This window comes from Pezoporus flaviventris, unplaced genomic scaffold (assembly GCF_033815535.1).
Source record: "Pezoporus flaviventris isolate CSIRO_AGI_PZ_B2104156 unplaced genomic scaffold, CSIRO_AGI_Pfla_v1 ptg000077l, whole genome shotgun sequence".
Taxonomy (NCBI): Eukaryota; Metazoa; Chordata; class Aves; order Psittaciformes; family Psittacidae; genus Pezoporus; species Pezoporus flaviventris.
Window position 1 is genome coordinate 544,864 of NW_026892625.1, and position 139,750 is coordinate 684,613.

Genomic DNA, 139,750 nt, shown 5'->3' on the forward strand with positions numbered 1-139,750 from the left:
CATCTAACTAGCTGCTTTGCCGTTATGGGAGTGCCTCAGCAAATAAAAACGGACAATGGGCCTGCCTATGTAGGTGAGAGAATGCGCCAATTTTGTCAACAATGGGGAGTCAAACATGTGACTGGCATTCCCTATTCACCAACGGGACAGGCCATAGTTGAGCGGGCGCAACAGACCCTGAAACGGTACCTTGAAAAGTTCAGTGACATTCACGACGTGCAAGAAAGACTGTCTAAGGCATTGTTTGTTCTGAACTACTTGTGCATTTTTGCATATCAGGACTCTCTCCCTGCTCAAGTGCACAGGCGAGCCGCGGCGTCCGAATCTAAGGCACCCATGATGGTCATGTACCGTGATCCCAGCACGGGCCTATGGCAGGGCCCGGCAGAAGTGAAGTACATGGGGCGATGTTATATGTGTGTGCTTACATCCACAGGTACACAATGGGTCCCTGCGAAGTGGACCAAAACAGTGTCCTTATCTTCCCCTGCTCTTCCTGACAGTAACGAAGACTCCGGAAACAGCCAGCCGTCTGCCTCCGCAGCCCGGGAACAACGGGTGGGCGATGATGGTTAAGCTTGCGGGGCAGAACGCCATTTGCCTCACCTTACCTTCCCCTGGTAACCCATTTCCAATATGTTTGGTTGGTACTCCTATAGGCAACTGGCCCTTGCCCGTCCACCATGTCATATGTAGCACTGCCAACCTCAACAGCACAACAGACAATTGGGATGCTTGGGTACCATATTCGCCTATTGCCCCAAATGGACCTCGGGAGTAGAATTATAAGGGGCCGTGCGAATGGGTACCTGCGTAATATTTAGTTGAACAAGCGCCTAAGCCAAGGTGAATGGTACTGTGACAAATGTAAATTCTAGTCCTTTAGATTACAGGAACGCCAGCGTGTGGTTCAGGTATGCTTCCCACAACACTTCCTGCTCTACCGATCATCCCCTGAAGTTGCTCAGTGGAATGTTCCGATCTGCGGCGATCCAGCCTGGCCTGGCATTCCCTCAAAAATAAAAAAGGGGACCTTGTTACTGGAAGACTGACCCTGTTGACCCCTAACACTTCAGTGACAGCACCGTTTAAGGTGCTTAAAACACTTTGTACTTAGTCTTACTGCTAACTGTAGATCTGATGTAAGTTTTGGTCACCTGACACTATTGTAACAGTTTCTTTCCTCGTGCCAGGTACGGCATCGGACGGGGCCTTGGTGCAGCTAAACAGACTGGGTTGCTGAGTTGCTAAGCAGACAAATCCTGCATCGAAGGCAATCTCTGATTTGTTGTTTAATGTTGACTATGTAAGACATGCAACACTGCAGAACCTTTGTTGTTGGAACAGGGACATGGATGTGAAGAGTTTGATGGAATGTGTTGTATGAATCTCTCTGATCATTCTAATTCGATGCACGCACAGCTGAGAACCCTGGCTCAGCTTACCCAGCAATCGTAAGTGAGCAATAACCTAGGGATAACTAGATGGTTGTCCTCATGGGGCATTACAGGTTGACTTAAACACTGCTGTTTGAAGTACTGAGCTTATGTATCATTGTTAGGTTAATCATTGTAGCTATTAGACTTGCTTATAGTTGTGTGATAAAACAGGTGAACAGAATAACCCACAATGTCTTGCTCACACAAAGAAAAAGGGGGGAATTGTTGCAGAATGGCTCTAAGAGCAAGGCCATGGAGCCTTAGAGGCCTTGTGTGAGCAAGGCAAGGGGTAGGCCTCACAGGTAACTGGAAACCGGACGTGGGAGGAGAATGTGGAGGAAGCTGTGTGGATCTAATCAATACTGTTGTGCCTAGGAGGCGTGGCTAAATACCACGCCTATATAAGTGAACTGCGCCACAAATAAAGTAGAAGTTTGTTTATCACCCATATTGGGTTGGCGTGTCTTGCTTCTCCTCGCCGCTTACAAATCATAGCCAACTTCCTTGCTCAGACTGAGGCCTTGATGAAAGGAAAAACTGCTGATGAAGCTTTTAAGGAACTTCAAGCAGCAGGACTGAGTGGAGATGTTCTGGAGAAACTCCTTCCCCATAAGGTAACCAGGCTTTGGCACTTGACAGCTTTCCTCTGACTAGATAACATGGTGGTCTGTTGCTAGCTGGAGTTTGCTAATGGAGCAGTACCCTCTGATGGCTGTCAAGTGCTACTGTCTTGACAGCTGTGAAGTTTGTTACAGGTTCTACCTTGTCAGGTCTTGCAGAGCAGTCTGTGAAAAGTATTCATGCTGAAGTGTGATTATCTGGAAGCCTTTTGAGACACTTTAGAAAAGATGAGGTATCTTAACACTGGCCCTAGGATATTAACTTGTATTTTACTTCCTGTAGACTGTAGTAGTAATAGTACTTGGAGGTAACATTTTGGCATTGTGCTTGTAATAAAACATGAAAATTATACCATTTTATGGTTGAAGCTGTTAGCCTTTAAAGTGTTCAGGATTTAGTTTTGCTGCTAATACAGCTAGTACCATGTGGGCTGTAAGGAAAATACAAATTTTTTAATCTAAGTTTTAGAACATACTAGATGAAAATGTAACTCTTGCTTTGAAAGGTCTTTGAGGGGAATCGACCAACCAACTCCATCATATTTACTAAACTCAACCCATTCACTCTGGGAGCCGTCATTGGTGAGTAAATAGATCTCTCATCTGTGAATGCTTATTGAGACTTTATCATAAAGTTAATTGATAAATCTTTCTGCTTATAGCCATGTATGAGCACAAGATATTTGTTCAAGGAATTGTCTGGGATGTTAACAGTTATGATCAGTGGGGGTAAGTATCCTTGATAAGTTTCTTGTATACTTAGACTGTGGTATTCCTTAATCTGTCATGACTTGGAGAAAAGACAATTATAAGTGTTAGAGCAAAGGCTTAAGAGTTTTAAATAGATTTGCAGTCACCATGTATCCTTGTTCAGCCATGCATAATCACTTTGTAGATATGACTTTAGCTAAGGACCTTTGCATTTATAGTATTTTTAATCAAATGAAGAGACAGTAATGAGTAAAATAGCAGGTGCAACACATTCTCAGAGTTAGGGAAAATAATTTCTTTTATAGAATGGGGAAAATTACTTCTAGAAACACTTAGTAGGCAGTTTGAATGGCATCTGTTAAGCAAAAGGCTGACTGCCTCTTAATTTTCCTATACTGGAGATACAAGACTGTTCTTGGCAGATATCTTCATGTACAGGAGCCCTAGGTCTAATGCAGACTGCACCAAGGCTCATGGTAGAGTTCCATGCAGAGAGCAGCAGCTTTATGAGGAGTTTGTCAGTCTTAAAATTAGAAGACTAATCAGGAACTAATCGAGTTAAGACCAATCTGTAGCAATATTAACTGTACAACATACTGCATAAAGACTTATGCAGGAGAAAGAGGGATTGGGAAATGAGTAAGATTTTTTTCAGGTGGAACCTGCTTTTATGTTGTAAGGGGTTATTTTGAAGAGCAAGTTTGCTCTACAGGCCTAGCATAGCAGTTTAAGCTGCCTTAAAGGCTGAAGGATTGCTGTCAGTATGTTTCTAGAGCTATACTCCACAGCAAATTCTTTAAAACATTGCAGTAGAAACTGTAAATAATGTCTAATAAAAGATGTCTATAGACAGCTATAGCTGATGCTGATCAGGAGTGGGATAGGACTAAGTACAGTTTTTACTGTAACACATGAAAGTCTAGAATGGCATCCAAAACTATGGAATGTGGGGATGCTGTAAAACCAGCTTAGTTTCTTGTGTCTGTTGGAATATTCTAGGTCCTTAGCCTGTGTGGCTGTAACTGTTGGACAGCATGCTGTAGTGTTGGGGAAGGCTTCCAGGCCTGCAACTTAGCTGTTGTTTATTGTCCTGGTGTTGCAAATCAGTGTTCTGAGTGATGACAGGTTCAACAGTGAATAATAGGAAGCTGAATGCATTCTGCATTGGGGCAGGCTGCATAACAAATACCGAAGGGGAAAAGATTGCTTAATTCTTGCAACAAAACATTATCTTCCGGCATCCTGTAATTTGAAAGCTGTCTGTTCAGCTAAGCAGCTGTGAGAACTCCACTTCATGAATAGCGCACAGTTAAATAATAACTTTGTCAATGTTGTGGTTTAAGCCCAGCTGGTGACTCGGAACCATACAGCTGCTTTCTTGCTTCCCCCTTTTCTTCCCACCTGCTCCAGGTAGGATAGAGGGGAGAATTGAAAGAACGTAAATCCCACAGGTTAAGAAAAGTCCAATAACTAAAGTATAATACAAAACTACTACTTAATAATAAGGGAAATAAGGGGAGAGAACATAAAACTAAAAATGGAAGGGGGGGGAGTGGGGGGGGTGGAAACCAACAATAAACAAGTGATGCACAATGCTCACCACCTGCTGACCAATGCCCAGCCTGACCCGAACAGCAAACTGGGCCTTCCGGGAAACTCCCCCTAATTTATATACTGGGCATGACATGCTGTGGTATGGAATACTACCTCTTTGGCTAGTTTGTGTCAGGTGTCCTGTCTCTGCTTCCTCCTGGCTTCCTGTGCCTCTCCTCACTGGCAGAGCATGAGACTGAGAAAGTCCTTGATTGGGGTGTTACTTAACACACCAATGTTTTAGTTGTCGCTATCAGCATTGTTCTCAGAGTGAAACTGAAACACAGCCCTGTGCCAGCTACTAGGAAGGGGAAAAACAACTTGCAGCTGAACCTAGGACAGTCAGTTATTTGGGGGGGGGGATATGACATAGCATCAGTGTTCACTGTAAAGTTACTTTGTACTGGCACCTATTTTTATTGTCAATGGCTTACAGTAATTACTGTAGGCTATTTCATTAATGTTGTTCTTCTGCTTTTATAAATGCAGAGTTGAGCTTGGAAAAGAGGGGCCTGGAGCAGGCTGCCAGGTAGGTGTTTTCCTTCCCTAGTACAGTACAGCAGCAAATAAAAACATGCATGTCTACTTCCAGAGTCTAATTTTGAGTGCTTGCAGAGGGCATGTAAGGAATGGTGATAGGGCAGTCAGCCTACAGATATATCATGAATTCCATTTTTTTCTATTTAGCTTAATTCTGTCCTTGTATCCTTAGGACTATAGCAGTCATAGCTTTTTGATATGTGAGCAATCATAGGCCTTGTAAATGCTGTAAGTAAAATAAGGTAAATTCTTTCGTAGCAAGTAGAAAAACAAATGAAAATCCTTTTCTGGAGTTGTGGCAGAAAGCAATAGGGAGCTGGAGGCAATGGGATGAGCTGAAGACAAGCTGGGGGGGGGTCTGGAGAATTTCTTTGGGAGTGGTAGAAAGTGTATTGTGATCAGGGAGTGCTGAGCTGCAGCTTGTGGGGGTGTGCACAGCAGGGGAAGAGGAGTCAGGAGGTAAGGGAAGAGGTTCTGGGCAGAGAGACAGGATTTCCTGGGACCTAGACCTGAATAAAAAGGTGTGCTTGGAATTTGTAAGGTGTCTGTTTGTTGTTATTAGTACCAGGTATTTATATCAGAGGAGCAGGGTCTGGGTATGCTCTCTTTAAATAAGGAGAGCTGCACCAAAGAAATACCCGATTTCCATTTTCAACTTTTTACTCTGGAGTGGTGCAGCCTGGTGCTGAGTGCTTAAAGATAAACTAAAACAGATATAAGCAAAATTAACTTTTTTAGACTGAAGTTTCTTCAGGCAATACAGACATTTTAGAAAGTAAGCAGTTAAGCAATTGACTGGTTTGGTTGTTGTTTTCTGTTGGGTGGGTTTGTGTTTTTTATTTTATTTTTGTTTTGGGATTTTGGGGGGGGGTTGGGTAGTTTTTTGGTGGTGTTGGGGGGGTTCTTTTTTTTTTTTGTTTGTTTTTTGGCAGGGGGTTTTAGAGAAAGAAATCCTGTAGAACTGGCAATTAATTTGATTTTCTATTCTTTCAGATAAGCGTGGTTGGTCCTTCTTCTCTCTATGCTACCTAAACACACCTTATGCACACAAATATGTAACCTGGCTTAGCCTTCATTCATTCAAAAGTGGGAGAAGTTCCCGAAGTCCATTAGCTTTAACATAGGAAATACGTAAGCCTTTCTAATACTCCTGTTCGTTAATTTATAAAAAAAACATTCTAATAATGCTGTCTGAAAAAGTAAAAAAGTATTTATGATCTCTGGTTTGGCTTCACTTGAGTATTCATTTTTTTAGATCAATTCCCCTAAGGCAAACAGTAGCTTGTCATGCCCAGTATATAAACTGGGGGGGCGATAACCAGAAGGCCCGATTGCTGCTCAGGTCAGGCTGGGTATTGGTCAGCTTGTGGTGAGCAATTGTAATGTGCACCACTTCTCTCATATTCTTATATTCATATTCTCTCCCCTTGTTATTCCACTTATCATTATTGTTATTGGTGGTGGTCATAATACTGGTTTTGTATTATACCTTATTTACTGGTCTGTTCTTATCTCAGCCCATGGGATTTTCATTGTTTCGATTCTCCTCCCCATCCCTTTGGGAGCAGGAGGGTGGGGGCGTGCATAGAAGTGGGGGAGTGAGCGAGTGGCTGCATGGTTCCGAGTTACTGGCTGGACTTAAACCACAACATGGGCTTTTTTGGATTTTTTTCAGCCACGAGACAAACCTTTATGAATTTGTTGTTAAAAATCTTTTTGGATAGATACTTATTGTTTCTTGAAAAGCAGCTCTCCATGTGGTTTCTTTCTTTTTGTACAGTTTTCAGTTCATACTTCTCCTTTGCTGGTTATGTGAGCACAGTGATTTATGTTATCTAATGCAGTGTATTTTCTTCCAATGAGACACAGACTGGCAGCACAGGGAAAATGCAGGCACGTGTTAGTTATTATGTGCTCTTAAACAATACGGCAACTTATTTTTGTTGTCCTAGTGTTAAATGAATAGATGTCAAGATACTATCCTAGCGCTCAAAGCAGTTCTCGAGTTTTGAAGAGTAAGAAAATATTTTGGGTCTTCTGGAGTTTTACCAAAAATTGTAGTTATCTCCATAGCTTTTAAAAATACATAATTCATCTGATGATAAGCCCAGTAGTGCTGACTGAGGAATGACCTGCAATTTATTTCAGAAACAAATGCCCTCTGCTTAATGTGTGTCACTTTCATGTCCAGCTTAGGCATCCAGAGAAGACTGTGTCCTACTCAACATCCAAGTTGTGCAGACATCTGGTAAGGTGAAGTGCAGGGCTAGCAAAAAGCACTCCTGAATAATCTGCATGCCAGATTTAGCATTCATCATGCAACAGCTTCCAGTTACACACTTCCCTGTGGCTCAGATACCATGGCAGGGAGTACTGCAACATTCTATTGACTACATTTGTGTCACCCATGTGATGAGGCACTGTGAAAATGCTTTCACAGAATCAGACAATAGTTAGGGTTGGAAAGGACCTTAAGATCATCTAGTTCCAACCCCCCTGCTATGGGCAGGGACACCTCACATTAAACCATACCACCCAAGGCTTCGTCCAACCTGGCCTTGAACACTGCCAGGGATGGAACATTCACAACCTCCCTGGGCAACCAATTCCAGTGCCTCACCACCCTAACAGTAAATGATTTCTTCCTTGTATCCAATCTAAACTTCCCCTGTTTAAGTTTTAACCCATTACCCCTTGTCCTGTCGCTACAGTCCCTAATGAAGAGTCCCTCCCCAGCATCCCTATAGGCCCCTTTCAGATATTGGAAGGCTGCTATGAGGTCTCCACACAGCCTTCTCTTCTCCAGGCTGAACAGCCCCAACTTTCTCAGCCTGTCCTCATACAGGAGGTGCTGCAGACCCTTTATCTTCCTTCTGGCCCTCCTCCAGACTTACTCCAACAGTTCCATGTCTTTCTTATGTTGAGGACACCAGAACTGCATGCAGTATTGCAAGTGGGGTCTCACGAGAGCAGAGTAGAGGGGCAGGATCACCTCCTTTGACCTGCTGGTCACGCTCCCTTTGATGCAGCCCAGGATATGGTTGGCTTTCTGGGCTGTGAGTGCACACTGCCAGCTCACGTTCATTTTCTCATCAGCTAACACCCCCAAGTCCTACTCCGCAGGGCTGCTCTGAATCTCTTCTTTGCACAACTTGTAGCTGTGCCTGGGATTGCTCCAACCCAGGTGTAGAACCTTGCACTTTGCATGGTTAAACTTCATAAGGTTGGCGTCAACCTACCTCACAAGTGTGTCAAGGTCCCTCTGGATGGCATTCCTTCCCTCCAGCATATCAACTGAGCCACTCAGCTTGGTGTCATTGGCAAACTTGCTGAGGGCACAGTCAATCCCACTGTCCATGTCACCGACAAAGATGTTGAACAAGACCAGTCCCAACACCGATCTCTGAGGGACACCACTCGTTACTGGTCTCCAGCTGGACATTGAGCCATTGACCCCAACTCTTTGTGTGCAGCCATCCAGCCAGCTCTTTATCCACCGAGTGGTCCACCTAAGAAATTGATGTCTCTCCAGTTTAGAGACAAGGATGTCATGTGGGACAGTGTCGAATGCTTTGCACAAGTCCAGGTAGATGACATCAACTGCTCTACCCCTGTCCATCAGTTCTGTAGCCCCATCATAGAAGGCCACCAAATTGGTCAGGCAGGATTTCCCCTTAGTGAAGCCATGCTGGCTGTCACCAAGCACCTTGTAGTTTTTCATGTGCCTTAGCATGCCTTCCAGGAGAATCTGCTCCAGGATTTTGCCAGGCACAGAGGTGAGACTGACTGGTCTGTAATTCCCCGGGTCATCCATTTTCCTCTTCTTGAAAATGGGGGTTATATTTCCCTTTTTCCAGTCATCGGGAACTTCACCTGACTGCCATGATTTTTTTAATATAATGGCCAGTGGCTTAGTATCTTCATTTGCCAGCTCCTTCAGGACCCTCAGATGGATTTCATCAGGTCCCATGGACTTCTGTACATTCAGGTTTTTAAGATGGTCTCAAACCAGATCCTCTCCTACAGTGGGCCTAGGATCTTCATTCTCACAGTCCCTGGTGTGGTGTGGTCAGAGCCTTTGCCAGTGAAGACCAAGGCGAAGAAGTCATCAAGAACCTCAGCCTTCTCCAAACCCAGGGTAGCCAGTTCTCCCGATAGCTTTCGGAGGTGGCCTACGTTGTCCCTAGTCTGTTTTTTATTCGCTATGTACCTATAGGATCCCTTCCTGTTATCCTTAACATCTGGCCAGCCTTAGTGCCTTTTTGTTTTTTTTTTAAATTCAAGGGCATGAATTGCTCATTTTGAATGAATTTTTAAAAAATTAGGAGAGTGAGAAAATAGCATGTATGTGAAGGCCCTACAGAAATGTAGTACATCTGTTTCAAAGCACAGAAGTTCAGACTAAGTCCCTAAAACAATTGTGCTTGTAAATTCTGATTGTGCAAAAGAAAAAATTGTCAAAATAGCCACTGTGTGAAAAACACCAGAAAATTTCATTTCCAAATGTTGTCAGTTGTATTTTGCAAAGCCAGGATGACAGAGCTGTAGAGCAGGCCTCTTTGAAGAGGATATCATGACACTAAAGTAGAGGCTTGTGAATATTGTGATTTTTCTGAGTCACTGGGGGAATGAGCATCCCTAAAGGTGGCAGACTGACCAGCTTGATGGAAAGGAAACCCACTGAACGTGAGGAAACCAGGAAGAAACTGGTTTTTGTACTCTTTCCCCAGGCATTCGCTTATGGCTGTGGAGACAAGATACCAGTGCCAATGAACCTTTTGCTTGATAGATAAGAACTTCTCTTGCAGGACCACCTGTGTGCAGAATACAAATGTAACCAAGCTCTCATCTGTGCCATGAAGCTGAAGACAACAAAGTGGCAAAGAGCTTCATAAAGGTAAGATATATAAAAAAGCATCTCTGATCCTATGAGAGCTCTGACTGTGGTTTCTGAATTACTGTGACTTAGCAAGAATATCTAGAAAATCCCATCCCACCCCCCATGTCTGAGTGCTTTAACATTTTGCAAGTTCATAGCCCAGGCAGTACTCCTCTTCTGGAACATTCTAAAAAATGATGTGAGCCTTGAGAAGGAAGTGTTCCTCAGTACTGACTGTCCTACATGTGAACTAGCCAGACTGGTTAAAGCTTAATTAAAAATTGCCAGAGAGGCTAAATTCTTTTCTAAGTGCAGCTGCAAAACCTTAGCTGTGGGCATATTTTAGACCTTAATTAGTAACACTTGTACTGGAGGACCAGAATATTTCATGAATGCAGCTGTGATCAATTAATATCAGTTAGGCATTTCTGTAGGCAATACAGGGGTCTCCTGAAACTTGTTTTAGTGCCCATCTACATTTAAAAAAAAACCCAAACCAATTTATATGCATCAAACTACAAAAATCAAAGATCATTAAAAAGTGTCTTTATTGAAAAAAAGCAGATTATAGCGTCTAAGGTTAAATGAAACTTCTGACTTTAATATTAAATAACTTAAAATGACAGCAAGTAGCTGCTTCTTTAGATAAATAAATCTACATTTCCCAATTTTTTTCTTCAACAATCAAGGGAATTAAACACTGAAACAGAAAACCACAATTAATTCTAAAGACTAAGACAGAAGCATATTGAAAGGTTTTATGAAGATACATATATATACACAAAAGTAGTTAAACTAATGTATATTTTCAGTATGTAATCTATTTACATGATATACAAACTGGGAATTTATATACTTCCTACAAAACAAAAATCAACACTGGTCTGAGTTCTTGGAAGAAAACATAAATATTTCTCAAATGAAAACTTAATTTAAGTCAAATTATATACTGTAGTTACGGCATTAGTTATAAGATGAATCACAAACTTAAACTTTTCTTGAAGCACCAGAAAGCAGCTTTTGTCTCCTTTAGAACTTTGGTTTACTTTGCTACTCTGGAATTTCTGGTCTTAAAGAGCTCCTCTTAACATGTTTTTTCCTTTTGAAGCTCCACCTTACTAAATATATACACACACATGCACACAAGTGAAAGGAAAAGGAAAGAAACCCAAACAAACCCTCTTTGAAAGCTCAATTATATGAGTACATTCTTGGTATTTTTTTACATTATTATTTTGGTCCTTTCTTTGGAATGTGTACTCCAGTGTATGAGGGACTCTGAATTGCCTACAACAGCTTTGTGCTGTAGGGACTTTATAACATTCCTTACCAAAATGGAAAGGTGTAGTCCTGATGCAAATGAGAACAAGTTGTTATTGTTTTAACTTTATGGAAATAGTGTGAAAGTACAGTAAAGGCCTCTAAAGAACAATCGCATCATAAAATGAACTCTAGAAAATTTACCTCTGTGTTGAACTGATTTAACATAAAAAATACTCCTTAAGAAAATCATTAAGAGAAGCTTTCGCTTCACAAAGCTGAAAAGATAATACAAAACCCACTGTCCCCTCTTTTTTTAATAATATATCAGCATACAGCCATAAAGTTGGTAACAAATGAAGTCTTGTATAAAACAAGTAGTATAAAGACAAGTGTACCTTTGCATAGAAAGGGGCAGCTAACCCTGTTAAACAAAAAACAGCTTCGAAAGATGAATTCTTTAGTAAGTGCCAAATCATCAAGTTGATATGAATGTATTTTGAAACCATGGCTACAGTTGTACATTGCAAGCAATTACAGAGGTCTGTAATTTCTTCAACTGCTATGACCCTGCATGTGCCAACTTTTCTGATATAATCCTCTGTAACATAGTTTTTATAAGAGATGCTTGCCATATTTCTTCAACAAGTTAAGTAGTCTTTGGATGACTGTGGAACATTGTAGGACGGAAAGCTGGACTGATGCTTCTTCAGAGAATGCTATTATTTAACCCATGCAGATAATGTCCTTACTAAAACCACTTGTTTGCTTCCTAAGTTTTAAAAAATGTGAGCCTGTATTCTCTAAGACCAGAATTCAATAAAACTAGCTAAAATGTTAGCATTTATCTTATCGTGCTTGCTGCAATATGATAAGGTGCTAACTTTTGGAAAGTAATTCTACGCTTACTTGGGTGAAATCTCCACTGGAGGAATGTGAGTAGGGATTGCAGAACAGCCCTTTATACCACTGCTTTAGAAATGCTGCCATTTACAGTTACAGTTTAGTGGTAATGCAGAAAAGGAACCCTCACCTCTGATTTTAAAAATAAATAGCTGGTTTAGATGATTATTACTGGAATCTCATCTTTAAAGGAACAGGAAAGTAATTTTTAGATTTGTCTTCTCTTTCAAATGGCTTACTGGTAATGGAAATGTCTTTCAGAGTTCTGTGATATGCATCGGATAGCTTGGAGGTGGATGTGATGGCAGTTCAATATTAAGGCGCCTGATATGACAGCCATGGCAGAGCAAGTGGCCCTCTAATGGATAACAACGATGGCCTTCCTCATCATTGAGCTGCAAGCCACAATCCTAGAAGAAACATATACATCCCAGGTAGGTCATCTCACAATGTTGACCTACCCAGCATAAGCCTGAGAGCTCCCTCCCATGCCTCTGAAGCCAACAACCTCAAGAGTTTTTGGCAGGTGGACCATGACTATCTCATATTAAGCAAAATGATATTGCTGAAATCAAACAGGACCCAGCTTTTTTTTTTTTTTCCCTGTTGTTTTCCATTCTGGTCTTTTATTTTTCTAATAAATGTTGATGCAAATCAAACAAAAAAAAAACCAAAACAGGCCAAGGACTGACCCTGACGCATACAACCAGGAAGAGATTAGGACAGAGAAGGAGCTAATTTTGCAACAAGGCAGCAGGCAAGAAATGGAGTAGCATAAGTAGAGAATGAGAGTGAATGGGGAAGAGGGGGAGATGAGACATGTTTTACATCTGAAGCAGGGCTACACTTTCTGTAATTTGGAATTTAAAAAGTTTAACTTCAAGGCCAGTGGTCCATCTTTACCCCTGGAACCAGAACAGGGACAAAATGGATGAACTGTAGTGGAGGAACAGAGATAAAAAGAACAACGATCCTGCCTGCTATTATGTATGCTGCAATAGAGACAATCCTGGTTTTCAGCTGTCATCATTATAATTTGGGTGTATAGGTCACTTCAGTATTGAAAACTGATGCCAAGTTTTTAATTGGACAAAATGTATGATTTTTTTTAGATTTCATAGCTCAAGTTAAAATCCTTAAAGTTTACAATGCTGAAATAAGAATGAAAAATGGGTTTTAAAGTAAGCTTTAAAACTGGAGTGTTAGTTTAGGGAGGCTTTAATCACAGTTTCTGCCAAGGTAGTTTTGTAATCCTTTATGTGATATTTAAAATTCAATTCCTCATTAGAATTCACCAATTTTAGATACTCTACAGATGCACCAAGTGTTCATACCTTTTTTCCCCTCTCCAGAACTGGATTCCTTTTCTGCAGTAAGAAAGCATGCCTTCTCAGTGGATTTCAGTTTTAGAATGGGGGCATATTGATCTATAAACCTGCTTAAAGTTCTCAGCAGAAAAGTGGTTGTACAAGAAAGAGATGATGTAGAAAAGCAGCAAAGTTTCAACACTGCCCACTGACCTTTGCATGGCCACGAGGTTATGATGACTTTAACAGCATTTCAGAAGTGGCTGGCAAGTTGTCAGAGCCTTTTCAGAAGTCTCCATGTGAATACCTCAAAATACTGGCACTGACTTTTCTAGCATGATTCTGGGACAGCAGTGACCCAGCATGTACAACTTGAGAACCTGATTTGAGACCATTAGGCAGTAATTGACCCCTGTTAACACATGGCTAACCTCTGATTTCTGTACATAAATGCGCTCTGCCATTCTGGGCAGATGTGGAAGCAGCTTGATTTGCCTCAAACTGGAAGGAGAATGGGGAAATGAATAATGAAACAGAACTGAAAATAACCCCCCATTAGGACATTCTAACATGAAGTCAGTAGCCTGAGAGAGGAGGGAGCTGTCATCTTAGGTGAAGCCTGCACAAAGCAATAGATGGGGAAAGGAGGAGGAGGGAAGTACAGCTCTCCAAAATAGTGTGATTTCCTGTGCCAATTTCTCGTTAAAATTTAATAGAGAAGGATGGAGTATCGGGTATCTCTGTTGGAAGGAGACAGCTGAGTGGATGGGGTCTTCCTTACATTTAGATTCATATACATTTCAAGATGCTCTGAATTTTGTTTTTTTCTCCCTCAATTGGAAGTCTCTTTGTAAAACCTTTTTTGCAAATGTGCATGGAAGATAGCATTGCTGCATTTCTGCCTCTGCTGCTAAGACAGGTAGCACAGTTAGTATCAGTGTGGATATTTGCTTGTTATATCAGAGTGCCAAGCCTACTGCAAAAGGGGAGTTTTGGGTTGATCCCAAATTAAAGTTTGTTCCCCTCCTCATGCCTCTGGATGCAGAGCTAGAACTGAACTCAGCTCTCCTCTCCAAAGCAAGAGCATTAATCCCACAACTTGATCTGCTCCAATAAAAGTTTAATTTTTCTGCACAAAAAGGAACTACTCCCCAAAAAGTAATATAGTGGTATCCCTATCTCTTTTCTACTAAACCAAAACCCAAACTGATTTGGTACTGGGGATGGCAGCACCACTTGCAGACCAGCTAGCACTCATCACTCCCTCTGCCTCCCTCCAGGAGCTGTGGGGCAGAGCCCTACCTGCCCAGGTGTGCAACACCCAGCAAGTGCACCTTGAGGTGCGAGTCAGGCACCTACCAAGAGGCTGCTAGGTATTAGCAAAGCCTTGCCATGAGGCAGGCTGGAGCTTACCTCGCAGTGATAACACTCCACATGGTAGTCCTTGTCCATTGACACCACGCGAATGGTCTCCTCGGAGCCCTGTTGGGGAAGCAGAGAGAAGGTAAGAGTGGGCTTTTAAGTGGTGTTTTCTCAATCTTCTTTCAGTGCCCAGCCTATTGCTTTGCAGAGCTGTTTCCCCGAGGGATCCCCTCCCTCCTCCACAGAGAAGGGCTCTGTGACCACTGCGGGGGTCTTGTCCCTGGTGCACAGCCCTGCACCACTGGTTTTGCTGTTTAGGAGCAGCATGGGTGTCTGATATATCTAAGCTGTAGAGGTAATCTGGGAAGTGTAGCCAATACTTTATCCTCAAGGGAGAAACTTGTCTTGAGATCAAATAATTTTCCAAGGGCACCCAGGTTCTGAATGAATTACCAGCCAAAAACTATGATCTGCTGATTGGATAATTTTTCCTTATAGACATCCTGGCCTGAGTTTTCCAGGACTTGTATTCCCCTCAAACCATCTGCTGCACAGCTATTTTGCTAATGCACATGTATGTGCTCCATAGGGAGTTACATACCAGTCCATCAGGTAATTATGTGCACAGGCCAAAACCTCAGCATGAGGGTGGGTGCAGTGAAGTTGTATAATTACTGGCTGAGCCCCAGGCCCTGCAGAGCAGCCTATATCCTTCTTGTAACCTCACAGACTCCCTGATCCACTCTGAAGCCTCTGAAGTCAGAGCTCATTAAATCTCTTGATCTCTTGTCTTGCACTTTTTCCAGTTCCAGGTGTCATTTAGAGCATCAGATATAATGTAAACTATGTCTGAGAGAAGCTATGGGCAAGTTAGTACCTGCACTGCTAGACCTGAACTAACCTAAGAAACCTCCATGGGAACATGGAGTCTATCCTGCTAGACATCAGATGAGTCAGCAGTAAGACTGCTTTTTCTTTCCCACCTGTTGTTTTTCTTTGTAAGTAAGTTTGTAAGACACAAATCCAGTGAAATTTACATAGGGGTTTTCTCCTCATATCCCATCACCAGAAAAAAGTTCTGGCTCAACTTTTATGAGGTTTTGAATTATGTGAGACCTGGCCATGTAACAGAAATAATAATGACAAATGAGAGTAACATGCAGAGTGATGGAGGTAGGCATGCTGAGAAGCTCTAGCCCCAGGCACAGCAGCTTATAGGATGTAAGCTCTATAAACTTGACAAGAGGAAAAGGAGGGAGGTGCTGAGGCCTCTGCTTACAAATGATCTAGTCAGTGAGCTCAGCAATGGGAATTCAGAGAGTCCTTCACCCTGAGTGTCTGAGGGAGCACCACTGCGGGCAGGCAGAAAAAGGATGTCTTAATGCAGAAGTCTTATCGTGCTAACTGTACTGTCAGGATAAGCTGAGGTTGCAAGTATATCTTCACCTGGCTTCCCTCTTAGCCAACTTTTCTGCTGCCTTCTCCACCCTTGTAAGCACTTTTATTACATTGCCACCCCAGGACAAGAGACTATGTGGCCTTCTCACAGGATCAGAGTAAACCTCAGCTGTCTTTTCAAATTTGAGCATCTTGACAGATACACATCAGAAATGCAGATGTAGCAGACAAGGAAAATTTCTACTTGAGCTAATAGGAGATTTTTAAAATAAACAGGGCTTCTTAGGTTGCTCTTGGAGCCCCAGTCAGAGCTTTCAATTAAATGACATTTATAACAGCATAATTAAGAGCTGAAAAGCACCCTAAAGATACAAAGTACTAAGCTGCATAAGTAGTATGACTATTACAACCACTGGAAATGTTTGGGAGTGACATTACTCTGAACTGTATTTAATTTAGTGTCTGACATAGTATAGATTCTGGAAGAGGGAGGAAAAGCATCAAATGTGGTTTTAGAAAGTGTTCATATGCCAACAGCTGATTTCTCTAAAGAGTCAATGCATGTTAACATGTACCTGTGCTGGTAGGATCGGCTGGTTACAGGAAGCGCATTTTGGTGCAAAAACCCTAGGGTGCAAGAAGAAATGTTCAAATCACATTTAAAGCTTCTTCAGAAAGTACAACCAAAAGACCTATTCTAATCATGCCTTGTTTTTAGCAAAATGTAGATGCACAGGATTTGAAACTCCTCTAAATGTTTGATGATATTCAGGGAAAAAGGAGATTTGGAGGAGACCGATCTAATCCAGCTTTATTGCTTAGCTCTTCCTGACAACTAGGCATAGTGAACCCATCCCTCTTCCCACATATGCCATTTCTCTTACCTTCCTTTACTCATAAAGCCATTAAAATTCTTCCAGAGGTTCACTGCTTTGACTGCAAAGCAGCTCCTGATTTGGGGACTGTCACTGACATCAGGAAGACATAACTATGCTAAATAGGAGAGGGGCTGATCACGGCTAGGATCTACATAAACCAAATACATCAACCGGTCTTATTATCTACAGCTGCATTTTATGATAGTCACTGGGCCAACACTCTGTCCTTGTAACACAGCCACCTTGATACCAATAGGGATGAGTACTCTTGCAGCATAAGCCGAGTTACTGGTTGAATGGAGCTAAGAGCATATTGCCTTTGAGTGAAAACAGAAAGGAGTCCAAATGCAATTACTTAAACCATAAAACTTTTTTGTCAGGTGAGGCTATAATCATTCTAACACTAGCTGTGAATTACATGTCTACTGTCTAGTCTAGGTTAACCTAATTTACACTCACCAGTGTCATGCACTACCAGAATGTCAATTCTTAGAAACAGCCAGCAGAAACCTACCATCACTTGCAGAATTAGCCTGATCTAATTAGTATTAAAAGTCCTGAAAGAAGTAGAGAAACAGCCACCAGAAAAGTACATCCTCTGACATAACTTTATTTTCAACCTCACTTGGTCACTGTATGCTGCACTGGGCCCATGAAGTGACGTTTAATATAACCTTAAAATACTTTACAAATGCCAACATGTGAGAGCAGCACTTGAGGGATGTCTGAGCAAACAGGAATGACCCTTTTTATGTACAACTTGCATAGGCTTATAATTATAAGGCTTATAAATACACCAATAATTTAACTACTATAATTTTTCTAAGCATCGATGGATTTGCATACTTACGTATGGTAGTCTTTGACACAGTAAATATTGTTCTCCGCATCTACAGTGAAAGGGACTCCATCCAAACACTCGTTACACACCACACAGCGGAAGCAGCCAGGATGGTATGATTTTCCAAGGGTCTGCAAGATCTTAAGAGGAGGCAAACAGCAAAACAAGCAGATGCATGGTTACATGAGATCCAACCCCCATACACTGCCGTGTCTGATTCCTAATAATGATGGTGAGAAAAGCTCTTCAAGATGAAATTACTACTCTGCAGATCTGTCAGCAAGAGGCCTTTTAAAACAATCAACTTGCTTATTTCACTGGGTTTCAGTTGGCTCCCAATATAGAAAGCAAACTGAAAATCAGTCCAACACCCATCAGTTGTAGCTCTGCAGGGCCAGTACTGCCAACAGAAATTAAAAACAGCTTCAGCAACCATTTATTGGAAAATATGTTGCAGACAAACACAAGCTACTGGGATACAGAGTTAATTCACAAAACTTAACAGGTTGTGACAGACAGAATCCAAACCAGTCATTACGCAAACTTGAAAAGTAAATACCAGTCATCTAAATAAATAGGTGTCCCTTCATTATTTATGGATCCTAATCCACCACAGTTACTGACTGGTTATCACTCAGTCATAGGGGCCCATCAGTTTCTGTTAAAATTCCATATGTATCCACGTGTTTGGATACAGAGCCATCCATCTGCCCAGGCTTTTCCCATGCTGACCTTCTCTATTGCATTTTAAAGGTTTCAAGGAAGGGCCTGATGCAGTCAGTCTCAGCTATACCACTACAGAACAAATCCCCACCCTCCTGGCATCCTTGTCTATAACCCTCACTGTGGCACTGGGACATCAAGGAGGATGCACCAAGCCCATGAACAAGCCTCTGGGAAGAGTGAGACATGGTATCATCTTCAGGCAGCACCAACTGCATACATTTTAGGTATAAGAAATACCTTTGAAAGGTAATTTAAAAAAAGTATCTGCTAGCAGCAGCGCTCAGCTTGGAGCTGCTAATAAGCTGGAGATGAAAAATCTCCACAGGCCAATCTCCATGGCCCTGTAGATGATTCTATAAATAAAGATCAAATCAACAGGAAATAAGAAGTGCCACTCAGAAAAATGCACAAAGTTAATTGAATTTAACCTTTTTCCTCCCTCTATTGAAGCCCTATAGTTTAGTTTTGGTTTGGAAGCCTAGCCAGAAACAACTTGCCTGTGACACAACAACTTGCAGCTATGCGACACACACTGTTAACCTGGCATGGTTGTGCAGCTACCCCTTTGCACAGAACAGCTCCTAATTCGACTGTACTTTCAGCCTTGAACAGCTTCTGGGGTGCTCAGGGCTGTGGGGCTGCAGCTCCCTGCTCCTTAAATGCACATGGGCACCACTGCTGTGCAGGCATGTTTATTGTATGTGTGCTCCCAGGGAGGAACATGAAGGAATTAACCAACCAAGACTGCTTAATTCCTGGAGCTCCCAGAGCTGTTTCCTTTTGTGAGAGCACACTTCCTGATGGGAGAAGGGCAGACAAGCACCTGCCAAGCTTCCAGCTACAGAGCTCCACCAATGAGATATTATGGACTCTAGTCTGGGATTCTGCCATTAAGGGCCAGTGCAAAGCATGCAAGTCAGGATACCCCTCCTAGCATGACAGAAATCTAGAAATTTGCTCTTGGGCTAAAACAAACAATATCCTTGTCCAACCACTGGTGCCAGGATATGAGCCAGAATCCTTGATAGCGAAGTCTCTGTTCCAGCTCGTACCGAACCTCTGTGTTTGCATCACAATAGCTACTTCCATTAAGCATACTGAGGTTCACATACCTTTTAAAGAAAGAGGAAAATAGATATACTACATGATCTGCACTACTTCAGTGTGCAAGCCACTTCATTTTGTTTGGGAATTTCTGATTAAGATGAACAGACTAAATTCTTCATACTTTTACCCACCAAAATAAATGATGCCAGAAGTATTTGGCCCAACCCACAGGTCTTTGATTCTCACTGCTATCTCCCTACAAATCCCAGTGCCAAAATGCATTTTAACTGACATGGAGCAAGTGGCAGAAGGTAATGTAAGTCACATAGCAGGCAACAAACCTCAGGACTATTGCTACTGTCCCTCTCCTCTCTAGCCCAGATTCCATTCATTTGACAGAGCTCTTGCTATTCTACCATCTCACAGAGCACACCCTATTTTCCTTTACTATGTTCTCATACAAAGCTATGCTGTATTTTTCCCCCTTAGTATTAAAATTCTTTTCATCTTTCTGTTTTTAAATTGGCATGTGGCAGAACAAACAGCCTCCCATGATCTCAGGTAGAAAAGAAGCCCAACTTACTGTACTTTAAAAGTAATAGAGCATGAAGGTGTTTTTATTTACTGCCTCAGTTTCAAACGTTAGATTGAAAGCGGTGAGGACACAATGATAGTCTGACTAGGGAAAAGCACAATGTCTCACAGTGCTGTGCCCAAAGTACGTGAACAGCAAGCTGCCCACAGTTAGGGATTTAGGTCTCTTACCATTTCCATTATGAGGTGTCCACAAACAAAGCACTTGTCTGCTGTTTGCTGAAAACCTGAATACTATTAAAATGACAGAAAAAGAGAGGATTATTAGTAACTACTCCTTTTAAGTGAATGCTGTGCTATTTTCCAGCCTCTGCTATATATATATGATAACAAACTATGCAATAGGTTTGGGAAATAGAAGCCTTTGCTCTTGCAGCATGCTCAGATACCAGCTTGGCCTTCTGATCCAGTGCAAAGTTTCCATTCAGATGATTTTTATTTCTGAAGCCTATTTGACAAGTTTGCATTTGGTGTGTTAGAAGTAGCTTGAATTAACTCTTTTGGTTGATGATGTTGTGTAAGTAAATAACATAGGACTTACCTCCCAACTCCTATTCAAATTAGTGACCAGATGCTTACTGACCTCAGATTTTGACCTACATTTCACTCTACATGCAGGCTAGAAAAATGAAGACAGGCCCAAGGAGGATTTAGCTGCCTCATGGATATGAAGCATTTTATCCAGGGAAGAAACTAAAAGTCTAGTCATAGGAGCTTGGGCTTCCTGCAAAATGTGGACAACAGTAAGGTACGTCAGAAAGATGATACAAACCCCAACAAGCCTATGCTCCAGCCTGCAGTGGGAAATGGGAAGGCTGGTCAGGCCTGGCAGCAGAGCCCTCTCCGGTTCAAATGCCAGGGGCATGGCAGCAGGGAGGCACTTTGCCCACTTGGGACCAAAGCTTTGTGTTCCCTGCCTGAGTTGTTTTGACCTTAACTTTGTACTTGCGTCCCCAAAGCAGATCCTGTTTGAGTTGCCAAAGTCTGTCTTTAGCCCTGTGTTTAGAAGTATATAAAAAATACTAAGTTATCAGGCCAGAAAACTGACGTACCAAACAACTGCCCTACAGGCAAGAGGCATTTGCCTGAGGAACTCCAGCCATGTAATTCTGAAACTGGTATTTGCAGTGGCTGAACTTTACCCTCACCTGCTGCAGTCCCATATAAGCAAAGTGCTGCACATGCACTCTTTCCTGTCAGAGGGAAGGGGTGCCCAGTTATTTGTATGGTATCACAGAGTAATGCTTATTTCAGCAATTAAGGTTGTAGCAAAGCTCACCTGAAACATACTTCAGTTGCACAAGATAAAAGAGAGAGAATGGGGAGGAGGAGTGTAAACTAGACTCTTCTCCAGAGCACAGGTTAATTGGTTCAGGTATCTAATGTATCCTCAGAGCCTCAGCCCAAGACAGTTTACAGCTTGCTCCATTCCCCCCTTGATTTAGTGAGGATTAACTATCCTTTTACTTCACAAGCCAGTGTTTCCCAGCCTAGAGCTGCCATGTTTTCCTTTTTATTGGTGTGAAAGGATTACGTATTATTTCCCATCAATACATTGGAGACAAAATTATCGTTGCTATGCAACAGAGTGATTATGAAGGAATAGGTCTTGCAGACTCTGACGGGCCCAGAAAGTCAGTAAGTGACAGTATGGCAGCTGTCACAGCTCCAGATTTACTACACACTGAGGAACTCATTGCTCATGCAATCCTAAGAAACTTAAACTTCATCAAAGGAGACCAGGGTGCTGAGGAACAAATACAGAGTCCAATAGTCCTAGCTGGCTATTTCTACAAGATACCAGTTTTTGCCTTTTTTCTTTTTCTTATAGATGCAGAACAGAAGGCCTCACTGCTTGGGGATGCTTCTTGGCTGCACTGTATCTGAGTAGCCATCTGACTAGACTATTTCCTAAGGTTGCAAACTTGAGGGTTACTGGAAACAGATGGGTAGGTCCAAGTGGCACAGACAGCAAAGGATTAACAATAGTACAAACCCAGCTAATTCTAAAATCCTGCTGGAATGAATTTACCAGCACCATCTGGCTGTCACTTGATAAGGAATGCAAAGGAGAATTTACCCAGCTATTAAGAGGGAACATTACTCCCCAAGAACAGAATGGGTCATTTATTGCTAACTAGATTGTCATAAATTACAGTTTGTCAGAAAGAAAGGTTTTTTGGACACAAAATCACTCTTTATATGACTAACCCTATTAAACTAAAACCATGATTTTTTTTTTAATGAGAGAATTGTCATTTGTTAAACACATCCAGAACTGGATTACCCAATTATGACTTTGAAAAATTGCAGTTAGTTTAATTAGCAGTGATAACGTATTTCATGGGTTCGGGGAGCTGTCCTTTACCACTACACTCTCTTCTGATCACAGTCTCGATCCCAGATAAACAGTGAGATCAGGGGTTTGGATTAATCTCTGCTTGTGTTTTAAATCTACTTGGACTGGAACAGAATAACAGCCTCAGATCCCAGCAGCAGTTTTCTACATGATGGTAGTACTGTGAACACTAGTGTTTAAAAGTTAACAATAAATTATTTTCTCTACATTTTTGTAGCTCACTTGTCAACTTCTGCTTTGTAGTGTTTGTTCTTAACTTGGAGACTTCAAACAGGGCTCTTGTGCTAAGTTTTCAATTTTAGAAGCAGAGCTTACAAAGTCTTAAAATACTAATTAAAATTGGCAACCTCTGTCTTTGAAGCATTTTTTTATTATTAACCTTCACAAAACTTGTGTGTGCAATGAGAGAGAACTTGTGACTTGCTCCAGACTGCAGACAAGGCAGAATGGCCTCTTTATTATCTCTCAGCACATCCAAGAGTCTCCCCAATGGTGGGTGCCCAGTGTGGCTGGGTGGAAGAAGCACTGGTCCCCCAGAGCTTGTGAACTAGATAACTGCAAGAGAAGAGGAAGTTATGTTCTACAAACTTGTAGCCTCTTTTATTACTGACATAGTTGGAGGGGGAAAATGAGCTTTTGCACACGCCAGCCTCCCTCACAACCTGGAGACATGAAAAAAATTTGAGGTGAAACAGTGAAATAATGCAGGCTGATAGGTAAGAGCCTCGTGGAGAAGACAACTCACAGCTATGCTTCCTGTGCACAGGGTACTTTATACATGCAGTTTCATTCAGGACATAAACAGTCCCGGGCTCAGTTCTAGGCTTACTCTAAGGTTTTGTATGTGCCAGGTTTTGTTTGGGTGGTTTTGGATTTTTTTTTATTATTTTGTTGGCAGACCAGTAAGATTATGTAAATACAGACCAGTCTCAAACTAGACAGAAATGTTCAGAAATCTACAGACAGTCAATACCCAGGACAAATAAGAAGCAGAATTTTCAACTTTCCCAAATATTCATTATAGATACCCATTAAGCATATATAAAAACATTAAAAGAAGTTGTTTTAAAAAGAACATCTCTGAGATTCAAAGCTGAACATGAACTATTACCCTTTACTCTCATTTCTGTGACTTAGAAATAAGATACTAGTTACCAGAATGCAAAGAAAACAAGTGCATGTTGAAAAGCTGGCATAGTATTTTTCCTGATTTCTTAGTTTGGTCCCAACTATTTCCTCCTATATTTACCTTGTCCTTGACTTCTCTCCCAGGATAACAAAATCTCACTTTATGTGCATGAATCAAGAATTTGTAATCAAGTTCCCCAATGATACTTCTATAAAATAAGACTCTGGGAAACTAAATAAACCTTGAGAAATATGTTAATTATGTTAGAAGAGTAAAAATAAAGTATAAGACTTGGCTGACTGATCTGTTCTTTTGTTTGCTGTCAAATATACTTGGATTGTCAAACAGGCAAAAAAACTCTCTAATGATTCTGTCAAAAAGTCTTTGTTTCAATGCAAGAGGAAAACAAGTCCCCTTCTGTCCTGAATATTTAGGCCTCTTACTGTCCTCCCGTGATAATCCTGGGGTTTATAATTCTTCTGTCTAATGTGCAATATATCCAAAAGAAATTAGCAATGACTTTTGAGCATATAATGAACAACTATGCATGGAGGATAATCCCACCAAGTACTATGAGAAACAATTTCTCCTGTCTACCCTCAGTCCTGTAACCAAGCCTGGTTGTCTACCCAGGGCCTTTTAAAGTTTGATCTTCTCATCATGATTTTCTAAAGCAAAAACATTCAGAAAATAGCATGCCTGAAAAAGGCTACAGGACCCCAAATTTCTACCTTAGGCAACATCAGATCTCTGAAAAGACATGTCGCTGCTTCTCCTTCGCATGCCTGTGCCCAAGGAGAGACTGATGCACTTCCCTGCTGTTATGCACTCAACAAAACAAAACCTTCCTCCTGAAAACAGACCCTGGAATCTCATTCAGGCCCATTTTCTTCTTTAATGAGGATGTTCAAAACCTGCTAAATGTCTGTGCAAGCAGATAGAGAGGGTTACATTTCAGTAGGTGTGGTAGTTGCTGTCCCAGTAATGGTACAAAGCTGTAAAAACTACAATTCACTGTTACAGCACTGCAAACTCACCCAATGTGATTGTTCAGCCTAGACTTGAGATTCCTATACTTTTATGCTTTAAGGGCTTCTGAAAGGGATGATCAGGAGTTTTTTGCCAAAACACCTCAGGCATTTAATTCTGAAAACTAATTTCTGAATAATGTATTCCAACCCCAGGCTGCTTGTAATCCCTCACAGACTTTTCTCCTTGGCTTCCCATTAGCGGAGCATGTGTCTTCTCGCTGCTTTACTGTTTGCTTTCTGCATGGGACCCTTAGTACATGGGACACAACAGTACAAGAAATTAATGAGATCATGTTAAGAGAGGGAGAAAATATCAAATTTGCTTTCATGCAGATTGGGTTTTGCTGGCTTTTTTACACACATATTTAAATGCAGCAATTAAACTGAACTGAACAAAAAGGGGTCTTCTCAGGCTAAAAGATATGGGAGCCTCATGTCAGATGGCAGAGATTAAAGGAAAATAGTCCAGAATTTACTCTTCATCTCACTGAAACCCTCCCTTTCATATACCCTATAGCTTAATCCTGCCTTGCTGCCAGTGAGAAAACACTACCAACAGTTTATCTTCTTGCTTCTGTGTTTCCACTTTATTATGTCTGAAGGACAGGGGTAGAACAAGGAGGGACTTCATGTTCTGCACAGAGGTAACAATTGGTCCGGCTATGCACAAAACTCTGCCAAAAATTAAGAATTCAGCTGGCAGCTAACCTTGCCTTAGCAGTCAGGCATTTCATAGCCTCTGAGAAGGGAATAGCCATTTAATTCCTAGAGAGCCTACAGAGAATCATGTGTACACTCACCAAGGCTATTTTCTGTCCAATTAAGAGACAATAATGATTTTCTTACCTAGAACTTCCTTAAACTCCTGCAGAAGCTTTGCAGTAACAATGATCAAGTAAAAAGCTTGAAGCAACAACTTTAAATTTTCCTCATGTCATACAGCCCAAAATCTATTAACTCAATTCACATCATATGTTTATACTCTTGCTGGGGGTTATTTATTGTCACTGCTACCATCTATAATGTTAGCATGGTTTAAGCCTGTCAGGGTCCGCTTGGAGAAAACCCCAGTGTCAGACCCTGTTTCATTCATAATCCCAGGAGTGAAATTAAGAGGCAAATGAGTTCAAGTACCGTAATCGATTCGTTGGTTTATTATGAAAAGACAATTATTATAAAAAAAAGGAAATTATTGTAATAGTGATAGAACAGATTGGAAAAAGGATGGAAATGAAGCAAGGATTTGGGTTGCAGAGAGAGAGTCACCACTGTGGATCCAGCGGTGTCCCAGGGATCTGTTGTCATTGGAGGAGGTGGGAGTCCTTCAGGGTCCAGTCAGTATCAGAGCAGTGTCTCCCAAGAGTCCATAGTAGTCGCCGGAGGCGAGTGTCCTTGTGGAGGTGTCCTTCTGGAGTTGTCCCCTTGAAGGTGTCCTGATGGAGTTGCCCTCATGGCGATGTCCCTCAGGGGTTCATAGTAGTCATTGGTGGAGAGTGCCCTCACATAGGTGTCCTCCTGGAGTCATCCTCATAGCAATGGCTCCGTTTTGTGATTACATTTTCCCCCCTTTATAATGAGTTAGGGGGAGTACCTCTGTTCCTCATGTCACGTATTACAGGTTCCTGGTGGACCAGTTTCCTTGGTCTTGGCAGCCAGCTCTTCAACTGCACATCTGTCTGCAGCAATTCCTGGGATAATGGCCAGCAATTCTTCACACCAATCCTTGGGATAATGGACAGAAGAGTCTTATCTCTTTCCCACTCATAATGGACAGTGGAGTCCCATTTAAGCTCCTCATGCCCTTCTCCCAGGCAATGAACATTGGAGTCTTATCTCAACTCCTCCCACCCATCTCTGAGACAATGGATTGGTGGAATTCCATCTCAGCTTCTCATACAAGCAGCCCCAACCACTTGCTCACTTCTCCCCTTCTGTCTGTCCTGTACACACACACACACACACACACCCCAAAATGAAAAGATCCCAGGAGTTGAGATAAGAACAGTTCAGTAAATAAGGTATAACACAAAGCAACTACCACTAATAATGATAAGGGAAATAAGGGAAGAGAGAATATAAAACTAAAAAGGGAAGGGAGAAAACACTAAACACAAGTGATGCACAATACAATTGCTCACCACCTGCCAAGATACCCAGCCCTACCTGAGCAGCAATCTGGGCCTTCTGGGTAACTCTCCCCAGTTTATACACGGGGTGTGATGGTGCTGTGGTATGGAATACCCCTTGGGCTAGTTTGGGCCAGATGTCCTGTCTCTGCTTCCTCCTGGCTTCTTGTGCCCATCCTCCCTGGCACAGCATGGCTACACAGGATTGATTTGGAGAAGGATGAGGTTCTGAATGACTTCTTTGCCTTGGTCTTCACTGGCAAAGGCTCTGACTGCACCACTCAAGTCTTGGAAGGCAGATGCAGGGACTGTGAGAATGAAGACCTTGCACCCACTGTAGGAGAGGAACTGGTTCGAGACCATCTTAAAAACCTGAACATGCACAAGTCCATGGGTCCTGATGAAATCCATCTGAGGGTCCCGAAAGAGCTGGCGAATGAAGTTGCAAAGCTGCTGGTCATCATATTAGAGAAATCATGGCAGTCAGGTGAAATTCCTGATGACTGGAAAAAGGGAAATATAACCCTCATTTTCAGGAAGGGGAAAATGGATGACTCGGGGAATTACAGACCAGTCAGTCTCACCTCCATGCCTGGCAAAATCCTGGAGCAGATTCTCCTGGAAGGCATGCTAAGGCACATGAAAATCAACAAGGTGCTTGGTGACAGCCAGCATGGCTTCACTAAGGGGAAATCCTGCCTGACCAATTTGGTGGCCTTCTATGATGGGGCTACAGAACTGATGGACAGGGGTAGAGCAGTTGATGTCATCTACCTGGACTTGTGCAAAGCATTCGACACTGTCCCACATGACATCCTTGTCTCTAAACTGGAGAGACATCAATCTGATGGATGGACCACTCGGTGGATAAAGAACTGGCTGGATGGCCGCACACAAAGAGTTGCGGTCAATGGCTCAATGTCCAGCTGGAGGGCCCACGTTATCCCTAGTCTGTCTTCTGTTTGCAAAATACCTATAGAAGCCCTTACTGCTGTGTATTTGACATCCCTGGCCAGACTCAGTTCTAACTGGGCCTTAGCTTTCCTGACCTGGTCCCTAGTTTCCCAGACAATATCCCCATATTCTTCCCAGGCTGCCCGACCTTACTTCCACCTTTTATAAGTCTCTTTTTTCCTTGTAGTGTGAGGTGTCCCTGCCCATGGCAGGGGGCTTGGAACTAGGTGATCTTAAGGCCCTTTCCAACACTAACTATTCTATGATTCTAAGTTTTCTCAGCAGTTCTTTATCCATCCATGGAGGCCTCCTGCCCTTCTTACCCCATTTCCTTTTTGACAGGACACAATGCTCCTGAGCCTGGAGCAAGTGATCCTTAAATATCAACCAGTATTCCTGCCCTCCCCCCCCCCCCCCCGCCCTCTAGGGCTTTATCACATGGAACCTTCCTAAGCAGGTTCCTGAAGAAGCCAAAGTCTGCTCTCTTGAAGTCCAGGGCAGTGAGCTTGCTGCATGCTCTTCTCACTCTCCTGAGGAACTTGACCTCGACCATCTCATGATCACTACAGCCAAGGCTGCCTTGGAGCATCACATTCCCCACCAGCCCCTCCATGTTGGTGAGCACAAGGTCAAGCATGGCACCTTTCCTTGTCAGCTCCTCTATTACTTGCAGAAGGAAGTTGTCTTTCACACAATCGAGGAACCTCCTGGATTGCTTGTGCCAAGCCATACCGTCCCTCCAACAGATACTGTTGTGGTTGAAGTCCCCCCCCATGAGGACAAGGGCCTGCAAGTCTGAAGTAGCTCTGCATTGCTCCAACCATTCATTACAGGTGCTGGCATCTGACTGGGAGCGTTGGGATGGATTGATGCCCCCCTCCACCGATACATCTAGTATAAAGCTGCCTTGACCAGCCTGGCAAGTCTCCTACGGAAGCAGCTCTTCCCCTTTTTTCAGACCAGCCCCACCAGTCTCCAGTAGACCTGGCCTCCCAAATAAGAGTCCCATGTTCTAAATAACCAAACCCCTGACTATGGCACCATCATTCTAACCATTTATTAACCTGCCAAATCTGCCTGGCCTTTTCAAGGTTCTCCCCTTTGACCTGGAGGATCAATGAAAAAACTGAGCCCCTAACCACCTTTCCCAGGGCTCTGAAGTCCTTCTTAATGCTTTCCAGGCTACTGCTGTCAATATCACTAGCACCCACATGGACCACTAGAAGTAGGCAATAGTCAGTAGGACTTACCAGACCAGGCAGCCTCTCAGCAATATCCCTGATCAGGACCCCCAGTAGGCAATACACCTCCCTTGAAATTGGGTTAGATCAACAGATGGGTACCTCTGTACCTTTCAAGGCGGAGTCACCTACTACTATGACCCACCACTTTTTTCCAGATGCACTAGTAATAATCCTCTTTACTGGTGTGGCAGCTGATTGTTCATTTGTTGTGGTGGGTGTTGCCTCATTAGCCCCTTGCAGAGCTGTTATGTGGTTCTGGGTGGGGATGTCAGGTTTTGGAGGAAGCCCCTTGCTTTTGATTGTCTTCTTCCTCTCTCTATTTTTTTGTTTTGTTTTGTTTACAAGCTCCCAACCTCCTGGATTAATGCCCTCCTTTTCTTTATGTGCTATGGTGGATGCTTGTGGCCCCTGCACAGTTTGGGCCTGAAGCAAGCAGTCCAGCTCCCTCTCAGCTTCCCTGCTATCTTAGTCTATTGACAGTCTCCTGCAGCTCAGCCACCTGGTACAGGAGGTCCTCTATCGGGGTACACCAAGTGCAGCCCTGTCTGTTATTCACTCTTGCCTCAAGAGACAAGTTGAGGCACTTTCTACACTGAGGTCTGCACTGCAGCCAGGGTAGCCAGTGCAGAGCTCCCAGACTGAGACTGGGCCCTGGCCCTAAGGCAAGTTCTCACCATCTTGCTCACCTGCCTGCCCACCCTGCCACGCCACAGCCTGTTTACTCGCTCTGTTCATTATGCTCCCCAGCCGGTGTTTTATCCGCTCAGGGCTGTGCCTCCCGGCACCGCCCCCTCTGATTCAGCTGCTTGCATCAGCAGAACTGCTGGCTCCTGGGCAAGTCCTATAGAGGACTTGAGGCTCTCTTAGTGGCTCTTGCTGTTCAGGATTGAGACTCCTGGATGCTGAGTTTTCCCCACGCTTCAGTGCTGAAGTCATCCTCTCTGGAGCTACTCACCTCGGAGAATAACAAATGAAAAATCGACTCCTCACAACTGTTCTTGGCAATCCATGGAAAGATCATCCTGCTGTTGCAAGCCTAAGCTAACACAGGCCCCTCCAATTCAGTTGTTACTACATGGATTTCACTACTGACCCCAGCCTGACAGCACAGTACCTCCTGCCCAATTTTCTTAAGCTGCTCTGCTTTCTAATTCCTGTTATCTTTGTGTCATACTTGACATAACCAGGTCACAAGCTGCAGGGTCACAATTCTAAAGAGCTGTGACCTGGCTCCCATACCTATAGGAGCATCTAATTCTCCTGATCTGCTCCCAGGCAAACAAAAGCTAAGGAAGAACAAGGACACCACCTGGAGACAGTATTTTCTTAGCTGGAATGCAATTATAACATAGGTAGACTACCTCTGTTACCTCCCCAAATTAAAATAATCTTTTTCATATGCTCTTACTTAAGAATGACATCCCTGACATCACACTACCATACTGTCAGTAGGGAATCCATGTATAAAGCTGCACTAAGATTTGGAGTTACAATAGAGACTGAATTTCTGTTATACAGAAAAAGCATTTGGCTATCTGTTTTGGACTGAAAACACCCCTTTAGAAAGGACTGAGGTTTCAAAATGGTTAAGAGCAAGACCTGGGAATATGAAGGAGTTAATTAATTTCCTTTTTAATTGCTACTTTGCAGCCTTTTCCTCCAACTTTGAGAAAAGCTTTGAGCTTTTGGTCCACAGAACTCATAAAATAAACCAACTTTGCTTATTTTATAGGGAAACAAGACAATTCCTAGTATTCTTGCTATAACATTTGCTCAGGGGGAAGCTGAGAGGAGATGAAATCGCTTTCTGAGAAGCAGCTGGCTTAACATATTGTCGTGGTTTAAACCCTAGCCAGACAGCTTGTTCACTCACTCCCAGTGAGTGGTGCTGGGCTGAGAGCAATCGAGGCTCCCCCCCCCCGGGGCTCTCCCCTTCCCTGCTCCCAGAGGAACGGGGAGAAGGATCAAAAGAGTGCAACTCCCACGGGTTGAGACAAGCACAGTCCAGCAACCAATGTACAACACAAGTCACCACTGCTACTACCAACTACAACAATGATAAGAGAAAATAACAAGGGAAGAGAATACAATACCACCCGCCAACAAATGAGTCCGACCCAGAAGCCCGTGTCCTTCCGGGTAACTCCCAGTTACCTCCCTCCCCCCGGGCATGACGTGCTGTGGTATGGAATACCTCTTTGGCTAACCTGGGTCAGGCATCCTGTCTCTGCTTCCTCCTTGCTTCCCCTCCTCCCTGGTAGAGCATGAGCCTCACAAAGTCCTTGGTCAGGGTAAACATCACTTAGCAACAACCGAAAACATCAGTATCGCCAGCACTGTTCCCAGGCTGGAAGTCAAAACACAGCGCTGAACCAGCTACCAAGGAGAAAAATTGACTACTACTGCTAAACCCAGTACACATGTGCAGGGAAAATGTCAGAATTTGATTTCTTTTGCTGACTTACACAGCCATGAGTCCCTTGGTCTGCTTCTCTCCCATCCCTCTGTGCTACTGGGAATCTGCCAAGACACACCTGTGGGAGGTTTGGGCTTTTAAATATGTGCCTTAAATGTCCCAACAGTTCCCTAATGTGTAGAGTTTATTCCTATCAGACCCTTAACCTCAGTTTTCTTAGGAAAAATCACTGCAGGTATCTCCCTTCAGAAGCTGATTATAGAACATGCCTAAGAACTAAAGAGGTTTCCTCACCCCTTGAAAACAGAATGTTCTCCAAAAGATTGAGATTTTTAGATTTGAAATTCTCATTTTTAAGCTGGAATTACAAGCTAATAACAACAGTCATGTCATTAAGTTTGGATGAAAGCTTTTGACCACGGGGAAAGCACATTCCAACACAGTTCAAAATAAAAATCTCAAAGGTCTGAGCCATCAAATCAGGAACACATTTAAATTATAACAAGAAACTTATTTTCTGCACAAAATACAATTTGCTCTTTTCAACAGGCTCCAAGCTGAGAGTAAAGGTGTAACACATGAAGGTAAATATAGCTTATATTTAGGGAATTTCTATGATTTTTATGGATTGCATTGATGAGAAATGCATTTGTACACTCTAAACTGCCAGTAACATTTTTGTTGTGGGACATATTTTGAATAATTCCTTTGCAAAAAGCACAGCCATATTTTTATTAGAAATCGAAAGTCATTCTGGAAGACCCAAGCTAGTATTTTAATAAATAAATTTTAATAAATAAAAGTTCAACATACCAATTCTCCAATTCATCATCCTCCAAGCTAAAATATATCATTCCTCTCTCATTTCAATTGTTAACCATGCTGTCCTCTTAATTATAAACGGTCTGCCACTTATCAAATTATTCTCTGTGTCCTGCACAATCCTCACCCTTAATTGCACAAATTTTTTTTTTCTGGAACAACACAGATCAGCAACAAGTTTTAATTTTTCCTTTCATGACTTAGTCCCTATTACAGTAAAGCATTTGTGAAAGCCCTGTGTGCATTGAGAAAAAATTAGTTGCTCCTCTGTGGCTAAGAGTTTTTAGCTAATCACAATGCATCTCCACATCACTCCAAGCAGGACAGCGATTAAAACTGTCCCTGCAACAAAGCAACACTGTACATGGTGAAGATGTGCTCCGGTCAAAAGTGTCTCCCCTCTTGTTATGACTGGTATTGCCCAGGTGTTTGACTTTGAGCTCTAGCTTGGCAGGCAAGCTTTCATGGCTGCAATTCAAGTCCCAGGCTTGAGCAGCTCCAGTGTTTATTTTCATAATTTACACTTTGTGATGGCTTATGGACAGTTATGTACTTGGTTTCATAGCCACCACTTTAAACCAAGGGCCTGATCCTGCCATTATTGAGTTAGTGGTAAATGCTTCCCAATTCTAGCACTGGAAGGAGGCCTCAAATGAGTAAACTGTGTTTCAAAGCAAACAAATTGATATAAAAGAAGAATTTGGTTTAAAAACAAAAGAGAGAAAAAAAAAGCGCCTGAATCTTACTTACTAGGAAGTCTTCTTCACAGTACACCTTACCATTGACACTGTAGAATGCTTTTCCTCGTAGTCTTCTCCCTGTTAAAATACAGTATTGTCAGGACTTTGTGCTCCATGCCCAAACCCAGTCATTACTCAGAATGCAAAGTAGAAAGCATGCCCTGCTGTGCCTGTCTGCCTAGCCTGACCCCTTTCCTCCCACAGGGTCCATCCAGAGACATGGGTGATCATTTGACTCTTAGTTCCATCCTGCCTTAACAAATTCCTTATCAACTAAATGTTGCTTCTAAGTGGAGGTCACAAAACCCAGCTGATAGCAGTTCGTGGAAAAATTGAAATCTAAACCCAAAAATGACTACTGGGGGGGGGGGGGTAGGGGGTAAGAGGAAAGAGGAAGCTAATTTGTAAATTGAGACCATTTCCTTAGCAGGTGAAATCACAACAGGCATACATCCACTGCAATCAGCATCAGCAAGGGACACTGCAAACAGATCTTCCTGTCCCCTTTACAAATATCAATACATTCAGCAATGCCACAGCAGCTATACCCACAGCTGCCTATATTACTAAAGCAGTACAAGGCACACATGGAGGGAAGGGCAGGAAAATCACACTGAAAACAAGAGATTTCATTTTCAAGCTTAAACATTTGCCATTTCATTAGCACTTTTGGAACTCTATTGACAAAGCCTGTGATCATCATTAACTGATGGCTCTCTTTACAGCTAAGAATGCACAACAGACTCCGGAGAGTCACAACAAAAACGATTAAAACCAGGAATTCAAAAACCACTGAGCCTAAACAGTTCTCCGACAGAATATATCAGATCTGTCTTACACCAGAGCTGCTCCACTGAAAGCATCACCATTTTGTCAGTGAAAACCAGTGAGGGAGAAGGAAAACCACACTCATCCTGACTCACCTTATTTCCACTCTGTGACAGAGTCCCACTGGCCAAAGCTCCCAAACGTTTGGGTGCTCTCACAAGCCATTTGTTTGCAGCCTTGGCAAACAGGGCACAGTGCCTACCATGGGCTGTGTACCTGCTGCTGTTAGCGGTGACACAGAGCAAGGAAGAGGGCAAGAGGCTTTTTATTTACAGGTCAACAAATGAGCCCCCTAGTCACTGCTGAAGCTTTTACTCCACAGAGTAAGCCTGGATGTCTCCTACTGAGGCAGAGTGAGTAGATCCACCATAAACCCTGCTGGTCTTTGCAGAGGGTTTGACTCCAAGGGCCATCGAGCTGAGCCAGCTGGCCGAGCAAAGGACAGGAGTGCTCTCCAGGGTTTCCATAAGCAATGTTGAGGAAAATAAGATTAATTTTCAGTGCTTGAAAGTGCCTTTTACATGTTGACACTGTGATCTGATCCTGGGAAACACTGTGTGGCACAAAAAAGTTGGGATCTGGGTTGATGCTGATGCAGAGTTGACCAATGTACAGGGGTGTTGTACAAGGGTGTTGTACAGGGGGGTTGTACAAGGGGGTTAGAGGAATTTGCTTGCTTAAACAAAAGTATTGTCTGTTGTAAATGCCTAATAAGCAGAACAAAGGCACCTGGTCCTATTGATAAGGAAAAGCAGACACTTGGTCCTATTGATAAGCAGCTATTGATAAGGAAAAGCAGAGGCCTGAATCTACTGATAAGGGGGAAAAGCAGATGGTTTATGGCTGGGATACCGACCAAACCCTAACGCCATATGTGAAGACTAAAAGGTGAAAAGTGCAAGAAGAGGAAGACTCATTTACTTCATCTTGAAGACCCCTACCCACAGGAGGAAGAGTCATTTACTTCATCTTGTAGACCCTTGCCCATGACCAGAGGGGGCACTGAGCAGGTGCAGAGGACCTTCTGGCTCATTATAATATGAAGCAAGGATAGGACATGAATATGTATAGGCGTGTTGTGCAACCTTATGAATATATATAACTTTAGAGAATAAATGTAGAGGGAAACAACACTGAGGCATGCATGACTTTGAGGAATTATCCCCATGCGTCTCAGCGCTGAATGAAAAGCATACCTACTTTACAACTTTAATGAGTTGTGGAGTCAATCCACGCATAAATGCTTTTGGTAAAACACATGCTGCATGTGATTGTCTGGCAGGTTTCCTGTCATGGCCAAGATAAATGCTTCTTTTGTGTGCATATTCTTGGGGTGTTGATCGCACAGGCTGCTGTCTCCATGCTTCTGGTAGGTGGAGTCAGCTTCTTTCTAGCTGCATGGTAGACCTGGTGGGGATCAGGAGCCTGGTGGGATGGGCAATACACTGAGACTGTCCTATCTCTCTTAGGTCAAACTGGTCCATCCTACATGACACACAAACAAGGCATGGGGCTGGGACAGGAATTAGTTGGTCACAGGGCCTCTCTCAACTGATGCAGGAGCAATCACCTCTGGATCTTCCTCCCTGCTTATCCAAGCTGTTATAAACCTCTCCAGTAAAAGGTAAAGGAAAGGTAAACGGAAGGGAATGAAGAAAACGAAAGAGGCCAGAATGGCTTTTTAAAGTTGGCTCTGACCCAGAATTTACACAGCTTGTCTTTAAATGATGGAAGTCAAGTGGCTGCACCCAGAACAGGGACTTGCCTTGGACTGATGCAGCACTTACCCCTTGCTCACACACACCACTAGTGCAGAGCCAGGGCTTTTGCTTCAGGTGGAGAAGCGCTGGCCATCACCCTCACCACACAGCATTATGGTTGGAAGCAGTAGAGATAATTAGGGACAAATCCTGAACTCCGTTGCTGGAGGGATCTCTGCAGGAAAGGAACACCCTAATTCGGGGAGGTGTCAGCATCTCTCAAGGCACTGCAGAAGGTTCATGAAGACCTATACATCCCACTTTGTATGTGCAGAACCTGGCAGTGAAAGGTTGATAGAAATGACCAAATTCTGCTCTTGTTGTTTCCATAGCACAGCATCACTGGCAGAAACCCATGGGGTCAGAGCTTTCTTGGACTGGGAAGGAGTGGGAAGCCTCCAACCCAAAGCAAACAAGGCAAAAGAGATATTTTGGACTGGCTCTCAAAGGCACTTATGTTATCAGATGCATTTGGCAGCTAAGGGCCCTGTGACACAAAGCAAGCTCACCTCACTGCAAACCTCCTCCTCAACCAGTGCATAATTTGTGAGCCTTGCTCTGTTGTGGCTTAAACAAGGCGATAACTCAGAACCACACAGCCACTCCCTCATTCCCTCCCTCTCACATGGGTTGAGATAAGAACAGTCCAGTAACTAAGGTATAATGCAAAACTACTACTACCACCACCAATAATAATAATGATAAGGGAAATAACAAGGGGAGAGAATAGCTGTGGTATGGAATAACCCTTTGGCTACTTTGGGTCAGGTGTCCTGTGGTTCTGAGTTACTGGCTGGGCTTAAATCATGACAGCCTGCTTCCTCTTGGCTTCCCATGCCCCTCCTCACTGGCAGAGCATGAGACTGAAAAGTCCTTGATCGGAGTAAACATTACTTAGCAACAACTAAAAACATCAGTGTGTTATCAGCATTGTTCTCAGGCTAAAGTTGAACACAGCACTGCACCAGCTACTAAGAAGGAGAAAAATGACTGCTACAGCTGAACCCAGGACATGCTCACACCCTGCTCTGCCAAACACAGACTGCTGCCCTCCCTGCCATACATCTGCTGTGGTAAAACACCTCTGTCTCACACAGCAGTACTCACAGAGCTTCACCTTTCAACACAGGAAAAAGACCTTCCCCATTTTATAGCCACCCATTAGGAACAGACTTGCCTAAACTCATAAAACTGGCAAGCAGTGTGCTCACATGATAATTACTACTATTAACAATAATTAATAAGATTGACAGGAATTTTACTTTAGAAGGATTTAATTCAGGGACCTTACAATATCTCATAAACAAGAAACAAGCAAGTTTTCACACAAATAACTGCAGCTGCACTATACTGGCTTCTACATACTGCATTCTAGAAATAAAGGCAAAAATATACATTCCACTTGCCCTCCAGAAGAGTGTGCTAAATGACATCACTGAACACGGTCAAACACCAAACTCTGCAAGTGCCCAGGCATCATGTGAATACTGAAATCAAGAGGGTAGTGTTGGCAGTTACAGCCAGGGAGATACAAAGCATTGGTATCTCCCAGCCCCAGGGCAGCCCTGCAGCTGGGTGGATGCAACACCTCAACATTAGGGTACCTGCCCCGAGCTCAATGTACTAGATAAGGCAGTTTCACCTCCCAATTCATACCATAGAATAATAGAATGGTTTGGGTTGGAAGGGACCTTAAAGCTCATCTAGTTCCAACCCCCTGCCATGGGCAGGGACACCTTCCACTAGACCAGGTGGCTCCAAACTCCATCCAACCTGGCCTTGAACACTGCCAGGGATGGGGCAGCCACAGCTTCTCTGGGCAACCTGTGCCAGTGCCTCACCACTCTCACAGGGAAGAACTTCTGTTTAATATCTAATCTAAATCTTCCCTCTGTCAGTTTAAAACTATTCCCCCCTTGTCCTGTACATGCCCTTGTAAAAAGTACCTCTGCAGATTTCTTGTTGGCCCCTTTAGTATTGGATGACTGTTATAAGGTCTCCCTGGAGCCTTCTCTTCTCCAGGCTGAACAAGCCCAGCTCTCTCAGACTGTTTTCATAGCAGAGGCGCTCCAGCCCTTGGAGCATCTTCATGGCCCACCTGGAGCAACTCAGGGGCCTGCACAACACCAGCCTCTTCCCTGTAGCCATACCATATTATTCTCAATCGGGCAGATTACAAAATAAAAACCCCTAATGCTGCTTTAGCCAGCTGAGTCAAGCACCTGGCCAGCTAGACAAGTAATACCATTCTGCCCACTGGTCCACAGAACCTGCTGCCTGGCCTTCCTTTGAACGGTTGAGTGTTAGCCAAGCCTGGGTTACTATTTGCTTTTGTAATACTGAAACAAAAAAGTCAATAATTTCTGACAAAACTTGATGCAACTCACCGATAGCTCATTATAATAATAATGAGCAGTTACAACGAATAGTCTAGCACAGAGTCCCAACAAGTATGAGGTTTCACACACACACACTGTACTTCTCCCGCTGGATACTAGCCTTGGCATGTCCACCCTGTCAGACCAGTTTCCAACAGCAGCAAGAGGCTCCATTTCACACCGACCAGGGAGCAGAAGGTCGACTGGGAATGCACATGGGACCACGGACAGGGGCACAACTGTCCAGCCTGCAGGCATGTAACATCAGCTTTGATAGGGAAGCCCCTTTTCCCCCCCAAGTGCTCTTTAGCTTTGTGACAACAAATGCTTGCCACAAGCAACTTTTCCTAATGCCTTTGAGGGGTTGTGAGCACTAGGATAAGGGGGTTTCACCATCTCAGGTGGGAGGCAGAGACCTTGCAAATGCTCCAGCAGAGTGCAAATATTCCTGTAGATAATCTAGTGGATAATAAAATGCAAGCTGGAAATTACTCTGTCCCAAGGAATGGTCACAACTGGCATTTGCAACCAACACACTATTGTCCAAGAGAATGCAAGCTTTTGAGCTTTAAAAAAATATATAAAATCAGAATCAGTTCTAGATTTTTAATATAAATTTTCACATTTAACCAGTTTATGAGTCTCTGGTATTTAAACATGTCTAGCAATTACTTCCTGTGCAATTTTATCTCTTATGTGTTGCAAACTTGAAGGAACAGGAGAGCTGCTGCTTTAGCAAAGGACTCAAAGATTCAGCTTGCAAAAGGAAAAATGACACACAGCTGACACAGGCTGTCCACAACTATTCTCTCCAGTCTCTACAGCACTTTGCTGTGCTTTGCTGGGTGGTGAAAACACACCAGCCAAGCAGCCAAGATGGGGTAAAACTTTCCAATGCTGTTTCAAAAGCTGCTCCAGGCCCTCATGGAACAAAATGTGAATCAAACTCGGTTTTACAGCCTTGAGGTGTCCGAAACAGCACTGAAATGTCCTGCCCTCTCCCCAAAAAGCATCTCCAAAGCCTTCCCTGCAGCTGCTGGCAGCAGGACATTTCCTTATAGGGAGGTAATTTTATCAAGTCACAGACTTCAGTGGTAGATATCCATTCTCACATGGGATGATGCAACCCCGTGTCTGGGGCTAACACCTTCCTTGCCTTTGTAAGATGAGATAGCAATGCCTCACTGTCACAGCATGGTGGAGAAGGACTCTTCATTAGGGACTGTAGTGATAGGACAAGGGGTAACAGGTCCAAACTTAAATAGGGGAAGTTTAGGTTAGATATAAGGAAGAAGCTCTTTGCTGTGAGGGTGGTGAGGCACTGGAATAGGCTGCCCAAGGAAGTTGTGAATGCTCCATCCCTGGCAGTGTTCAAGGCCAGGTTGGATGGAGTCATGGGTGACATGGTTCAGTGTGTAGTGCCCCTGCCCATGGCAGAGAGGTTGGAACTAAGGTCCTTTCCAACCTTAACCATTCTATGATTCTGTCATTCTTCTTCCTGAAACTGTTAGAAATGTTTAATATTCTACAGGTGTCGGTATTTTAACTGTAAGGGTGGGGAGGCACTGGTACAGGTTGCCCAAGGAAGTGGCAGAAGCCACTTTTCATAAACTCGAGCCATTTAAAATCTGAAACACTGAAAATGGCTACTGGGGATTCTTTTCAAAGCAATCTGGCACACAATTTTTCTCCTGTTTCTGGATCCAATCCTGCATTCCTTTCACGCTCAGACTCCCATTGACTTTAAGGAACGCAGGACTGGATCCTAAATGTGAGCAATAACTTTACTTTTTAGTATGAGCATGACTTAGCACTTAAACGCGACTACTCGCATACTTAATGCATATGTATTAGTTAATGATGTAATCTATATTGAATATGTATTAGTTGCGAAATTCTTAGTGTGTAAATTTGGAACGTGATGTGACGAGGTTGGAATCAGATTTGGGTGTATACCCCTGATTCCCGGCACCTTAATAAAGCACCTCATATAACCATCCCGGTGGTTATGTGTATATCTCCATGCTAACATTTTGGCGACCCAGGTGGGACCTTGCGGGCACTGCTGAGGCGGATCGTGTCTTGATCCTGCTCCAGCCGGCACCGAGAGCTTCTTGGGGAGCCATCAACCACGACTGACCTCCGCTGCTCATGACGGACTTCTGACACGGTAAGAAGGTGCTTTTCTAATTTGGTTACAGTACTGATCCTTGATAACGTATGGTGTACCGACTTCTGATAAAGCCTGCCTGTTAGACATGGCGAAAGCTGCATTCGCTTTGGCGAAGTTTGGTCTGGTAAAGCCTGCCTGTTAGACGCGGCAAAAGCTGCGCTTGGTTGGGCAATGAGCTCCCGGAGTAAGCCTAGGTGCCTTCCGTTAGACAGTGAAAAAAGTCCTGCAGGTTTGGCAAAAATTTGGTTTGGTATTGGTTTTACGCTGCAGGAACAGCGTAGGTAAAAGTGCTGTAATATAAGCAGTGTAAAGGAGATTGTCCTTTAGGAATTTTTGTATTTACAAAATGCTGTCTATTCCGAAATCATTCCCTTTAGGCTGCCTTTTAAGCCATTGGAAAGAGGGGGGATTTGGGCAAAGCATGCGGAAAAATAAGCTGGTTGATTATTGTAATGTTTGGTGGACACAATATGAATTGGAAGATCAAGAAAAATGGCCTGAGAATGGAACTTTACAATACAACACTATATTGTAATTAATGTTGTTTTGCAAAAGGGAAGGAAAATGGGATGAAGTACCATATGTGGACCTCTTCTTTACTTTAAGAAATAATGAAGAGTGGCAGATATCTTGTGGACTTATGGTTGTTAAAACAAGTGCAAATGAACAATGTAAGGGGTGTGTTGCTGGGAAAAGGTGTATTGGATGTCTCGCCTTAGAAAATAGTTTGCAGCATCAAAAGGGATGATGAAAATCTTGATTTAGCAACGGCTCTATCAGCCCCGCCGGTAACAAGTGGAGAAAGGGGGGAGGATGACAGTGATAGTGAAAGTGAGAGTGATTATGAATGTAAGGAGGGCCGGAAGGCAGATCTCCCTGTTACCCCAGTCTCGCACCGAACTCGCCGGAGGGGAGGACGGGAAGGAAAGATACAGGTTCAGGCACCCAACACAATGCTTGCATCTTTAAGATAGGGAGTAGGAACGGAAGGACCGATATACGTTAAAGTACCCTTTTCCCCGGGGGATTTGGTTATCTGGAAGCAGTCGTCAGGGACATATAGAGAAAACCCTGATAAAGTAGCTTGAGTAATGAAAATGATTATGAAAACCCAGAATCCAGACTGGGATGATACCCAAGTACTTTTAGATACTCTTATGGATTCAACAGAGAAGGAAATGGTATTGCGAACTGCTAGGGAAAAGTTTCGGAAGGATATCAGAAAGGGGCTGGTCATGGGAAATGTGGATCAGAACCTTCCGATGGAAGATCCAATGTGGGATTATAACTCACCAGGGGGAATGAGGAATTTACGAAGGTACCAAGACTGGGTAATTGTTGGGGTACGGAATGCTATGCCCAAAACAATAAATTGGTCAAAATTATATAACGTTAGGCAGGAAAAGACGGAATCACCATCTACCTTTTTAGAAAGGCTTAAAGAGACTGCAAAGAAGTATACGGATTTGGATGTAGAAACTGAACAGGCTAGAGCTCAATTGGCTTTAATTTTCTTAGGACAGTCCCAAGATGATATTAGGAAAAAGCTGCAGAAGCTGGAGGGAGCAGACCTGCAAAATTTGGAAAGATTGTTAGAGGTGGCTTGGAAAGTGTATAATAATCAGGAAAAAGAGAGCTCTCGGAGACAGCAACAAAATTTACTGGCAGTGATACAGGGACGAGAACAAAGTCTCTCTAATCCTAGAGGAAGGGGCAGGGGAAGAGGATTTTATAATCCTAGGACCAGAATGAATGCAGAAAGGTTAGGATATAATCAATGTGCAAATTGCAAACAAGAGGGACATTGGAAAAATGAATGTCCATTAAGGGGAGGACAATTTATGTCCCCCATGAATCCTTTTGCAGGATCGGAGGTAGCTAAGGTGATGGTATCGGGAGAGTATGATAATCAAAGCTGACTAGGTGGGGTGGGAAATGAGGAGCCCCTTGTAAAAATTCAATTGGGAAATAAAGAAGTAAAGTTTCTAATAGATACAGGGGCCACCTATTCAGTTTTAAATGACTTACATGGAAGATTAGGAAAGAAGACAACGACAGTTGTAGGAGCCACGGGGAAGGAAGAAGTACGGCCATTCTTGCATCCCCTAGACTTGCGATTCAGAGGAAAGGAATTAACACACGAATTTTTATATGTGCCTGAATGCCCTATTTCCCTTTTGGGATGGGACTTATTAGCTAAATTAGATGCAACAATCATTTTTGAAAATGGTGAATTAATAATTCAAATTCCCGAATCAAAAGCAGGACAAATTTTGGTTCTTAAAGACAAACCTATTGCTCGAATCCCAGAAGAGGTGGAACAGGCTGTAATACCAATAGCTTGGGAAACAGAGATTCCAGGGAAATCAAAAACGGCTCAATCGGTGATGGTGGAACTTAAAGATGGAGCTAGACCAGTAAGAATTAAATAATACCCATTGAAACTAGAAGCGAGGTATGGAATCATAATACAATACATCGATATCTCCAGTAAAGAAACCAAATGGTGAGTATAGACTAGTACAAGATCTGAGGGCTATAAATGAAATAACAAAAAATATCCATCTGGTGGTAGAAAATCCTTATACATTGTTAACATCTGTGAAGGAAAAATATAAGTGGTTTACGGTAATTGATCTAAAAGATGCCTTCTTCTTCATTCCCCTTGACAAAAGTAGTAGGAAACTGTTTGCGTTTGAATGGGAAAACCCACGGAATGGACAAAAGACACAACTGACATGGACCAGACTTCCACAAGGATTTAAAAATAGTCCGACTCTTTTTGGGAATCAGTTGGCCAAAGAACTGGAGATATGGACCACTCAAGGAAAAATACAGGTACCAAGGTCACAATATCTCTTATTGCAATATGTAGATGACATTTTTATCGCAACAGAACAAGAATCATTATGTATAACAGTGACTATTGAAATCCTGAACCAGCTAGGCCTGAACGGTTATAAGGTCTCAAAAGAGAAGGCCCAAATTGCATGCACAACTGTGTTGTACTTGGGATGTGAAATTTCGCAAGGACAGCGAAAACTGGGAATAAACCGCATAGAGGCAATCTGTGCCATTCTAGAACCATGGAATCTACACGAGTTGAGAACATTTTTGGGCATGGCAGGGTGGTGCAGACTGTGGATAATGGACTATGGACTCATTGCTAAACCCCTGTATGAAGCCCAGAAAGCACCTGCTTTTGTTTGGAATAAACCACAGAAAGAGGCCTTTAAGAAATTGAAGGAGGCATTAATGAAATCTCTGGCATTGGGACTCCCGGACTTGAGAAAGGACTTTCAGTTATTTGTCCATGAAAGACAGAGATTAGCACTGGGAGCATTAACCCAGAAACTGGGAAGCTGGAAGAGACCAGTGGGATACTTTTCAAAACAACTAGACCCGGTAAGTGCGGGATGGCCCTCATGTTTAAGAGCAGTAGCAGCAACTGTCGTTCTAATACAGGAGGCCAGAAAACTGACTTTGGGAAAACACATTGAAGTGTTTGTGCCACACATGGTAACAACCATCTTAGAACAAAAAGGGGGGTATTGGTTATCGCCTAGCAGAATGATGAAATATCAAGCAATATTAACAGAACAAGATGATGTGAGTTTGAAAACCACTAACTTGTTGAATCCAGCAGCTTTTCTAGGAACTGATCTAGAAGAAGGAACCCTTGAACATAACTGTATAGAGGTTATTGAACATACATATGCAATCAGGACAGACTTGAAAGATGTACCTCTTGAGCAACCAGACTGGGAACTTTTCACAGATGGAAGCAGTTTTGTGGAGAACAGGACACGGTATGCAGGATACGCCGTAACAACGCAACAGGAGGTAATTGAAGCAAAAGCATTGCCTCCTGGAGCATCAGCTCAACGGGCGAAGCTGATAGCTCTCACAAGAGCATTAGAACTGAGTGATGACAAAAGGGTAAATGTATGGACTGATTCAAAATATGCATTTGGTGTGATACATATACATGGAGCATTATGGAAGGAACGGGGACTGTTGTCTTCACAGGGAACTAATATAAAATATCAGAAAGAGATTTTGGAATTAATAATCGCAGTGCAAAAACCTAAACAGGTGGCTGTTATGCATTGCAAAGCACACCAAGGAGGAATTTCAAAGATATCTGAAGGAAATACATTGGCAGATTGAACAGCCCGATAAATAGCCCGGAAGGTATGGAATATGATGGCCTTGATACCTCTTAAGGTAAGCCCACTCCATACATATCTTTCAGAAAACCCAAAATACTCAAAAGAAAATGAAAAGTTGGCAGGACTTTTAAAGGCTCAAAAGAATTCTGAAGGGTGGTATACGACAACAACTGGACAAGTAATAGTACCCCCAGCAATAATGCGAAAAATTCTGCAAACTGAACATCAGAAATGCCATTGGGGTGCAGAAGCATTGGTAACTTATTTAAGATGAGGAATAATTTCCACACAGATGTTAACTATGGCAAAATCAGTAGGATCAAAATGTGAAATTTGTTTGAAAAATAACCCAGTGGTAAAAAGACAAGTGGAAATGGGAAGGATCAGGATAGGGGCAGAACCAGGAGATTATTGGCAGGTTGACTTTGTGGAATTACCAAAGGTACAAGGGTACAGATATTTGTTGGTAGGGGTTGACACCTTTTCTGGATGGCCAGAAGCCCTTCCCTGTCGCACCAATAAGGCAAAGGAGACAGTAAAATGGTTACTCAAAGAAATTGTTCCATGGTTTGGAGTTCCTTTAGGAATATCATCAGACAGAGGTCCACACTTTGTTGCAACAATAGTACAGGAAGTAAGTAAATTGTTGGGAATATCATGGAATTTACATACCCCTTGAAGACCCCAGTCTAGTGGGCAAGTAGAAAGGATGAACCAAACGATAAAAAGACAGATTAGTAAAATATGTCAGGAGGCCAAAATAAGATGGCCACAAGCACTACCTATCGGGAAACAGAAACTTAGAATAAAGGATGAAAATACTTGCTGAGATGAAGTATTTTCAAAGGGGGGAAATGTTAGTAATGGGTAAAATTATATGTCAAATAATCATATGAAATAAAGGAGATAATTATATTCGAAAAATCTGTTAATCAGTGGAAGGGGTTTTATATATTAGAAAAGTTAAGAACTAGTTGAAATTTTGCTATTGTGAATCATAGTTACTCTATAACTAAACATTACAATGGTAGCCACAGTAATAAAACTAACATGGCCATATACGGAAAAGGGTATATGAAGTAGATTTAGGAGAGTATTATGAAACTCTACCGAAGCAGAACTCACGAAAGTACCAGGAGTAGTCAAGTGAAAATAAGAGAATGCTGGCATCCACACAATGGTTGGGACATGTCCAAGGAACAGAAAGGAGAATAGGACAAGCTGAGGAAGACTTCTTACTTCATCTGAGAAAGACTCCTTACTTCATCAGGACGACCACCAGAGGGGGGCTGCGCAAGCGCAGAAGAGGCTGATGTCGTAATAGACTGATGTGGCAATCCTTGATGCATATGTATTAGTTAATGATGTAATCTATATTGAATATGTATTAGTTGTGAAATTCTTAGTGTATAAATTGTGAACGCGATGTGATGAGGTTGGAATCAGATTTGGGTGTATACCCCTGATTCCCGGCGCCTTAATAAAGCACCTCATATAACCATCCCGGTGGTTATGTGTATATCTCCAGGCTAACATAGCACCTCATGGTTACAATCTATTGAGAAAGGCACACTTTAAAAACCATGTGGGCTCATCCACCAGGCCAGAATGCCAGTAAAGATCTTCCATTATTTCAGGAAAATGCTTGGTGTGTGAACTACACACACACACTCTCACCCATTTTCCTGGTTTCAAGCTGCAGGCACAAATTAGCTTGAGATGCATCAAAATATTCTGAGAACTGGCATGATAGCTCATAAAGAAACCATGTGATGCAGAGAGTTGACCAATGTACAGGGGGGTTGTACAAGGGGGTTAGAGGAATTTGCTTGCTTAAACAAAAGTACTGTCTGTTGTAAATGCCTGCTAAGCAGAACAAAGGCACCTGGTCCTATTGATAAGGAAAAGCAGACACTTGGTCCTATTGATAAGCAGCTATTGATAAGGAAATGCAGGCACTTGATCCTATTGATAAGCAGCTATTGATAAGGAAAAGCAGAGGCCTGAATCTACTGATAAGGGGGAGAAGCAGATGGTTTATGGCTGGGATACCGACCAAACCCTAAAGCCATATGTGAAGACTGAAAGGTGAAAAGTGCAAGAAGAGGAAGACTCATTTACTTCATCTTGAAGACCCCTACCCACAGGAGGAAGACTCATTTACTTCATCTTGAGACCCCTGCCCATGACCAGAGGGGGCACTGCGCAGGCGCAGAGGACCTTCTGGCTCATTATAATACGAAGTGGGGATAGGACATGAATATGTATAGGCGTATTGTGCAACCTTATGAATATATATAACTTTAGAGAATAAATGTACAGGGAAACAACACTGAGGTACGCATGACTTTGAGGAATTATCCCCGTGCGTCTCAGCGCTGAATAAAAAGCATACCTACTTTACAACTTTAACGAGTTGTGGAGTCAATCAGCGCATCAATTTGGCGAGCCAGGCAAGAGGTCTCTGTTCGGCTGCAGGATCAGCTGAGGGGCGGACATCCTAGGCGCCCCAGGCCGCTTGCCTGGAGGAGCTCCGCTCCTCGTCCGCTCACTGCGAGGACAGACAACAACCTGTGCCGGCTGCGGAGAAACGGTATGCTTGAAACTTAGGGGGCCTGTAAGGCGTACGCATGGTCCGGGGATGCTGGTAAGGCGTGCAGAGACGTCTGGCGCACAACGTAGTTCCCCTTGGCAGATAGGGCTTGCAAGCAGGGGACTCGCCGACCGGTAGAGCGGCCACTAGCGATCCTGAGGGTGGATCGGGTGAGTTCGGGTTTTCGCTGCATCCCAAGTTTTGGGAGCCAGGAAGGATCTGCTAATGACCGTAGTGGAAGCAGATGAACGGGTAGGCGAACCCACCAGGTCTCCGCTGCATCTCAAACTCTGGGAACCAGGACAGACCTGCTACCATAAGAAGCAGAAGGGTAAGGCGGAACCACAGTGTGAGTGTGTGGGATCCCATGTGTGTTTGTGTTTCTGTGTGACTGAGACGTAGCACAGCTACGAAGCGAGTGTGGAGTCCTGATCCGCGGTTCCGTGTTCTCCGCGAGGAGAGCGGCCGGAGACGGACTAAGCGTCTTTGTTTTGTGTTGTGCCTAAGTGCTTTGTGTGTGTGTATGTCTGTCGTTAGTGTTAAAGATTAGCGTTTAAGCGGTGGGGGAGGAGTAGACAAAAGTAAACTGTGGCTAATGGGGGTTTAAGAAGAGTTCCCTCTCTGCGCCCCAGTGGCTGTATAAGAAAAGTATAACCTCTAATATCTGTAGTCCTATTCTTGAGATCTGGACTTTACACTCGGTACCAGAGGCTTGTAGCCTCACATATGGGTGCATATTAACTTCTGAACAGTGGAACCTGCCGTGGAAACTAGTGTAAATTTTGCTGGAACCGAAACTATGATCTAACAACAGGGGAACTGATCTGCAGAACCCAGAGATATTATTTTACTGAACCCCTGAGAATATCATAAAACTTGTGTGTAGGTGCTCTCATTTTTAAGTGCATTTGCAGAGCACTAGGAAAGAGAAGCTATAGATTTGTAAAAGATTGTTTGAAATGGGAGCCGGTCGAAATAAGGGAATTCTGAAGAAAAGCCCATTGGGTTACATTTTGGCACATTGGAAAGAACTGGGAGGGTCTTCTGGGGGTTCGGTAAACAAGAAAACGTTGATATAATATTGTAAAATTCTCCATTCCTGTAATTTTGCATGATGTACACCCCTGTTATTTTTAACTTGTAAAATTTGATAGGAAACTTCTCTGGATAAAACTGAGTACTTGATGCATACGTATGGAATATCAGGTCTTGTGTGCAGGTATATAATTTTATGAAGACTGTGATGTTCCTATCTGTAAAAATATTGTGAGTGTAAAAAGCTTACTTTTGAAAAATTCATTGCCAATCTTGTGATTGTTTATGAAATTGGGAAAGTATTAATTGGGATTTTGGTGTGAAGTTTCTGAAGTTGAGTACCAGAGGACAAGTATTAGCCCCCTATTTATTATATGCTTATCCGTAAAAAACCCGTAAGACATTCAGGAATGATATGGAAAGAGAACAGTGTGTCAATGAAATAACTCTTTCCCATGGTCATCATCTATATGTGTTTGATTTGCCTTTCCAGACTTGGATTGCTCTGGAGACTGCTAAGCATTTTTCCAATTTGATATGGAATTTTCCCTGACTTGGATTCCTCCTTCTGTCTGTCGTGTGTTAGGGTTTGATAGCAGTTCTTTAAGGATGTTTGATGCCTAAGGCAGAGGATCCTCTATGGCAGTGTGTACATGTATAATTTATTTATTTTAAATTTATCTCATGTCTCAAGCTGGGCATGGGGAGGCTTAGTCTGGTTATTAGGAAAAATTTCTTCACCAAAAGGTGATCAAGCATTAGAACAGGTGGCCCAGGGAAGTGGTGGAATATGTGTCCCTGGAAGCGTTCAAAAAAAAACTTTGAGATGAGGCCTTTAATGACATGGCTTAGTGGTGGTTTTGGCAGTCCTGGGGTAATGGTTGGACTTAATGATCTCAAAGGTCTTTTCCAACCCGGTTAATTCTACAATTCTGTGATCAGGAGAAATGGCCTAAAAATGGAACTTTGAATTATAATACATTGCTGTATTAATGTTGGTTAAGGGAATTCTGAAGAAAAGCCCATTGGGTTACATTTTGACACATTGGAAAGAACTGGGAGGGTCTTCTGGGGGTTCGGTAAACAAGAAAACGTTGATAAAATATTGTAACCAATGTCTGTTTTTAGTTAGACTGTTGCCAACTTAAAAGTTAAAATTCTCCACTCCTGTAATTTTGCATGTACACCCCTGTTATTTTTAACTTGTAAAATTTGATAGGAAACTTCTCTGGATAAAACTGAGTACTTGATGCATACCTATGGAATATCAGGTCTTGTGTGCAGGTATATAATTTTATGAAGACTGTGATGTTCCTATCTGTAAAAATGTTGTGAGTGTAAAAAGCTTACTTTTGAAAAATTAATTGCCAATCTTGTGATTGTTTATGAGATTGGGAAAGTATTAATTGGGATTTTGGTGTGAAGTTTCTGAAGTTGATTACCAGAGGACAGGTATTAGCCCCCTATTTATTATATCCCTAAAAAACCCATAAGACATTCAGGAATGATATGGAAAGAGAACAGTGTGTCAATGAAATGACTCTTTCCCATGGTCATCATCTATATGTGTTTGATTTGCCTTTCCAGACTTGGATTGTTCTGGAGACTGCTAAGCATTATTCCAATTTGATATGGAATTTTCCCTGACTTGAATTCCTCCTTCTGTCTGTCATGTGTTAGGGTTTGATAGCAGTTCTTTAAGGATGTTTGATGCCTAAGGCAGAGGATCCTTTATGGCAGTGTGTACATGTATAATTTATTTATTTTAAATTTGTCAGACCAGAAAATGGGGCTACAGCTCCCATTGTCTGGTAACTCTTAGTGAATTTAATTATATAAAGCAATGAAAATGGTTGAATTGTAGGAGAGATATTAAAAAAAAAACAACCAAAAAAAAAACCCAAACAAAACTACCACATTTTAATCTCATAATGACATGTCTCCAGCTGGGCATGGGGAGGCTTAGTCTGGGTATTAGGAAAAATTTCTTCACCAAAAGGTGATCAAGCATTGGAACAGGTGGCCCAGGGAAGTGGTGGAATATGTGTCCCTGGAAGCGTTCAAAAAAAAACTTTGAGATGAGGCCTTTAATGGCATGGCTTAGTGGTGGTTTTGGCAGTAATGGGGTAATGGTTGGACTTGATCTTAAAGGTCCTTTCCAACCTGGTTAATTCTACAATTCTGTGATCAGGAGAAATGGCCTAAAAATGGAACTTTGAATTATAATACATTGTTACAATTAATGTTGATTTTGAGGTGGCCAGGAAAATGGGATGAAGTACTATATACAGATAGGTTTTTCACTTTAAAAAAACACCCGGAGTGGCAGACAGAATGTGAAATTAATATAGCTCTGCCAGATCCCTAATTTTGGCTTTGAAAAAGGACAGAGAAAACCAGAAAGCTAAGCAGGAGAGATGTTGTTCAGCCTGTGATATTGGAAAAATTATATATCACAGTTACCTCTGAGAGGAGCATCCTCTATATCTGTCCTATCAGATATTGATAAGGAGGAGGAGATTCTGTCACTGGCAGCAAGCAACACATTCACATTAACCCAGAAGTGCTGTTGCAGAGGCAGACATCTGTAACCCCTGCAGAGCAGGGTGAGCAGCTGTGAGAAGAAAAAAAAAAAGGGAAAACTGGGAAAGGAGGGGAGGTCGAGCAGCTCCTGTGTTTGAGCACGGGATGGGTGCTGGGGCAGGCAAACAAGTGGGAACAGACATGTTGATAGACGGGACTGAGGGGTTGTTGAATGTTTTGAAAATGGTGAAGGAGGAATGTCGGACAAAGGTGGGGGAAGTGGGTTCTTCTCCTATGGGACCGGATCGGTGTGTGTGTGCTGTGGAGAGTTTTGGACGTTGGAAGTGAGACTGCCACTGCCCTGGGGGGAGAGTGCCATGGAGTGACTCCGGTGGCTGAATTGTAACCAGACTGACAAGGGACCTGGGGAATCTGCCCTAGTAGATCCACTGGTTAAATTAAAACTAGAGACCAGAGGAAATAGAGAGGAATTTTAGTGGATACAGGAGCAATTTATTCGGCGTTAATTCAGAGGGAAAAGAATTTGTTACAGATGGGGGAGCTCCTGGCCACCAAGGAAAAGAAAAACAAAACAAACAAACAAAAAAAAAGGCAAAAAGAAGCACAAATTGAAAAACAAATAAGAATGCATAAAATTTTTATGCATACTAAATTCTTGGAAATCCTTATTAGGACAAGAAGCAACATTTATAGAAGGCAAAATGGAATTAAAGAGTTAAAAATCAATTAACTGCAGTTTTGAGTTTATCTTTAATTCAACAGAAAAAGCGAACAGGAGGACCTCACTGAAATAGAAGAAATCCAGGTATATCTGGGAGTATGGACATCTGAAGTTCCAGGTAAAGCGAAAAATGCTTTACCTGTTAAAGTAGAAATAAAAAGGGTGGCCTGCCCAATTAGAATAAAACAATAGCCCCTAAAATTGCAGGAAAGGGAATTAAAAAAAAAATCATTAATAAATTTTAAAATATAAATTCTTAATTGAATGTGAATTGGAATATAATACTCCTATCTTGCCAGTAAAGAAAAGTTGCAGATTGGTTCAAGATCTCAGGAATCAACAAATTTGTAGAGGATATTCAGTAATAGCTAATCCATATTGACTAAATCGAATCAAAAATGATTTGCCGTCTTCGATTTAAAGGACTCTTTCTTTTGCTTACCATTGGCCAAAGAAAACCAGAATTTATTTGCTTTTGAATGGGAACATACTGACACAGTAAGGAAAACCCAATTAACTTGGACAGTATTACCTAAAGGGTTTAAAACAGTCCAACAATTTTTGGAAACCAGTTAGCACGGGAATTAGAGTCATGGAAACCACCCACTCAGACAGGGACTCTGTTACAATATGTGGATGACTTATTAATTGCTACTGAAACAAAGGAAGAATGTATCCAGTGGACGGTGGGATTATTGAATTTTCTGGGACTGAATGGTTATTGGGTAACCAGACAAAAGGCCCAACTAATCCAAACCCGAGTTTCCTGCCTAGGATAACAGAGAAAACTTGGAACTGCTAGAAAAGAAGCCATTTGTCAAGATCCACGACTGTCAACCATCAAGGAGCTCCAGACATTCCTGGGAATGACTGGATGATGCAGACTTTGGATGCATGATGATGGTGTTCTGGTAAGACCCCTATATGAACTGTTAAAAGAAACCCCTCTCTCTTTGGAATGGACTGATTCAGCAGAGGAGGGCTTTAGAAATTTAAAAGCAGAGCTAATGAGAGCTGCAGCTCTGACTTCTGGATGTGACTAAATCCTTTTGGCTATATTCCTATGAAGAACAGGGAATAGCTTTGGTGGTCCTTACTCAGAAACTAGGACCCTGTAAGAGAACAGTGGTGTATTTTTCAAAACAGCTGAATGAAGCAAGCAAAGGATGGCCCGGATGCCTAAGAGCTGTGGCAGCAGTTATCATGAATGTTGAAGAGGCCCGCATATTTACCTTGGGACAAAAATTACTGTACTAGTGTCCTGTGTTGTATCAGCATTCCTGGAACAGAAAGAAGCCCACTAGTTGTTTTTTTTCAATCCAGCAACTATTAGACTGATTCTAAATATGCATTTGGTGTGGTCCATGCACATGGTGCCATCTGGAAAGAACGAGGACCTTTGAACACACAGGAGAAACGACTACTGAAAGCTGTTCAGCTACCTGAGGAAGTAGCTATTATGTATTGTCAAGGATATCAAGAAGGTGAAATTTGGCTGATTTTAACAATCTAAACTCATTCCCTTAATCCCTGACGGCAAACTAACAATTGAGAAATCTAAACCTAGAAAATCAAAGGAGGATAGAAAATGTATTGAAGATCTCAGAGGAGGAGAGGAAAACAAAGAAGATTGGGTTCAGATACCTGATGGGCGAATTATAATCCCCTATAACCAACTCTGGACGTTAGTTCAGGAGGAACATAATAAAACTCATCGAGATAGCAAGTCTTTGTATAAATACTTAGATGAACAAATTGAAGGAAGGAATCTATATATCATAGTTCAGTTAGACAAATAAATTTTTACCAATATTTGGTGTTAACGAAATACTTTTTTAGGGTGGCCAGAAGCATTCCCTTGTAGGTTTTGGAGTACCAGAGGCACTTTCTTCCGACCAAGGCTCGCCCTTTAGTGCAAAATAGTTACAAGGGCAACTACTAAACCTCGGTCGAAAGAAGAGGCTATCCTATGTAAAAATTTTATATGGAAGACCATATCAGTCCCAGTTTAAAGGAGAAAGTCTTCTGGAAGTGGGAGAAGGTTATCTCCTAAAATTTCTGGTCAATCTGGGAAAACAATTAGAAGAAATAAGAGAATACTAAGGACAAGAGTGAGAGGCATGGATTACCCGACTCACCCTTTTAGATCCAGAGACTGGGTTTATGTTAAGAATTTTTCAGGAGATCCTCTACAGGAGAAGTGGAGTGGACTGTTATCAGACAATATTGGCCACCTTTACAGCAGTGAAGATGAAGGAACAACCTGCTTGCAAGAATAAAGAAAGCACCAGAACCAGAGAAGACATGGCGGATTGAACCTTCAGGACCCTCGCATATGAAATTATATCAGTCATAATTTGGATTTATGTGATAACTGACATACCATCTTGGGTCTAATACTTATACCTGAAATTAATGCAGAATGTTACTAAAGTTGTTAATTGTAGTGACTGTTGGGTGTGTGCACAGTTGCCTGAATCAGAAGATCAGGGCCTTCCTGAAACAGATAAATATGTATTACACCAGGAACCAGAATAGGAGACTATGTTTATTTAAATACCACAGGTGTAAGTCACTATTCAAATTGTATAGATGGTATCGTGGTTCAGTGATAGCTTGATTTCTGAAGGGAAAGGATGGTATTGGTCAAGCGAGGGTTTAACCCTATTGCTGAACAGAATACTGCATTTTGTGAGATGTTTTGTGAGGCAATCAGAAATATCTCAGCAACCATAGAGGAAATATGGAAAAAGTTAACTTCATAGTTACCGGATCTCTCCTGGTTAAGGCAACTGGTTGCAGGAATATTACTATTAATTGTTTTAATATTAATTACTTGTGGTATAAGAAAATTTTCTGGAATTGTAAACGGAAAATATGTTGCAAAAAGAATTTGCAAAACGATAGAAAAAGGGGTATAGACATTTGTTAATACTAACAGACACCTTTTCAGGTTGACCAGAAGCCTTTCCAACTTGAAGCACATAAGCCCGGGAGGTAACAAAGATTGTTATAGGATGGTTGTGGGGATTTCAAAAGTATGTGCTGCATGAACTTATCTGACCATTCTGAATCAATTCATGCTAAACTGCGAAAATTGCAGGAAAATATGCAAGAGCTTAGAATTATTGGAGGCAGATTGGATGAATGGTTAAATAACCTAGGAGTTACTGGATGGTTCAGGGACATAATGAAACAAGGCCTTTTAATCTCGGCTATAGGACTAAGGAACATGGATAGCTCTGTCATGAATAATACAGTAAAAGAATTAACTAACTTTATAGAAAAAGGGGGGATTGATGCAGAGAGTAGACCAATGTACAGGGGGGTTGTACAAGGGGGTTAGAGGAATTTGCTTACTTAAACAAAAGTACTGTCTGTTGTAAATGCCTGCTAAGCAGAACAAAGGCACCTGGTCCTATTGATAAGGAAAAGCAGACACTTGGTCCTATTGATAAGCAGCTATTGATAAGGAAAAGCAGATGCCTGAATCTACTGATAAGGGGGAGAAGCAGATGGTTTATGGCTGGGATACCGACCAAACCCTAAGGCCATATGTGAAGACTGAAAGGTGAAAAGTGCAAGAAGAGGAAGACTCATTTACTTCATCTTGAAGACCCCTACCCACAGGAGGAAGACTCATTTACTTCATCTTGAGACCCCTGCCCATGACCAGAGGGGGCACTGCGCAGGCGCAGAGGACCTTCTGGCTCATTATAATACGAAGTGGGGATAGGACATGAATATGTATAGGCGTATTGTGCAACCTTATGAATATATATAACTTTAGAGAATAAATGTACAGGGAAACAACACTGAGGTACACATGACTTTGAGGAATTATCCCCGTGCGTCTCAGCGCTGAATAAAAAGCATACCTACTTTACAACTTTAACGAGTTGTGGAGTCAATCCGCGCATCACCATGCATAATTTTAGGCTTGGAAAAAAAAAGAAAAACTCCAGGGGGAAAAATGCCACCAAAGCAAACATATAAGCAGCTGAATCTTTAAGACAGTTTTTCAGAGAACTTCTGTAAAAGCCTCTAAAAGAAAGACTTGTATTGCCTAAGACAAAATAGAGCCTTGCCCTGCTATTTTTGAGGATGCTGTATATTGAGTTACGAGGCTATTACAACACAAATCTCAAATGCACAAGCTTTTTACTTGGCCATAAACACAAACCAGGATACACTGTCCTTTCAGAAGAAAAGGTTTGCTGCTAAAATAGCAGAAGCCCTATGTAAATAACCAACATTCTTTCTACCTGAGGTCACCGACTTGGCAATCTGGGATTTGACAACCTAAGCAGGGGAGAGGCCCTTTCCTTTTTTTTTTTCTTTTTTTTTTCTTTTTTTTTTTTTTTCCCTAGAAGAATGATGAGATTTTAGTTGAAATTTAAACTCTTGCAAACCAAAGGTGACATCATGTGCTAGAGGCCCATGAAGGCAGAGTACAGGATGTGTCTTGTTTTCTCCCTTTACATAGGTAAATTAAGTACTCAGTCTGTGAACAAATTCTAATTAAATATTATCATCAGGTAGGCATACATAGCAAGATACAAACACTTTTAAGAGATTAGGAGATTTATTTTTTAAAAATATCGATGCAGGGAAAGCACAAAAATGGTTTAAAAATATAATTTAAATTAGCATTTAAAATAATTTTAAAAATAAAATTGAAAATTCCTCCATAGTTTAAGTTCCTATATTAATTCATATTTGTACACTAAAAAAGAGCTTTTCAGAGCAAATTAACTGTGGCTACAAAGTCAGAATTCATTCTTGCTCTCCATCTCAAGTTGATCTGTCCTGAAGAGTGAGACAAGGAGGCACAAAAATACAAAATGTAATCAGTTCTAAGTAATGTTAAGTTTGATGGCTTTGCAATGGAAAATAACTGCAGTGCTTGGAGGTAGTTGACATAGTTTCAGGACCTCAGGACCTCAGTACAAAAGGTGTGAGAAAAGCAGAATAGAAGGACAGGACCTGGGGATGGGGAGTATCTGGGACTAGCAGATGTCCGGGGTGAGCACAGATAAACTAACTGATAAGTAAAAGGACAGGATGATTGCTATGCTTGGAGTGTTAATAAACCCATTAAGCTGGTGTAAGCATCTACTAGGGAGTATCCAGGACTAGCAGATGCCCAGGATGAGAGCAGTTAAACTAACTGATAAGTAGAAGGCCAGGATGATTGCTATGTCTGTAATGTTAATTAAGCTTGTCGGGAAAAGTAAGACCCTTAAAGACCACCACATTTTTGTATGCATGCCGGAAACTTTTTGGAAAATGATGTAATATGCTCAGTGACCATATAAGGATGACCTGTATAGCAATTCGGGGACACACGTTAGGAGGAGCTATCCCCCGTGTCTCCCGGCGCCGCAATAAAGAATAACTGCTTGTCAACTTGAAACTGTTGGCGAGTTTGTTCCTGGAGTTTTCTCCGAATCAAGAGGCAGATGGCAGTTAACTGTTTTTCCTCCCAATTACCTCTGTCCAGCTCTTACTTGGGCTCTCACAAAAGTAGGCTCTTGTATAACACAATTATCATTTCCATTTCTGGGCTGCTATCCAGGCTCTGCACTGCTCTGTGCTCCTTGCTACCTCTCCAGCACAGCAGCAGCATGCCAGTTCCTGTTGCATGGATATGCTAGTACCACTCCCCTCCCACCCCAGCCGACTGTGCTAAGTTGAATTTGCAGCTGGTGTGAATTGTGACAGCATCACCAAATTCATTACAGTCTATAGAAGCTGCAGACCTGCCCAACTATCTTTGCAAGAAAAAAAGTCTTTGCTGTGCACTCACTAACATCCAGCATCTCCTCTGCAGTTTACCTTAACCTGCCATGATGTCAAGTGAAAAACTTCATTATCTTCCCTAGCATTTTGCCTCGTGTCAGCTACTGCACTGAAGGAAGCACCCTTCTATCCGGAAAGTACACCTTTGCTGCCAAAAAACTTCACACTGAGGCAGGTAACATGACTTGCTCTGACCACTCTGCAGCATTCGCTACCACCTAAAGCCAGCAAGCCCAAGACTGAGTGGAGAGGAAGTAGAGGGTACATTTCTGCCCCAGCCTAGCTGTGTGACTTATACTGTCAGTCTCCAGCAGGATTATGTAGATAGCTAGCTAATATATTTTGTTCCCTTGCTGGAAAACCCCACCTTTCTCGGCAGGGTATCCATAATCTCTGTGCCATGTCTGGCACAGAGTTGAATTCTCTCTTCCCTTCCCTCTCCTCCTACTCTTCGGTCAGGTTATTTAACCAAAAGGTTACTTAATGCTGCAGGGACAAGAATATCTCTGACCTCTGGTACTTGGGCAAAGCGTTCCTGTACAGACTGTATTATAAACTTAGCAGATACTTTCAAGCTTCCATATAATTTGCAAAAGTTAAAATCGGCAGATGTTTCCTTTTTCTCCCACTTATGTATTTATTCTATCCCATACCACCCACCAATTTCAGGCTTAAGGCATAAATTATTTCCATGGAGCTCCAAAAGAAGAACTCATGTTGAAAAGGAGTTTGTAAAAAAAATAAGCCAAGCATATGTTTAAAAACAGAACTAAAACTGCCTGCATTGATCTAATAGCTATTTTGGGCCTACAGATTAACATATGTCTTAAAAATAATTTCTTAATAAGCTAGCAAGCAGACACACTAATAGGGAAATGTAAACTAAAACTCTAAATGTACTTCAATTAAGTTTTTTCTTTCCTGGGGCTGGGTTTGCAAAGGCAAAAAAAAAGGTGAAGAAAAAGGTCAAAGCAGCACAGACCACTGGGTAAGAACCACGAGAGGCCTTTCCAGCACTCAGCAAGCTGTAAGGGGAGCAGGTAGAGCTCTTCCCCCAAGGTAGCTTCCACTGTGGGAAGCTTTCATCACTCCATCACAGACCCTGCTTGTTATCAGCAAAGAATGCCACTTTCTCAGCTGCTGCCTCTAAGCCAGGACTTAAAAGAGTACTTGTCTTATCACGCTATCCCAGGGTCTCAGTGCCAGCCCATTCTATAGCAAAATAAATCCATAAATCACCAAACTGCAGCCTATTCCAGCCCAAGTCTTCCTGACTTTTGCAGGATGCAACCTTCCCAAGCTGTCCGTGCAACGTGGTGGGTGGTTTTCATTTGAGCTCCAACAAGAAACACCATGATGGCAGCAACAGGGATCCATCTAGCATGGTACCCTGCCTCCAGCTCTGGCCAAGAGTGAAAGCTCAGTGGGAAACAGAATTAGAAACAGGGCTTGCACAGGCTGACATGTTCCCAAGAATAACCTCTCAGCTTCCAGCAGCCAGCATTTAAGGCCTTCCTGCACTGCAGGTTGCATCACAACTATTATGTTTAATAGCCTCACTGGACCAATCCTTCTTTAATTTTTCTAATTCCTCTATGAGATCATTTATACTTTTGGCCTCCATGCTGTCCCTACAGCAGTGAGTTCCACAATTTCATTATGCATTGTATGAAGCATTCCCTTTTGCCTGTTTTAAACCTCTACTGATCTCAAGCGTCTGTTGCATCCTAAAGAACAAGCAGCCTCTACAGCCATCACCACCAGCCTGGAGAAGAGCTTTAGAAGTCAAAGCCTGAAACTTCAGTCTTCAACTGTGTCCTGGGTTCAGCAGTAGCAGTCATTTTTCTCCTTCTTGGTAGCTGGTGCAGTGCTGTGTTTTGACTTTCGGCCTGGGAACAGAGCTGATAGTAATGTTTTGGTTTGGCCAAGGACTTTGTGAGCCTCATGCTCTGCCAGGGAGGAGGGGAAGCCAGGAGGAAGCAGAGACAGGACACCTGACCCAAACTGACCAAAGAGCTATTCCATACCACAGCACGTCATGCCCAGGATTTAACTGGGAGTTAGCCAGAAGGGCTGGGAGACTGCAGGGTTGGAGGAGGTATCGGTCGGTGCTTGGTCGGGCTGAGGGGGGCAAGTTATCGGTCGGCTGGTGCTGAGGTGTTGTATTCTCTCCCCTTGTTATTTCCTTTATCATTATTATCACTGGTGGTAGCAGTAGTGATTTGTGTTATACCTTAGTTACTAAACTGTTCTTATCTCAACCCGTGGGAGTTGCATTTTTTTTCAATTCTCCTCTCTGTCTCTCCGGGAGCAGGGGGAGGGCAAGAAAGGGGGGGAAGTGAGCGAACTAATTACCTGACTGGGTTTAAACCACGACAAACTGCAACTGGAAATGAGTGGGATACAGATCATAGGCACAACTGGTATTTTTATCTAGCAGCTTTTTGAGATTCTGCTCAGGTACTATTTGTACAACACAGAGGTGGATACATGTAAGTGGAACTAATAGTTCTGGCTCAAGAAGTTCACGCTCTGTGTGTGAAATCCTTGCAGGAGACATGACCAAGCCACTGAGTTCTGTACTGCAATGAGCAGCCTTCATGAGAAGTGAACTGCTACAAGACACAGTGGGAGACAGTTTCTGTGGGAATGCATCTAAAAGATGATATTTGGTCCCTTCGCCATCTGGACATTCGGACCAGGGCAAGAACCCCCTGGAAATTCCACCTGACAAACTTAACTGGCAAAAGTTAGAAAAACTTGTTGAGCTGAGGACACAGCAGAACCCTCACCATTGCTACTAGGTTCTTTCTTGCAAGTGAGACCAAGCCATTAGGCCTTAGTTGAAATAACTTTACTTTTTAGTATGAGCATGACTTAGCACTTAAACATGACTACTCGCTTAGCAGGGTCACCTCTGTGGGTGGGGAACTGCCCTTCTGGTGAGGCATGATAAGCAATGCATTAGAATTTGGGCCCGTAGACAGCTTGCATCTGCTTCTGTAAATTGCTTCTAAGCAGGGACATCCCTAATGGTAAGATAGGAAAACAATTTGAAAGAAGTAAGCATGTAGCTTGCAGGTATTAGCAGTTGATTAATAATACTGAAGCTAAAAGGTAAACACCTGTAAGAATCTTGATTAATACTAACCAATATACTGTTGTTGTAGCCCTAACCCAAGTGTGCAGTAGGATAAGAGAACTACAGTTATGTAACTTACTGAACTGTATGTGTGGATGCTTTAGATAAAATTATATCAAGATGGGAATGTAAAGTATAAAAAACCCTGAAAATTACTGTGCTTGGGACAGGTTTAAACCCCCATGTGCTTAAATAAAGGTCTGTGCTTTACTTTACAGTGTGTACTGTGAAGTTATTTCTTTGAATCACAAGTCATTATTCTCTTCTTCATTCAAGTTCAGCCTCAACTAAAAATCACAGCTTAGCCTGGCTCTGAAGCAGATAATCAGAAATCTGATCAAGACCTGGAACAAGTCAAGACTGCTGAATGTCTTCTCTGCACAGTGTGAGCTGCAGCATTACCTTTCGCTCCTCATACTTTAAACATAAAAGTATGTTGAACAAAAGGAATGGACACAGCCTAATCCTGTGGCAACATGCAAGAGAGCCTCAAGGGAGATGAGCAATTTCCCTAAGGTATCTTCTGCGTTGCCTCAGAGAAGCAAGAATGGATTTGCACAGGAACAGTTTACTTTCTTCCTCCCCATAGCGTTGCATGCTCAGAGTGAGCAGCATCAAAGGGCACTGCTGCTGAACCTCAACACAGCAGCAATGCTGGATTAGAGTCACATCCAGAAAGTGCTCAGCAGCCAACACCAATGGCATCCATGTGTTTCTGAAATCAAGTGCACAGTGCTCAGTTCTCATTCCTTTGAGATAATCTTTACAATAAAGTGAGATTGTTGAGATCCACAATGCCTAGAGATGGCATCTTGAGTGATAACTTGTTTCTTCATGTGATAACAGAAGAATGTATCGGGGAATGGTCCTCGGGACTAGAAGTGCTAAGAAAGCTTAGAAAGGTTAGTACACAGTGGAGAAAAATCTAAATAGCCTCAGGATAGAAAAGTATTAAAACATTCTGCCAGTTCTGAAGCACATTTTTGGGTTTAGATCATTTAGCAGTATTGCACAGACACAACTCTTCTATTGCTCACGCCGGTGAACAATTATACTGATGTGAGTAACATTAATTCAGATTTATTCTGTGTAACTTTAAACAAAACCTTGCTAGGACCTTAGATATGTATTTTAGACAATATTCCAGTATATTCTGCTGTGAATAAAATAAACCTGAAAATTATAGTTGCACCAGAGTACTGAAATGAACTGGGGCATGCTCAGGCAATTCCAAGTGTAATCAGCCCTCCAAAATGGCCTGTCCTTGATGTTTTGTGGTGGACTGACCACAGCTTCCAGCAGCAGGTCACATAAGAACTAAAACCACAAGCAGCTTCCAGACAGAGCTGAATAGAAAGGACTCCTGATAGTACACTTGGTTGTTTTGGCACTCAGGTACAATAAGGATGTTGTTTCTTTTCTTTCCTTTTAAGAAGTATGTGAGATTTCAGCCAATTCTCCCCAACAATTAGTCCAGGATGAATGTACTTAACTCAGGATTCAGCTGGACAGAGCTCAAGTAGATGCAATGAATTTTCCACTATATCAATTTCCTTCCTCTCTTCCCTACCCAGCATGAGACATCAGCTCATCACTACAGCCAGCGGTGACTAAGTCAAATAAAACCACTGCCTTCAGCCATGCTCACATTAAAGTTGATTATTCCTTCTTTTGATTTTCCCTGGTTTTCAATTTTTGCATATCCTGTTCAGTAGCCCAATATTTGGCCTAGGTGTAAAAGCAGCTATAGCAAACCACAAACACCAAATGCATTCACTGGCTGCTATCAACCCCAAAGTGTACAGAATCAGCTGCAGAGCTTCACTTATAAAAGTTTCCCCTTTGCACATATTTAACTAGGATCTATCTGAGTTTTCCATGTGCAGGTACTGTACGTCTGCATCTGCCAGAATCTGTGCTGTGCTGTCTCTGGGTGTAACACCAAATTATCTTCACCATCATCATCTAAACACCATAGCACCTCTGAGTCATAATTAGCTGCTGGCAACTTTACTTGAACCAACATCATTCAATATGGCCTGAAAAAGAACAGCTGTAACAACAGGGATGACTTGCTACTAAAATCTAACCAGGCCAATAAAAAAAATAACATCTTACCCTGTGTTCAGCAGTAGCAGTCATTTTTCTCCTTCTTAGTAGCTGGTGCAGTGCTGTGGTTTTGACTTTCAGTCTGGGAACAATGCTGATAACACTGATGGGTTTTTTTAGTTGTTGCTAAGTAACATTTACTCTGACCAAGGATTTTCTGAGTCTCATGCTCTGCCAGGGAGGAAGGGAAGCCAGGAGGAAGCAGAGACAGGACACCTGACCCAAACTAGCCAAAGAGGTATTCCATACCACAGCACGTCATGCCCAGTATAGAAACTGGGGGCAGTTACCTGGAAGGGCTAGATCACTGCTCAGGTCGGGTTGGGCAGGGTATCGGTCAGTGGGTGGTGAGCGGTTGTATTCTCTTCCCTTATCATTATTATTATTGGTGGTAGCAGTAGCAGGTTTGTGTTATACCTTAGTTACTGAACTGTTCTTATCTCAACCCCCGTGGGAGTGACATTCTTTCCATTTTCCTCCCCATCCCTCCTGGAGTGGGGGGAGGAAGGGGGGGGGGGGGGGAGTGAGAGGCTGTGTGGTTCTGGGTTGCCAGCTGGGTTTAAAACCACGACACAAGCTTCTATCCTGATTACTTAAAAAATCCCCTCATCTGTCCCAGAGAAAAAGCTGGAATTCACCCATGCAATTAGATTAAGTTAATGAGTAGATAGATATTATCCGATATTGTATTTTGTAATCCTCTGCTAAGCAGGATGCTGTTCACTTTGGGAGCCAACAAAATAGCTACTCATTCACTGTCAGACTTGAGCAAAGTCAAGAGTGACCCCTGAAGGTTTCAGATGAGTTTATTCTAGAACCTGGTAATGGTCCAGAGTCATTTATCAAGGTCACTAAATTCTACGTTCAGGTTGTACATTTTCTTAAACCAATATTTATCTGTACAAATCTCAGGAGAAAAGATAACATTTCTCCTTTCACAAGTCGACTTTACAACGGTCTTTTCATTATCAATTTATTTGGTTCTATGCCAATAATATTTTACACTTTTTCTAATCCTTAATTAATGCTTTTTATAAACAACGCACACTTAGCACATTCTACTCAGAGTAAATCTTTTTCTGTGTATATGCATCACAACAAGATCTTCATCATCCAGGCAAATATTTTCAGAATTTAGGAACCTAAATAAATGTGTGGGCATATCAATAAAAATTACCTGAACTCCTGAAAATTGAGCTCTTGTACTTCCCTTGAACTTGGTGGGAACTTGTGAGCTCTCGGCAGCTACAAAGAACGCACTGAGGAAGCTTCCAAATTAAATTCACAATGCTTAAGGCGAACACTTCTGAAAGTGCTGCTCTGAATTTTCGAAGTCCTGTTTCCCCTGGCAAAGACATGACTTCCCCAAATCCATACAGAACAGATCACTTTCAAATAGATTCAGATTTAAAGAGAAACCTAAAAAGGTCCCAAGAACAGCAAGGGGGAACCAGTGATTTACCTGCAAGTTTTCTCCTACAAAAATAAAATAGCTTACGGTATTTCAACATGCAGTTTCTATTTGTTCTTATTGCATTCAAACATAAGATAACAATTTAAAGTATTAGGTGTACACAGAAATGACAAATATATGTGCTTGACTAGAGTTCCATTTGGAAATAGGAAGTGAGGTTTTAGCTGCACAAATTTTATTATTTTTCTGAAAAAATGATAAATGCACATTACAGTTCCATAAACACAAGTGATTTGAAATATGTAGAGCTTATAATGGCCAGGTTGAAGCCATTTTGTAAATGCAGGCCGTAAAACAACCAAGCACTACTTTTCTAGGCTGTTGCTTAAGAAAACACCATTGAACACTTACAGATAGCAAATAAAAAAACAACTTTTGAAGTTGGAGTCTTGCGTGGGTATTTTGCCTCAGAATCACAGAATCGCAGAATCCTAAGGGTTGGAAGGAACCTCAAAAGATCATCTAGTCCAACCCTCCTGCAAGAGCAGGGTAACCTAGAGTACATCACACAGGAACTTGTCCAGGGGGGCCTTGAATATCTCCAACGTAGGAGACTCCACAACCCCCCTGGGCAACCTGTTCCAGTGATCTGTCACTCTCACAGTAAAGAAATTTTTCCTGATGTTCACATGGAACCTCCTATGCTCCAGTTTACACCCATTGCCCCTTGTCCTATCACTGGACATCACTGAAAAAAACCTAGCTCCATCATCCTGACACTCACCCTTTACATATTTGTAAACATTGATGAGGTCACCCCTCAGTCTCCTCATAAGAGAGATGTTCCATTCCCTTAATCATCTTTGTAGCTCTGCGCTGGACTCTTTCAAGCAATTCCCTGTCCTTCTTGAACTGAGGGGCCCAGAACTGGACACAATAGTCCAGATGCGGCCTCACCAAGGCAGAGTAGAGGGGGAGGAGAACCTCTCTTGACCTACTAACCACACCCTTTCTAATGCACCCTAGGATGCCATTGGTCTTCTTGGCCACAAGGGCACATTGATGGCTCATGGTCATCCTCCTATCCACCAGGACCCCCAGGTCCCTTTCCCCTTCACTACTGTCCAGCAGGTCAGCCCCCAGCCTGTACTGGTACATGGGGTTGTTCTTCCCCAGATGCAAGACTCTACACTTGCCCTTGTTGAGTTTCATCAAGTTCCTCTCCGCCCAACTCTCCAGCCTGTCCAGGTCTCGCTGAATGGCAACACAGCCTTCTGGTGCGTCAGCCACTCCTCTCAGTTTAGTATCATCAGCGAACTTGCTGAGGGTACACTTGGTTCCCTCATCCAGGTCGTTGATGAAAATATTAAACAGCACTGGTCCCAGCACTGACCCCTGAGGGACTCCACTAGTCACAGACCTCCAGCTAGATTCTGCCCCATTAACCACAACTCTGCCTTCTTCCTTCCAACCAGTTCTTGATCCACCTCACTACCTGATCATCAAGCCCACACTTCCTTAGCTTATCTATGAGGATGCTGTGGGAGACAGGATCAAATGCCTTACTGAAATCAAGAAAAACCACATCTACTGCTCTACCATCATTCATCCACCTAGTTACTTGCTCATAGAAGGCTATAAGGTTGGTCAAACATGACTTCCCCTTGGTAAAGCCATGTTGGCTGCTCTTAATGACTCCCTCATCCTTGGTATGTCTAGAGATGGTGTCAAGAATAAGTTGTTCCATCACCTTTCCAGGGATGGAGGTAAGGCTGACCGGTCTATAATTACCCGGGTCCTCCTTCTTGCCCTTCTTATAGACTGGCATGACATTTGCCATCCTCCAATCCTCAGGCACCTCACCTGCCTCAGGAAGCAGGCAAGATGAGGTTTCACTCTGTACACTAGTTGCTAAAGGAATATATATTACAAAATGAAGCTATTTAATAAGGCTATGGTAGATCTGACTTACCACAAGAGCAGCATGTGAAGCAGTTGGTATGATAGAGATTACCCATTGCTTGGCAAGCCTGGCTCGCTCCATACACACCTTTTCCACATTTTATACAAATACCTACAAAGCAGAAAAAGAATGAAAGTTAGAACCCTCCACTGCTCCAGACCATTGATTCATATCACTCACAATACCACTCACAAATGGGATCAGGCCCTAAATCAATGAGCTCCTCACCCTGAACAGATTCAAGTACCCAAGACAGCTGCAAGTGGCTTGAGTGAAACAGATGCACGGAAATTAACCCAAAATAAATGGGAGGGAAGTCTCTGCTGGTGTGGATGCTGAAGCTGGCTAAAGACAGAAATCCAAAGGAGACAGGTACAATGAAAAAGGACAGAAACAGCACACACTCTCTGGAAATAACTCTGTTTGCCAAAAAAATAATTTAGTGACACCTTCACAACTAGGTGCTCCATCACATTCCATTCAATAATCACTAAACAAAACAACAATCCAGTCCAAATCCAAACGACTACTCTTTGCCCCTCTCCAGCAATGCCAAGGGTCATTTGCCAAGGTGAGTAGCTCCAGAGAGGACACCTTCAGCAGAAGAGCATGAAGAAAACACAACATCCAGGAGTCTCGATCCTGAACGGCAAGAGCCACCAAGGGAGCCTCAAGTCCTCATCAGGACTTGCCCAGGAGCCAGCAGCTCTGCTGACACGAGCATCTGACTCATAGGGGATGGCACCAGAAGGGACAGCACTGCCCTGAGTGGATAAACACTGCCCAGAGAGCGCAGCGCGACAGTTTGCACAGGCAGAATGAGTGGGCAGAGCCCAGTAGCCTGGTAGGCTTCAGAGGTAAGCTCAGTCAGCAGTCATCAAGAGCTCTAGGATGGCATCCTCCTGACAGAAAGGAAAGAAAACTAAGTCCTCTCTGCTGGCCAGGAAGGACATGGCGACCCAAACAGAGGTCCCTTATAAACACGTAACTGTCCAGGTATCTGGCTGTAGTGAGTGCCAGAGCCTGTCAGCAATGTTAGATGTTGGTTGTGCAAGATGTCAGCAGGTTAATGATTTGCTCTGTATGGTGGCAGAGTACAGGAAGAGGTGAAACAGCTAAGGAGCATAAGGGAATCTGAGGAGGAGGCTGACTAGTAGACCCGTACTCTACCACCCCCAAGAGTAACAGGCCAGCCATCCAAAACAAAAAAACTTCAAGATCCCCTACCTTTTTGCCATCAGGCAGATGGAAGGAACCTAGGAGACAAGGGAGGTTGGAAATAGGTTCCTGCTTGTAGTAGACAGCATATTAACCCCCAGCTCATGTCAACTTCCCAAGTGCCCCTTTACAATAGATACGAGGCCCTGGTACTTCAGGATCAGGAAAGTGAGGAAGATGATGATAAGGGATCATCCAGGTTAGAAGAGTTCCCACAAAAAAGTCGGAGAGCACATCGTTTTTATGATCAGCTGTACTAAAAAAAAAGGGTGGTGGTGTTTGGTGGCTCCACCCTAAGGAGAACAGAGGGCTCCATATGCCTGCCTGATCAGACTCACAGGGGAGTCTGTTGCCTCCGCGGGGCCAGGGTAACAGACATCACCAGAAAATTCACTCATCTGGTACGGCCCTGTGACTACTATCCTTTATTAGCCTTCCAGGTGGGCAATGAAGAAATCTCAAGAAGCCTGAGGGGACCCAAGGACTTCAAGGGCCTTGGGGCCACGGGCTCAGGAGCCCAAGTATTGTTCTCATCCCTCCTGCCAGTTGCAAACAATGTCAATTGTTACATCAGAAGAATCACATTAATTAATTCCTGGCTCCATGACTGGTGTCAGCACCAGAATTTTGGGTTTGTTGACCATGAGTCAGTTTATACAGCACCAGGCCTGCTGGCAGCAGAAAGGGTACACTTGTCCCAAAGGGGGAAAAGGATTATAGCCCAAGAGTTAGCAGAGCTTATAGGGAGGGCTTTAAACTAGGTTTGAAGGGGGAAGGGAATAACACCAGGCTCACTAGACATGAGCCACGGGGTAGCATGCCGCTGTTGTAGTCCAGATTCACAGGGCAACTTAAATACATCTATGCCAATGCCTGCAGCATAGGCAACAAACAGGAGGAGCTGGAAGCCATTGTGCAGCAGGGAAATAATGACATAATTGCCATCACTGAAACATGGTGGAATGAGTCACATGATTGGAGTGCTGTAATGGATGGCTACAGGCTCTTCAGAAGAGATAGGCAAGGAAAAAGAGGTGGTGGGGTTGCATTGTATGTCAGGGAGTGCACTGACTGCCTTGAACTCAATGTTGTGAGTGAGAAGGCTGAATGTGGGTGAAGATCAGGGGGAAGACCAATCAAGCTGATATCCTGGTAGGAGGCTGTTATAGACCACCCAGCCAGGATAAAGATACAGATGAAGTGTTCTTCAAACAACTGGGAGAAGTTCCACGATAGCTTGCCCTTGTTCTTGTGGGGGACTTCAACCTACCAGATGCCTGCTAAAAGTACAACACAGCAAAGGAGAAACAATCCTAGGAGGTTCTTGGAGAGTGTGGAAGATAACTTCTTAATCCAGCTGGTTAATGAACCAACTAGAGGAGATGCCTAGCTAGATTTGCTGTTCCAAACAGAGAAGGACTGGTGGGTGATGTGATGGTTGGAGACCATCTTCGGCAAAGCAATCACAAAATGATTGAATTTTCAATCCTTGGTGAAATCAGGAAGAAGGTCAGCAAAACGTCCACCTTAGACTTCCGGAGGGCTGACTTCGGCCTGTTTAAGACACTGGCTGGCAGAATTCCTTGAGAAACATTATTGAAGGGTCCAGGAAGGCTAGACTCTCTTCAAGAATGAAATCCTGAAGGTGCAGGAGCAGGCATTCCCTATGTGCCAAAAACCAAACCTGCAGAGAAGAAACCACCCTAGCAAAACAGGGAGATACTGCTAGAACTCAGGGGAAAAAAAAAAAAAAATATCACCTGTGGAAGAAGGGGCAGCTACCCCATTAAAAGTAGAAGGATGTTATTAAGTTATGTAGAGAGAAAGTTAGAAAAGCAAAGGCACAGATGGAACTAAATCTGGCCACTGCCATAAAAGATAATAAAAAGTACTTTTTCAAATATATTAGAAGTAAAAGGAGGGCCAAGGAGAACCTCCACCCTCTACTGGATACTAGGGAAACCTAGTGACTGAAAATAAGGAAAAGCCTGAGGTACTTGATGTAGCTGTTAACTCAGTCTTTAATAGTAACACCAGCTGTCCTCAGGGTACTCAGTTCCCTGAGTTGGATGGCAGACATGGGGAGGGGCTGACTGAAGTCCCCATAATTCAGGGAGAAATAGTTAGAGACCTCCTGCTCCACTTAAACATACACAAGCCCATGGGACTAGATGGGTTACACCCAAGAATACTGAAGGAGCTGGCAGAGTGTCCTGGGTTCAGCAATAGCAGTCATTTTTCTCCTACTGAGTAGCTGGTACAGTGCCGTGTTTTCGATTTTATTCTGAGAACAGTGCTGATAACACTGGGTTTTTTTTTTTAGTCCTTGCTAGGTAATGATTACTCCAATCAAGGACTTTTTTTAGTCTCATGCTCTGCCAGGGAGGAGGGGAAGCCAGGAGGAAGCAGAAACAGGACACCTGACCCAAACTAGCCAAAGAGGTATTCCATACCACAGCACATCATGCCCAATATACATACTGGGGGGAGTTAGCCAGAAGGCACAGATCACTGCTTGGGTCAGGCTGGGCATCAGTCAGCAGGTGGTGAGCAATTGCATTTTTTCCCCTTGATGTTTTCCCTGATCATTATTATCATTGGTGATTGGGGGTAGTAGTAGTAGTTTTGCATTATACCTTAGTTACATGACTGTTCTTATCTTCAACCCGTAGGAGCTACATTCCTTAGATTCTCCTTCCCATCACTCTGGGAGTGGGGGGATGAAGAAGGAGGGGGAGTGAGCAAGCGTTGCATCTCTGCCTTGATGGCCTGAGGTGTCATGGGCCCACCAGATTAAAAATAATTCACTCTTATGTTGCCAATCTAAATCCATCTGAGCCACTTTAATCTTAGCAGCTTTATCTACCTGTTGGTTGTTCTGCTGCTCAATGTGGCATGTACCTCCTATATCTTCTCTCTCGAGCAGCAGGGTGTCTTCTGTTAATAGGTGATACACGGGCTGGTACACATGGGGAGCTGAACAGATCACAAAGACTGTCTCTCCTGTTTGAACTCCTAGGTAAGAAGATGATGATGATGATACACTCCGTGTAAGTTTCTGCCACATGGGTCATCTACATACAACTTCATCTGGATCTATGGGTCCATTCCTAGCATCCGGCCTACAAAAAATCATCTCTAGAATGGCTGACTCACTCAGGGACTGGATGCATCTCTCTATCATGGTCCACTTAGCTGAGCGACACATAGAATCATAGAATAGTTAGGGCTGGAAAGGACCTTAAGATCATCAAGTTCCAACCCCCCTGCCATGGGCAGGGACACCTCACACTAAACCATGTCACCCAAGGCTCTGTCCAACCTGGCCTAGAACACCACCAGGGATGGAGCATTACACAACTTCCCTGGGCAACCCATTCCAGTGCCTCACCACCCTAACAGGAAAGAATTTCTTCCTTATATCCAATCTAAACTTCCCCTGTTTAAGTTTGGACCTGTTACCCCTTGTCCTATCACTACAGTCCCTAATGAAGAGTCCCTCTCCAGCATCCTTACAAGCCCCCTTCAGATACTGGAAGGCTGCAATGAGGTCTCCATGCAGCCTTCTCCAGGCTGAACAGCCCCAACTTCCTCAGCCTATCTTCATACGGGAGGTGCTCCAGTCCCCTGATCATCCTCGTGGCCCTCCTCTGGACTTGTTCCAACAGTTCCATGTTCTTTTTATGTTGAGGACACCAGAAATGTACACAATACTCCAAGTAAGGTCTCACAAGAGCAGAGCAGAGGGGCAGGATCACCTCCTTCAACCTGCTGGTCATACTGCTTTTAATGCAGCCCAGGATACGGTTGGCTTTCTGAGCTGCAAGCACACACTGCCGGCTCATGTTCATTTTCTCATCAACCAACACCCCCAAGTCCTTCTCTGCAGGGCTGCTCTGAATCTCTTTTCTGCACAACCTGTAGCTGTGCCTGGGATTGCTCCAACCCAGGTGTAGGACCTTGCACTTGTCATGGTTAAACTTAGTTAAGCTTGGTTAAACTTGGTTAAGCACTGAACCAGCTAAGAAAGAGAAAAATGACTGCTACAGCTGAACCCAGGACAACTCCACAGCATGTTTGAACTGAAAACTTCAGCTGCACAGACATCATGTTGGAGAGACTTCATTACCTTCTCTTGACATTGCATGAGTCATCACTTTAAGATATGTCAGGAAAAGGTCAAATATTACAGCTGCCCTCCTTGGCATATTTAAAATGGGTTCATGATTAAACAAGGAGACTAGGTTAAAAGTTTCCAGGTGCACTTTTCTATTTTCTCAGATAACCGCTTATTTCCAGCACATGCATGACAATCTGGAAAAGGCATGGCATTAGGTAACCATGTTTGGTTATAAATTCAGCAGCTCCTGCCACAAGCAGTAGATGTGCTCCAATGACTGAATAAATCCAGCTTTACAACTCTTGGTACTGTATAGAAGATGCCACACAGTGTAAAGTACTGATGGTTAACTTCATATTAGCAGGATTTCTGCTTGATCAGGTATTGTGTCTGGACTAATTTTACTTTTTGCTGGATCAGGCATTGTCAATTCTGGATCAGGTAAATGTCTGCTCTCAGCAGCTGGTGTGAACTCCAGGGCACGTGGTCTGTCTGGCTAATCTGACAAATGTGAACACACACTTGATCCATATCCAATTAGTATTGAGGAATAATCCAGAAATGCACGAATATCGCACTCAGGACCATCCCTCTCCCCTGCTTTGTCCCTGTCTCACTTATCTTGAAACAAAATGGGAGCAAAGTGGGTATAAAAGGCCAGAAAAATAGAAAAAGAACAAAGCTACTTTTCTCAGATTAAGAGACTGGGAAACAGATATGGTCATAGCACTCAACTAAGTAGCATGCTTTGACTCTTTTTACACACTCAATTACAGACTGTTTCCCAGCTAGTGATAAACTATCATCCATAGTTAAGAGACTGCATGCCTACTTGGGGCTTTGCCACACACCTTTTATACTCTCAAGGACAGACCAATGTCTGAGATGAGTTATCCTAGGAAGGACATGGCAAAAAAGGCAAACCCCAACTTATAATAGGGTTTTGGCATCATCTGCTCTTTTTGCAACCTGCCCACTGCACCTGCAGCCAAACCCTTGGCCCAAAACACCTCTAGGGAGAAACCTGCAACCACTTAGCTGCTCCCATTAAAGAACACATGTCCTGATATAGCACTTGGCATTGAGATGCAATCAGTGAAATATACTTTAGCCTCAATAACTAATATCAGAGACTATTTGCTTGAGAGGATAACAGATTCATCTTTCAAAACAATCACTGTGCACTGTTGCCCTGGTGCCTGATGAGCCTTGTCTTCACAAAACAGATGCTGGCAGCTGCCAACCAGCCCTCAGCACTGTGGGACCCAACCACACATCACAGGAGACCTGTTCCCAGAACCAACACTGGGTGCCTTCACTACACCCACCCTGCTTACTGTCTCTATGCTAAGATGGTAAAGCACCCTTTTTTTAAGCTGAATTTTGGAAGATACTGTTTCTTCTGGACCTGGATTACAGACTCAAGTCAAAGGGATGAATCAGAGGCGAGATGTTCTTCTAACCCTTCCTGACACCCCACCATCCCCTCAAACATCCCACCACCCAGACATCACTCATTTAGAAACTCATCAGCTCCACTGCCCACAAGCATCAGGCAGCAAAGGAGTTATAGATAAATATTTTGCAACACTTACAAAAATACAACTAAAGCACAGCTGTGGAGCAAACCCCTCCAGGACAATTATCATTTAAAAAAAAATAATAATTAAAAAATCTTTCTAAGGGCAGCAAAAAGAAAAATCAAGAACTGCAAAACCAGGGAAAGAGTGAGAAGATAAAAGAAGACCAAAGGGTTAGGAAGGTGACTTTCCACTTTGTTCGTTACAGTAAATATCTCCAAATAAATGCGATCTTATACAATTTACCAGCCAAACCTCCCTTCTCCATTTTGAAAGGTTATGCAAAGCGGTGAAATGTTAATTTATATCTTGGGAAATGGGCTAGAAAATAACAGAAACATGTAACCTTCTCTTAATTATAAAGTCAACACTTAACTAATGAGAAGACTCTATTCATAGCAGCTAAAAGGAGAATTCATTCCTCTTGACATCATCCCTTTAGTGTTAAATCTTCATGCAATTTTCAACAGCAGGTGAAATCACTAAAAAAAGAAAACTTTGTGAAAAACTTTCCTCTACCTGGTTTTAATTAGAATACTCGGCAAAACAGAGGAGGGATAAAGAGAGGTAGCGTTTTCCACCTCAATTGCACTATCTGTTCATCCACTGTTAAAGAGCCTGGTGGAAACCCCATATACAATGTCAGCAGTAAATACATTCCCTACTACTAAAGCAGGGGTTCAGATTAGGATCATGACAAAAGCAATAAAAAATTATTCACATCTGTCGTGGTTTAAACCCAGTCAGGTAACTTGTTCACTCACTCCCAGTGAGTGGTGCCGAGCTGACAACAATCGAGGTCCGTGTCCCCCCCCCACCAGGGTTCTCCCCCACTCCCGGAGGAACGGGGAGGAGGATCGAAAGAGTGCAACTCCCACGGGTTGAGACAAGAACAGTCCAGCAACCAATGTACACAAATCACCACCGCAACTATCAACTACAACAGTGATAAGGGAAAATAACAAGGGAAGAGAATACGATACCACCAGCCAAGAAGACGAGTTCCACCCGGAAGCCCCGTGTCCTTCCGGGTAACTCCCAGTCACCCCCCACCCCGGCCATGACGTGCTGTGGTATGGAATACCTCCCTGGCTAGCCCGAGTCAGGCGCCCCATCTCTGCTTCCTCACGGCTTCCCCTCCTCCCTGGCAGAGCATGAGCCTCACAAAGTCCTTGGTCAGGGTAAACATCACTTAGCAACAACTGAAAACATTGACTTCACCAACACTGTTCTCAGGTTGGAAGTCAAAACACAGCACTGCACCAGCTAGCACAAAGGAAAAAAAACCAAACATGACTGCTACTGCTGAACCCAGGACAACATCTGATTATGATCCATGTGGTACATGTTTTGTGGCTTTTTTTTAAGTTTAAGAATGATGCAGAGGGTTGACCAATGCACAGGGGGGTCATACAAGGGGGGATAAAGGAATTTTGACTGTTTAACAGAAAGCATTGTTTGCAAATACCTGTCAAGCTTGCCATGCAGTACCAGGACAATAGGGTATTGATAAGGGGAAGAAACAGACTGATAAGGGGGAGGAACAGTTACTTAGTTCCAGTGAACACCAGCTTTTTGGTTTGGACTTTGACCAGACTCCTAAAGAGCATGTGTGACGGCTAGAGGTTAAAAGTTCAGGCTCGAGGAAGTCTCATTTCCTTTATCTTGAAGACCCCTACTCAAAAGAGGAAGACTCATTTACTTCATCTTGAGACCCTCGCCCATGACTGGGGGGGGGAGACCAAGGGGGAGGGGGATGGACAGGACTGTGCAGGCAGCAAAGGAACTTCTAGCTCATTATAATACAAAGCAGGAATAGGACATGAATTATGTATAGGCGTATTGTGCAACCTGATGAATATATATAACATTAGAGAGTAAATGTAGAGGGAAACAACACTGAGGCACGCATGCCTTTGGAGGAGCTATCCCCCATGCGTCTCAGCACTGAAAAAAAGCATACCTACTTTACAACTTTAACGAGTTGTGGAGTCTATCTGCGTATCAATTTGGGGAGCCAGCCAGGAGATCTCTGTCAACTGCAGAATCAGCTAGGGGCAGATATCCTAGGTGCCCCAGGTCTTTTGCCTGGAGGAGCTCTGCTTCTGGTCCCCTCACTGTGGGGACAGACAACAACGTGTGCTGACTGTGGAAAAACGGTATGCTTGAAGTTTATGTTGGCAATTTTGGGGGTCTCTAAGTCATACGCATGACCCGGGGATGCTGGTAAGGTGCGCAGAGACGTCAGGCGCACAGCGTAGTTCCCCTTGGCAGGTAGGGCTTGCAAGCAGGGGACTCGCTAACCGATAGAGTGGCCTCTAGCAATCCTGAGACTGGATCGGGTGAGTCCGGGTTTTCACTGCACCCCAGGTTTTGGGAGCTAGGAAGGACCTGCTAATGACTGGGTAGGAAGCAGGTGAAGGGTACGCGGACCCAGGTCTCTGCTGCATCCCAGGTTTTGGGAACCAGGATGGACCTGCTAATGACTGTGTAGGAAGCAGGAGAAGGGTAAACGGAACCACTGTGTGGAGTGTGTCTGTGGGATCCCGTGTGGGGGTGAAAGTGTTTTGTGTGGCTGAGACATGGTATAACTACGAAGGGAGTGTGGAGTCCTGATCCACGGTTCCGTGTTCTCCACAAGGAGAGTGGCCGGAGATGGATGAAGTGTATTTGTTTTGTGGTGTGTCTAAGTGTTTTGTGTGTGTATATGTTGTCGTTAGTGTTAAAGATTACAGTGTTTAAGTGGTGGGGAAGGAGTAGACAAAAGTAAACTGTGGCTAACAGGAGGGTTAAGAAGAGTTCCCTCTCTGTGCCCCAGTGGCTGTATGAGAGAAGTATAACCTCTAATATCTGTAGTCCTACTCTTGAGACCTGGACTTTACACTCAGTACCAGAGGCTTGTAGCCACACATACAGGTGCATAATAACTTCTGAACAGAGGAACCTGCTGTGGATATTAGGACAGTGTAAATTTTGCTGGAACCAAAACTATGATCTAACAACAGGGCTGTTGATCTGCAGAACCCAGAGATATTATTTTACTGAACCCCCTGAGAATATCATAAAACTTGTGGGTAGGTGCTCCCATATTTTTTTAAGTGCATTTGCAGAGCTCTGGGAAAGAGAAGCTATAGAGATTTGTAAAAGATTGTTTGAAATGGGAGCTGGTCAAAACAAGGGAATTCTGAAGAAAAGCCCATTGGGTTACATTTTGGCACATTGGATAGAACTGGGAGGGTCTTCTGGGGGCTCAGTAAACAAGAAAAAGTTGATGAAATATTGTAACCAATGGGGGCCTTTTTATACTTTGGAAGATCAGGAGAAATGGCCTAAAAATGGAACTTTGAATTATAAAACACTGTTACAATTAATGTTGGTTTTGAGGTGGCCAAGAAAATGGGATGAAGTAACGTATGCAGATATTTTTTTCACTTTAAGAAACCACCCGGAGTGGCAGACAGAATGTGAAATTAATATAGCTCTGCCAGATCCCCAATTTTGGCTTTGGAAAAGGACAGGGAAAAACTGAAAGATAAGCTGGAGAGATGTTGTTCAGCCTGTGATATTGGGGGAATGATGTTTAAAAGTTAAAAAACTGTAATCAGGAAAATAAACAGGAAAATTATATATCACAGGTACCTCCGAGAGGAGCACCCTCTATATCTCTCCTATCAGATACTGATAAAGAGGAGATTGCTGTCACTGGCAACAAGCAGCACATTCACATTCAGAGTTAAGAAAGGGTTAAACCAGAAGTGCTGTTGCAGAGGCAGGCATCTGTAACCCCTGCAGAGCAGGGTAAGCAGCTGTGAGGAAAAAAAAAAGGAAAACCAAGGGGGAAAGGAGGGGAGCTCACGCAGCTCCTGTGTTTGAGTATGGGATGAGTGCTGGGGCAGGCAAAAAAGTGGGAAAAGAAATACTGACTGAAACAAGGGGGCACAAAATCACAAAATGGAATATAGAAACCTTTAGAATTAGATTTAAGTAATGTTAAGTTTGATGGCTTTTTAACAGTAGCAATGGAAAATTACTGAGGTGCATGATACATAGAGAAAAAAAATACAGTACAGCTAGAGAACATACTGAGAATTCTCACAAGATAAATTGTTATAGTTGTGACATAGTTTAAGAAAAACAGACTAGAAGAACAGGACACAGGGATAAGGAGTATCTGGGAACCACAGGTGTCCAGGATGGGCTACAGTTAAACTAACTGATAAGTAGGAGGATAGGAGGATTATTATGTCTCTGGTGCTAACGAACCAATTAAACCGGCATGAGCATCTACTGCGCATGCTTCAAAGGCTGCCAGAAGTGATGAAGATTGTTGGAAGAAGTAAACGACCTTCAGAGACCACCACCACCACAATTCTGTACACATGTGGGGAACTTTCTGGAAAATTATGTAAGCCATACATAGCCTCATGAATACATATGTATGCCCAGTGGCTATAAAAGGACGGTTTGTGTGGCAATGGGGAGACACAAGTTAGGAGGAGCTATCCCCCGTGTCTCCTGGCGCCGCAATAAAGAATACCTGCTTGTCAGCTTGAAAACTTTGTTGGCAAGTTTGTTCCGGGAGTTTTCTCCGAATCGTGACAGACGGGACTGAGGGGTTGTTGAATAAATGTGGACAGGAGTGAACTAGGTCGTGCTATAGCCACGGCTGCGGTGGTTGCTTTGAAACTGGTGGAGGAGGAATGACAGGCAAAGGTGGGGGAGTGGGCACTTCTGTGGAACCTGATCGGTGAGGAGTTTGGAAGCTGGAAGTGAGACTGCCCTGGGGGGGCAGTGCCATAGGGTGGCTCCCGTGACTGAACTGGAACTAGACTGACAAGGGACCAGAGGAATCTTCCCTAGCAGATCCACTGGTTATAATGAAGCTGGGGGGGGGGGGGGGGGGGGGAGGGGGGGAAGAGGAAGTGGAATTTTTGGTTGATACGGGCGCAATGTATTCAGTTTTAAACAAAGCTTTAATGCCTTTGGGGGACAATTATATTATGGTAAAAGGTACAACTGGCCAAAGTGAAAAGGCTTATTTCAGTAAACCATAAAAATAACAATTGGGAAAACAATGGCGCATCCATAAGTTTAAAGCTCAGTTTTGATCACTAATCACGTCGAGGGAGAAGTCAGGGAAGATATACTGGATCAGGTATTCCCAGGGGTATGGGCTACAACATACCTGGAAGGGTCAAAAATGCACCCCCAATACAGATTAAGCTCAAAGAGGCAAAACAGCCAGTCAGGATTAAACAATACCCCCTGAAAAGGGAAGATAGGGAAGGAATTTGCCCAATGATTGAAAAATTCCTACATCTAGGACTGCTAAAAGAGTGACAATCTGATTTTAACACCCCCACTTTACCTGTTCATAAACCTGATGGGTCATACTGGGTGGTACAGGACCTCTGGGCTGTTAACAAAATAACCGAGGATCCTTACCCTATAGTAGTAAATTCAAACACTTTGCTAATATGCTTAACATCAGAGCAAACTTGGTTTACCATTCTAGATTTGAAGGATGCTTTCTTTTGCCTCCCTCTCCATGAAGCTGATACAGGGTTAACCAATTGTCCTGGGTTCAGCAGTAGCAGTCATGTTTTTCCTTTGTGTTAACTGGTGCAGTGCTGTGTTTTGACTTCTAGCTTGAGAACAGTGTTGGTGAAGCCGATGTTCTCGGTTGTTGCTAAGTGATGTTTTTCTCCATTCCTTTGGCAGCAGAGTGCAGGCCACAGTTTGCTTTTACTTGGAGGGGTGTCCAGTTCACTTGGAACCGACTGCCCCAGGGGTGGAAACACAGCCCTACCATTTGCCACGGACTGATCCAGACTGCCCTGGAACAGCGGCAAGCTCCAGAACACCTGCAATACATTGATGACATTATTGTGTGGGGCGATACAGCGGAGGAAGTCTTTGAGAAAGGGAGGAAAATAATCCAAATCCTGCTGAAAGCCGGTTTTGCCATAAAACGGAGTAAGGTCAAGGGACCTGCACAGGAGATCCAATTTTTGGGAATAATATGGCAAAATGGACGTAGACAGATCCCCACAGATGTGATCAACAAGATAACAGCAATGTCTCTACCAACTAATAAGAAAGAAACGCAAGCTTTCTTGGGTGCAGTGGGGTTCTGGAGAATGCACATCCCAAATTACAGTTTGATTGTAAGCCCGCTCTATCATGTGACCCGCAAGAAAAATGATTTTAAATGGGACCCTGAGCAGCAACAAGCCTTTGAGCAAATTAAACACGAGATAGTTCATGCAGTAGCCCTTGGACCAGTCCGGACCGGACCAGATGTAAAAAATGTGCTGTACTCTGCAGCTGGGGAGAACGGTCCTACCTGGAGCCTCTGACAGAAAGCTCCAGGGGAGACTCGAGGTCGACCCCTCGGCTTTTGGAGTCGGGGATATAAAGGATCTGAGGCCAGCTATACCCCAACTGAGAAAGAGATACTGGCAGCCTATGAAGGGGTTCGAGCTGCTTCGGAAGTGATTGGCACTGAAGCACAGCTCCTCCTGGCACCCCGGTTGCCCGTGCTGGGCTGGATGTTCAAAGGCAGGGTCTCCTCTACACATCATGCAACTGATGCTACATGGAGTAAATGGGCTGCACTAATTACACAACGAACTCGAATAGGAAATCCCAGTCGTCCAGGCATTCTAGAAGTCACCATGGACTGGCCAGAGGGCAAAGATTTCGGAATGTCACCAGAGGAGGAGGTGGTGCGCGCTGAAGAGGCCCCACCATATAATAAACTGTCAGAAAGTGAAAAGCAGTATGCCTTGTTTACTGATGGCTCTTGCCGTATTGTGGGAAAGCATCGGAGATGGAAGGCACCCCAGAGAGAATTGAGTCAGACAATGGGACTCATTTCCGGAATAACCTTATAGATATTTGGGCCAAAGAGCATGGCATTGAGTGGGTATATCACATCCCATACCATGCACCAGCCTCTGGGAAAATCAAACGGTACAATGGGCTGTTAAAAAGCACACTGAGAGCAATGGGTGGGGGAACTTTCAAGCATTGGGATACACACTTACCAAAGGCCACCTGGTTGGTCAACACCAGAGGATCTGCCAACAGGGCCGGCCCAGCCCAGTCAGAATTTTTACATATTGTAGAGGGGGACAAAGTTCCCGTGGTGCATATGAAGAATTTGCTGGGGAAGACAGTCTGGGTTATTCCTGCTTCAGGTAAAGGCAAACCCACTCGTGGGATTGCTTTTGCTCAGGGACCTGGATATACTTGGTGGGTAATGCGGGAAGATGGGGAAGTCCGATGTATACCTCAAGGGGATTTGATTTTAGGGGAAAACAGCCAGTGAACTCAATTGTATGCTGTTGCCTGCTGTGTAATGCTTTTATAGCCCATCAACTAGATGTCTCCAGGTCACCAGGGACTGGCCCTGACTTCCCTCCAGCCATCATCCCAACAGAGAATGAACTTGGAACATCATGGACCGAATGGACTCGGCAGCATTATAGGGATTGGTCCATGCACTAAGAAAATTATTTTTTCCTCTTGGTCTGTATGTATATGGATGTATATATGTGGGAGAGCGATGGTGTATTGAAAATGTGGGATGTGAGCACGACGTGAATGGTATGGAATAAGGGGTGGATAATGTCCTGGGTTCAGCAGTGGCAGTCATGTTTTTTCCTTTGTGGTAGCTGGTGCAGTGCTGTGTTTTGACTTCCAGCCTGAGAACAGTGTTGGTGAAGTCGATGTTTTCGGTTGTTGCTAAGTGATGTTTACCCTGACCAAGGACTCTGTGAGGCTCATGCTCTGCCAGGGAGGAGGGGAAGCTGTGAGGAAGCAGAGACGGGGCGCCTGACCCGGGCTAGCCGGGGAGGTATTCCATACCACAGCACGTCATGCCCGGGGTGGGGGGGTAACTGGGAGTTACCCGGAAGGACAGGGGCTTCCGGGTGGAACTCGCTTTCTTGGCCGGTGGTATCGTATTCTCTTCCCTTGTTATTTTCCCTTATCATTGTTTTAGCTGATAGTAGCGGTGGTGATTTGTTGCTGGACTGTTCTTGTCTCAACCCGTAGGAGTTGCACTCTCTCGGTCCTCCTCCCCGTTCCTCCGGGAGCGGGGAAGGGGAGAGTCCCGGTGCGGGGGGGGAGACGGACACGGACCTCGATTGTTGTCAGCTCGGCACCACTCACTGGGAGTGAGTGAACAAGTTACCTGACTGGGTTTAAACCACGACACCAATGTACAGGGGGGGATGTCAGGGGGGGTTAGAGGAATTCGATTGCTTAAACCAAAGTATTGTCTGTGCCTATCTTGCCTACTAAGCAGATCAAAGGCACTATCCATTGATAAGGGAAAGCAGACACCTGGTTCTATTGACAAGGAAAAGCAGATTGATTCTACTGATAAGCAGCTATTGATAAGGAAAAGCAGACACCTGAAGGGGGAGAATCAGATGGTTTATGGCTGGGACACCGACCAGACCCTAAGGCCATACGTGAAGACTCAAAGGTGAAAAGTGCAAGAAGAGGAAGACTCATTTACTTCATCTTGAAGACCCCTACCCACAGGAGGAAGACTCATTTACTTCATCTTGAGACCCCTGCCCTTGACCAGAGGGGGCACTGCGCAGGCGCAAAGGACCCTCTAGCTCATTATAATACGTAGCGGGGATAGGACATGAATATGTATAGGCGTATTGTGCAACCTTAATAAATGTACAGGGAAACAACACTGAGGTACGCATGACTTTGAGGAATTATCCCCATGCATCTCAGCGCTGAATAAAAAGCATACCTACTTTACAACTTTAACGAGTTGTGGAGTCTATCTGGGTATCAAAGCCAGCCAGAAAATCTTTGCATTTGAATGGAAAAGCCCCAAGAGTGGGTGCAAAATCCAGCTCACTTGGATGGTGTTGCCTCAGGGATTTAAGAACAGTCCCACCCTCTTTGGAGAATGACTTTCAAAAGACTTAGAGTCCTGGGAAGCCCCATCGGAAGAAGGGAAGTTATTGCAGTACAAAGACATCCTAGTAGCTACCCAGACAGAGGAGGCCTTTGTGGCTTGGAAGGTATGACAGGATGGTGTAGATTGTGGATCTACCATCATGGACTAATTGTTAAGCCTCTATATGCATTACAACAAGAATCTTCAGTGGACAAAGGAAGCCACTTAAGCCTTCCACCAATTAAAAAAAAAAAAACACCGCCTTGATGTTGGCACCAGCCTTAGGACTCCCAGACCTTCTTTCCTCAGCAGAAATGAAGGAGAACCGGTACACCACTATTGCCTGGAGACTACTGAGGCCACATATTCAAGTCATCCGGATCTGAAAGATACCCTTTTAGACGACGTGGAAACCTGGTTTACTGATGGGAGCAGCTATGTGGAAAATGGCATGCTGGATATGCAGTTAGGTAATAGAATCCGGACCATTACCCATAAACACCTCTGCACAGAAGGTGGAACTGATTTCTCTGACTAGAGCTCTGGAACTGGCAAAAGGAAAAAGCATAAACGTCTATACAGACTCAAGGTATGCATTCGGAGTTGTGCATGCACATGGCACCATTTGGAAGGAGAGAGGACTGTTGAATTCACAAGGAAAAAACCATTAAACAGTTGTGGAGTCTATCTGTGTATCAAGGTCTACCTGAGAAGTGAGCACCAGAGGGGCTGCTATTGGGAAGACTAGCTAAGACCTGAGCTGTCCCACAGGCTCACACTACAGCAACAGGACCTTCCATCTGGGCACTGGGTGGGAGGTAGCACCTCTCCCACCCAAGACCTACCTGACAGAAGCTGACACAACCCACTCCCAACCCTCTAGGCCCAGCAGCCTGAGACAAGGAGGCACAAAAGCACAAAATGTAATCAGTTCTAAGTAATGTTAAGTTTGATGGCTTTGTAATGGAAAATAACTGCAGTGCTTGAAGGTAGTTGACATAGTTTCAGGTCCTTAGGACCTTAGTACAAAAGGTGTAAGAAAAGCAGAATGGAAAAACAGGACCTGGGGATGGGGAGTATCTGGGACTAGCAGATGTCCAGGATGGGCACAGTTAAACTAACTGATAAGTAGAAAGACAGGATGAGTGCTATGTTTGTGGTGTTAATAAACCCATTAAGCTGGTGCTTCAAAGACTGCCAGAAGTTATGAAGATTGTTGGGAGAAGTAAACCACCCTTAAAGACCACCATCACATTTTTTTGTATGCATGTGAGAAACCTTCTGGAAAATGATGTAATTCATGTGTAGCCTCATATACAAGGATGGCCTGTATAGCAATAGGGGGACGTTAGGAGGAGCTATCCCCCGTGTCTCCCAGCGCCGCAATAAATACCTGCTTGTCAACTTGAAACTGCTGGCAAGTTTGTTCCTGGAGTTTTCTCCGAATCAATATCCAGCCCGACCCAAGCAGCGATCTGGGCCTTCTGGCTAACTCCCCCCAGCTTATATATTGAGCATGATATGCTGTGGTACGGAATACCCCTTTGGCTAGTTTGGGTCAGGTGTCCTGTCTGATTGCACCCAGCTCCCCATGCCCCTCCTCACTGGCAGAACATGAGACTGAAAAGTCCTTGATCAGAGTATGCATTACTTAGAAACAACTAAAAACATTGCTGTCTTATCAGCACTGTTCTAAGGCTAAAGTCAAAAACACAGCACTGCACCAGCTACTAGGAAGAAGAGTAACAATTACAGCTGAACCCAGGACACTCATGCAGGGAAAGCACAGGATCTTCCCCTTGAACCAAAAGACATGCTGTAAAAATGTACGATATCACTCAAGAGCTAGTCAGAAAACTTGCATCTTACACATACACAAAAAGAAAAAAAAAAACAACAAAAAACAGGCAAAACTCTGTCCCTCTACAGTACAAGCATCCTGACAAGTATCTCACTTTACCTGCTAAAGCAGGTATTATTATCTAAGCATCTATTGACAGCAGGACCTTAAACCCACCATGGATCCAGCAGTGTCCCAGGGGTCCATAGCTGTCATTCTCTGTGGTGGGAGTCCTCCAGGGTCCATAGTTGGCATCAGAGAGTGTCCCCAAAGGTCCATAGTAGTCAGAGGTGGGTGTCCCAATAGCGATTACCTTTTCCCCCTTTTGAGTTGGGGGGAGTACCTCTGTTCTTCATATCACCTACTAGGGGTTCCTGGTGGGCCAGTTTTGCTGGTCTTGCAGCCAGCTCTTCAACTGCATGTCTGTAGCAATCCTTGAGATAATGGGCAGCAATTCCTCACACCAATCCTGGAAATAATGGATGGAGGAGTCTTAGCTCTTCCTGCCCATCTCTCAGACAGTGGATGGTGGAGTCCCATCTCAGCTTCTCATACCAATCTTCAAGACAATGGATGGTGGAGTCTGATTTCAGTTCAGTCTCTCACAGCTAACAACTAGTTGTGGGTTTGGTTTTTTTCTTGGTTGTCCCCCCCCCCAGAACAGCAGCATTACAGGAGGAAATGATGTGTGCAGAACTCTTTCTTCAAACAAGCAATGTCTACTGTTTAGGGAGATGTTTTTACAAATGATTGCCACATGGATGGTGTAGTTCTTGTCCTTTGAGAAAACAAGACTCCCATCCATCTCACTGCAGTTTGGTTTCAGTCCAAATCCAATTTAACCCATATAAAAGCAAAATAAAGTTTACAACCTAACATCCCACCTAAATGCCCCTATATTTTTTTTCTGTGCTCAAAATGAAAACAGCTTAAAGTAGTTTCATAGCCACTTTCAGCTTGGCCCTAGTTGCTGGCAGCTCTGGACCAACAAACAATGCCTTGAAATGGCAAAAGCCTGGGTGCGTGTGTGCGTGGGTGGGTGTAAACTCACAGGCATAAGCTTCATCAAATTGAAATAACATATTTCTCAAACGTAAGCAAATTTCGTCACATATCTGCTAAAACTCTCGGCAGCTCCCTCTCCTGTTCTGAATCAGTTGTCTCTTGTGTTTCACACATTGGTTAGGAACATTAATTTAAAAGCTCCCCAAATGCACATGCTGATGAGTGGGCACATTATCCTCACACAACCACACAGACCGGGAGAGTGGGAAGAAGAGATATTTGGACACAAAAGGAAAAAATTCTTCTATCACTTGTTACCTTGTGTCATGGTTTAAGCCCAGGCTTAAACCACAACACCCGGACATCTGTGGCTTCAGGTCCAGCTAATGTTTGTGCACAGTTGTGCGCTCTCAGCAGCAACCCATAGCCTACCCTTGCCCCACTAGCACTGCTGCCACTGACCTCCAGAGTTCCCATGGGTGGGATTCAGCTCCATAATAGAAGCCCCCAGGCACAAAATGCAGCACTACTGGGGGACAAGGTAGCCAGGTCCACCAGTCCCCAACTCTGCCATGATCCAGGGAGAGTGGCGTTCAGTAGCCCCTCAGCTTACCATCCCATCTGCAGAGCAGGGTTAGGAATTCCTCATGTGGGCACACAGCGCTGACCAACCTATTTGAAAATGAAAAAGCTCTAAGCCATTCACATGGCTTACTCATTATTCATGGAGCACTTTTCCCAGACCTTGCAACGCACCCTTTCTCTGACCTTGCAATAATCTAAAGACCATGTTTGGTCAGTGGTTGGTGCAGTGCTATGGTTTTGACTTTCGGCCCGGGAACAGCGCTGATAACAATGATGTTTTTAGTTATTGCTAAGTCATGTTTACTCTGACCAAGGATTTTGTGAGTCTCATGCTCTGCCAGGGAGGAGGGGAAGGCGGGAGGAAGCAGAGGCAGGACACCTGACACAAACTAGCCAAAGGGGTATTCCATACCACAGCATGTCACCCCCAGGATGTAAAACTGGGAGCAGTTACCCGGAAGGGCTAAATCACTGCTCGGTCAGGCTGGGTATCGGTCAGCAGGTGATGAGCAGTGCTATTCTCTTCCCTTGTTATTTCCCTTATCATTACTACTATTGGTGGTAGCAGTAGTGGTTTGTGTTATACCTTAGCTACTGGACTGTTCTTATCTCAACCCATGGGAGTTACATTCTTTCGATTCTCCTCCCCATCCCTCCAGGAGCAGGGGGAGGAAGTGGGGGGACTGAGCAAGGGCTACGTGGCTAACTGGGCTTAAACCACGACAGTTCTTTTTGGCTCCCAATGTGGGGCATGAAGGGTTGCGATAACGACATCTGACCGGAGCGTGTCTAACCGTATTTGTGATAAGCATTCATTGTTTTGGATTAATAGTCACTCGTCACAATGCTGATTTATTGGCTCTCAAAGTTGTTGCGCTTGATCTCACAGTTTCAGCATGTGGTACTTTACTTACAGCCAGTATTTGATGTGTTAGTGTTTATTGGCTGAGGGCCTTGGGCTAAGGTTCTTGTCTCATTGTACTTTATGGCAATAACTTGTAATACAATAGACTCACTGACCATGAAACTGACCTGGCTTGCATTCCCAGCGTGGTCACCACCTCTATACTTTGAGAGGTATGTAACAGAAGTGCTTAACAATTACACATTCATTTTCCCCTCCTTGAGAGGTCAGCCTATGAGGGAGACTTTCCCATGCACCCCTACAACAAGTACAGCAGCTACTTAAACTCCGACCGCAGCAGACAGTGTCAGAACACAGCACTGCACCAGCTACCACAAAGGAAAAAACATGACTGCCACTGCTGAACCCAGGACATTATCCACCCCTTATTCCATACCATTCACGTCGTGCTCACATCCCACATTTTCAATACAACATCGCTCTCCCACATATATACATCCATATACATACAGACCAAGAGAAAAAGTGCATGGACCAATCCCTATAATGCTGCCGAGTCCATTCGGTCCATGATGTTCAAAGTTCATTCTCTGTTGGGATGATGGCTGGAGGGAAGTCAGGGCCAGTCCCTGGTGACCTGGAGACATCTAGTTGATGGGCTATAAAAGCATTACAAAACAGGCAACAGCATACAATTGAGTTCACTGGCTGTTTTCCCCTAAAATCAAATCCCCTTGAGGTATACATCAGAATTCCCCATCTTCCCGCATTACCCACCAAGTATATCCAGGTCCCTGAGCAAAAGCAATCCCACGAGTGGGTTTGCCTTTACCTGAAGCAGGAATAACCCAGACTGTCTTCCCCAGCAAATTCTTCATATGCACCACGGGAACTTTGTCCCCCTCTACAATATGTAAAAGTTCTGACTGGGCTGGGCCAGCCCTGTTGGCAGATCCTCTGGTGTTGACCAACCAGGTGGCCTTTGGGAAGTGTTTATCACAATGCTTGAAAGTTCCCCCACCCATTGCTCTCAGTGTAGTTTTTAACAGCCCATTGTACCGTTCGATTTTCCCAGAGGCTGGCGCATGGTAGGGGATGTGATATACCCACTCAATGCCATGCTCTTTGGCCCAAATATCTATAAGGTAATTCAGGAAATGAGTCCCATTGTCTGACTCAATTCTCTCTGGGGTGCCGTGTCGCCACAAAATCTGTTTCTCAAGGCCCAGGATGGTGTTCCGGGCAGTGGCATGGGGCACAGCGTATGTTTCCAGCCACCCGGTGGTTGCTTCCACCATGGTAAGCACATGGCGCTTGCCTTGGCGGGTTGGTGGCAGTGTGATATAGTCAATCTGCCAGGCCTCCCCATATTTATACTTCAACCATCGTCCTCCATACCAAAGAGACTTTAACCGCTTGGCCTGTTTAATTGCAGCACATGTTTCACACTCATGAATAACCTGGGCAATAGTGTCCATTGTTAAGTCCATCCCTCGATCACGGGCCCATCTATATGTTGCATCTCTGCCCTGATGGCCTGAAGTGTCATGGGCCCACCGGGCCAAAAATAATTCACCTTTATGTTGCCAATCTAAGTCCAACTGAGCCACTTCAATCTTAGCCGCTTTATCCACTTGTTGGTTGTTCTGGTGTTCCTCAGTGGCCCAACTCTTGGGGACATGGGCATCTACATGACGTACCTACACCACCAGGTTCTGCACCCTGGCAGCAATATCTTTCCACAGTGCAGCAGACCAGACGGGTTTACCTCTGCGTTGCCAGTTGCTCTGCTTCCATTGCTGCAACCACCCCCACAGGGCATTTGCCACCATCCATGAGTCAGTACAGAGATAAAGTACTGGCCACTTTTCTCGTTCAGCAATGTCCAGGGCCAGCTGGATGGCTTTCACCGCGGCAAACTGACTCGATTTACCCTCTCCTTCAGCAGTTTCTGCAACTTGTCGTCCAGGACTCCATACAGCTGTCTTCCATCTCCGATGCTTTCCCACAATACGGCAAGAGCCATCAGTAAACAAGACATACTGCTTTTCACTTTCTGACAGTTTATTATATGGTGGGGCCTCTTCAGCGCGCACCACCTCCTCCTCTGGTGACATTCCAAAATCTTTGGCCTCTGGCCAGTCCATGATGACTTCTAGAATGCCTGGACGACTGAGATTTCCTATTCGAGTTCGTTGTGTAATTAGTGCAGCCCATTTACTCCATGTAGCATCAGTTGCATGATGGGTAGAGGAGACCCTGCCTTTGAACATCCAGCCCAGCACGGGCAACCGGGGTGCCAGGAGGAGCTGTGCTTCAGTGCCAATCACTTCCGAAGCAGCTCGAACCCCTTCATAGGCTGCCAGTATCTCTTTCTCAGTTGGGGTATAGCTGGCCTCAGATCCTTTATATCCCCGACTCCAAAAGCCGAGGGGTCGACCTCGAGTCTCCCCTGGAGCTTTCTGTCAGAGGCTCCAGGTAGGACCGTTCTCCCCAGCTGCAGTGTACAGTACATTTTTTACATCTGGCCCGGTCCGGACTGGTCCAAGGGCTACTGCATGAACTATCTCGCGTTTAATTTGCTCAAAGGCTTGTTGCTGCTCAGGGCCCCATTTAAAATCATTTTTCTTGCGGGTCACATGATAGAGAGGGCTTACAATCAAACTGTAATTTGGGATGTGCATTCTCCAGAACCCCACTGCACCCAAGAAAGCTTGCGTTTCTTTCTTATTAGTTGGTGGAGACATTGCTGTTATCTCGTTGATCACATCTGTGGGGATTTGGCCACATCTATATTGCCATTTTATTCCCAAAAATTGAATCTTCTGTGCAGGTCCCTTGACCTTACTCCGTTTTATGGCAAAATCGGCTTTCAGCAGGATTTGGATTATTTTCCTCCCTTTCTCAAAGACTTCTTCCACTCTATCGCCCCACACAATAATGTCATCAATGTATTGCAGGTGTTCTGGAGCTTGCCCCTGCACCAGTGCAGTCTGGATCAGTCCATGGCAAATGGTAGGGCTGTGTTTCCACCCCTGGGGCAGTCGGTTCCAAGTGAACTGGACACCTCTCCAAGTAAAAGCAAACTGTGGCCTGCACTCTGCTGCCAAAGGAATGGAGAAAAATGCATTGGCAATATCAATCGTGGCATACCACTTGGCTGCCTTTGACTCTAGTTCATACTGAAGTTCTAGCATGTCCGGTACGGCAGCACTCAATGGTGGTGTGACTTCATTCAGGCCACGATAGTCTACTGTTAGTCTCCATTGTCCATTAGACTTTCGCACTGGCCATATGGGGCTATCGAAGGGTGAGCGGGTCCTGCTGATCACCCCCTGACTCTCCAGTCTACGGATCAGCTGATGGATGGGAATCAGGGAGTCTTGGTTGGTGCTATCTTGCCATCGGTGCACTGTTGTGGTCGCAATTGGCACTTGCTGCTCTTCAACTTTCAGCAACCCCACAGCAGAGGGATCTTCTGAGAGACCAGGCAAGGTGGACAGCTGCTCAATTTCCTCAGTCTCCAAAGCAGCAATACCAAAAGCCCACCGGTACCCTTTTGGGTCTTTGAAGTACCCTCTCTTGAGGTAGTCTATGCCGAGGATGCATGGAGCCTCTGGACCAGTCACAATAGGGTGCTTTTGCCACTCCCTCCAGGTCAGGCTGATTTCAGCCTCCAGCACAGTCAACTCTTGGGATCCTCCTGTTACTCCAGAAATATAGATGGGTTCCACCCCTTGACAGCTTGATGGCATCAGGGTACACTGTGCACCGGTATCTACTAAAGCCTTATACTTCTGTGGGACTGATGTGCCAGGCCATCTGATCCACACAGTCCAGTAAAACCGATTGTCCCCTACCTCCACCTGGCTGGAGGCAGGGCCCCTCTAATGGTCGTCACAGCTTTGGACACTTAAGTCGTGTTGAAAGGGATTATTCTTCGTTATCACAGGAGCTGGAGTAAAATCAGCTCTTCCATTCCATCTGGGAAACTGCTCACCAGAGACTGAAGCCGTAGCTCTCATGGGACGATCAGTCTTGGCCCTTGCTCCCCTCTTCAGTTCACTCACCCGTTCCTCCAAAGCTGAAGTAGGTTTTCCATCCCACTTTGTCATGTCTTCTCCGTGATCCAGCAGGTAAAACCATAGGGTACCCCGTGGCGTATACCTCCTGTATCTCCTCTCTTGAACAATAGGACGCATTTTGTTAATAGCTGAGACGTGTGTTGGTACACGTGAGGAGCTGGATAAATCAGATACATCGTCCCTCAATTGTTTGAGGTCCTGGGACAGTTTTTCCACAGCTGAGATGATGGAAGGGGTGAGGTTGTCTTCGAACTCTCGGAGTTTATGAACCATTTCATCCACTGTTAGTGGTACTATGTCATTCCAGGTCACTGTTCCCAATGAATGGGCATATGATGACGGTGCATTCCGTGTAAGTTTTCGCCACATGGGTCGTGTTCATTCGACTTCATCTGGATCTATAGGTGTACCCCCGTTATTCGGCTTTATGTGATAGAGCATCTCTACGATGGCCGATTCCCTCAGAGACTGGATGCCTTTGTCTATAGTAGTCCACTTGGCCGAACGACTCGTAACATCGTCCTTGTACGGAAACCTTTCTTTCACAGCTGCCAAGAGCCTCCTCCAAAGGCTGAGGGACTTTTTCTCTCTTGCGATTGCTTTGTCAATTCCCCCTTCTCTAGCAAGTGATCCCAGCTGCTTGGCCCATCTCTGCTTCCTCACGGCTTCCCCTCCTCCCTGGCAGAGCATGAGCCTCACAAAGTCCTTGGTCAGGGTAAACATCACTTAGCAACAACTGAAAACATCAACTTCACCAACACTGTTCTCAGGATGGAAGTCAAAACACAGCACTGCACCAGCTAGCACAAAGGAAAAAAAAAAAAAAAACATGACTGCTACTGCTGAACCCAGGACAATAATGTTACACAGGAATGTGTCCAGGCGAGTTTTGAATGTCTCCAGGGAAGGAGACTCCACAACCACCTTCTCGCTGTCCCCTTTATAATATCGGCAGCTCCTAGCAGTTTCCTAAGCTCCTAGTTCTGTCTCTTGACCATACTTTTTCCTCATCACTCTCCTGCTACATCCAGTTATCACTGGTTAGATGCAAACTGCCACGTGGATTTGCATAAAGACCTGACACAGTACCACACCTCAGGAGGTTAAGTGCTACTGTAGAAGTGCTACTGTGCGTTTGTTTCTCCTTACCTACAGCCACTTGTGGAAATGCAGTAGCTTTGAGATCACTGATGTAATTGCTTAATGTTTGCAAGCAGCTTCAAATGCTGCTGGAGAGGACTAGCAGAACAATTCCCTATCATCTTGTTTTTAGGAAATCATACTGAAAATTTCTCACCATTTCTCATGTGAGTGGAGTAGTATGCTGATAAGAAAGGAAAAAATAATGATATGTACCTAAACAGCAATTTTCCTCTCTTAATAGAAACACATATCAAGCTATATCTAGGAATACCCTTATTTACTTCATCCTATTCCTCCCTTAAAGAATCATAGAAAGAAGAATCAAGACCTCCAAATCAAAGCACTAAATTGCCTCCCCCTCCTGTTCTGTTGTCTGCAGGTGTATGTTATTTGTAATCACTCTGCTTAGACAGCAGCACATAAATCACCTTGGGTAAGCAAAACACAGTTGACTGACTTGTGCAAGATTTGCTGGGTTACTTTGATCCTGGTTTCTGCTTTCTTGCATGTTCAGTATTTTAGATGCACAAAACTGATGGCTTCTGGTCCTTATAGCTGCAAAAAGAAGAAAGAAAATATCTCTACCTATAGATACAGAAAGAGAACACAGGGAAAAAATAAATCTATGTTCCTTAATTCAGTGTTTATTCAGTATTCTAATCCAAATTTTAAATTTTGGGTCAGTAGAAATATTGAACTAATAACATACAAAGATACATTACTGCATTCAGCTACAGTAAAGTATTCCACTATCTTTCTTGTCCTTTACATATGTGGCACTGGAATTCACTGAGAAAATAAAAAATTCCAAGCATCAAGAATGAATTGTTACTGTGAAAAGAAGCTATAAAAGTTTATCAGCATTACAGAATCTTGCATCAGTATAAACAACTCGAGAATGCTGTGTGACGGAAGAGCAATTTCTACCACTGCAAATAGCAATTTGTAGACTGATGTAATGAGCCTGCCTCAAAAATTGTTAGTGAAGACAGAGCCTACATTAGGACTGCCAAGCTAAGGCACTGGGAAGAATATCTCCTTCATTTTAACATTTCAATCTTGTTTTCCAGCTACATTTCCTTCCATATTAGTATCACTGCTATTAGGAGTTGAACAAGTTGTCAGTTTAAAAGTGGCTTGCTTTCCTTAGTTTGTCTTTTTTTTGTTTTTTTTTTTTTCTTAATTACTGGAAAGCTTAATAAATGTTTTGATTTATAATTTGCCCTCAAGGGCATGAGAAAGTTAAGTTGGAAAATTCTACATTAATACAATGTTGGTGACTAGTAGCCAATTAAGGACGCTCATACTCAGTTCTGAAAAGCAGTTTTCATTTAGCAAAGCAGCTTGCATTTTTAGTGGTTCATTCAGCATTGCTAAACTGTCATGGGTTCAGCAGTAGCAGTAATTTTTTCTCCTTCTTAGTAGCTGGTGTGCGCTGTGGTTTTGACTTTCAGACTGGGAACAGCGCTGATAACACTGATGTTTTCAGTTACTGCTCAAATGTCTGACCAAGGACTTTCTGAGTTTCATGCTCTGCCAGGGAGGAGGAGAAGGCGGGAGGAAGCAGAGACAGGACACCTGACCCAAAGTAGCCAAAGAGGTATTTCATACCACAGCACATCATGCCCAGGATGTAACTGGGAGTTACCCGGAAGGGCACTCAATGCTCAGTCGGGCTCGGTCGACGGGTGGTATCGTATTCTCTTCCCTTGTTATTTACCTTAGCATTATTATTATTGGTGGTAGCATTAGTGATTTGTGTTATACCTTAGTTACTGGACTGTTCTTATCTCAACCCGTGGGAGTTACATTTTTTCGATTCTCCTTCCCATCCCTCTGGGAGAGGGGGGGGAGGGAAGAACGGGGGGAGTGAGAGAACGAGACTGCGTGGCTGACAGAATTTAAACCACAACAGTTCTTTTTGGCACCCAACGTAGAGCATAAAGGGTTGAGATAACAACAGATCTGTCCAGAGTGTGTCTAACCATATTTGTGATAAGCATTCATTGTTTTGGATTAATAGTCACTTGTCACAATGCCGATTTATTGGCTCTCAAGGTTGTTTCTCTTGATCTCAAAGTTTCAGCATATCGTACCTTACTTACAGCTGGTATTTGCTGTGTTAGTGTTTATCAGCTCGGGGTCTTGGGCTAAGGTTCTTGTTTCATTGTACTTTATGGTAATGACTTGTAATTCAATAGACTAATTGATCATGAAACTGATCTGGCTTGGGTTCCCAGTGTGGTCACCACCTCTATAATTTGGGAACTATATAATAGAAGTGTTTAACAATTACACATCTTTTTTCTCCTTCTCAGGTGCTCAACCTGTGAAGGAGACGTTCCCTTATGCTCCCAGCCCCCCCACCAGACTATTTACAGCATCATTTGAGAGTTCTGAAGGTTTTGAATGGCCTTTAGGTACCCTTGAGACCTGCCTGCTGATTGTGATGGGGATCACCATGTTGTCACACATACGGAGTGTGTTTTGCCTGCGACCATTTCGCCTGATTGCAAGCGTTAAGCAGAGTCAGGTTTGGGTCTTGTCTGGGGTTAAACGACGATGTAGGAGGACCAAGATATTTTCCCCGAGGCTGGACAGTCATGAGTGGCAGGGTGTGTGGGATAGTATGGGCAAGTATCTAGGTCAGTGGGCCCCACCAGTACTTTGGAATTTCACCACCAAACAAGTGCAAAATACAGAAAAATTAGTAAAACAAATGAGGTGTGTTGTCATTCTGGCCATACAGGAGACGGAAAAATCATGTCAACATGCTGGGGCTTGGCCTATGCTCACAGGGCCTTGTTCAACACTATCCAGCACCTTCAAAAGGAAGAAAATGTCCCTGGATCTGATGGCAAAGCAACAGTCAGCGCAGCTACTCCAGCGGCAAGTACAGCAGCTGCTCAAACTTCAACTGCAACAGACAGCGTGGCTACCCCAGCTCCAAGCACAGCAGCTACACCACCCCCAGCAACAAGTACAGTTGCTACGCAAACCACAGTGATAATCACTGCAGCTAAACCAGAGGACCAATTCGTGCCAATATGGGTTGCCCCTGTACGCAAGAGGAAAAGCAAAAAAGAGGCAAGAAGGGTGAAGCAAGATGAAGGAACAATGTACTCACTACCCTGGCCAGCATGTGATCAGGAGTCATCATCACATGACGAAGAAGAAGAAGAAGAGGTGACTACTTGACCTCGGACCTCAACCGAGCTACGGAATACGCAAAAAGATTTTACCCGTCAACCAGGGGAGCACATCATCACCTGGTTGCTCTGATGCTGGGACCATGGGGCCAATGGTCACGAACTTGAAGGTCCAGAAGCCAAGCAGCTGGGATCACTTGCTAGAGAAGGGGGAATTGACAAAGCAATTGCAAGAGAGATAAAGTCCCTCAGTCTTTGGAGGCGGCTCTTGGCAGCTGTGAAAGAAAGGTTTCCATACAAGGATGATGTTATGAGTCATTCGGCCAAGTGGACTACTATAGACAAAGGCATCCAGTCTCTGAGGGAATCAGCCATCGTAGAGATGATCTATCACATCAAGCTGAATAATGGGGATATACCCATATGAAACAAGGGGGCACAAAATCATAAAATGGAATATAGAAACCTTTAGAATTAGATTTAAGTAATGTTAAGTTTGACGGCTTTGTAACAGTAGCAATGGAAAATTACTGAGGTGCATGATACATAGAGAAAAAAAAATACAGTACAGCTAGAGAACATACTGAGAATTCTCACAAGATAAATTGTTAATAGTTGTGACATAGTCTAAGAAAAACAGTCTAGAAGAACAGGACACGGGGATAAGGAGTATCTGGGAACCACAGGAGTCCAGGATGAGCTACAGTTAAACTAACTGATAAGTAGGAGGATAGGAGGATTATTATGTCTCTGGTGCTAACGAACCAATTAAACTGGTATGAGCATCTACTGCGCATGCTTCAAAGGCTGCCAGAAGTGATGAAGGTAGTTGGAAGAAGTAAACAACCCTCAGAGACCACCACCACAATTCTGTACGCATGCGGGGAACTTTCTGGAAAGTTATGTAATCCATATGTAGCCTCATGAATATGAATGTATGCCCAGTGGCTATAAAAGGACGGTTTGTGTGGCAATGGGGAGACGCACGTTAGGAAGAGCTATGCCCCGTGTCTCCCGGTGCCGCAATGAAGAATACCTGCTTGTCAGCTTGAAAACTTTGTTGGCAAGTTTGTTCCTGGAGTTTTCTCTGTATCACATAGACCCAGATTAAGTCGAATGTACACGACCCATGTGGCGAAAACTTACGTGGAATGCACCATCATCACATACCCCTTCATTGCCAACAGTAACCTGGAATGACATAGTACCACCAAGAGTGGATGAAATGATTCAGAAACTCTGAGACATCGAACATAGTCTCACCCCTTCTATCATCTCATCTGTGGAAAAACTGTCCCAGGATCTCAAACAATTGAGAGATGATCTATCAGATCTATCCAGCTCCTCACGTGTACAAACACACGTCTCAGCTGTTAACAAAAGGCATCCTATTGTCCAAGAGGAAAGATATAGAAGGTATATGACACGGACCACCCTATAGTTTTACCTATGGGATCACAGAAAAGACATGACAAAGTGGGATGGAACACCTTCTTCAGCATTGGAGGAATGGGTGTGTGAATTGAAGGGTCAAGGCTGATCATCTCATAAAAGCTGCGGCTTCAGTCTCTTTTAAACAGGTTCCCAGATGGAGTGGAAGAGCTGATTTTACTCCAGCTCCTGTAATAAAGAAGAATAATCCCTTTCTACAAGACTTCAGTGTCCAGCGTTGTGATGATTATTAGAGGGGCCCTGCCTCCAGCCAGGTGGAGGTAGGGGACAACTGGATTTAGTGGACTGTGTGGATCAGATGGCCTGGCACATCAATCCCACAGAAGTATAAGGCTCTAGTAGATACAAGTGCACAGTGTACCCTGATGCCATCAAGCGGTCAAGGGGTGAAAGCCATCTATATTTCTGGAGTGAGAGGAGGATCCCAAGAGTAGACTGTACTGGAGGCTGAAATCAGCCTGACTGGGAGGAAATGGCAAAAGCACCCCATTGTGACTGGTCCAGAGGCTCCATGTATCCTCGGCATAGACTACCTTCAGGAGAGGGTACTTCAAAGACCCAAAAGGGTACCGGTGGGCTTTTAGTATCGCTGCTTTGGAGACTGAGGAAATTGAGCAGCTATCCACCTTGCCTGGTCTCTCAGAGGATCCTTCTGTTCTGGGGTTGCTGAAATTCTAAGAAAAAGAAGCGCCAATCACAACCACAGATATATCGCACCAACCGAGACTCCCTGATTCCCATCCATCAGCTGATCCGTAGACTGTACAGTCAGAGAGCGATCAGGAGGACCCGCTAGACCCTTTAATAGCCCCATATGGCCAGTGTTAAAGTCTAACATGCTAAAACTTCAGTATGAATTAGAGTCAAAGGCAGCCAAGTGGTATGCCACGATTGATATTGCCAGTGCATGTTTCTCATTTCCTTTGGCAGCAGAGCGCAGGCCACTGTTTGCTTTTACTTGGAGGGGTGTCCAGTTCACTTGGAACCGACTGCCCCAGGGGTGGAAACACAGCCCTACCATTTGCCATGGACTGATCCAGACTGCACTGGAACAGAGGCAAGCTCCAGAACACCTGCAATATATTGATGACATTATTTTGTGGGGCGATAGAGTGGAAGAAGTCTTTGAGAAAGGGAGGAAAATAATCCAAATCCTGCTGAAAGTCAGTTGTGCCATAAAATGGAGTAAGGTCAAGGAACCTGCACAGGAAATTAAATTTTTGGGAATAAAATGGCAAGACAGATGTGGCCAAATCCCCACAGATGTGATCAACAAGATAACAGCAATGTCTCCACCAACTAATAAGGAAGAAATACAAGCTTTCTTGGGTGCTGTGGGGTTCTGGAGAACGCGCACCCCAAATTACAGTTCGATTGTAAGCCCTCTCTATCATGTGACCCGGAAGAAAAATTATTGTAAATGGGGCCCTGAGCAACAACAAGCCTTTGAGCAAATTAAACGCGAGACAGTTCATGCAGTAGCCCTTGGACCAGTCCGGACCGGGCCAGATGTAAAAAATGTACTGTACACTGCAGCTGGGGAGAACGGTCCTACCTGGAGCCTCTGGCAGAAAGTTCCAGGAGAGATTTGAGGTCGACCCCTCGGCTTTTGGAGTCGGGGATATAAAGGAACTGAGGCCAGCTATACCCCAACTGAGAAAGAGATACTGGCAGCCTATGAAGGGGTTCGAGTCTTCGGACGTGATTGGCATTGAAGCACAGCTCCTCCTGGCACCCCGGTTGCCCGTGCTGGGCTGGATGTTCAAAGGCAGGGTCTCCTCTACACATCATGCAACTGATACTACATGGAGTAAGTGGTCTACACTAATTATACAAGCTCAAATAGGAAATCTCAGTCGTCCAGGCATTCTAGAAGTCATCATGGACTGGCCAGAGGGCAATGATTTCGGAATGTCACCAGAGGAGGAGGTGGTGCGCGCTGAAGAGGCCCCACCATATAATAAACTGTCAGAAAGTGAAAAGCAGTATGCCTTGTTTACTGATGGGTCCTGCCCTATTGTGGGAAAGCATCAGAGATGGAAGGATGCTGTATAGTGTCCCCTATGACAAGTTGCAGAAACTGCTGAAGGAGAGGGTGAATCGAGTCAGTTTGCCGCGGTGAAAGCCATCCAGCTGGCCCTGGACGTTGGTGAAAGTGAAAAGTGGCCCGTACTTTACCTCTATACTGACTCACGGATGGTGGCAAATGCCCTGTGGGGGTGGTTGCAGCAATGGAAGCAGAGCAACTGGCAACGCAAAGGTAAGCCCATCTGGGCTGCTGCACTGTGGAAAGATATCGCTACCCAGGCGCAGACCCTGGTGGTGAAGGTACATCATGTAGATGCTCATGTACCCAAGAGTTGGGCCACTGAGGAATACCAGAGCAACCAACAAGTGGATCAAGGTGCTAAGATTGAAGTGGCTCAGATGGACTTAGGTTGGCAACATAAGGGTGAATTATTTTTGGCTCCGTGGGCCCATGACACTTCAGGCCATCAGGACAGAGATGCAACATATAGATGGGCCTGTGATCGAGTGGTGGACTTAACAATGGACACTATTGCCCAGGTTATTAACGACTGTGAAACATGTACTGCAATTAATTAAGCTAAATGGTTAAAGCCTCTTTTGTATGGAGGACGATGGCTGAAGTACAAATAGGGGGAGGCGTGGCAGACTGATTATATCACACTGCCACCAACATGCCAAGGCAAGCATCATGTGCTGTCCATGGTGGAAGCAACCACCGGATGGCTGAAAATATACGCTGTGCCGCACGCCACAGCCCAGAACACTATCCTGGGCCTTGAGAAACAGATTTTGTGGCGACACGGCACGCCAGAGAGAACCGAGTCAGAGAATGGAACTCATTTCCAGAATAACCTCATAGACATTTGTCGTGGTTTAAACCCTAGCCAGACAGCTCGTTCACTCACTCCCAGTGAGTGGTGCCAGGCTGACAGCAATTGAGGCCCCCTCCCAGGGCTCTCCCCTTCCCCGCTCCCGGAAGAATGGGGAGGAGGATCGACAGAGTGCAACTCCTATGGGTTGAGACAAGAACAGTCCAGCAACCAATGCACAACACAAATCACCACTGCTACTACCAATGATAACAATGATAAGAGAAAATAACAAGGGAAGAGAATACAATACCACTGGCCAAGAAACAAGTCCCACCCGGAAGCCCATGTCCTTCCCGGTAACTCCCAGTCACCCCCCACCCCGGCCATGATGTGCTGTGGTATGGAATACCTCTTTGGATAGCCTGGGTCAGGCGCCCTGTCTCTGCTTCCTCACGGCTTCCCCTGCTCCCGGGCACAGCATGAGCCTCACAAAGTCCTTGGTCAGGGTAAACATCACTTAGCAACAACCGAAAACATCAATATCACCAGCACTGTTGCCAGGCTGGAAGTCAAAACACAGCACTGCACCAGCTACCACGAAGGAGAAACATGACTGCTACTGCTGAACCCAGGACATTATCCACCCCTTATTCCATACCATTCACGTCATGCTCAGATCCCACATTTTCAATACACCATTGCTCTCCACATACATACAGTATCACAGTATGCTAGAGATTGGAAGGGACCTCAAAAGATCATCCAGTCCAATCCCCCTGCCGGAGCAGGAACACCTAGAGAATGTTACACAGGAATGCGTCCAGGCAAGTTTTGAATGTCTCCAGGGAAGGAGACTCCACAACCTCCCTGGGCAGCCTGTTCCAGTGTTCTGTCAACCTCACTGAGAAGAAGTTTCTTCTCAAGTTTAAGTGGAACCTCTTGTGTTCCAGTTTGTACCCATTACCCCTTGTCCTATCATTGTTTGCCACTGGGTAGAGACTGGCTCCGTCCTCGTGACACTCCCCCTTTATATATTTATATACACTAATAAGGTCACCCCTCAGTCTCCTCTTCTCCAAACTATAGAGACCCAGCTCCCTCAGTCTTCCCTCATAAGGGATGATGCTCCACTCCCTTAATCATCTTAGTTGCCCTGTGCTGGACTCTCTCCGGCAGGTCCCTGTCCTTCTTGAACTGAGGGGCCCAGAACTGGACACAATATTCCAGATGCGATCTCACCAGGGCAGAGTAGAGGGGAAGGAGGACCTCTCTCGACCTACTAACCACCCCCCTTCTAATACACCCCAGGATGCCATTGGCTTCTTGGCCACAAGGGCACAGTGGTGGCTCATGGTCATCCTGTTGTCCACTAGGACCCCCAGGTCCCTCTCCCCTACACTGCTCTCTAACAGGTTGTTTCCCAACTTATACTGGAACCTGGGGTTGTTCCTGCCCAGATGCAGGACTCTACACTTTCCCTTGTTATATTTCATCAAGTTATTCCCTGCCCAACTCTCCAGCCTGTCCAGGTCTCGCTGGATGGCAGCACAGCCTTCTGGCGTGTCAGCTACTCCTCCCAGCTTAGTGTCATCAGCAAACTTGCTGATAGTACACTCAATTCCCTCATCTAAATCGTTGATGAATATATTAAATAATACTGGTCCCAGTACTGACCCTCGAGGCACTCCACTAGTTACAGGCCTCCAACTAGACTCAGCCCCATAGACTACAACACTCTGGCTTCTCTCCTTCAGCCAGTTCACAGTCCACCTCACTATCTGATCATCCAGACCACACTTCCTCAATTTAGCTGTGAGGATGCTGTGGGAGACTGTGTCAAATGCTTTGCTGAAGTCAAGGTAGACCACATCCACCGCTCTGCCATCATCCATCCACTGTGTTATTTCCTCATAAAAGGCTAAGAGATTGGTCAAACATGATTTCCCCCTGGTGAAGCCATGTTGACTGCCCCTCATAACCCTCTTATCCTTGATATGCCTTAAGATGGCACCAAGGATAAGGTGTTCCATCACTTTCCCAGGGATGGAGGTGAGGCTGACCAGTCTATAGTTACCCGGGTCCTCCTTCTTGCCCTTTTTGAAGACTGGAGTGACATTTGCTTTCCTCCAGTCCTCAGGCACCTCTCCCGTTTCCCAAGACTTGGTAAAGATGATGGAGAGCGGTCTAGCAATGACTTCCGCCAGTTCCCTCAGCACCCGCTGGTGCATCCCATCTGGACCCATGGATTTATGGATGTCCAGATTGCTCAACTGGTCTCTAACCCATTCCTCATCCACTAAGGCAAACCGCTCCGTTGACCTGACTTCATCTAAGGTCTCAGGGGTACAGGGCTCTTCAGGACTGCCTGCAGCAGAGTAGACAGAGACAAAGAAGGCATTCAGTAACTCTGCCATCTCTGTATCTTCTGTCACCAGGGCACCCATCCCGCTCATCAGTGGGCCTACATTGCCTCTGGTGTTAGTTTTATCTGCCATGTATTTGAAAAAGCTCTTTTTGCTGTCCTTGACCCTTCTCGCCAGGTTTAATTCTAAGGAGGCCTTAGTCATCCTAGCTGCCTTCCTACATCCTCTAGCAGCAGCCTTATATTCTTCCCAAGTGGCCAGCCCCTCCTTCCATGACCCGTAAACTCTCCTCTTCCACTTGAGCATACCCAGCAATTCCCTATTTAGCCACGCAGGTCTCCTGGCCCTCTTCCTTGACTTCCTATGTGTCGGGATGCTCTGATCCTGAGCTCTGAAAAAGCAATCCTTGAATGCCAACCAACTATCTTGGGCCCCTTTACCTTCAAACAGCCTTGCCCATGGGATTTCCCCTAGCAATTGCTTGAAAAGGCCAAAGTTTGCCCTGCTAAAGTCCAGGGTTGCAATTCTACTTGCTATTCTACTGGTCCTACCACACAAGATCCTGAATTCCACCATCTCGTGGTCGCTGCAACCAAGGCAGCCCTCAACCCTTACTGCTTCGACCAGACCCTCCTTGTTAGTGAGGATGAGATCCAGCAGCACTCCTCTCCTGGTTGGCTCATCCACCATTTGCAGGAGGAAGTTATCACCCATACACTGGAGGAACCTCCTGGACTGCGGCTGGGTTGCCGAGTGGTCCTTCCAGCAAACATCAGGGAAGTTAAAATCCCCCACGACGACCACAGCCTATGACTGTGAGGCCCCTCTCAGCTGCCTGTAGAAGGCCTCGTCAACTTCCTCACCCTGATCTGTTGGCCTGTAACAAGACACCCACAACAGTATCCCCCCTGCCAGCCTGCCCCTTAATTCTCACCCACAGACTCTCAACTCACTTGTCATCTGTCCCTGGACAGAACTCAGTGCATTGTAGTTGCTCTCGCACATAAAGAGCAACCCCACCACCCTTCCTGGCTGGCCTGTCTTTCCTGAAAAGGACATAGCCCTCCATGACTATATTCCAGTCATGTGAGCTGTCCCACCACATCTCTGTAATTGCCACCAGATCATAATCTCCCCTAGAAGTCAGCTGAATTTTTTCCATATATTCCACAGGTCAGTTGAGGTCCAGGATCAACATTTTACCTCTTATTCCTCTTCCCGATTCCTGTATCCTGAACTCTTGTTCAGATGGCACATCTGTAGCACATGCATTGGGTCTTCATCTGTCTTCACTACACAGGTCACTCTTTGTGGCTCTCATTTGCTTTGCCCCTTGCTTACAGGATCAACCGATACTGGCACAGACTGGTCCTTTAGTTCAGCTGCAGTGTCTGTCATCAGGGTTGGTGTAGCTGCTGTGTTGTCGGTTGCTTTGCCGCCACATCCAGAAGTATCTTTTTCCCTTTTAAGGTGCTAGATAGTGTTGAGCAGGCTTCTGTAGGTATAGGTCAAGCCCCAGTATGTTGCAGCAAGTTGTGCTGTTGTCCTGGCAATACCAGACAGGGACACCTCTTTCACATGTTATAGTAGTTTTTCCAGACTTCACACTTGTTCAGGGGTAAAGTTCCAAAGCACTGGAGGGGCCCACTGGCCTAGATACTTGCCCATATGATCCCACACACCCTGCCACTCATGACTGTTCAGCCTTGGGGAAAATCTCCAGGTTCTCTTAGATTGTCATTTCACCTTAGACAAGACCTGAGCCTGACCCTGCTTAACTTTCAAGATCAGACAAAAAATAAGGGTGTTCTCAAGGTAGTATGGCCATGGATAAAACACATGCTGTATTTGTGGCAACATGCTGTTTCCCAGCAAATGCAGCAGACAGGTTTCAAGGGTATCCAAAGGCCATAAAAAACCCTTTAGAATAATCAAATGCTGCTGTAAATAGCCCAGTGTGGGAAAGGAGAACGTGAGGAAATGTCTCCTTCATAGGTTGACCCCGGAGGAGGGGAGAGCCCTTGCCTCCCCAAGTATAGAGGGGATGACCACACTGAGAACACACATCAGTTTCATGATCAACCCTTCAAGCCCCACATTAGGCACCAGAAAGAACTGTCATGGTTTAAGCCCAGCCAGTAACTCAGAACCATGCAGCCGCTGGCTCACTCACTTCCCCCCTGCTCCAAGAGGGATGGGGAGGAGAACCAAAAAAATTTAAATCCCACAAGTTGACTTAAGAACAGTCCAGTATAATACAAAACTGCTACTACTACTACTACTACCACCACCACCAATAATAATAATAAGGGAAATAACAAGGGGAGAAAACATAAAACTATATAAGGAAAAAAAAAAAACAAAAAAAAAAACAACCCACAAGCGCTACACAATACAATTGCTCACCACCCACCAACCGAAACCCAGTCCTACCCCAGCAGCAATCCTGCCACTCCAGGTGACTCCCCAGAGTTTATATACTGGGCATGATGTGCTGTGGTATGGAATATTTGGAATATTCCTTTGGTTAATTTGGGTCAGGTGTCCTGTGTTCGCTTCCTCCCGGCTTCTTGTGCCCCTCCTCACTGGCAGAGCATGAGACTGAAAAGTCCCTGATCAGAGTAAACAAACTAGCAGCAACTAAAACTATCGGTGTCTTATCAGCATTGTTCTCAGACTAAAGTCAAAAACAGAGTCTGCACCAGCTATTAAGGAGACAAATAACTGTTGCAGCTGAACCCAGGACAGCCGATTCAGCCTCAGCAAGGACAGAGCCCTCTCCTCACCCCAATTTTCCATCCCAGGGAGAACACCAATCCACGACAGCCTTGCAAGCTCTGACAGAAACAAAGCCATGTTTCCACCGGTACTCCAAGCATCACAGAGATTTTGTTGAACAAAACACTAGAAGTGCTTCACCAGCCACACTCGTTGTCTAGAAGAGTTGTCACAGAATGGCTGCGAACAATGGTAAATGCCAGGGGTGCTGGAGGTTATCGGTGAAGCGTCAGCAGCCCAAGAGGGAGACGCACACGAGAGTCACTGCAAGCCCCGAGAGCACAAACAGCTTCTGTAACACCTCAGACAAGCCTCCCGCCCGCACGTGGAAGGGGAAACGCCAGACGTCCTGGCAAACTGTTTGCAGACTAGACAGAAAAAATATCACGCACCAGGAAAATGAACTATGGCGGAAGCCCTTCGGACACCAGCTAGACAGAACTGTGGCTATACGGACCTTCAGCGGGTACCTGGCCCGGAGCAGACCGGGCGCCATACGCTTGCCTTCTCCACAGCCAAACCGGCCCCGACCCCTCACACTGCCGCCCCTCAGCCGCTCGCCCCCTCCCGCGCCCCTCGCCAGCAGCTCACTCACCGAAGTATTCCTTCTTCATGTGCATCTCCAGCTCCTTCTCCAGTTCCAGCGTCAGCGCCTCCAGCCGCCTCTCCGCCTGGCTGGTGCCGCTCTCACGGCACGGCGTCACCTGGTAGGGGAGCTTGAATTTGGGCGCCGAAGCGGAACCTTTGGTCGGGCAGTAGGCGTAGGGGGACACGGCCTCGAGGCCGGCGGCTGGGTGCTGCTGGTCATGCCGCCGCGGGGACTGGTCATAGATCTTGTGGTAGACGTCCCCCAGCTCCGGAGCGGCGCCGTCCTCCTGCAGGCCTGGCCCCAGCAAGGCGGAATGGGGCGAAGGCAGCTGCAGCTCAGGGTAGGCACTCATGGAGCCGCGGGAGCTCCACGAGCTTTGGCTAGAAATGCTGGAGCGGGGGCTTACCACGGCGGCACCCGCCGCGCCGCGCCCCTCAGGGCCGCAAAGGCTGGAGCGGGGACTGGCCAGGGCAAGCCCGGAGCCGCCCACACCCTCCGGCTCAGCGCTGCTGCCCGGCGGGCCGCGCTTGCAGTCCGAGTAGCTAGAGCGAGGACTGGTGGTGCAAGAGCACTGGCTAGCGGTGCTGGAGCGGCGCTGGTCGTAGCCTATGCTGATGCCGCTGGTGCGGTTGCTGCTGGGTTTGCTACAGCCATCGTAACTTAAAAAGCTGGCGCGGGGGCTGGAATGTTTGCTTGTGTCGCTGTCTGTGCTAGTGTAGTTGGAGTGGGGACTGAGGGTGGCGCCGTCGTACTGCACCAGGCTGGCCCGGGGACTGCTATACTTCTGACTGGGTGCCATCAAGCTGGAGCACGGACTGGAGAACTTCTCGTAGGACAGCACCGCCGCGCCCCCCGGGCTGGAGAACTTGCTATGCTCAGCGGCAGGGCCCGGCAAATAAGTGACCAAGCTGACTCGCGGGCTGACCGCACCATACTTGCCGGCAGGGCCACCGCCGGGCGCTCGCCCGCTGCCCTTGGCTACATAGCCGCTCTCATAGGCGCTGCCCACGGCGTAACGGTAGCCCTCAGCCGAGTAGCGCTTACCATTGTCGGCTAAACCAGTGTAGCAGGGCAGCACCACCTCAGAGCGAGTGCACAGCCCCTCCGCCCAGCACGGCAGCCCCGCGCACGGAGGCGGCTCAGCGGCGCGGAGTGGGGCGGCCAGCGCCGCGGGTGGATAGGTTTTGGCAGGGGACAGCGTAGCAGTGCCGCTCGTCTTCCGACCCCATTGCTCCGTCGTCACGTGGGCGGCAGTAACCTGTTTGGTCTCCTCCGGGTCGGGGTGCAGTGCCAGGTCGCGGCGGCAGCCGCTGCTGTACGAAACGTCCAGGCAAGGCTCGTACAAATATAAATCCTCCATGAACTTAGTGGCCTTCAGTACCACGTCGTTCTCCTCACGCTTCTCCATACTGCGCCGGAGCCCGGCGGCGTGAGACGGGGCAACGAACTCTCTGCGAAAGCACAGCCCGGAATAGAAAATAAAAAAAAAAAGGCATACAAAGAAACAAAAAAAAAAGTAAACAAAAAAATTAAAACAAAACAAATGGAAGGGAAAAAAAGAAACCCCACACCAAAACACTTCCTATGGTCCTGACGGGATGCAGCTTCTTAACCAGGAAACTACTCAGCGATGACTAGATAACTCAATCCTACTTTCTAGGCTTAAATAAGTCAATGGCGCGCTGCGCGGAGGAATTTGCGGTCGGCAGCTCCCTGCCCCCACCGTCCCCGGCCAACCGCCCCAAGAAGCCGCGGCACATCCCGCATTTCTGGGCGTCGGGTGGTAGGCGGCGGACCGGTCCAGAGGGGCTTTACGGCCCAGCGAGCAGAGCACGGAAAGTTAGGGACTCCTTTGTATAGGGCAGGAATGCGAGGAAGGAGACTGAGCGCTGCGTCCTGGTGGAATGTAGTTAATACCGGAACCAAACAATGATTTTCACCGAGTCAGTCAGGAAGAAGGCGGTCATGGCGCTTCTCGGCGGCTTCCCTTCTTTTCATCCCACTTTGGCCGGTGCTTATCGAGAGCCCTGCCCGGGGTTGACTGTCTGATGGGACTGTCACCGGGAAACTGGAGACTCGTCAAAGAACCCCAAGGGCAGCCATGTACGGATGGGCTCGTCAGGGAAGGAGGCACTGAGGTTCCCGCCTTCCGGGAGGCGGTTGTAGCGCTACTGCTGCTGCTTCTTCTCCCCTCCCCCTCCGGGACTGAGGGCTGGTGATCAGCCCAGTGCTACCAATAACTTACATGTGTGTGTAACCCTAGAGGCGGGCAGGTGACCTGCTGCCAGCAGCGCAGCTGATCACTGTTAGCAGTTAGGGAGTTTTTTGAGTTGTGTGGTTTTTTTTGGTTTTAGGCCATGCTAAGACATATGATAAACATATTGGGGCCTAAAGTAATCTACAAATTGGCACGAGTTTAAGTAAACATGCTACTGTGTAACTCTGGAAGAGCTTCATCTGTTGATCCAGTAACAAGACCCAGCACCGCTTGCCACTTAACATCTGTACATGCACAAAAAAAAAAACTGTCAGAAAACAATGTCCCCAAAATGGCTACTGAACTGAGACCTCCCATACTAAACCACAACCTTAAAGTTAATATTTTGCAACTAAGCTGAAATCCCTGACTCATTTGTGTTGATGGCAGAAATGCTCACAAAGCCCTAACAATGGGTACCTGAGCCACGTCTTTACTGAGACAAGGAGGCACAAAAGCACAAAATGTAATCAGTTCTAAGTAATGTTAAGTTTAATGGCTTTGTAATGGAAAATAACTGAGGTGCTTGAAGGTAGTTGACATAGTTTTAGGTCCTTAGGACCTTAGTACAAAAAGTGTAAGAAAAGCAGAATAGAAAAACAGGACCTGGGGATGGGGAGTATCTGGCACAAGCAGATGTCCAGGGTGGGCACAGTTAAACTAACTGATAAGTAGAAGGATAGGATAATTGCTATGTTTGTGGTGTTAATGAACCCATTAAGCTGGTGTAAACATCTACTGGTGAGTATCATAGAATCATAGAATAGTTAGGGTTGGAAAGGACCTTAAGATCATCAAGTTCCAACCCTCCTGCCATGGGCAGGGACACCTCACACTAAGCCATATCACCCAAGGCTCTGTCCAACCTGGTCTTGAACACCACCAGGGATGGAGCATTCACAACCTCCCTGGGCAACCTATTCCAGTGCCTCACCACCCTAACAGGAAAGAATTTCTTCCTTATATCCAATCTAAACTTCCCCTGTTTAAGTTTTAACCCATTACCCCTTGTCCTATCACTACAGTCCCTAATGAAGAGTCCCTCTCCAGCATCCCTATAGGCCCCCTTCAGATACTGGAAGGCTGCTATGAGGTCTCCATGCAGCCTTCTCCAGGCTGAACAGCCCCAACTTTCTCAGCCTATCTTCATACGGGAGGTGCTCCAGTCCCCTGATCATCCTCGTAGCCCTTCTCTGGACTTGTTCCAACAGTTCCATGTCCTTTTTATGTTGAGGACACCAGAACTGCACACAATATTCCAGGTGAGGTCTCACAAGAGCAGAGTAAAGGGGCAGGATCACCTCCTTCGACCTGCTGGTCACACTCCTTTTGATGCAGCCCAGGATACGGTTGGCTTTCTGGGCTGCAAGCACACACTGCTGGCTCATGTTCATTTTCTCATCAACCAACACCCCCAAGTCCTTCTCCGCAGGGCTGCTCTGAATCTCTCCTGTGCCCAACCTGTAGCTGTGCCTGGGATTGCTCCAACCCAGGTGTAGGACCTTGCACTTGTCATGATTAAACTTCATGAGGTTGGCATCAGCCCACCTCACAAGTGTGTCGAGGTCCCTCTGGATGGCATTCCTTCCCTCCAGGGTATCAACCGAACCACACAGATTGGTGTCATCGGCAAACTTGCTGAGGGTGCACTCAATCCCACTGTCCATGTCACCGACAAACATGTTGAACAAGACCGGTCCCAACACCAATCCCTGAGGGACACCACTCGTTACTGGTCTCCAGCTGGACATTGAGCCATTGACCACAACTCTTTGTGTGCGGCCATCTAGCCAGCTCTTTATCCACCGAGTGGTCCATCCATCATATTGAAATCTCTCCAATTTAGAGACAAGGATGTCTTGTGGGACAGTGTCGAACGCTTTGCACAAGTCCAGGTAGATGATTTCAACTGCTCTACCCCTGTCCATCAGTTCTGTAGCCCCATCATAGAAGGCCACCAAATTGGTCAGGCAGGATTTCCCCTTAGTGAAGCCATGCTGGCTGTCACCAAGCACCTTGTTGATTTTCATGTGCCTTAACATGCCTTCCAGGAGAATTTGCTCCAGGATTTTGCCAGGCACAGAGGTGAGACTGACTGGTCTGTAATTCCCCGGGTCATCCATTTTCCCCTTCTTGAAGATGGGGGCTATATTTCCCTTTTTCCAGTCATCGGGAACTTCACCTGACTGCCATGATTTCTCAAATATGATGGCCAGCAGCTTTGCAACTTCATTCGCCAGCTCCTTCAGGACACGCGGATGGATTTCATCAGGACCCATGGACTTGTGCACATTCAGATTTTTAAGATGGTCTCGAACCAGTTCCTCTCCTACAGTGGGCCCAAGGTCTTCATCCTCACAGTCCCCTCGTCTGCCTTCCAAGACTTGGGTGGTGCGGTCAGAGCCTTTGGCAGTGAAGACCAAGGCAAAGAAGTCATTCAGAACCTCAGCCTTCTCCAAATCCTGTGTAGCTAGTTCTCCCAATATCTTCCTGAGGGGGCCTATGTTCTCCCTAGTCTGTTTTTTATTTGCTATGTACCCGTAGAATCCCTTCCTGTTATCCTTAATATCCCTAGCCAAGTTTAATTCTAACTGGGCCTTAGCTTTCCTAACCTGGTCCATAGCTTCCCCGACAACATCCCTGTACTCTTCCCAGGCCGCCTGTCCTTGCTTCCACTTTTATAAGCCTCTTTTTTCATTTGAATTTTCCTCAGCAGCTCCTTATCTATCCAAGGAGGTCTCCTGGCCCTCCTGCTGCACTTCCTTCTAGTTGGGATGCAACACTCCTGAGCTTGTAGCAGGTAATCCTTGAATATCAACCAAGAGTCTTGGGCCCCCCTGGCCTCTAGGGCTATATCCCATGGAACCTTCCTAAGCAGGTTCCTGAAGAGGCCAAAGTCTGCTCTTTTGAAGGCCAGGGCAGTGAGATTGCAGCACGCTCTTCTCTGTCCTGAGGATCTCAAATTCGACCATCTCGTGATCACTGCATCCGAGGCTGCCCTAGAGCATCACATTTCCAACGAGCCCTTCCCTGTTGGTGAGCACGAGGTCAAGTATGGCACCTCTCCTTGTTGGGTCCTCTATTACTTGCAGAAGGAAGTTGTCTTCCACACAATCAAGGAACCTCCTGGATTGCTTGTGCCGGGCCGTACTGTCATTCCAACAGATGTCAGGGTGGTTGAAGTCCCCCATGAGAACAAGGGCCTGTGAGCATGAGGCTTTTCCTATCTGTCTATAGAGTGTCCGGGACTAGCAGATGTCCAGGGTGGGAGCAGTTAAACTAACCAGTAAGTAGAAGGACAGGATGATTGCTATGTCTGTAATGTTAATTAAGCTGGTGCTTCAAAGACTGCCAGAAGTTACGAAGATTGTTGAGAGAAGTAAACAACCCTCAAATACCACCATCACATTTTTGTATGCCTGCGGGAAACTTTCTGGAAAATGATGTAATTCATGTGTAGCCTCATGAATATGTATGTATGCCCAGTGACTATATAAGGATGGCCTGAGTAGCAATAAGGTGATACACGTTAGGAGGAGCTATCCCTCGTGTCTCCCAGTGCCACAATAAAGAATACCTGCTTGTCAACTTGAAAACTTTGTTGGCGAGTTTGTTCCTGGAGTTTTCTCCGAATCAGTACTGAACACCCTGTGAGGAAAGAAATATATTGCAAGTTTGAGCTGTAGGCATTTTGCCATGCCAAGAACATTTTATCCTGTTATCATACCTAATTAAATATTAAAAGCAACTGTGTACTCAAAAATGTCCCCAGCTGTGGAGGGTAATTGATTGTTAATCTGTGTGTGGAAGGGTGGCAAGGGGAAAAGAAAATCTAACAAACCATGTAAATACATAGAGGAAGACCTGAAAAGCAAATCTGTTAGACATGGGAGAGGTAGTCACAGTGAATGTGAACATCCATGTGCAAATACAACTAGTCTTGGGAGTCAAGTGCTCTTTTCTAATATGTTTTCACATCTTTTATTATGCTTTTTGCCAATCTCCTAAACAAGCTGTTAACTGTGTGCTGCCACAGTTTAGGACTAGTGGAACAAGTTACATTTCACCTGTAGTCTGCAGGTGTGTGATGGCTGAAAGCACCTCTTGCAGCTGTGTGTCCTGGTGCATGCCATCACTCCTCCAGCTAACACAGCATAGGCCTGTGTATCAGCAATAAAGCTTCCCAGCAAATGTGCTATGACACAGAGTAGGATGGAAATTGCCATTAACTTGAGCCCTCCATCTACCCTACCTGGGACTCTTCACAACATTTCTTTGAGGCAGTAGGTGTCTCACAGACTGCTGCCTTCAGGTGCAGGAGTTTCAGAGCTCCTTCTTCAATCCTTCCTGGGACCTGTACTAGGATGTTCTATCCTTTTACAGACTTTGAACTACCTATTGAAAGTTTTTATAAGGTTGTCTTCTGAGAAACTAAGAGAGGGTCATAGACAACCCAGGAATTTGGTCCATCAGAGCACACGTAAGGAAAAAATAAGTTTTTGTTTTGTTTTAATAAACTTTACAACTTTAGATAACTTTACTATTAATCTAGCAGTGGGTAGGACATATTGGGAGGCCACTCCGGTGTGCTCATGCATGGAAGCTGTCTTTACAGTAAGAACTGCAGAGCTGATGCTGCATGAAGTCAGAAGTGTAAGCTACAGCAGGAGCTGCTTGTCCTTCTAGCTCTGTCCTCTTGAGCCAGAAATCTGCCCTTTTCTACCTTTTGAGGCAGCACAGTTCTATACTGCTGCTAGCAGGTAGCAAGCTTCTACGGTAAGCCTCTTGCTGTGTAAGTCATTAAAGCATGTTGAGGATGAACTCCTGGAAAAAAACATACAGAAGACCAAGAGAATCTGGGGAATCTAAGGAAACACCTTTTTTAGTAAGCAATGTGGATCAAATGATAAAAATCACTTACTTTTACTGTTGAAAGCTTATGCTCAATAAGTAAATCCTCAAAGCCAGGCCCAGATGAGCCTGCTGCAGCCCTGCTCCAGGGCAATACTACAGACCCCCTCTTCACCAGTAAATCATACTTCTGTCTTACACATAATGAGCATAACATTTACCCACACTATAGCCACAGATGTAGGTCACATAGGTGAAATAAATGTTTACAAGGGTATGTAGCACACTCAAGCACTGCTGCATTTCTCATAGAGGACCATATGTGCCAGGCTATGCAAACAAAAAGTATCCCTATTGATGCGAAGGGTTAACCAATGTACAGGGGGGTAGGTCAAGCTGCTTGCTTAAGTGTTACTGCTTGCTTATGCTTATCATACTTACAATGTACAAGGGGGTAGATCAAGCTACTTGCTTAACAATGTTACTATTCATTCATGCTTATCGTACTCACCGTATATGCTAGAACAAGATGTAAGGACATGACTATTGTTAAGAGGTAGGGACTGTAACTTAATTCCCGTCCTTTCGACGCCTAGGCCGACTGAAATTGGCTCTGTGCTTTTGACAATGACCAAGCCTCCAGGGAGCATACGTAACAGCTAGAGGTGAAAAGTTCAGGCTCGAGGAAGACTCATTTACTTCATCTTGAGACCCTCGCCCACGACCACCAGGAGGCACTGTGCAGGCGCAAAGGACTTCTTAGCTCATTATAAAACGAAGCGGGGATAGGACATGAATATGTATAGGCATGTTGTGCAACCTCATGCATATGTATAACTTTAGAAGATAAATGTAAAGGGGAAATGACGCTAAGGTACGCATGCTTTTGGAGGAGCTATCCCCCATGCGCCTCAGTGCTGAATAAAGCATACCTACTTTACAACTTTAACGAGTTGTGGAGTCTATCCACGCATCACTATCATTCTTCTAACTGTTACGCAATAGGAAACTCAAAATACTGGTCAGTTACAGCTCAACAATCCTGAAGTAGTTTTCTCCTCTCTTTATTTTAAACCACGACAGTTTGCTTAATTTTAACCAGCAATAAAATGCATTTCTTGCAAAAAGACTCACTTCCATGACTAAGAGCACAAGAGCTGTCATAGAGCATTAGTCCTAGGTTCAGCTGTAACAGTTATTTTTGTCCTTCCTAGTAGCTGGTGCAGTGCTGTGTTTTGGCTTTACTCTGAGAACAAGGCTGATAACACACTGATGGTTTAGTTGTTGCTAAGTAATGCTTACTCTGATCAAGGACTTCTCAGTCTCTCATGCTCTGCCAGTGAGGAGGGGCACAAGAAGCCGGGAGGAAGCAAACAGAGGACACCTGACCCAAACTAACCAAAGGAGTATTCCATATCCCAGCACATCATGCCCAGTATATAAACTGGGGGGGGGGGGAGTCACCTGGAAGTCCCAGATTACTGTTCAGGTTGGGCTGAGTATCGGTCAGCAGGTGGTGAGCAATTTTATTGTGCATCACTTGTGTTTGTTGTTTTTTTTTTCCCCCCTTACCTTTTCAGTTTTATATTATTTCCCCTTGTTACTTCCCTTATCATCATCATTAGTAGTAGTAGATTTATATTATACTTTAGTTATTGGACTGTTCTTATCTCAACCCCTGGCATTTACATTCTTTTGATTCTCCTCCCTATCCTGGGGGAGGGAAGGAAGGGGAGTGACTCACCAAGCAAGTGGCTGCATGGTTCTGAGTTACCAGCTGGGCTTAAACCACAACAGCATTATAAAAACTGAACTTAATTTCTTAATTTGGTGTGGTAATCCTTACACATGATTTTAAGTTATATCAGTAATATCAGATATTAAGGAAAGCCAGCTGCTTCTGTTAAATAAACTCCTTTGAGACTCAAAGGGAGCAAAAAAGTCAGGTGGAGTTACTGATCTGTGAATATCAGCTGGCTGGGCCTTACAGGTAGCACACTCCAGTTTCTTCTAATTTCTAGTGCCTTCAAGGAAACGCTGCCTAAGTCAACAGTTAGGGAGACCTGATGGGGATTTTGTTTCGAGTTTATTGCCAACAAAGCAGAGAATACATCCATGTAAGAAGCCACTGGTATAATTCTAGCCCTATTAAAAACAATATCAAAAATCCCAGTGACTTGTGCTGCGGTGTATGTTATATTAGATGTGATTCTACTGACACAATGCAGGAAGAAGTGCTTTGTTTCACTTCATCAATTTAATGATTTGAAGCTGCTCTACAGATTTGCTTACTGAACTGGACACTACCTGATTTTTTGCAATTTCCCTCCTTGTCTCCAACATTAAGAAAACAGTGAAATTATACCTTGAAGGCCACAAGGTAAATAAGACTTATTATTACTCAGGGATTTACTGCTCTGATTTCCAGTTTTAAAGTTGATTGGTTTCTTGGTGAAGAATGTAATGATTATTCCTTTTCTCTAGTCTGTTTTAAGTCCATTTAAAAATACCTTTTGGTGTTTTGGCAAAACACAAAAAAACCTTGTGAAATTCATACAGAAATTATGTTGAGGAATGGTTTTATTTTGGACGGGGGGACTGAAGTTTTTATATTCTTTGAAGTGATAGCTCTCTTGTGCTTTATATTGCTTTGTTTTGCTTCTTTGGGTCCTGTATGTTAATTTGTGATAACTTTAAGAATAAGCAAACTTTTTGGAATATAAACTTTGGATATTAATATATATTTGGATTTAAGTGATTTGTTTGTAAATCACCTTGTTCTGACATGTTTTTAAAAATACTCATTTGCAGTTGATCACAGCTTTTAAAAACTGAAATTGACTGTTTTAGGGCACCATCTTCTGGTAGACAGAACACATTGTATTTGAATGACTGCAAGGCACAACTATTTATTTTTGACTAACACTACTCTGCAGGTGTACAGGTCATTTCTCAATCTGCAATAAAACACTTTAACATTTTTTACATTCTTCTTATTCACTGCAAATGCAGCTATTCACTGTGCTGCACAAATTTGACTTGGGACAGACCCCTGTGAAATTCCAGTTGCAACAGGCGCTTTGTGGATGTGCTAGGTTAGGCAAACAACATATGTCCATACACTTACAATTAATGCACCATTTATGGATCTTATTTATTTTATAGTTTCATCTTCCACTTCTTTTACATATTTCAGATAATAACACTTCTGGCCAAAGCACTTCATTGGCTTATACTTTGGAAACTGCACATGGCCTTAGTCATGCTTCCTTACAATCACAAGACACAATCCCTGTATATTCAAACACAAATAGCTTAATAGCAGCTGCTACATTTGCATAAATACATAATTTAGCTGGCCAGCTCAATTAGCAGTGCACCCACTTGGTACTTTTAAGGAGGTCTCAGGTTATACAGCTTCTTATTTCAGAAATTTGGAAATATAGACAAACTTGGAACTCTATAGAACTAAAATTTATCTTGATGTGATAAGAAAGTTTTGATTATGATACTGCAAACCATCATCTGGCAAAGAAATCAGATAGCATTAGTACATTTAATAAAACCCCAAAACACTGTGTGAGGGTCAGACTGCTATACACATGCCCCCTATTCTCTGCTGGTGAAAAGCATTAGACTAACTGTATACATCTCTTCATAGCCATTCAAGAAATGAGACAGGCTATGAGCACTGACCTGGCAATACAATGCAGTTTGGCTATGATGAGAAGGATCATTTCAGAAGAAGAAGGACATTGGTTTGTGGAGAATACCAATTACATTTCATGGTATTTTCCATATAAAATGGTATTATAGAGATAACACTTGTTAACTGAAAATAATGAACACATTTGCAAGAAATATAGATCTGTTCCATATGCAATGGAACTAATGAAAGATAGTCTCCTACAGGTCTGTATTCTATATCCTTGGCATTCTCCAGTTTGTAACCTCCTCTCTAAATCCCCAGTAATGCTGCAGTCCTGTCGCACCCTTTGTCCCACAGAGCTCTCCCATTGCTACAAACTTACTCTAGTCCTCAGCCACTATAAGCAGTACCCTCCACATTCCTTCCACCATATTCACCTATATCTCTAAACTTGTTAGTGTTCTTTTATCTCTGACACTCCTCTATAACATCTTTATTTCTCTCCCAGGCCCACCTACATACCACCTTCTCGCTGTCCCCTTTATAATATCCGCAGCTCCTAGCAGTTTCCTAAGCTCCTAGTTCTGTCTCTTGACCATACTTTTTCCTCATCACTCTCCTGCTACGTCCAGTTATCACTGGTTAGATGCAAACTGCCACATCACTTAGCAACAACTGAAAACATTGGCTTCACCAACACTGTTCTCAGGCTGGAATTCAAAACACAGCACTGCACCAGCTACCACAAAGGAAAAAACATGACTGCTACTGCTGAACCCAGGACACTTAGCAATGGACACTATTGCCCAGGTGATTCACGAGTGTGAACACTGCACACAGCCTCTCCTGCTCTGAAAGACTGTTACAAGAGAAGGAGCCAGACAAGATGGACTCAGCAGCTTTATAGGGATCGGTCCATGCACTAAGGAATGATCTCTCTCTGTGTGGATGTGTATATATGTACATATAGAAGAGTGATGGTATATTAATAATGCAGGATCTGAACATGACGTGAATGGTATGGAATAAGGGGTGGATACTGTCCTGGGTTCAGCAGTAGCAGTCATTTTTCTCCTTCTTAGTAGGTGGTGCAGTGCTGTGGTTTTGACTTTCAGCCTAGGAACAGCACTGATAACGCCGATGTTTTTGTTTGCTCCTAAGTTATGTTTACTGTTACCAAGGACTTTGGGGAGCTCATGCTCTGCCAGGGAGGAGGGGGAGCCAGGAGGAAGCAGAGGCAGGACACCTGACCCAAACTAGCCAAAGAAGTATTCCATACCACAGCATGTCATGCCAAGGATGTAAAACTGGGAGCAGTTACCCGGAAGAGCTAGATCACTGCTTGGCGGCTGGTGAGCGTTTGTATTCTCTTCCCTTGTTATTTCCCTTATCATTACTACTATTGGTGGTAGCAGTAGTGGTTTGTGTCATACCTTAGCTACTGGACTGTTCTTATCTCAACCTGTGGGAGTTACATTCTCCTCCCCATCCCTCCAGGAGCAAGGGAAGGAAAAGTGGGAGTGAGCGAGGGATGCGCAGCTGACTGGGCTTAAAGCACGGCAATCATACGTTCCCAGCTCTGTCAGAGAGAAGGCACTTTGTCCAGGATGGACATAAAAATCAAACATCACATTATACTTTAAAAGACATCTAATTTCTCCAGACACAGAAAAAGAAATTATTTTGGCTACAACTAAGACTGACTGCAGAACCACTCCACTCTGGCGGGCTGCAAGACAAAGCAGAGACTTAAGACACCACAGGAGCAGCTGCATCTCCTCTTCCACCAGAGAGGCAAGGGACCCAGGTAGCAGGGTCCCACAAGTTCCCAACACCTTCACCCCAACAACAGTGATTTCATAGAATCATTGAGTAGTTGGGGTCACAGTGGACCTTAAAGCCCATCTAGTTTCAACCACCTGCTATGGGCATGGACACCTTCCACTAAACCACGTTGCTCAAGGCCCCATCCAACCAGGCCTTGAACACTGCCAGGGATAGGGCAGTCACAGCTTCTCCAGGCAAGCTATGCCACTGCCTTACCACTCTCATAGGGAAAAACTTCTGCCTAATATCTAATCTAAATTTACCCTCTTTCTGCAAGTGTTTTGGTTTTAGTAAAACTGTTTGGTTTATCACTGCTGGGTGGGGGTTGGGTTTTTTGTTTTTATTTTGGGTTTTGTGGGGTTGTTGGTTTTTTTAATTTCCATTGCTGAACAACCCTTTGAAACATCTGAAAATTATTGTGCCTGATTTTTTCCTCCATGCTTTAATAAGTATTTTAGTATTTAGCAAATTCTCTTGCTTTGAGAAGGCTATCTAAGCATCTAATATCCATATGGCTGTAACAGATATTTAGATCCTAATTTAGTAACCCTGGATATTAAGAATTTCAGACTAAACCAGTATCTTTGCTGCTGCCACCAAGCCATCAGCAGGAGCACACAAAGTTACATTTAACATGTGTAAATGATACAAAAGCGCTAGAACTTTAGAGGAATTTTCCACTAAGCAGCATCAATTTCAACCACATTGTAACTACAGCTATTTTGACAGGTACCTATTCCTTAACAACAGCATCACATTTCTAATCCACAAACTACAACGGCCATTAAATTATTTACTCCCAATTCACACTACATGTATGAATTTCCAGTGAATGATTTAACATCAAACTGGGCCATTCACATCCATAAATCTTTGTGGAAGATGAGGCACAAAGGCCAGGTAAACAGATGACAACACAAGTTAAACTACTAGAGAAAGATTTTTTTACTTTTAATCTCACAATGTCTCCCTGACCACCCTAAGGCAGCATATCTGATCACAGTCATAAGGGACTTCATACAGCTGCCTTCCATCTCTGACACTTTGCCACAACATTGCAGGACCCATCAGTAAGCAAGGCATATTGCTTCTCACTTTCTGACAGCTTATTATAAGGTGGGTCCTCCCTGGCATGCATCATCTCCTCCGCTAGTGACATTCCAAAATCTTTGGCCTCTGGCCAGTCCATGATGACTTCTAGAATTCCTGGGCGACTGGGATTTTCTACTCAAGCTTGTTGTTTAATTAGTGCAGCCCACTTACTCTATGTAGCACCAGTTACACAATACATAAGGAAGAGCCTGCCTCTGAACATCCAGCCCAGCACAGGAGACCAGGGTGCCAGGAGCATTACCATAAAAGTCAGCCAGAAAAGCACTCCAAGACTCAATTTGGAGTTCTAGAAAGCAGGCATTCTGTATTGCAGTGCCAGGCAGGCATGCAAAACATTCTGCAAAGGTGAGCGCACCTGTTACTTGCCAGCAGCAGCTATATATTTAGCATACCCATACCCATTTACAGCTTTTCCAGGAAATTATTTACTGATACATGATGTTTACAGGAGCTAACTCTATTGGCATCCTAATTAAACATGTGCTTTCTTGATGACTGGGGGGTCTCTGCAGTCACCAATTATCTTCCTCACTGTGATTACTGCATGACCTCAGTGCTTGCGCATGCTCGCAGGGTCCTAGTGCTGAGTTAGCAGTTGGTATGTCCTTGCTTCTGTTCTGTTCCAGTCTCACTTGACATTGGGTGCCACTCTCACCTTAAAGACTAGCATCCTTGGTCTTATTTACTGTCTCCTGCATTGTTACAAGTCCCATGCTGTTCCTTCCCCTGTCAGCCGAACATTCCTTTCTCTCTGCATGCTAGCAAGTTAGAAAAATTTTGTCTCTTCAACTATGTAAAGGCACACACACACTATTGTTAGTATAAAATTTAAGAGCACATGAGGAGCTGTGTTACAGTTCCAATCACTTCTGAAGCAGCTCGAAACCCTTCATAGGCTGCCAGTTACAGTACAGATACTTTGCATCCCCAACTCCAAAAGCCAAAGGGTCAACTTCAAGTCTCCCCTGGAGCTTTCTGCCAGAGGCTCCAGGTAGGACCATTCTCCCCAGCTGCAGTATAAAGCACATTGTTCACATCTTGCCCAGTCTGGACTGGTCCAAGGCCTACAGCATGAACTATCTCGCGTTTAATTTGTTCAAAGGCTAGTTATTGCTCAGGGCCCCATTTACAACAATTTTTCTTCCGGGTCACATGATAGAGAGGGCTTACAATCGAACTGTAATTTGGGATGTGCAATCTCCAGAACCCCATGACACCCAAGAAAGCTTGTGTTTCTTTCTTATTTGTTGGTGGAAACATTGCAGTTATCTTGTTGATCACATCTGTAGGGATCTGGCAACGTCTATCTAGCCAGTTTATTCCCAAAAATTCAATCTCCCATGCAGGCCCTTGACCTTAACATGTTTTATGGCAAAACCAGCCTTCAGAAGGATTTGGACCGTTTTTCTCCCTTTCTCAAAAACTTCTCCCACTGTATAATGTCATCCCCACACAATAATGTCATCAATGTACTGCAGGTATTCTGGAGCTTGCTCCTGTTCCAGTGCAGTCTGGATCAGTCAATGGCAGGTTGTAGGGCTGTGTTTCCATCCCTAGGGCAGTCAGTTCCAAGCGTACTGGACGCCCCCCAAGTAAAACCCAGCTGTGGCCTGCACTCTGCTTTGAAAGGAACTGAGAACACACTGGCAATATCAGTTGTGGCATACCACTTGGCTGCCTTTGACTCCTGCTCATACTGAAGACCTGTGATGTCTGATACGGTAGCACTCAATGGTGGTGTGACATCATTCAGGCCACAATAGTCTACTGTTAGTCTCCACTCTCTGTTAGCCCCATATGGCCAGTGCGAAAGTCTGTTAAAGGGTGAGCAGGTCCTGCTGATCACTTCCTGACTCTCTAGTCTACCAATCAGCTTATAGACAGGAATCAGGGAGTCTCGGTTGGTGCGATATTGCGGCTGGTGCACTGTTGTGGTCATGACTGGCACTTGTTTTTTGACCTTCAGCAATCCCACAACAGAAGGATCCTCTGAGAGACCAAGCAAGGTGGATAGCTGCTCCATTTCCTCAGTCTCCAAAGCAGCAATACCAAAAGCCCACCAGTACCCTTTGGGGTCTTTGAAGTACCCTCTCCGGAGGTAGTCTATGCCAAGGATGCATGAAGGCTCTGGACCAGGCACAATGGGGTGCTTTTGCCACTTCCTCTCAGTCAGGCTGATCTCAGCCTCCTGTAGAGTCAACTCTTGGAATCCCCGTCACTCTAGAAATACAAATGGGTTCCACCCCTTGAGAGCTTGATGGCATCAGGGTACACTGCACACTGGTATCTACTAGAGCCTTATACTTCTGTGGGACTGATGTGCCAGGCCATCTGATCCACACAGTCCAGTAAACCCAACTGACCCTCTCCTCCACCCTGGCTGAAGGCAGGGCCCCTCAAATAGTGATCATGAGAGTCTCCACTTAAGTCTTGTGATAAGGAACACTTATCCCTTTCTACAAGAGTTGGACTAAAATCAGCTCTTCATCTGGGAAGGTGCTCACTGAAGACTGGAGCAACAACTTTCTTGGGAGGACCATCCTTGACCATCGTTTTCCTCTTCAATTCGCACACACCTATTCCTCCAGAACTGAGATAGGTTTTCCATCCCACTTGCTCCTATCTTCTCCATGATCCCACAGATAAAACCATAGGGTGGCCTGTGGCATGTACCTCCTACATCTTCTCTCTCAGGAAACAGGGCGCCTCCTGTTACTAGCAAAGATGCGAGTTGGTACACATGGGGAGCTGGAAAGATTGTTTTTCAATTTATTTACCTCCTGGGACAGGAGTCTTCCCACAGCTGAAATGATGGAAGGGGTGAAATTGCCTTCAAACTCTTGGAAGCGGCAAGTCAATTCATCATTTATTGGTGGTGCTGCCTCACTCTAGGTCATTGATGCCAATGAGTAGGCTTATCATGATGGCACACTCCGTGTAAGTTTGCACCACACTGGTCATGTACATTCAATTTCATATGGATTTCTGGGTGCATTCCCAGCATTCAGTTTACGACAGATCATCGCTAGAAAGGCCGATTCCCTCAGGGACTGGATGCCTATATCGTGGCCCACTTGGCTGAGTGACATAAAACACCCTCCTCGTAGGGATACCTTTCCTTCACAGCTGCCAGAAGCCACCTCCAAAGGCGGAGGGCTCATTTCTCTTCTGCAACCAATTAGTCAATTCCCCCGTCCCTAGCAAGTGATCTCAGCTGCTTGGCTTCCCTACCTTCTAGCTCATGACCATCAGCCCCATTGTCCCAGCACTGGACCAACCAGGTGATAATGATCACAGTATCACAGTATGCTAGAGATTGGAAGGGACCTCAAAAGATCATCTACTCCAATCCCCCTGCAGGAGCAGGAATACCCAGATAATTGTCGTGGTTTAAACCCAGTCAGGTAACTTGTTGTCCTGGGTTCAGCAGTAGCAGTCATGTTTTTTCCTTTGTGTTAACTGGTGCAGTGCTATGTTTTGACTTCTAGCTTGAGAACAGTGTTGGTGAAGCCGATGTTGTCGGTTGTTGCTAAGTGATGTTTACCCTGACCAAGGACTCTGTGAGGCTCATGCTCTGCCAGGGAGGAGGGGAAGCTGTGAGGAAGCAGAGACGGGGCGCCTGACCCGGGCTAGCCGGGGAGGTATTCCATACCACAGCACGTCATGCTCGGGGTGGGGGGTAACTGGGAGTTACCCGGAAGGACAGGGGCTTCCGGGTGGAACTCGCTTTCTTGGCCGGTGGTATCGTATTCTCTTCCCTTGTTATTGTCCCTTATCATTGTTTTAGCTGATAGTAGCGGTGGTGATTTGTTGCTGGACTGTTCTTGTCTCAACCCGTAGGAGTTGCACTCTCTCGATCCTCCTCCCCGTTCCTCCGGGAGCAAGGAAGGGGAAAGCCCCGGTGCGGGGGGGGGGGGAGACGGACATGGACCTCGATTGTTGTCAGCTCGGCACCACTCACTGGGAGTGAGTGAACAAGTTACCTGACTGGGTTTAAACCACGACAGTTCTGTTTGGCGCCCAACGTGGGGCACGAGGGGTTGAGAAAAGAACAGATCTGACTGGATTGATAGGCACTCGTCACAATGCTGATTTATTGGCTCTCAAGGTTTTTCCTCTTGATCTCACAGTTTCAGTAAATCATATCTTACGTCCATCCGGTATTTGCTGTATTAGTGTTTTTCAAGTCTGGGGCTTGGGCTAAGGTTTTTATCCCATTGTACTTTATGGTAATGACTTGTAATACAATAGAATCATTGATCATGAAACTGATCTGGCTTATGTTCCCAGTGTGGTCACCACCTTTATATTTTGGGAGGTATATGATGGAGGTGCTTAGCAATTACACATCTTTTTTCGCCTCCTCAGGTGCTCAACCTGTGAAGGAGACATCCTTTTACCCTCCTAGTCGTCCCCCCAGACCATTTACATTTGAGAGTTTTGAATTTTTTGAATGGCCTTTTAATGCTGTTGAGACTTGTTTGCTGATGATGATGGGAATCACCATGCTAACACGCATACAGAGTGTGTTTTGCCCACTACTGATTTCAAGAGTTAAGCAGATTCAGGTTTGGGTCTTGTCTGGGGTCAAACGACGATGTAAGAGGACCGAGAGATTTTCCCTGAGGCTGGACAGCCATGAGTGGCAGGGTGTGTGGGATAGTATGGGCAAGTATCTAGGTCAGTGGGCCCCTCCAGTACTTTGGAATTTCACTACCGAACAACTGCAAAATCCAGAAGAATTAGTAAAACACTTAAATGAGGTGTGTGGTCATTCTGGCCATACCAGAGATGGACAAATCACGGCAACGTGCTGGGGCTTGGCCTATGCTCACAGGGCCTTGTTCAACACTATCCAGCACCTTCAAAAGGAAAAGAATGTCGGCAGATTTGAGGGCAAAGTGACAGTCGCTACTCCAACTTTGGCTGCAATGAACTACGCAGCTACCCCAGTGGCAAGTACAGCAGCTGCTCAAACTTCAACTGCAACAGACAGCGCGGTTACCCCAGCTCCAAGCACAGTAGCTACACCACCCCCAGCAACAAGTACAGTCGCTACTCAAACCACAGTGATAATCACTGCAGCCAAACCAGAGGACCAATTCGTACCAATATCGGTTGCCCCTGTACGCAAGAGAACAAGCAAAATGGAGGCAAAAAGGGTGAAGCGAGATGAAGAACCAATGAATTCACCACCCGGCCCAGAATCTGATCAGGAGTCATCATCACATGACGAAGAAGAAGAAGAAGAGGTAACTTCTCGACCTCGGACCTCAACCAAGCTGCGGAATATGCGAAAAGATTTTACCCGTCAACCAGGGGAGCACATCATCACCTGGTTACTCCGATGCTGGGACAATGGGGCCGATGGTCACGAACTAGAAGGTACAGAAGCCAAGCAGCTGGGATCACTTGCTAGAGAAGGGGGAATTGACAAAGCAATTGCAAGAGAGAAAAAGTCCCTCAGCCTTTGGAGGCGGCTCTTGGCAGCTGTGAAAGAAAGGTTTCCGTACAAGGACGATGTTACGAGTCGTTTGGCCAAGTGGACTACTATAGACAAAGGCATCCAGTCTCTGAGGGAATCGGCTATCGTAGAGATGCTCTATCACATCAAGCCGAATAATGGGGATACACCTATAGATCCAGATGAAGTTGAATGTACACGACCCATGTGGCGAAAACTTACACGGAATGCACCGTCATCATATGCCCATTCATTGGCAACAGTAACCTGGAATGACATAGTACCGCTAACAGTGGATGAAATGGTTCATAAACTCTGAGAGTTCGAAGACAACCTCACCCCTTCCATCATCTCAGCTGTGAAAAAACTGTCCCAGGACCTCAAACAATTGAGGGACGATGTATCTGATTTATCCAGCTCCTCACGTGTACCAACACACGTCTCAGCTATTAACAAAAGGCGTCCTATTGTTCAAGAGAGGAGATACAGGAGGTATACGCCACGGGGTACCCTATGGTTTTACCTGCTGGATCACGGAGAAGACATGACAAAGTGGGATGGAAAACCTACTTCAGCTTTGGAGGAATGGGTGAGTGAACTGAAGAGGGGAGCAAGGGCCAAGACTGATCGTCCCATGAGAGCTGCGGCTTCAGTCTCTGGTGAGCAGTTTCCCAGATGGAGTGGAAGAGCTGATTTTACTCCAGCTCCTGTGATAATGAAGAATTATCCCTTTCAACACGACTTAAGTGTCCAATGCTGTGACGACCATTAGAGGGGCCCTGCCTCCAGCCAGGTGGAGGTAGGGGACAATCGGATTTACTGGACTGTGTGGATCAGATGGTCTGGCACATCAGTCCCACAGAAGTATAAGGCTCTAGTAGATACCGGTGCACAGTGTACCCTGATGCCATCAAGCTGTCAAGGGGTGGAACCCATCTATATTTCTGGAGTAACAGAAGGATCCCAAGAGTTGACTGTGCTGGAGGCTGAAATCAGCCTGACTGGGAGGGAATGACAAAAGCACCCTATTGTGACTGGTCCAGAGGCTCCATGCATTCTCGGCATAGACTACCTCAAGAGAGGGTACTTCAAAGACCCAAAAGGGTACCGGTGGGCTTTTGGTATTGCTGCTTTGGAGACTGAGGAAATTGAGCAGCTGTCCACCTTGCCTGGTCTCTCAGAAGATCCCTCTGCTGTGGGGTTGCTGAAAGTTGAAGAACAACAAGTGCCAATTGCGACCACAACAGTGCACCGGCGGCAATATCGCACCAACCGAGACTCCCTGATTCCCATCCATCAGTTGATCCGTAGACTGGAGAGTCAGGGGGTGATCAGCAGGACCCACTCACCCTTCAATAGCCCCATATGGCCAGTGCGAAAGTCTAATGGAGAATGGAGACTAACAGTAGACTATCATGGCCTGAATGAAGTCACACCACCATTGAGTGCTGCCGTACCGGACATGCTAGAACTTCAGTATGAACTAGAGTCAAAGGCAGCCAAGTGGTATGCCACGATTGATGTTGCCAATGCATTTTTCTCAATTCCTTTGGCAGCAGAGTGCAGGCCACAGTTTGCTTTTACTTGGAGGGGTGTCCAGTTCACTTGGAACTGACTGCCCCAGGGGTGGAAACACAGCCCTACCATTTGCCACGGACTGATCCAGACTGCACTGGAACAGGGGCAAGCTCCAGAAAACCTGCAATACATTGATGACATTATTGTGTGGGGCGATACAGTGGAAGAAGTCTTTGAGAAAGGGAGGAAAATAATCCAAATCCTGCTGAAAGCCGGTTTTGCCATAAAACAGAGTAAGGTCAAGGGACCTGCACAGGAGATTCAATTTCTGGGAATAAAATGGCAAGATGGACATAGACAGATCCCCACAGATGTGATCAACAAGATAACAGCAATGTCTCCACCAACTAATAAGAAAGAAACGCAAGCTTTCTTGGGTGCAGTGGGGTTCTGGAGAATGCACATCCCAAATTACAGTTTGATTGTAAGCCCTCTCTATCATGTGACCCGGAGGAAGAATGATTTTAAATGGGGCCCTGAGCAGCAACAAGCCTTTGAGCAAATTAAACGCGAGATAGTTCATGCAGTAGCCCTTGGACCAGTCCGGACCGGACCAGATGTAAAAAATGTGCTGTACACTGCAGCTGGGGAGAACGATCCTACCTGGAGCCTCTGACAGAAAGCTCCAGGGGGGACTCGAGGTCGACCCCTCGGCTTTTGGAGTCGGGGATATAAAGGATCTGAGGCCAGCTATACCCCAACTGAGAAAGAGATACTGGCAGCCTATGAAGGGGTTCGAGCTGCTTCGGAAGTGATTGGCACTGAAGCACAGCTCCTCCTGGCACCCCGGTTGCCCATGCTGGGCTGGATGTTCAAAGGCAGGGTCTCCTCTACACATCATGCAACTGATGCTACATGGAGAAAATGGGCTGCACTAATTACACAACGAACTCGAATAGGAAATCCCAGTCGTCCAGGCATTCTAGAAGTCATCATGGACTGGCCAGAGGGCAATGATTTCGGAATGTCACCAGAGGAGGAGGTGGTGCGCGCTGAGGAGGCCCCACCATATAATAAACTGTCAGAAAGTGAAAAGCAGTATGCCTTGTTTACTGATGGCTCTTGCCGTATTGTGGGAAAGCATCGGAGATGGAAGGCAGCTGTATGGAGTCCTGGACGACAAGTTGCAGAAACTGCTGAAGGAGAGGGTGAATCGAGTCAATTTGCCAAGGTGAAAGCCATCCAGCTGGCCCTGGACATTGCTGAACGAGAAAAGTGGCCAGTACTTTATCTCTATACTGACTCATGGATGGTGGCAAATGCCCTGTGGGGGTGGTTGAAGCAATGGAAGCAGAGCAACTGGCAACGCAGAGGTAAACCCATCTGGGCTGCTGCACTGTGGAAAGATATTGCTGCCAGGGTGCAGAACCTGGTGGTGAAGGTACGTCATGTAGATGCCCATGTACCCAAGAGTCGGGCCACTGAGGAACACCAGAACAACCAACAAGTGGATAAAGCGGCTAAGATTGAAGTGGCTCAGATGGACTTAGATTGGCAACATAAAGGTGAATTATTTTTGGCCCGGTGGGCCCATGACACTTCAGGCCATCAGGGCAGAGATGCAACATATAGATGGGCCCGTGACCGAGGGATGGACTTAACAATGGACACTATTGCCCAGGTTATTCATGAGTGTGAAACATGTGCTGCAATTAAACAGGCCAAGCGGTTAAAGCCTCTTTGGTATGGAGGACGATGGTTGAAGTATAAATATGGGGAGGCCTGGCAGATTGACTATATCACACTGCCACCAACCCGCCAAGGCAAGCGCCATGTGCTTACCATGGTGGAAGCAACCACCGGGTGGCTGGAAACATACGCTGTGCCCCATGCCACTGCCCGGAACACCATCCTGGGCCTTGAGAAACAGATTTTGTGGCGACACGGCACCCCAGAGAGAATTGAGTCAGACAATGGGACTCATTTCCGGAATAACCTTATAGATATTTGGGCCAAAGAGCATGGCATTGAGTGGGTATATCACATCCTATACCATGCACCAGCCTCTGGGAAAATCAAACGGTACAATGGGCTGTTAAAAAGCACACTGAGAGCAATGGGTGGGGGAACTTTCAAGCATTGGGATACACACTTACCAAAGGCCACCTGGTTGGTCAACACCAGAGGATCTGCCAACAGGGCCGGCCCAGCCCAGTCAGAATTTTTACATATTGTAGAGGGGGACAAAGTTCCCGTGGTGCATATGAAGAATTTGCTGGGGAAGACAGTCTGGGTTATTCCTGCTTCAGGTAAAGGCAAACCCACTCGTGGGATTGCTTTTGCTCAGGGACCTGGATATACTTGGTGGGTAATGCGGGAAGATGGGGAAGTCCGATGTATACCTCAAGGGGATTTGATTTTAGGGGAAAACAGCCAGTGAACTCAATTGTATGCTGTTGCCTGCTGTGTAATGCTTTTATAGCCCATCAACTAGATGTCTCCATGTCACCAGGGACTGGCCCTGACTTCCCTCCAGCCATCATCCCAACAGAGAATGAACTTGGAACATCATGGACCGAATGGACTCGGCAGCATTATAGGGATTGGTCCATGCACTAAGAAAATTATTTTTTCCTCTTGGTCTGTATGTATATGGATGTATATATGTGGGAGAGCGATGGTGTATTGAAAATGTGGGATGTGAGCACGACGTGAATGGTATGGAATAAGGGGTGGATAATGTCCTGGGTTCAGCAGTGGCAGTCATGTTTTTTCCTTTGTGGTAGCTGGTGCAGTGCTGTGTTTTGACTTCCAGCCTGAGAACAGTGTTGGTGAAGTCGATGTTTTCGGTTGTTGCTAAGTGATGTTTACCCTGACCAAGGACTCTGTGAGGCTCATGCTCTGGCAGGGAGGAGGGGAAGCTGTGAGGAAGCAGAGACGGGGCGCCTGACCCGGGCTAGCCGGGGAGGTATTCCATACCACAGCACGTCATGCCCGGGGTGGGGGGGTAACTGGGAGTTACCCGGAAGGACAGGGGCTTCCGGGTGGAACTCGCTTTCTTGGCCGGTGGTATCGTATTCTCTTCCCTTGTTATTTTCCCTTATCATTGTTTTAGCTGATAGTAGCGGTGGTGATTTGTTGCTGGACTGTTCTTGTCTCAACCCGTAGGAGTTGCACTCTCTCGGTCCTCCTCCCCGTTCCTCCGGGAGCGGGGAAGGGGAGAGTCCCGGTGCGGGGGGGGAGACAGACACGGACCTCGATTGTTGTCAGCTCGGCACCACTCACTGGGAGTGAGTGAACAAGTTACCTGACTGGGTTTAAACCACGACACCAATGTACAGGGGGGGATGTCAGGGGGGGTTAGAGGAATTCGATTGCTTAAACCAAAGTATTGTCTGTGCCTATCTTGCCTACTAAGCAGATCAAAGGCACTATCCATTGATAAGGGAAAGCAGACACCTGGTTCTATTGACAAGGAAAAGCAGATTGATTCTACTGATAAGCAGCTATTGATAAGGAAAAGCAGACACCTGAAGGGGGAGAATCAGATGGTTTATGGCTGGGACACCGACCAGACCCTAAGGCCATACGTGAAGACTCAAAGGTGAAAAGTGCAAGAAGAGGAAGACTCATTTACTTCATCTTGAAGACCCCTACCCACAGGAGGAAGACTCATTTACTTCATCTTGAGACCCCTGCCCTTGACCAGAGGGGGCACTGCGCAGGCGCAAAGGACCCTCTAGCTCATTATAATACGTAGCGGGGATAGGACATGAATATGTATAGGCGTATTGTGCAACCTTAATAAATGTACAGGGAAACAACACTGAGGTACGCATGACTTTGAGGAATTATCCCCATGCATCTCAGCGCTGAATAAAAAGCATACCTACTTTACAACTTTAACGAGTTGTGGAGTCTATCTGGGTATCAAAGCCAGCCAGAAAATCTTTGCATTTGAATGGAAAAGCCCCAAGAGTGGGTGCAAAATCCAGCTCACTTGGATGGTGTTGCCTCAGGGATTTAAGAACAGTCCCACCCTCTTTGGAGAATGACTTTCAAAAGACTTAGAGTCCTGGGAAGCCCCATCGGAAGAAGGGAAGTTATTGCAGTACAAAGACATCCTAGTAGCTACCCAGACAGAGGAGGCCTTTGTGGCTTGGAAGGTATGACAGGATGGTGTAGATTGTGGATCTACCATCATGGACTAATTGTTAAGCCTCTATATGCATTACAACAAGAATCTTCAGTGGACAAAGGAAGCCACTTAAGCCTTCCACCAATTAAAAAAAAAAAAACACCGCCTTGATGTTGGCACCAGCCTTAGGACTCCCAGACCTTCTTTCCTCAGCAGAAATGAAGGAGAACCGGTACACCACTATTGCCTGGAGACTACTGAGGCCACATATTCAAGTCATCCGGATCTGAAAGATACCCTTTTAGACGACGTGGAAACCTGGTTTACTGATGGGAGCAGCTATGTGGAAAATGGCATGCTGGATATGCAGTTAGGTAATAGAATCCGGACCATTACCCATAAACACCTCTGCACAGAAGGTGGAACTGATTTCTCTGACTAGAGCTCTGGAACTGGCAAAAGGAAAAAGCATAAACGTCTATACAGACTCAAGGTATGCATTCGGAGTTGTGCATGCACATGGCACCATTTGGAAGGAGAGAGGACTGTTGAATTCACAAGGAAAAAACCATTAAACAGTTGTGGAGTCTATCTGTGTATCAAGGTCTACCTGAGAAGTGAGCACCAGAGGGGCTGCTATTGGGAAGACTAGCTAAGACCTGAGCTGTCCCACAGGCTCACACTACAGCAACAGGACCTTCCATCTGGGCACTGGGTGGGAGGTAGCACCTCTCCCACCCAAGACCTACCTGACAGAAGCTGACACAACCCACTCCCAACCCTCTAGGCCCAGCAGCCTGAGACAAGGAGGCACAAAAGCACAAAATGTAATCAGTTCTAAGTAATGTTAAGTTTGATGGCTTTGTAATGGAAAATAACTGCAGTGCTTGAAGGTAGTTGACATAGTTTCAGGTCCTTAGGACCTTAGTACAAAAGGTGTAAGAAAAGCAGAATGGAAAAACAGGACCTGGGGATGGGGAGTATCTGGGACTAGCAGATGTCCAGGATGGGCACAGTTAAACTAACTGATAAGTAGAAAGACAGGATGAGTGCTATGTTTGTGGTGTTAATAAACCCATTAAGCTGGTGCTTCAAAGACTGCCAGAAGTTATGAAGATTGTTGGGAGAAGTAAACCACCCTTAAAGACCACCATCACATTTTTTTGTATGCATGTGAGAAACCTTCTGGAAAATGATGTAATTCATGTGTAGCCTCATATACAAGGATGGCCTGTATAGCAATAGGGGGACGTTAGGAGGAGCTATCCCCCGTGTCTCCCAGCGCCGCAATAAATACCTGCTTGTCAACTTGAAACTGCTGGCAAGTTTGTTCCTGGAGTTTTCTCCGAATCAATATCCAGCCCGACCCAAGCAGCGATCTGGGCCTTCTGGCTAACTCCCCCCAGCTTATATATTGAGCATGATATGCTGTGGTACGGAATACCCCTTTGGCTAGTTTGGGTCAGGTGTCCTGTCTGATTGCACCCAGCTCCCCATGCCCCTCCTCACTGGCAGAACATGAGACTGAAAAGTCCTTGATCAGAGTATGCATTACTTAGAAACAACTAAAAACATTGCTGTCTTATCAGCACTGTTCTAAGGCTAAAGTCAAAAACACAGCACTGCACCAGCTACTAGGAAGAAGAGTAACAATTACAGCTGAACCCAGGACACTCATGCAGGGAAAGCACAGGATCTTCCCCTTGAACCAAAAGACATGCTGTAAAAATGTACGATATCACTCAAGAGCTAGTCAGAAAACTTGCATCTTACACATACACAAAAAGAAAAAAAAAAACAACAAAAAACAGGCAAAACTCTGTCCCTCTACAGTACAAGCATCCTGACAAGTATCTCACTTTACCTGCTAAAGCAGGTATTATTATCTAAGCATCTATTGACAGCAGGACCTTAAACCCACCATGGATCCAGCAGTGTCCCAGGGGTCCATAGCTGTCATTCTCTGTGGTGGGAGTCCTCCAGGGTCCATAGTTGGCATCAGAGAGTGTCCCCAAAGGTCCATAGTAGTCAGAGGTGGGTGTCCCAATAGCGATTACCTTTTCCCCCTTTTGAGTTGGGGGGAGTACCTCTGTTCTTCATATCACCTACTAGGGGTTCCTGGTGGGCCAGTTTTGCTGGTCTTGCAGCCAGCTCTTCAACTGCATGTCTGTAGCAATCCTTGAGATAATGGGCAGCAATTCCTCACACCAATCCTGGAAATAATGGATGGAGGAGTCTTAGCTCTTCCTGCCCATCTCTCAGACAGTGGATGGTGGAGTCCCATCTCAGCTTCTCATACCAATCTTCAAGACAATGGATGGTGGAGTCTGATTTCAGTTCAGTCTCTCACAGCTAACAACTAGTTGTGGGTTTGGTTTTTTTCTTGGTTGTCCCCCCCCCCAGAACAGCAGCATTACAGGAGGAAATGATGTGTGCAGAACTCTTTCTTCAAACAAGCAATGTCTACTGTTTAGGGAGATGTTTTTACAAATGATTGCCACATGGATGGTGTAGTTCTTGTCCTTTGAGAAAACAAGACTCCCATCCATCTCACTGCAGTTTGGTTTCAGTCCAAATCCAATTTAACCCATATAAAAGCAAAATAAAGTTTACAACCTAACATCCCACCTAAATGCCCCTATATTTTTTTTCTGTGCTCAAAATGAAAACAGCTTAAAGTAGTTTCATAGCCACTTTCAGCTTGGCCCTAGTTGCTGGCAGCTCTGGACCAACAAACAATGCCTTGAAATGGCAAAAGCCTGGGTGCGTGTGTGCGTGGGTGGGTGTAAACTCACAGGCATAAGCTTCATCAAATTGAAATAACATATTTCTCAAACGTAAGCAAATTTCGTCACATATCTGCTAAAACTCTCGGCAGCTCCCTCTCCTGTTCTGAATCAGTTGTCTCTTGTGTTTCACACATTGGTTAGGAACATTAATTTAAAAGCTCCCCAAATGCACATGCTGATGAGTGGGCACATTATCCTCACACAACCACACAGACCGGGAGAGTGGGAAGAAGAGATATTTGGACACAAAAGGAAAAAATTCTTCTATCACTTGTTACCTTGTGTCATGGTTTAAGCCCAGGCTTAAACCACAACACCCGGACATCTGTGGCTTCAGGTCCAGCTAATGTTTGTGCACAGTTGTGCGCTCTCAGCAGCAACCCATAGCCTACCCTTGCCCCACTAGCACTGCTGCCACTGACCTCCAGAGTTCCCATGGGTGGGATTCAGCTCCATAATAGAAGCCCCCAGGCACAAAATGCAGCACTACTGGGGGACAAGGTAGCCAGGTCCACCAGTCCCCAACTCTGCCATGATCCAGGGAGAGTGGCGTTCAGTAGCCCCTCAGCTTACCATCCCATCTGCAGAGCAGGGTTAGGAATTCCTCATGTGGGCACACAGCGCTGACCAACCTATTTGAAAATGAAAAAGCTCTAAGCCATTCACATGGCTTACTCATTATTCATGGAGCACTTTTCCCAGACCTTGCAACGCACCCTTTCTCTGACCTTGCAATAATCTAAAGACCATGTTTGGTCAGTGGTTGGTGCAGTGCTATGGTTTTGACTTTCGGCCCGGGAACAGCGCTGATAACAATGATGTTTTTAGTTATTGCTAAGTCATGTTTACTCTGACCAAGGATTTTGTGAGTCTCATGCTCTGCCAGGGAGGAGGGGAAGGCGGGAGGAAGCAGAGGCAGGACACCTGACACAAACTAGCCAAAGGGGTATTCCATACCACAGCATGTCACCCCCAGGATGTAAAACTGGGAGCAGTTACCCGGAAGGGCTAAATCACTGCTCGGTCAGGCTGGGTATCGGTCAGCAGGTGATGAGCAGTGCTATTCTCTTCCCTTGTTATTTCCCTTATCATTACTACTATTGGTGGTAGCAGTAGTGGTTTGTGTTATACCTTAGCTACTGGACTGTTCTTATCTCAACCCATGGGAGTTACATTCTTTCGATTCTCCTCCCCATCCCTCCAGGAGCAGGGGGAGGAAGTGGGGGGACTGAGCAAGGGCTACGTGGCTAACTGGGCTTAAACCACGACAGTTCTTTTTGGCTCCCAATGTGGGGCATGAAGGGTTGCGATAACGACATCTGACCGGAGCGTGTCTAACCGTATTTGTGATAAGCATTCATTGTTTTGGATTAATAGTCACTCGTCACAATGCTGATTTATTGGCTCTCAAAGTTGTTGCGCTTGATCTCACAGTTTCAGCATGTGGTACTTTACTTACAGCCAGTATTTGATGTGTTAGTGTTTATTGGCTGAGGGCCTTGGGCTAAGGTTCTTGTCTCATTGTACTTTATGGCAATAACTTGTAATACAATAGACTCACTGACCATGAAACTGACCTGGCTTGCATTCCCAGCGTGGTCACCACCTCTATACTTTGAGAGGTATGTAACAGAAGTGCTTAACAATTACACATTCATTTTCCCCTCCTTGAGAGGTCAGCCTATGAGGGAGACTTTCCCATGCACCCCTACAACAAGTACAGCAGCTACTTAAACTCCGACCGCAGCAGACAGTGTCAGAACACAGCACTGCACCAGCTACCACAAAGGAAAAAACATGACTGCCACTGCTGAACCCAGGACATTATCCACCCCTTATTCCATACCATTCACGTCATGCTCACATCCCACATTTTCAATACAACATCGCTCTCCCACATATATACATCCATATACATACAGACCAAGAGAAAAAGTGCATGGACCAATCCCTATAATGCTGCCGAGTCCATTCGGTCCATGATGTTCAAAGTTCATTCTCTGTTGGGATGATGGCTGGAGGGAAGTCAGGGCCAGTCCCTGGTGACCTGGAGACATCTAGTTGATGGGCTATAAAAGCATTACAAAACAGGCAACAGCATACAATTGAGTTCACTGGCTGTTTTCCCCTAAAATCAAATCCCCTTGAGGTACACATCAGAATTCCCCATCTTCCCGCATTACCCACCAAGTATATCCAGGTCCCTGAGCAAAAGCAATCCCACGAGTGGGTTTGCCTTTACCTGAAGCAGGAATAACCCAGACTGTCTTCCCCAGCAAATTCTTCATATGCACCACGGGAACTTTGTCCCCCTCTACAATATGTAAAAGTTCTGACTGGGCTGGGCCAGCCCTGTTGGCAGATCCTCTGGTGTTGACCAACCAGGTGGCCTTTGGGAAGTGTTTATCACAATGCTTGAAAGTTCCCCCACCCATTGCTCTCAGTGTAGTTTTTAACAGCCCATTGTACCGTTCGATTTTCCCAGAGGCTGGCGCATGGTAGGGGATGTGATATACCCACTCAATGCCATGCTCTTTGGCCCAAATATCTATAAGGTAATTCAGGAAATGAGTCCCATTGTCTGACTCAATTCTCTCTGGGGTGCCGTGTCGCCACAAAATCTGTTTCTCAAGGCCCAGGATGGTGTTCCGGGCAGTGGCATGGGGCACAGCGTATGTTTCCAGCCACCCGGTGGTTGCTTCCACCATGGTAAGCACATGGCGCTTGCCTTGGCGGGTTGGTGGCAGTGTGATATAGTCAATCTGCCAGGCCTCCCCATATTTATACTTCAACCATCGTCCTCCATACCAAAGAGACTTTAACCGCTTGGCCTGTTTAATTGCAGCACATGTTTCACACTCATGAATAACCTGGGCAATAGTGTCCATTGTTAAGTCCATCCCTCGATCACGGGCCCATCTATATGTTGCATCTCTGCCCTGATGGCCTGAAGTGTCATGGGCCCACCGGGCCAAAAATAATTCACCTTTATGTTGCCAATCTAAGTCCAACTGAGCCACTTCAATCTTAGCCGCTTTATCCACTTGTTGGTTGTTCTGGTGTTCCTCAGTGGCCCAACTCTTGGGGACATGGGCATCTACATGACGTACCTACACCACCAGGTTCTGCACCCTGGCAGCAATATCTTTCCACAGTGCAGCAGACCAGACGGGTTTACCTCTGCGTTGCCAGTTGCTCTGCTTCCATTGCTGCAACCACCCCCACAGGGCATTTGCCACCATCCATGAGTCAGTACAGAGATAAAGTACTGGCCACTTTTCTCGTTCAGCAATGTCCAGGGCCAGCTGGATGGCTTTCACCGCGGCAAACTGACTCGATTTACCCTCTCCTTCAGCAGTTTCTGCAACTTGTCGTCCAGGACTCCATACAGCTGTCTTCCATCTCCGATGCTTTCCCACAATACGGCAAGAGCCATCAGTAAACAAGACATACTGCTTTTCACTTTCTGACAGTTTATTATATGGTGGGGCCTCTTCAGCGCGCACCACCTCCTCCTCTGGTGACATTCCAAAATCTTTCGCCTCTGGCCAGTCCATGATGACTTCTAGAATGCCTGGACGACTGAGATTTCCTATTCGAGTTCGTTGTGTAATTAGTGCAGCCCATTTACTCCATGTAGCATCAGTTGCATGATGGGTAGAGGAGACCCTGCCTTTGAACATCCAGCCCAGCACGGGCAACCGGGGTGCCAGGAGGAGCTGTGCTTCAGTGCCAATCACTTCCGAAGCAGCTCGAACCCCTTCATAGGCTGCCAGTATCTCTTTCTCAGTTGGGGTATAGCTGGCCTCAGATCCTTTATATCCCCGACTCCAAAAGCCGAGGGGTCGACCTCGAGTCTCCCCTGGAGCTTTCTGTCAGAGGCTCCAGGTAGGACCGTTCTCCCCAGCTGCAGTGTACAGTACATTTTTTACATCTGGCCCGGTCCGGACTGGTCCAAGGGCTACTGCATGAACTATCTCGCGTTTAATTTGCTCAAAGGCTTGTTGCTGCTCAGGGCCCCATTTAAAATCATTTTTCTTGCGGGTCACATGATAGAGAGGGCTTACAATCAAACTGTAATTTGGGATGTGCATTCTCCAGAACCCCACTGCACCCAAGAAAGCTTGCGTTTCTTTCTTATTAGTTGGTGGAGACATTGCTGTTATCTCGTTGATCACATCTGTGGGGATTTGGCCACATCTATATTGCCATTTTATTCCCAAAAATTGAATCTTCTGTGCAGGTCCCTTGACCTTACTCCGTTTTATGGCAAAATCGGCTTTCAGCAGGATTTGGATTATTTTCCTCCCTTTCTCAAAGACTTCTTCCACTCTATCGCCCCACACAATAATGTCATCAATGTATTGCAGGTGTTCTGGAGCTTGCCCCTGCACCAGTGCAGTCTGGATCAGTCCATGGCAAATGGTAGGGCTGTGTTTCCACCCCTGGGGCAGTCGGTTCCAAGTGAACTGGACACCTCTCCAAGTAAAAGCAAACTGTGGCCTGCACTCTGCTGCCAAAGGAATGGAGAAAAATGCATTGGCAATATCAATCGTGGCATACCACTTGGCTGCCTTTGACTCTAGTTCATACTGAAGTTCTAGCATGTCCGGTACGGCAGCACTCAATGGTGGTGTGACTTCATTCAGGCCACGATAGTCTACTGTTAGTCTCCATTGTCCATTAGACTTTCGCACTGGCCATATGGGGCTATCGAAGGGTGAGCGGGTCCTGCTGATCACCCCCTGACTCTCCAGTCTACGGATCAGCTGATGGATGGGAATCAGGGAGTCTTGGTTGGTGCTATCTTGCCATCGGTGCACTGTTGTGGTCGCAATTGGCACTTGCTGCTCTTCAACTTTCAGCAACCCCACAGCAGAGGGATCTTCTGAGAGACCAGGCAAGGTGGACAGCTGCTCAATTTCCTCAGTCTCCAAAGCAGCAATACCAAAAGCCCACCGGTACCCTTTTGGGTCTTTGAAGTACCCTCTCTTGAGGTAGTCTATGCCGAGGATGCATGGAGCCTCTGGACCAGTCACAATAGGGTGCTTTTGCCACTCCCTCCAGGTCAGGCTGATTTCAGCCTCCAGCACAGTCAACTCTTGGGATCCTCCTGTTACTCCAGAAATATAGATGGGTTCCACCCCTTGACAGCTTGATGGCATCAGGGTACACTGTGCACCGGTATCTACTAAAGCCTTATACTTCTGTGGGACTGATGTGCCAGGCCATCTGATCCACACAGTCCAGTAAAACCGATTGTCCCCTACCTCCACCTGGCTGGAGGCAGGGCCCCTCTAATGGTCGTCACAGCTTTGGACACTTAAGTCGTGTTGAAAGGGATTATTCTTCGTTATCACAGGAGCTGGAGTAAAATCAGCTCTTCCATTCCATCTGGGAAACTGCTCACCAGAGACTGAAGCCGTAGCTCTCATGGGACGATCAGTCTTGGCCCTTGCTCCCCTCTTCAGTTCACTCACCCGTTCCTCCAAAGCTGAAGTAGGTTTTCCATCCCACTTTGTCATGTCTTCTCCGTGATCCAGCAGGTAAAACCATAGGGTACCCCGTGGCGTATACCTCCTGTATCTCCTCTCTTGAACAATAGGACGCATTTTGTTAATAGCTGAGACGTGTGTTGGTACACGTGAGGAGCTGGATAAATCAGATACATCGTCCCTCAATTGTTTGAGGTCCTGGGACAGTTTTTCCACAGCTGAGATGATGGAAGGGGTGAGGTTGTCTTCGAACTCTCGGAGTTTATGAACCATTTCATCCACTGTTAGTGGTACTATGTCATTCCAGGTCACTGTTCCCAATGAATGGGCATATGATGACGGTGCATTCCGTGTAAGTTTTCGCCACATGGGTCGTGTTCATTCGACTTCATCTGGATCTATAGGTGTACCCCCGTTATTCGGCTTTATGTGATAGAGCATCTCTACGATGGCCGATTCCCTCAGAGACTGGATGCCTTTGTCTATAGTAGTCCACTTGGCCGAACGACTCGTAACATCGTCCTTGTACGGAAACCTTTCTTTCACAGCTGCCAAGAGCCTCCTCCAAAGGCTGAGGGACTTTTTCTCTCTTGCGATTGCTTTGTCAATTCCCCCTTCTCTAGCAAGTGATCCCAGCTGCTTGGCCCATCTCTGCTTCCTCACGGCTTCCCCTCCTCCCTGGCAGAGCATGAGCCTCACAAAGTCCTTGGTCAGGGTAAACATCACTTAGCAACAACTGAAAACATCAACTTCACCAACACTGTTCTCAGGATGGAAGTCAAAACACAGCACTGCACCAGCTAGCACAAAGGAAAAAAAAAAAAAAAACATGACTGCTACTGCTGAACCCAGGACAATAATGTTACACAGGAATGTGTCCAGGCGAGTTTTTTTGAATGTCTCCAGGGAAGGAGACTCCACAACCACCTTCTTGCTGTCCCCTTTATAATATCGGCAGCTCCTAGCAGTTTCCTAAGCTCCTAGTTCTGTCTCTTGACCATACTTTTTCCTCATCACTCTCCTGCTACATCCAGTTATCACTGGTTAGATGCAAACTGCCACGTGGATTTGCATAAAGACCTGACACAGTACCACACCTCAGGAGGTTAAGTGCTACTGTAGAAGTGCTACTGTGCGTTTGTTTCTCCTTACCTACAGCCACTTGTGGAAATGCAGTAGCTTTGAGATCACTGATGTAATTGCTTAATGTTTGCAAGCAGCTTCAAATGCTGCTGGAGAGGACTAGCAGAACAATTCCCTATCATCTTGTTTTTAGGAAATCATACTGAAAATTTCTCACCATTTCTCATGTGAGTGGAGTAGTATGCTGATAAGAAAGGAAAAAATAATGATATGTACCTAAACAGCAATTTTCCTCTCTTAATAGAAACACATATCAAGCTATATCTAGGAATACCCTTATTTACTTCATCCTATTCCTCCCTTAAAGAATCATAGAAAGAAGAATCAAGACCTCCAAATCAAAGCACTAAATTGCCTCCCCCTCCTGTTCTGTTGTCTGCAGGTGTATGTTATTTGTAATCACTCTGCTTAGACAGCAGCACATAAATCACCTTGGGTAAGCAAAACACAGTTGACTGACTTGTGCAAGATTTGCTGGGTTACTTTGATCCTGGTTTCTGCTTTCTTGCATGTTCAGTATTTTAGATGCACAAAACTGATGGCTTCTGGTCCTTATAGCTGCAAAAAGAAGAAAGAAAATATCTCTACCTATAGATACAGAAAGAGAACACAGGGAAAAAATAAATCTATGTTCCTTAATTCAGTGTTTATTCAGTATTCTAATCCAAATTTTAAATTTTGGGTCAGTAGAAATATTGAACTAATAACATACAAAGATACATTACTGCATTCAGCTACAGTAAAGTATTCCACTATCTTTCTTGTCCTTTACATATGTGGCACTGGAATTCACTGAGAAAATAAAAAATTCCAAGCATCAAGAATGAATTGTTACTGTGAAAAGAAGCTATAAAAGTTTATCAGCATTACAGAATCTTGCATCAGTATAAACAACTCGAGAATGCTGTGTGACGGAAGAGCAATTTCTACCACTGCAAATAGCAATTTGTAGACTGATGTAATGAGCCTGCCTCAAAAATTGTTAGTGAAGACAGAGCCTACATTAGGACTGCCAAGCTAAGGCACTGGGAAGAATATCTCCTTCATTTTAACATTTCAATCTTGTTTTCCAGCTACATTTCCTTCCATATTAGTATCACTGCTATTAGGAGTTGAACAAGTTGTCAGTTTAAAAGTGGCTTGCTTTCCTTAGTTTGTCTTTTTTTTGTTTTTTTTTTTTTTCTTAATTACTGGAAAGCTTAATAAATGTTTTGATTTATAATTTGCCCTCAAGGGCATGAGAAAGTTAAGTTGGAAAATTCTACATTAATACAATGTTGGTGACTAGTAGCCAATTAAGGACGCTCATACTCAGTTCTGAAAAGCAGTTTTCATTTAGCAAAGCAGCTTGCATTTTTAGTGGTTCATTCAGCATTGCTAAACTGTCATGGGTTCAGCAGTAG

At 44.8% G+C, this 139,750-nt stretch overlaps 2 protein-coding genes across 3 annotated transcripts; one reads left to right on the top strand and one right to left on the bottom strand.

Annotated features, from left to right (window-relative positions):
* Positions 1-1,939: 1,939 nt before the first annotated feature.
* On the top strand, positions 1,940-5,862 carry LOC133279431 (glucose-6-phosphate isomerase-like). Its single transcript, XM_061473139.1, has 5 exons — positions 1,940-2,053; positions 2,566-2,641; positions 2,722-2,788; positions 4,853-4,892; positions 5,836-5,862. The coding sequence occupies exons 1-5, from the start codon at positions 1,964-1,966 to the stop codon at positions 5,860-5,862; spliced, it is 300 nt and encodes a 99-aa protein (XP_061329123.1). The 5' UTR covers positions 1,940-1,963.
* Positions 5,863-12,059: 6,197 nt separating this feature from the next.
* Positions 12,060-105,539, bottom strand: LOC133279423 (Wilms tumor protein 1-interacting protein homolog). Of its 2 annotated transcripts, none has more exons than XM_061473129.1 (8): positions 104,110-105,539; positions 65,563-65,664; positions 32,930-32,997; positions 20,270-20,332; positions 17,741-17,871; positions 16,588-16,639; positions 14,666-14,734; positions 12,060-12,355 (listed from the first exon to the last, which is right to left on the bottom strand). In XM_061473129.1, the coding sequence occupies exons 1-8, from the start codon at positions 105,509-105,511 to the stop codon at positions 12,203-12,205; spliced, it is 2,040 nt and encodes a 679-aa protein (XP_061329113.1). In that variant the 5' UTR covers positions 105,512-105,539; the 3' UTR covers positions 12,060-12,202. The 2 variants fall into 2 exon arrangements, with proteins under 2 accessions (XP_061329113.1, XP_061329114.1); XM_061473130.1 differs by lacking the exon at positions 104,110-105,539 and adding an exon at positions 66,781-66,814.
* Between the last annotated feature and the right edge of the window lie 34,211 nt (positions 105,540-139,750).

Coding starts and splice junctions, on each gene's coding strand:
- LOC133279431 (XM_061473139.1), top strand. CDS start 1,964: ATGAAAGGAAAAACTGCTGATGAAGCTTTTAAGGAACTTCAAGCAGCA. Junction 2,642..2,721: donor CACTCTGGGAGCCGTCATTG/GTGAGTAAATAG, acceptor TTCTGCTTATAG/CCATGTATGAGCACAAGATA. Junction 4,893..5,835: donor GGCCTGGAGCAGGCTGCCAG/GTAGGTGTTTTC, acceptor GTTTTTTGGCAG/GGGGTTTTAGAGAAAGAAAT.
- LOC133279423 (XM_061473129.1), bottom strand. CDS start 105,511: ATGGAGAAGCGTGAGGAGAACGACGTGGTACTGAAGGCCACTAAGTTC. Junction 17,872..20,269: donor GACACCTCATAATGGAAATG/GTAAGAGACCTA, acceptor CCTCCTCTTAAG/ATCTTGCAGACCCTTGGAAA. Junction 16,640..17,740: donor TGTGTCAAAGACTACCATAC/GTAAGTATGCAA, acceptor CTTGCACCCTAG/GGTTTTTGCACCAAAATGCG.